The following is a 117,478-nucleotide window of genomic DNA, read 5'->3' on the forward strand; positions in this document are numbered from 1 at the left end:
AATATTGAATATATTTTCAACCTTCTGTTCAAAATAGGATGAAAATAAACGAGCCAAAGAAACTTGTGTTTTTTTTATTATTAATTACAACTTTGGTTTCTATTTTTCTTTTATATGGAGAGAAAGAAGGTGTCGACAAACTTGTGTTGGTGTGCATATATTTCAATCTGCATTATGAGGCGACAAGGAGGAAATAATGCCACAAAATATGGTAAAATGGCGCCACATAAAGTTAATATTAGGTTCGTGCTTTCTTCCTGAATAAATATTATTGGTCAGCAGGCTATTCCCCTTTTTTTTTTTTAATTTTATTCTAAGTACGATCTCCATCTAATAGTCAATATATACCAAAAACATGGAGTGAAATTAGTGTTCCAAAAATTACATGTACTAATGTTCATTTATTTCAAATTGAGAGACCAGACTTTCAAGTATAACAAGACGACTGTCTTTTGATAGGACCCAATTTCAGGGCAGATATCTGTGTAAATGCAAGTGCTTTTTTTTTTATACAAGGGTGAAAGTAAAGAGATATTTTGTTCTGTTAACTAAATATTGAAAAGAGATGATCATATTCATTTACATTAGTTAATCTTTATTATATTACAAAAATCATGTTAATTTTTGGGTCAAAAAATTTAGAATTTGAGTTGGATGCTGTGATAGTGAATAAGGTTCAATGGGCGAATTTTTTTTTAATTTGTTAAGTGGCACCCTTAAGGCATATTTGGGTCAAAAGGATTACACTTCAGCTGGAAATTTCAATAGAAAAGCAAAAGTGTAGTTGTTCAATCATGTATGGAAATCACAAACATGTGATTCGAAATTCTTCAAACTTTATTATTAGTCAACATTCATGATTACCATTGCCAATTTATATGTTGCTTACAGTTGGATTTGTTGAAAAATAAAATTTCATTTTACGTAACGATAAATGGACATTCAATCCAACCCGATTATTTTATATGACGAAACAAACTAACATAAGGAACTTCATTTATTTTGACAGCTCTATCAGATGTTAGATTATATGACCTCTAGAAAGAACAAAAATATAAAAAGCATATGTGTGAAGTGGACCTCCTCCGATGAGTTCCATTTAAAGAGTTTTCATAGATTATGCAAATTTAGTAGGAAGAGCATAGTATGCCGAATGCGGGGGTCACATGTCCTAGTGATATTATTGACATCAACTAAACAATAAAATGTAATGCCCCACGAAAATGAAATGAGAGATTAAATTTTCAAATAATAAGGTGAAAAATGTCCCCTCACAGGGGGACTTGTTTCCTAACATGAAACTATCCCACATTAATTTACAAAAATTGATGGTCCCTATTTTTTAATTCAGTCCCAGCCCAACAGATGCAATCAGCTTGGCCCATCACACGATAAGTCTATATCTCAGATAAACCAACACAAACAACAAATTTCTACTTGTCCTTTTACATCATTCAAAGTTTACTACAACTTGTGTCTCACGAGGTAATAATAATAATTTTGTAAAAATATAATAATAATAATAATTTGTGTTTTTTTTTTTGAAAAAATTAATAATAACTTTATTTGTATTGTTTTGGAAAAAAATATTTAGTCGACCCATCAATGATGGTCCATCTTTTTTTTTTTTTTTTTTTTTTTTTTTTTTTTTTTTTTTTTTTTTTTTTTTTTTTTTTTTTTTTTTTTTTTTTCAAATAGGTGTGTGGCCTATCGTAATTAGTGAGCATTCATTTGCAGAACCACCGCAGAGGACAGTTTAAATTCCGTTTTTCCCTCTCATAATATTTAATAAAATAATACTTTGGATTTATTTATAAATTTATTATATTTCACCAATGAAGCCTTGCACAAATAATACTATTCATCAGTCATCTACAGATCATGGCCTAAAATGGGAAATGGTAGCTTCAGTTTCAAGATTAGAACTTAGTGCTATGTATGTTGCTTGCTTTTTAAGATGAGTTTAATCTGGTCCGAGTTCGATCGGATTCGTCTAAACAATGACCCCACCCCCTCCCCTTGTTCTATTTTACATCCATAAGAAATTTTGTGTACTGATTACTATTAATTTTTTCGATCGAGTATTTTCTTACACCAAACTTTTTTAGTTTTTCCTTTTTCATGAAAGTAAGACTGAGTTACGATGAAAATGTGCTTTACAGGCCAAATACAGTCAAAATTTTCCATTTTTCATAAATAAAATGGGAGATTTGTTTTTATATAAACTAATAAAATTGAATAATATATGCATGCAGTCACATACTTCCTCCTAATTAAGCATTTGGACATATCATCTACGATGAAAAATGTTCAGAGGATTGAGTCCAAATTCTCTCGTAGGCCCATATTACAGCCCAGTAGGTTGTTAAATTGGCAATGGATCAAATGAAAATAATACAATGCAACTCCAATATAGAATTTCGACGAGACAGGCCTAACAGGAGAATTAAACTTGTCGTTTATTACATATATATTTGGATACAAGAAAACGAATTGAAAATAAAATCAATCAAGTTAGGTAGATTTTTTTTCGGGCAGTTACGAAACTAACCTTGGTCAATTTTTTTTTTTTATAAAAAAGTATACTTATTTTTCCAAATTTCCCGATTATTTCAAGGATGTGATCCATCTACCCAAAGGCAGGTCAATCCATCAAATTGTTCAATATGTACAACAAGAAGAAGGTGGACCTCAAGTTCACGATGAAGGTTATCTAAAGAATTGTTAGGTTGGTTGGCACTAAGAGAACTGAGTGTGTAACAGCAAGGACAAGTCTGTAAGAATAGTTGGCAAATTTGTCAGAGAAAAAAAAAAGTAAAAGATGTCAGTAAGCTTGTTATTCAAGTGAAGAACCTTATTTTATGATGATGATGTTAAATAATATATTAGATAAAAGAGAACAATTTTACATTTTAGGGAGGAGAGGAAAAAGGGTTGGATTCTAAAATAATTTAATCTGCTAGAGTAGTTGGCACACTGGTTAGCTTTTCTTTTAAATCATCACACATCTGTTTACTTGGGTCCTAAAGACAAGCACTTATTTTAACTATCTATAAATTTGTATACTTTGATACATATGCATATGCTGCCCTGTTTCTGCAATAATTTGTCAGGCCGGTGAAAATTTCTGTTTATTGTTTTTTGGTGGAATTTAAGCAAATACTAATGCCCGAATGCCTAGCTGTATACCTCTGAAACTCTGTTCATATTCTGTTTGTTTATATTTCGAGCGGAATTTGATCCCTTTTTATCGATTTTAGCCACCCACAATGAGAATATCACAAAAGGGTCCCTGCAATTTTGTCTTTCTTCGATTCTTAGCCTACTTATAGGGTTGTTGAGTTCCTAGTCAAAGTTTCTGGTCAAGCAGCAGCTTCAGCATAGTCCCATTTTTTTTAATAATAACCAGCTCAATTCATATTTGGTGAATAGATTTAGTATTGGTTAGATTAAATTTTGAGTTAAGCGTTCAGTATATTTGTAATGCGATATATTTTATTTTATGTAATCAAAATCAGGGAATCTGTTATCATAGTCTGATGAGCTGTTGCTCAGCCAATAGGCCCAATACCTTTAATTTTTCCATTTTCTATTTTAAGCTATGAAAGGTCCATACTTTCTGGTCTTGGGAGAACTATTTTTCCACATTAGAGTAGGATTAATGCTAGGTTTCAACAAAAAAATGACTTGGATAGCTGTGTAGATATCGTGCCTATTTCTAAGATATATATATATATATATATAAACCTTTTCTCTGTGACTTCAGAGTTCAGGTTGCTGAAATCAGGGGTCTCTTTTGTTTGCTTTAACTTACCTCTCAGTACTTTAAAGCTGACGTTTTTATTTGTTCCTTGCTAAGTCCCGCAAGATTTTTCCAGCTGTCATTGGTCAAAATCAACCCACTTTAACTTTAGTTCATTTCCTTCCCAAAAAAGAAGATTTAGGGTTCCAAGTTCTTGGGTTTGTTTCTTGATCATGAGTTCTGAGGAAAATATGGATAGGGGTATGTTAATGGCTTCAAGTGAAGTAGACCCTTTTTATGGATCTCACTGGGATTCAATTATATCATTAAATCAAGGTGGGAATCTTGGAAATTCTTCATATTTTGCTCAAAATGAGTTTAACGATCCACATTACTCAGCTGTGCTAGAAAATCAGATTATGGCAAGAGCATCCCATCTGGTTCATTTCCCATCTGATTCTAATCTGGTTGATTTAGTGCCAAAGGCTCCCAGCTTTCGAAGTGAATGCTTTTCAGAAATGGACAATTCATTTGGCAACATTCGCTCAAGTTTTGCTCAAAACAATGGAATTATCACTCAGAGGGCTTCAAGAAATGGTGCAATTTCTCTGGATCACTGCCAAGATTCGGAACATAGGGTATTAAGAGATTCCTTCGATGGGAAGAAGAAAAGAAAAGTATCGTTTGGAGCTTCATTTAAGGTAATTAATCCAAATGTTTTTTCTTTAAATGTCTAATGTACCATGTAAGGAGTTTACTTGACATCATCTTGGCTATTTTCATTTGATTTGTGTCATTTTTACTGCAGAAAGCTGAAGAACAATATTGTAAGGATCCCTCTGAGGATAATGAATCACCTGAAGAACATGACGAAATGAATCAAAAAGTCGATCAAAATTGCTCCACAAATTTACGGGGCAAGCAAGGTGTCGATCAAGCAAAGAATAATGCTGTTGGTGCTGAACCTTCTAAAGAAAATTACCTTCATATGAGAGCTAAAAGGGGTCAGGCCACGAGTAGTCACAGTCTTGCAGAAAGGGTAATTTTTCAATTAACAAGTAGAATTATAAGAAAAGTTTATATTAAAATTTTGAAATGAAATCTGCAAGATAATATGGTTTACAGGTTAGAAGGGAGAGGATTAGTGAGAGGATGAAATTGCTGCAAGAACTGGTTCCGGGATGCAACAAGGTAGCCGGCTTGTTTGGTTTAACTTTTGGTTAAATCTATTTTGCTCAATTTTATATTGAAATTTGTTAGTTTGATATTCAAGATTACTGGGAAAGCAGTGATGCTTGATGAGATTATCAACTATGTCCAATCACTCCAGCATCAGGTTGAGGTATGTCTGATAGCTGTACGAATCATTAATTAGAATTGATTTCTTTTTTTTTTTTCTTGGGAAAATATAGAAGCTTTTTGTTCCTTCTCCCCAAAATAGATAGTTTGATCTGTTTTGTCATGTTATATTTTAGTATATCATGAAGACGAGTAAACATTGTGGTTGCAGTTTTTGTCGATGAAGCTAGCAACTGTAAATCCAGAACTGAATCTGGATGTAGACCAGATCTTATCAAAAAATGTGAGATATAACATACAATATCAACTCAGATTTGGTAGTATTTTTGTAATTTAGTAAACATATGGTTTTGTAACCATTTGTGTTCATTCACTCGTATTAGATGCTTAACTCGCAAGGTGGCATTGCAAAAACACATGGAATCAACCCCGGGTTGAGTCCATCTCATGCTTTTCGAGGATTTTCACACGGAAACTTCAACGGACTCCCGGGCACCATTCAGCATTTCTACCCCTTACCACACGTAACACAAAGATCCCTCCTCAGCTTATTTTGTATCGAAATGTCTTCAAAGGACTGATAAGATGTTTGCATCTCATGCAGACTCTATTTGACAATGAACTCCGAAGTATCCTTCAAACCGGATCCAGTTCCAATCCACCAGGGCAAAAAGGTACTCCCCTTGAACATATCTGTTTTAGTAATCTTTTTTTAACTTCATCGTCTCCTTAACATGCTATCCTCCTTTTCAGAGGATCTGTAGAATTTGTCAAAAGCTGGGAATTGATCGTTTCGCCTCAAACAAAATGTAGCCTGTATTGGAGATTGATTTTTTTTTTCCCTTCTCTCTAAGAAAATGCTGAGATATGGTTAAACTTATCTTGCTATTGTGGTGTGTCATAGGTTATGAGTCCTAACTCTCTGTTCTTCGAATTTTAGCAGAAGAAAATGACTGTTTAGATTCACCAAACCTTATTGTAAATGCGGATTGGATTTGGGAATAGTGAAAGATGATTGATTTTGTTGCTGTATTCAGTTTTTTTTTTTACCATGATCCTATATCTGTTGTTTTGTTTCAAATTGTATTATCTCCATGTTCTCTTTTATTTTACACAGCTCAATACCAGAGAATATAACATGTCCGTTTATTGAAATTTGCGTATGAAATACGAAATTGGGGCGGAATTGGAAAATTTTTTGGTGTTGAACAAAATCTAGTATAGTGTGTGTGTGTGTATATATATATATATATATATATATATATATATATATATAGATAATAAGTATCACTGTTTTCTGAATATATAATATAGTATAGATATAATAAATAAATGAATCTCTGTTTTTGCGAATATATATCATTAGAAATATATAGAAAGCATTATAAATTTTAATATCATTATCAAGTTATCCACTCGGGGTTGGATTACCTACCTGTCTGTCCTGGGATACAAAAACACGACCACCTACTGTGAATTTGGTCAAACCCTTTCCCTTACGGATTGGTATTGAACATATACATTTTTATACGGGCCTCCAACCTGTTGGGCCGTCACTAAATTTAATTCTACAACTTTTCTTTCTTTCTTTTTATTTTAAAATACAATTTAACGTGTAGCCTCAGGTCCAATGCAAAGTTATTTTTGGGTTAACTTAAGCATAACCCCACGTTAAAAGGATTATTAAAAAAAAAAGAATATTTTTTTATTAAAGCTGAACCCATTAGCATAATGGTGAAATATTTTTTTTAAAAATTGTATAAATGTCCTTCACATGTTTTTAAAAGACAAATAATATTACAAAATTAATTTAAACATTCCTCCATGCTCCTTTTATTCAATTTTACATCACACAAATTTTCAATTTTTTACCCAAATAAAAATATAAGCATCACCTCAAATCTCCGTATTTATTCGTTAATTTTTTCATTTGTTACTATTATAGTTTTAAGTTGTACATTGGGTTGTATGACACAAAATCATTTCTTTTTATTTACTTCAAATATTTCATTTCAAAATCTGTTATTATTTTTTTAATATTATTATCAATTTCTTTATTGAAATTTATTACTATGAGGTCGGGCACCAACATTTGGTGAATTATGCAAATGATCATGGGGAGGCGTTCCAAAAAAAAAAAAATAATAATTTATTAAAATTTCAAAAGTCTTTGCTTTTGTAATTATTGTCAATTATGCCATTTACAATCAATAATCTAATGCCAAAGCATAGAAAATACAATTGTGTTTTCATTCATAATGTTGGCCCCATTTGGTTAGGTTGCCTATGGGTGACATGTGTGCGCATGTTGTTTGTTCCGGACAAATTAAAATTAAAATTATCTCCCATGTCCAAAAAAAAAAAAAATTTAAAAAATTAAATCGTGTGACCATAGCACAAATGGAGCAACCCCACCACTAAACTTAGTAGTAATTTTATATTTTTAAGCAAAAAAAAATTTTATATGGAATATTTATTTATTTATGTTTACAAATTGAATTTCTAATTGAAAATAAGTGAGTAAATATACAAAATACGTACATGTCGAAAAGAGAGAGGCGAGACTCGCGTGCATTGTTGAATTAAGAATTTAATGATCATACCCACAAAGAAGATGAGGACAGCTAGGCTCAATGAATGTTCGTTCACTCACTCTTGTCTTGAATCATAAATTTTGAAAAATATATAATTATTTTATGAATATTTTGTTATCAAAATCATCAACAAAATAGGAGCTACACTAATAAAATGAGTAGTAAAACATTGAAATCAGTAAAGAACATTATTAGGTGGATACACGTTCATTGATTTTAAACCAATTCATCGTTCAAAAAGAATATACCAAAAAAGAATCCCATAAAATAAATGAAATTACAAGGAAAAAAAAAAAGAAGAGCAAGGGAAAAGTAATATTTTATTTAGTAAGACCATTTTCCCTTTGTAGCCATCTTGAACTTGCCACGCATCATCTTGGATCTGCTCGCGCTTTTTTATTTACAAAAAAAAAAAAAATTTAAAATTGAAAGACTCCATTTACACCTGCTCGCCTACCAAGTCTAGCCCGACAAGCAAGAACGACACGCCTTGGAATAGCAAGAAGTAAAAATGGATCCCTTGAGCAGACATTAAGCTTCTTACTGAAGCTGTCAACAAAAGAAAAGCCAAGGCCAACTCCTTGGTATATATCCTGTTGTGCTTCTTTTTCCTAATATCCCTCTCTTCTTGCTGCTTCATTTCCACCCTCATTTCATCTAGACTCGCCTCTGAGTTACCCCTTTGAGGGGTCGGCTGTCTGTCGACCAATGATACCAGATCCCCCTCGGATGAACGGCCTGATTTTTTAGTGACGACCCATTCGTATGCGGATCCAAGTTGGAAGAGGCCGGAGATCATGGCATTGAACTTGGTTACGGACATCGTGTTCTCGAATAACAAGTAGGGGACGATGAAGGGGAAAGATTTGGGTGCCGGAAGTATATTAAGAAATGACATTGCTGCGGGAATGTAACAAACGACCCATGATGGAAGGGTCGCCTCGGGGATGAACATGGTCATTGGAAGAATGATGCAGAATAGGGTGAACGAGTAAAATGGGAGTACGAGTTTTCTTAGCAAGAAGAAGAGAAAGATAATGTTGGCCTTCTTCCAAATGCTAATCTGCACATACCAAATTTGGAAACACAACGAATTAGCATCAATAGTACACGTCATATGTTTTGGTCTTTAAGAAAAACCAGGTCTTTAAGAAAAATCATAAAGAAGAAAGCCCCTCTTAAGATTCTGCACAAACCTTTGAACGGATTATGGTCGGAAAACAGAGACGGAACAATTGCATCGGCCCTGAATGCCATCTGTGCTGCTGCTTCCGATATGCTTCATAAGATTCGGGCAACTCACACTGGCACTGAAAATTTCGATAAATCAACATTAATTATTAACCTGGTTCGCTAACAGCTTAAATACATTAAAATCAAGAATTTCATGACGGGATAGTTTCCTCAGAAAGAAAAATAAACTACAAGGATCAGAAAGCCAAAAAATCATCATTCTCGCATTGAGATATACCTCAACATCATTGAGGAAAATGAATTTCCAACCATGAAGGTGGGCTCGTACTGCAATGTCCATATCTTCAACAGTGGTTCTCTCCAACCAACCGCCCGATTCTTCCAACGCCTTTATCCTCCACACCCCAGCAGTACCATTAAACCCGAAAAAGTTGAGAAAAACTCCATTAACCTGCTGCTCCACTTCGAAATGAAATGCTAAATTAATGAGCTGCAACCTTGTTAATAGATTCTCATCCTTGTTCACAAAGGACCACCTGGCCTGTACCAATCCTAGTTCTTCATTATCCTACAATCCAAATAGTAACCACATGTTTATTTAGGCTCAGCTACAATTAACTCGACACTTTTATCTGTCAAATTTTTATGCATATATTATCCCAAACTGTAATCAGTACCGATCAGAATAAATGCCACATTCATGAAATTTGGATGATAAAACAGGTTCTGCCAAGTTGAACAAGGGAATTCTAGATCACACATTCAGTTAATACAACAATTCCCAAGCAATTATGCAAACTTGTAAGTAGTAAAAATACCTTAAAATGAGGTATTGTTCTTTTCAGAAAATCCGGGTAAGGCTGAAAATCAGCATCAAATATGGCGACGAATTCGTAATCTTTAACATAGCTACAACCCATGGCAGATTTAAGATTGCCAGCCTTATATCCATCCCTAATGACTCTATGCCTGTATATGATGTTGGCACCGTTCTGCTGCCATTTATGTACTTCTTCTTTGATCAACGACTGGGTCGTCGGATCATCCGAATCGTCCAAGATTTGAATAAGCATTCTCCATTTTGGCCAGTCCAAATTACACACGGCAGCAATAGATTGCTGATAAACCTATCACAATGCAAAACCCAACAATATCGAGTAACTAAACCAATCAAGAAATGAGGAATTCGACCAATAATTGATCCTTTTTTTGCTTTAAAATCAATGTGTCACCTCTTTTTCATTGCACATTGGTATCTGAACCAAGATCATGGGGAAATAGCCACCCCCACCACCAGACTCTAGATCAACAAGTTCTTTTTTGGCGACTGGTTTGAGATTCTTGAATTTGATCCAGAAGCAACCCAAACACAGAATTAGCCTATCCACGCTTTGGATAAGGAAGAGAATTACACATATATTGATCAAGAGCTGAAGCGGTGGAGCAAGATACTCGACTCTGATCAGAAGCCACGTCGAATAAAGCGAATCAAACACACCCTTTACGGTTGAAGGATTTGCTAGCGTGTAAAGATACTGCAATTGGAGATCTGGAGCTCCAAAATGCCACCCTTTGAAATAAGCAGATATTTCAAACCCGAGCAGGATTAAAGAAAAACAAAGGAAGACTTTAATGCAGGTAAAAAATCTTGACTTGACGGCAGGGTTTTCTGCCACCGACGTGTCGGTGGAGTCGGTCCTTCCATCGGCGAGGCGGCGGCGGACGATGGAGGCGAGGGAGAAAAATGCAGCGGCGATGGAAGTGAGACAGCCGGCGGCTTTGTGGGCTTTGAGGAGAAGAACCCAAGTGAGCTGCTTGGCGTTCCTGTTACGGCCGCCCTTTGGAACGGCGCCGGTCGGGTACATGAAGTCTTCTTCCGAGGGGGATTCTAGCTCCACCATTGACCAATTATTTGGGTTCTCCATCTTCACAACTACAGGGGTCCCCCTGTGAGTTTCCTTTGCCCACCAATACAAGGATGGGGTCATTATATAAAAACAAGTTCTTGAAAACCCAGAAGAGGAAATAAGCCAAAATGGCGAAAAAGAAATGACTCGGTGAGTCTTCTTTAAGCTAAATAGTGAAAATCCAGGCGGGGAATCGCTCAAGAAACACCTAAAGATACAATCTTGAATGACTTTCAAGGTATTTGAAGGGGCATTAACGAGGAAAATGCTGAAGAAACACCAAAAGTCAGAAACATAGGAGCCTTTCTTCAGGGGTTTCTGATTAATGCAAACACTGAATCACCAAGAGAAGTCCAGAAAAACAAGGGGAAGAGGTGCGGCTGTAGAGACAGTGAATGCTACAAAAACTTCATTCCGGATGACATTAAGATATAGAATAATGGAGGAGGTGAAGAGAAGCAACAATGGACGCGTGTTAAGGAGATAGAAATATTGAAATCACAGATATAATACAGCACAAGTATCGGAAATTCAATACTATATAGTATTGCTGTATACAATATTATATTCATACATATTCGGAGATATGAAGAAGAAGGAATGGGGAAGGCTAATGCTGGTATGAAAGCCAGGTACCAAAGCCCCTTATTTTCATTATTGCGATTCATTTACAGCTTGCAAGTGATAATAATAATTCGGCATTTTTTGAAAAATATGTAAGCATAAAACTGTGGCTAAATATTTTTGACCATATTGCTAAACAGATTAGCAAGTTGCCAGGTTGGTTCGTTTGTTGCTTTTCTACTCGTGAAAAGTTAAAGAGCGGTGGAATGGAACGAAGAAAAAGGGTAACAGCTCAACACGTATTTGATTTTGAATCTACTTTGGAAAATCAAAATCAGACAGAAATATAAAATCATAACCACCTTCATTTCAACGTCAGAATTAATCACAACTTTCAAAATAATAAAAAAAGGAAATTCCATATTTCATTTTCCCTTTTTAATTTTTGGAAAATATGGTGATTGAAAATAATAAAAAGGCCAATGGTATGGAAGGATTTTTAGCCAAAGAATTCAATAACGTATGGAAAAAATAACCGAAAAATGGACAAATACTAAAAAGACCAATCGACGTGGTGTGGAAATTGGAATGCAAAAAGGGTTGGAAACAAAACAAAGATGAGATCATTATTATTATTATTTACAAATTAAAATTTTAATTTAATATGTTGTTGCCTTTTGGATTGAATACAAATAAACTTCTATTACAATGTTATTAAGACGGCATGTATAATAATAAAATTAAAATTAGTAAATAGAAATCATCAATTAAGTTTAATTTAAGAGGTAAACGATCATTAATATGAGGTGATTGAAATTTCAAATTTCCTTCCTTTTCTACTGTAAAAATAAATGCGGCTTATAATCAATCAAAACCGTGTTTTAAGATTTGTGAAAATCATGCATGCGACTTGGCACTGTAATCGACTAAAAAGAAACTTGAAAAATAATTGAAAAACAAATCAATCATTCGATTTGTTCCGAATGATTTAGCGCCATGTAATGACATCATACTGTTGCATAAAATATAATCCAAGAGCACTTTTTTTTTTTTTAAAAATAAAATCCACATAACTAAATTAATTAAATATTTTGAACATTAAAATAAATTATACACATGCAAGTATATATTTTATATTACGCACAAATATTGTCCACTGGTATATATATCTTTCATGTGAATATAAACGAGAGAAAATTATAATCAATGGATTTATTGTGTGTTTTGTGTTTAAAAATAGATCTCCTTTATATGTATTAAAAATTTAAAATAAATAAGAGATGCTTATGTTTCTAAACAAAACACACAATACGCCCTTTGTAAAAATTGACCCGTACGTTGAACGGCAATTTGGATTTAGCTGATTCACAAATTCATGTGGTTTATGATTGATTGTTGACAGATACAGCTTCCTTTGCAACAAGTTATCTTAAAGAAAAAGCTTGTTTGCTTTTTAGCCATAGAAGGCATAATTTGCATCAAATGTTATTTTTTTTTTCCAGTAAATTTATGTGTGCCGATTGATTCGGTTAATGAAGTCCGTGCAATCAATAATATGATTAGGTAATCAGGAAGGCAGTAATAATAAAAAGTATATGTTTGATTACCACTTATTTATTTATTTATTCCGATATACACTTAGTTTAAGCAAAAAGAAAGATTCTAGACTTCAGGAAAACGAATTTCAATATGTATATAAACAGAAATAACCATCCATTTAATAATATGTTTCACCATATTCAAGAGCGATAAAGTTCAATACTATGTTTATAGATTTAAAATTTATAAATGAACTTCATAACTTAACCCGTCCATCCAAAAGCAATCTAAATATTCACATTAATTACCTGATAGATTTTTTTTTTTTAGTTGCCAAAAAGTTTGTTTTTAATTGTTCAAGATTATAATTTGTGAAAAGTTGACAACGAAGTAACATGGAAACAGACAAACACGAGTTTTGCGTAATTTAAGGTGATGTCTTGAACTCTGGCAGCGACGGATTGGCCCTCCTTCACTAATTTGGTAAATTCACAAATTGTGAGAACGTGCGAGAGAAGCCAAACGAAGAAGCTCAATTGATTGTCAATGTTGTGCTTTATGTCTCTAATGATGACATAGTAGTCAGTAAGCGTATGTAATTTATAATTATAATAATAATAATAATAATACACACACACACCCCGAACAAGGCTCGATTTCGTTAGTTATATACTGTAATAAAAATGTCAAATCTTAACTAAAAAAAAATATTATTCTTTTGTGAGAGGATACAACCAGTGTATAATAATTTTATGCACAAGAAGTATCGTTTGGCTTTTGCTTATTATGAGGAAGGACTTGGTTTTCAAATTCACGCTGCTTAAATTTTAGTAGTCCTGAGAGGTCTTTTAGTGGGACTGTCAACTTTGTGTGGTGGTGGTATATGTATTAATTAAATCTTTCGTCATAAAGTGGAAAAAAACATTAGGCCTAGTGGATGTTTTAAAATATGGTCACATGTACTTTTTGTTGTCCATTGATTCGATAAACCGTCGGCTCCCAATTCACTCGTGACTAATTTAATTTTGTCCAAACAAAACATTCGAATCTAATATTGAGAATGCTTCGGACTTTCGTTTTTGTTTGTTTTATATACGTTAATCAGTTTGTCAATACCTGGAGTTTGGCTAGTGTGTTTGAAGAAAACGAGGAAATCCGTCCCAAGACCAGAGACTTGCAAAGACTGAAATTTAACCATACTCGAATACAATCTCAAACACGTAAGAATTTAAGAAGCCGAATCCGACCAACTCTCGATGACAACAGGGATAATGAATCAATCATACGCAGAACCCAATGCTGCATTTGCGATATATCAATCAAGACAATTTGCACCAAATCACCTCTCAAAGGCTACGCTAAGCTGTTCTGTCATATGTACAAAGGATTGACAATCAAATATTTACCTAAAACCGCAGTTTTGAAGACAGACAAATGCCAAAATTTAGTGAAATTTCCAAAATTGAGTCTACAACATCATTAAAATCTGGATGCACCACCCTTTCAATGTTTGAAGTAAATACACTTACGATTACTGATAGTTATAGGTTGAAAATGCAAGTATATTAGAAAACTCCCCATGACCAATACATACAACATAAAACAAAACATGTATGCCTGGTCCCGTTCCACAAAGATACACCTACAGCCTACAGGCAACACTGTTTGTATTTGGTTAAAATACAAGTTAGTCACTATTTTCTCTTTCTTTTGGATTTCTTGTCCAGCTTAACCTCATCTGTTTTTGATGACGAGGTAGTTGATTTGGAACCCATAGCAGCAGCCCATAAAGCCCTTTCAACATCTGATGGAGTGAATGGTTCCTTTAGTGTCGACAATTCCTGGGATCATTTAAGCAAAGCGGTGCATTAATACTTAACAATTTAGTTCTTGATACACTGAAAGAATTACACATGGAGCATATGCAGCTATATGCATTAGAACATGTAAAATTCACGGTTGACCCACATGTGCATTCTAGGGTGAGCGTTTGTTCCAATGTAACATAGACAACCTAATACTGAGAAGCAAGCTCACATCAGCACAACATAGAGACAGCGAAATACTATTTCAAGTGCATAGCCACATCACATTAAATAATGGAACTGATTTCCTGGATATGCTTGTGAGGATAATAAATCATGAGCTACTCACTACTAAAGCGGAGAAAATGTCAAGACTACAGGATTCCGACTCGTCAACAATTTTCAAAACATGATGTATCATTGCCATACAACATCAGAATATGAATTTTAAAGCAGAATGTAACAGATTACAAGAGGTATAGCTAAAATAACATATGTACCATTGGACCTCTTATTTCCAACAATTAGATAAATTATCTGAATTCCAAAACCCACTCAGAGGTTTGTAAGGCAACTTTCTCACTCTAAGGCTCGTGCTGAATTTCAAGTCTTATTACCAGGTTCAGTTTTTAAGCAACTTTTTCTTATAGGCTCGTGGGAAATATGAGGAAATTTAGCAATAAAAGGTTGGAGAACTCCAAGGGTGAAAATGATTATTGATGAAATGTAATTGAATGTGTTACGAAAATAGCCATTACTAAGCTGGAGACGTTACTCCACTATGATACTATAGAGTGAAGTGTTCGTATCAACACTATGGATCCAAGCAAATGAAGAAAGAAGTAGAGGAACCAAAAATATAAGTGCAATGAATTCATAACCCCAAAGATGTAGAAGAACCACTGGGCATGAAATATTATCGAGTCAGAGGTCATTGAAACTTCCTACTCCAGTGTTTTAAGCGAGAGAGTAATCAGGCATCAAGCTGATAAGTTGCATAAGCACAAACGGGATTACTAACCTCCGCTTTGGCTTGAATCTTCTCGACGAACTGCAAATACCGCTTCAACGAATAATCCTTTGCATCTCCGACAGCTGCCTCCATTGCCTAGCTTCCCCCACATCAATTAAAAAAAGCACATAAGTAAAATTCAAAAAAAATATTTCAATAATTGAACTTCGAATTTTACACACCTCATCGGACATGAAAGGCGCAACATCCGGCGAGTAGGCAGCGAGAACAGCGGAGGCAGTGGCGGGACCGACTCCCTTCAACACAGTTAACTCAGAGACAGCCTTGGCAACGTCAGGCAATGAATCGAACGCCTTCCCGGACGCGGCTCGAACGACGTCGTCGCTTAGAGAGGAGACAAAGGCTAACAAGCGTGGCCTCCACTTTCCACGGGCGAGTTTCCATTGCATGAGCTTGGAGAGCTCGTCGGCAGTGATATAGGGATTAGGGTTCCTGTGGTGGAGAAGATTTGGGAGGTCATTGCGGTAGAAATGATCGAGGGAAATGAGATTGGGCTTTGGGTGAGATTTGATCAGGGTTTCGTATGAAGAGAGGACTTCACTCCATCGGCCAGCGTTCGACGATTTGAACAACTCCATTGCTGCAAAGTATGTTCTTACCAGAATTGTCTGTTTATTCAATTTTTTTTTCATAAAATGAAGATTATTTTTTTAAAACTAAAGATTAAATAAACTCAAAATTATCAATACATGTTTGACAACTTGCATTTCTCGAAGTACAGAATTCTTCATGAAATTTTGGAAATATTTTATGTATGGAACATTTTCTTGATTATATGAAGAAATTGGATTTGTATGTGGTGGTTGTGGGAGAATTTTGGGGGAAATGATTCAAACCAATAATAATTCACACACAAATAACCTTAAAAAAACAATCTTTTTTATCAATGCATGTAAAAACAGGTTCTTTGAAATGAATTTCGATTCTTATTCTGTGTATTTTCAAACCTTGGTTTTCTATTTTACTTGTTTCTGGGTGTCTCTTTTACTATTATTAATTAATTATTATTTGCAAACTTAGGTTGACAAGTTCAGCAAATCTTAATTCGCTTCTGTTTATCTATTAAATAATAATAATAATAATAATGTCGTAAGAGATGTCAACGAAAAAAAACAAGGAAACAAATCACTGATATCTCGAAGAGCTGATCGATGCGACGTTTTGCATTCACCTGTTCATTTTTTCTTTGAATCAAGGTGGTTTTTTTTTTCCCTTCATTTGCTTGGAAATATTTTATTCTTTAACTTACTCCAACAGAAAGATTAACAATACAAGTCTCTGAATACTAACCTTATAATGTGGTTGTAGGAAGGGCGTCAGGTGCGCGTGATTGAAAGAGATTTAATCGAGCCGGACCGAATAGTCGGAGAACTGCTGCAACCAGTTGGGGATACCTTAAATTGATTGAGTTGGGATTGGAAGGTAAATTCTGCATTTCTTGTGCTACAAAATTTATATGAATACATATACTGTGAGTAGTTTTCATAGTTCTGTAACTGTTGAAAATATGTTGTGGTCTTTATAGACTGTGGAGAACATTGATGCTCAGAGAGTTTTTGGTTATGCTCTGCTCAAGGATGGAAAAACTACATGGCTTTCTTATCCTTCGAAAAATTTCACTCTGATGTATCAAGAAGGAGCTTCCACAACAGATGCGTGAAAAAGCTGCATCTCTTCCTAAGTATGGTGTCTCCTCCCTGTTTTTTCTGATGATTTTTCGGTCATTCTCTGTTTTGTAAGGCCTATGCCATGTGTTATTTTGATAATTCCTTTGCCCCACCAATGGACGGGAGTGATGGGGAATGAGACAGGAAAAAATGCTTTATTCAAATAAGTTTTAGCTGTTTGTATCGAATTTATGATTATATATCATTAATAATTTCATGGTACAACTGGATTATTTTTCTTTTTGTTGTTGGTCAATTCTTATTATTCGCAACTTGGATTTTTTAGATGGATTATCGAAGGTTAGATAATTTAGAGTTAGATTAATTTAGTTCAGTCTTGTAGGATTCTTGTCCTAGGTGAGCCATATTATAGAATCTTTGTCATACATGAGGGAGTGAGGGATGTATCAAGGCTTACTCGGGAGTGCTTGTAAAGCATGTTATCACAGATAACGATTGAATGTCACAAATTATTCGTTTTCAAATATATGTATCAGCTGATAGAGAATTTTCATCATATTTTTCACATTTTGCCTTTCGGCTCTAAGTTTATATGCTATTCTTGTTACTATACTTGGATCACATTGAATCCAACCATTTTTTGTTCATGATTGTGTTATGTTCACGAGCAAGAGATCTAGTTATGGGGTGATTTGTAGAGAAATTTCCTCTTGCAATGGTGTTAATGTGTTTATGGGATTTTCGCCCACTTCTCGCTATTTAGATGATTATTGGTTCATGCTCGTTGAATAAAGAACCTCACGATCTCTGAACTATTTGAGAGAAGCAAAATTCAGATTGTTTTATTTCATTCTCAATACTCCCAATGAATAAACAATCGTCTTGATGACCAAGAAACCTAAAGGATAAAAATTCCTAACTAAATCAAAAGATAAAACTCCCTAATAATTGAGATAAACTCTTATTTTAAACAAAACAAACGAGAGGGAAAATCTGGAAATCCTATCATTTCCAACGACTATCTAATCTGCAGCTTTGAACTTCCCATGTGTATGCCTTCAATAAACAAAATCCTTTGGCGCTGGTGAACTTGGGCTGGTGCTTGTTGCATCCTGTGGACTGGGGCTCATCTCTGGAGACTGTGGGGTTGTGATGGTCGTGACAGATTGGAGGCTCATGATAGGATTTTATACTTAATTTATTTGTTGAAATTCCATGTTTGATTGATGGCTGATGGTTTGCCTGATAGATACTGGAGCGAATAAAATTTTCAGTCGAGTGGAAGGTAATGATAATGGTTTGCTAGCCATACAAATCCTCTGGTTTTCCAGTACAGGTGTCCTGCACTCTCCCTTTTGCAGCTTACAATTAAAAAGTTAATTGTCTACCAATTCAAACACACCGCTCGATATGAAGTCCAATAAACAGTCAATATATTTACCTTCCACTGAAACCATGCACTCTTTTAAATTGGTTTCAACATTTGGTAAGATGTTTAATATTTGACAATTAATTGATTTTCTCCCAACTCGTTTCAGGACCATCATTATCGATCGCCATACTTACTGTCGAATAAAAGATATTGTTTATCATACACTGATATTGCTATGAGATACAAAAGTATATCTACCGATCATGTGTTATTTTTGTCTCAGTTCATTCATAAATCACCTGAGTGTTACGGGTGGGTGTGCTGGCATAGACTTGAAGGTTATTTGACTGTGTTCTTTATGCAGGTGATTTTTCATGTACTGTGGAAGTTCAATGTGCGATTCCAACTCTAAAAATGGCGCATGCACATGGTTTTGCATGTTGGTCCGGACACTTGTTCTGTGGTTTCCAGATTGTTAAAAGAGAAGGTGTGGAACCATACGATATAGAAGATACTGATCGTAAATGTAAGAGTTTGGTGCAAAGAGGCATTGTTCAAGTAGCTGATATCAAATTCTCTCTGTCCTACAGAGCAAAATCATTTTCTCATGTAATTGTCTAAGATGTATTAGATTACTTTTCTCCAAAAAATCTCAACAGGATTCTTCTTGAATTAGCAAGGGTATCAGCAGATGGTGTTATCATTTTCACAGGTACGGGAAATGATGCCACTTGTGTACAAGATCTTGTGGATTTCTAAATTAGCGCATGGCTGGGTTATGCTTCTTGCCCTTAATAACCATGTGTTATACTCGTTTCTGTGAGAGAAAGTCCTTCAGTATTCTCCTCTGTGTTGGAATTATACGCAATCTGCCTCCGACATAGAACTGATGAATTAATTCAAGCACTGCTCCTTGTGGCTTTCTTTTGCTCATAAGTGAATGAACTGGTGAGAATAAGAACTGAGGGTTTTGTATGGTTAAAACTGGGATTAGATGTGGCCACAAATTTAATCAGGCACAACATGAATTTTACGTGTATTGTTTACCACAAAGTATCCCTTGTCAAAAAGACAGAATCTAAAGGGAAAAAGAAATTCCTAGTTTATGATGCTTCTGTCATTTGCAGATCTTATTAGGCCCACAAAACTCAACCACTGAATGTAGAGAGGCAGGTCCACTAAAAGATGAATAAAAAAAACAACAACGGCCCTATGCATCTTCAAAGACTTCTATTCCGAAATTTGGATCCTGTCATTATGAATACTAGGCAGAAACAACAAGGAAGACGTTACTAAGAATAGAAGAGAATAAGTTGTGGAGATGGCTGATGGCATCACATGTTGCTAAGAATTCTCACCAAGGTGCGCAATTCAATTGCACAAGAAGGATCCTCCAGATACCTGTCTTGTGCCAAAGCAACATCTATTGGTCATGGTGCTAAGTTGCTAGTTTATGTCTAGGAGTTCTTTTGCTCCTTCATATTCCTCAACTTGATTAATATTTAAGCTATCCAAACATTGAAAAGCGACATTTCCAGCTGAAATCTGTACTGTCAGGCTACAAGTGTTCCCAAAATGCCTTTATCCTAGGTCTTGTTCTCAAATTATCTACATAGATTTTCTGCTTTGATGCTAGATGCTGTCTTTCTGTGGCTAAATAGCTGTTTTACATTATCTTTTCAAATTAAACGTTGTTTAATTACTTATCGTCTTATATAAATTTCTAGGGTATCCCCATCATGAAAAGGCCAAAGTTGATGATAAGGCCAAACATGGACGGTCGGTAAGTCATTTATCATGTTTACCTTCTTTTTTACTGCTGTTCCTTGACTAATTGGATGTTAATAAACCGTCGTTGGATGTTAATATTATTATGCAAAACAAAGATTATGATGAGGAAACAACACTTGCCTTTCATTTTAATTGGTATGTTTTTGGAGTACCTGCCATATTTCATTGCTATCGAATATCATTGGTGTGCTTTGAGCCACCAAACTTAATTTCCTACTTTCAAATATAACGAGTGCAATGGTGAATAAGGTCGAATCCACATGAAATAAAAGATTTATTTCTTTTGATAATAAAAATAAGTAAAATGGGAGATTTTGTTATCTGAATTTAATAAAATACTAAACTAAATTTATCCAAAGAAAAGAAACTAATAAATTTAAATGATAATTAATCAACTAGAATAAAATGAAAATTTTAATATGAGAAAAATATGATTAAGGGGGTTCTACTATTTAATTATATCACTGTACATCGGCTAACAAATAATTTATGCAAGTTGTTCCAAACAATTAACCTTATAATTATGGGAATAACCGCTAAAATTCTTGTGTTTTTCTAATTAATTGACCGAACCCAGCATCTAATCAAAAACTTGTCAATAACCAACTGAGCACTGTAGCCTTACATATTAATTAACGATATCTTTTAAATTCGTGAAAACAGTTAATCCTGAGATCTAACAACCGAGATAGTTGCAATTGATAAATTCGGTTCTGTTGATTTGTTTATATTAAATATATTATAATAGCACAACACATCTAATCTATGCTATTCATGTATCAATAATTCATGACCATTACGGATCACTGAATTCATGGTTAGCAGTAGAAAATCCTATATCGAATTAAATTGTCAGATTAATCGATATACAATATTCATATAATTAAATCCCAAATTAACAAATATTTGGACTAACAAGAATATTAAATCTAAATACGAATACCTCACAGTGATATATTAAACAATAGGCGTACAGTCTCCATATCAATAAGAAACAAAGAAAAGATAAATACTGGAGTTCTTGCTTTCACGTGTAGCGGAGAGCTTCTTTTCCTTCTTTTTCCTCTACTGTGCGTGAGATTTGTGGGAGGATATTTTCTTGTGAAATCTCATTCTGTCGCCTCCTTATTCACGTGAATTGTAGGCAATCAAAAGAAAAATGGGTCCAAAAGCATAAAACCTAATAATCCAAAATAAAACCTAATCATTAAAAATTAAAATATACTAGGAAATATTCACTAAAAATATAGAGTTTTTTTATTGAAAAAAATTTATCTTGTATTTCTTCCTTGATATAAAAATTCTTTATCTCACTGGGCAGCCAAAAAATAGTCATAAGGCGTGATCACGCCTTGTCCAAAAACTACTTCTGAATTTTTCTGCTTCAAGTCTTCCACTTAGATAATATCGTCAACTTTAATTGTGATATAAAATCAACATTTTTAGCCCAGATTTATCGCAAGAGTAGAAAACTTCCTCATACAATAAAATCACATAAAAATGTGTCAATTAAGCACGTTGAAAGTGATAACAATGAGAGGTATGATAACAAAATTAATACAAACTATTACGAGCCTATCAATGATGTTGGCTTCTACATACCGTTCCAGTAACTTTCGCTGCGCTCTGCTTGGATTTTTGAGTTTCACATTAAAACACGAGTTGTGCCAATTTGGAATGATTTTTCTGATAGGCCAAGTTGCGGAACTCGATTTGGTGGATCAGATATTTTGTTAAAACGAGCTTAGAGGAAAATGAAGCTGTGATCGAGAAGTTCGAGCAAGCTGCTGTGAAGAGTTCTTATACTTCATGAAACTGCCAAATTTTCCAATACAAATTGTTACTTAAAAAATGCTCCCCCTATAATCCACCAAAACAAAATTCAAATGTTTCCCCGAAAAACCGAAATTTATAAGATACTAAAAAATCTCATAGAGAAAAGTAAAAAGAAAAGAAAAATGTGACTGTTATATGAATAGATAATGATTTGTATAGCTTCAAAAATGTTACAGTAGAATCCACAAATTAATCTGTAGACATGCATGCATCCTCAAAAATATTTGTCATGTTGTTGCATACGTTTATATTAAATTCCTAAATGGACATATGTTTTAATTCTTATATACCATGTCGAGTTAAGATGGAAAAGAACAAAAACCAATCATCAATTTAAGTTTTTAGTCGTATTATAATTGGATTCAAGGACAATGAAATATTATTTTCATAGACAAATTGAGAAAGTAGTTGAAGACCAGAAAACATTAAAAGTTTGTGATCATCCACGACTGTTCTTTAATTCGATAATGGATCGGCACGAGTACGACTAGCTAGCAATTGAAAATAATTATTGTTCCCTCGTTCGCAGATATATATCGATTCAATAATTGGTTCCATTTTCATTTTTCTCATTTATCAAATTCAAATAATAAATATATCAACAATATTTGTAACTGATGACAACATTTTTTGTCTTGGAACTTGCATATTTTATTTTAAATTATGGTATAAGTCAATTAACGATTTTACTCAACTTTCTTGCATGTTTTTTTTTTTTTTAAATTTCAGTCTTTATACTTTGACGTGCTGGCGTGAGCAATATCCGATGTCACATTAATATTTTTCGATGTCGTGTTAGCATTGTAGTGGAAAAAAGACTAAATTTTTTTTAAAAAAATATATAAATTAGCGTATTAAAATTGTAAATTGATGGGTATCAGGATTTAAAAAAAAAAAACATATAAGTTAGGAGGCAAAAAATGTTTTTCTTGCATATTTGTAGACAAGACTTGTTCCACTTCCATGCATTCATAAATAGTGGAGGGTTAGAGCTGTCTTGACTTGGAGCAACAATGGAGTTATGCCTAACATGCAAACCATGTTACATAACATTTAAGTCCTAAAAAAATATTGACAAATTATTTCTTCATCAATAATTTTAACAATTTTTATTTATTTTCTAAAATATATTTTCGTGATAACAAGAAAAATGTTTTAGCAATGTAATTTTAATTATTTTAAGAAATAAGAATAAGAGTCTTTTGGATCAGGCCGGCGCTTTTGATCTGCCATTCGGTGAGATTAATCCAGGCAATTGCTTCTTGTACCAAAGTCCCACACACACCACGTGATGTCCACATTTTAATAAATATACAATTAATAAACCATTGACTATTAATTAATATTGTTGATCAATATTATAATAATATTGCATGCTCTACAACATCTATTAATTAATTATTTTATTTCAGATTTTCTTCGAACTAACACGACATAATACTAATTAATGACAACACAATCTCCTAATTAATTTGTTTTTTAGCAGGAGAACCTCGTTTTTGGTGCATTATTTATTTATGGGTAAACTCCCTGATCAATACAATAATCTACAAACCATGTTGATTAAATAAAATGCATTGGACAAATCCCGTACAACAAGCTCAATTGAGAAGGAAGAGGATTCGCTCCTAATTCTTTTCTTGAATTGCGGGGTGAATATATTTCAACAATACAGATCCTATTGTATTTCCTCCGGAAGTGACAACACAAATAATTTATGCAGCAGAGTCTTGATTTTCAACTGCATGCCGTACAAAATAATATTACTGCACACCCAATAATGCGTGTAAAAATTTCAAAGTTTGCCAAAACTGTGGACACCGAGCAGCCACCTAGCTGCAGCTCTGCACCCAAAACAAGCTCAAGGATCGCAAGTTTTTCAACACAGAAACTGTGTTTAACAGTAATGCTAAAAGTCTAAAAATCAGCGTAAATTGATCGGTGCAGAATATATTATATATATTCATGAGAAGTTTGAAAATTTCATTTACCAAATATAAATGAGTATTTATTTAAGCGTGAACGTGCATGTGCTAATGCACCAGTTTCGGGAAAGAATGGTGCTGGCAACTCAGGGTAAGTAAATATTTATTTATATTGATCAGTTACGATATGTTGATGCATGCACATAGAGATTGACAGGGAGAGAATAATATTTTTCTATCATGTCATCAGTCGATTCACGATTTTAGTTCACAAACTTGCGTTTTTTTCTTTTGCGTTTTTAGTAGTTTATCATCGAAGCGATGACTTTAGCATTCAAGTGAAAAATGACGAAAATTGAAGAAACAAATGGAAGTTAGTGTTATAAGAATAGAACAAGACAAAAGATAAAAAAAAATATGCAACTTATTAGATATAACAATCAATTTTGTGTTCCCTTGTGCCAAAAAGCTGATAGATATTGCATGTACTTGTGTTCCCCATCATGCTTCCATATACACGCAATTACAAAACATAATGCATACTTTTACTGACTTGACTCGCTCTGTGCGTACCGTTTAATTTGAATTTTGAGTGATCGGATGCTGCTGAGCTAGGTTTGCCATACATACTGTTTTCAAACCAAGAGTCCTAGCTAGGTAGCTATATATATGCAGGTTTTGGTAGAACTTGATCGATATATGCATGGTAAAACATAAATGACAGGAATATATAAGAATAATTTGAATCAAACTAGTAAAATTACTGACTTATTAAACCAATGAGAAATTAACGTGCTTGTGATTATAAACTAATTTTATTTTATTTCGCCTTCTCCGAACTATCGTTAAGCTTTTCACTTTGAGTTTAGGCACGTTGAAAGTTTTATTAGTCGAGGCCGGCCAATAAAAAAATAATTATATTTTGGAGACATATATATACATCATGTAAAATATAGGCTTCAACTATACATCTCAAAGTGTAACATGGCACGCTTGTTGGAACGATGACACGGTGGAAATAATTCTGTACAAACCCAAGGGACTGGGAGTTATTATATTTCGAGAATATCCCTTTACAAATGAATGAAACCAGTTTTCTTTTCTTTTTTTTTTTTAAAGTGTTTCACCTACGTACCTATATATGATGCATACAGATGAAAAAATATTACTATATATGAAGTGGTTACAATTAGTAAAAAAGAATTATTACAAAATTTAATTTTTTAAAAATATTTTGTTAGAATTTATAAATTTTATCCCGGGTTATTCTTTGTTGTTCTTTCCCATTAAAATTATCTCACTTGATCATATTGTATATTTTGTTAGGTCGCACCACTAACAGAGAGTCATACAGTTAATTTGGAGCTAACGTTGAAATCAGTAATATTGAAGTAAAAAAAATCTGGTCTACGACTTGCAAGACTGAGTCAATGTTACAAGTGTATTAATATTTTCCTTATGATTTAAAACAATATGTTTAATTGAACATCTTGCAGACTTCATATATTTTTATTTTAAATTCAAATTCTCAATTGAACTTGTTGTACATTAAAAAACAATGAAAATGTTACTTCAAGTGTAGCATAAATTGACCCGACTTTTAATCGCAAATTAGTTTTTTGAATTTTCTAATAATGGTAAGTGCTGCATTATTGGTGTAGTTCAATGCGTAGACATATTTCGGTAAAAGACACTATTAATGTAGGAGACGAGTTTTGAGTTCCACTTGAAATGATCATGTCTCTATTTATTTAATTATTTAAGGCCCCGATTTGGAAATTTAAAGGCTAGCTTTTTGAAAAAGAACAATATTTAAGAATGAAGAGGTATGATTCTGGCTAGTATATATGCACACAGTGAAAGAATGAGAGACGTGAAATAATGAATAAAGTAGTAGATGTATATTCATCGATGTTGCGAAAATCATGGACTCCTCCACATTTAAGAATAAATATATGTGAATTGTTGGATACACACTTAGAATTGGAACTCAACTCGATTGATATAAATGTGTGTGTGTATATATATGTATATTGATTGCGTAGTTATACATGAATTGGTCCAACATCTATTAACAACTGAAGAAAAAAAAACGGATGTCTTGTGGTCAATTGATAAAATAAAATACTAACTAGCAAACAAAAGCGAGCACCGTCCCAGTACCGTGCAATACACATTGTCGGTCACGTGTCTTAATGTGATCCTCTATAAATACACATGCATTTCAAACCCTAGTATATGTGTCTGGATATCATACAATTTTAAGTTCTTCTAACGAGATATATATCCATGAAAATGTTGTCTAAGAAAGCTACATGCAAGTCACATGGCCAAGACTCGTCTTACTTCTTAGGATGGCAAGAGTACGAGAAGAATCCATTTGATCCGATTCGAAACCAGTCTGGAATTATCCAGATGGGCTTGGCCGAAAATCAGGTATCTACATTACAATACATTTAAAGAAATAAAAGCGTGATGTACGTACTTGGTTAAATTGTTCGATGGCGGCCAGGTTTTGGTGAACATTAAAAATAAATGTTGGAAGACGATATATACAAAATGTTATGAGAAAGTTTCGAATAGATTTATTAGCTAAGAGTGTTTAATTAATTTGCATATAAAGGCATGTTGAGAATTTGTTAAAGGCTATTATCATTAATTAAATACATGTATACTACATCAAAAGTTAAAAGTTTTTGTGCAGCTTTCTTTTGATCTTCTGGAATCTTGGATTGCAAGAAACCAGGAAATCAGTGGATTCAAGAAAACGGGAGGATCCATATTCAGGGAGTTGGCTCTTTTCCAAGATTATCATGGGTTGCCAGCATTTAAGAAAGTAAATCTGGTTTAAATGCTAGTGCTACTGTGTGTGTGTACACACACACATACCAAAAAATGATCATTTTCTACTCTTACCTTGCAGGAGCTAGTAGAGTACATGTCTGAGATCAGACAAAACAAAGTAACATTTGATCCCAACAAGGTCGTACTCACAGCCGGGGCAACCTCCGCGAACGAAACTCTCATGTTTTGCTTGGCCGAACCTGGTGAAGCTTTTTTAATCCCCACACCATATTATCCTGGGTATGTAAACACAACGTTTATTTTCGTTTTTATTGATACAGTGTCAAGTTCTCAATTACAATATAATATAGTAAAGCTTTGAAATATTTATTTTCTTCCAGGTTTGATAGAGATCTGAAATGGAGAACCGGGGTTGAAATTATACCTGTACACTGCCACAGTTCAAACGACTTCAGAATCACTGCTTCTTCTCTGGAAGAAGCCTATAAACAAGCCCAAAATCTTCATCTAAAAGTTAAAGGGATTTTTATCACAAATCCTTCAAATCCCTTGGGTACCACATTTACTCTAAATGAACTAAATCTGATAATCAACTTCGCCATTAAAGAAAACATCCACATAGTAAACGACGAAATCTATACAGGCACCGTTTTCGATTCACCGAGATTCGTAGGCATCATAGAAGCTCTAAAGATAAGGAAATTCGACCCAAAGAGGACATCAATTTGGAGTCGGGTTCATGTCGTTTCCAGTCTTTCCAAGGATCTTGGACTTCCAGGGTTCAGAATCGGCATGATCTATTCAAATAATGATACCTTAATAGCCGCAGCAACTAAAATGTCGAGTTTTGGGCTTATTTCTTCACAAAGCCAATTTTTACTGTCCAAGATTCTGGCTGATAAGAAATTTATACGGAATTATGTGAAAGAGAACCGCAGGAGATTGAAAAACAGACATAAAATGCTGGTTTCTGGGTTGAAAAAAGTCGGTATCCAGTGTTTAAAGAGCAACTCTGGATTATTTTGCTGGGTGGATATGCGATCTCTGTTGAAGTCGGATACATTTGAAGCAGAAATGAATCTGTGGAGGGAAATGATTGGTGAATATTTGCTGAATGTTTCTCCAGGATCTTCGTGTCATTGCGTGGAACCTGGCTGGTTCCGTGTTTGTTTTGCAAATATGGCGAAGGAAACACTTGAACTTGCGGTGGGACGGATCCAGGCATTGGTCAATTCCAGGCACCGCAACTAATGATTAACTAGCTATTAGTATAGTTTCTTCAGGTATACTTTTATATTAGGAGTGTAACTATTCATTCCTCGATATCTACTTTTGTGCATAATTAACTGGTCCAGTATGTTCAAACAATTTTATATATATATGTGTGTTGTAATCTATATATATGTACAGTTCGGGAGATATTGTACTTATAATTTTAATATGTGAATTATGTATATGGGTGAAATTAATTAATGTAGTCAATTTATATCTTTGATATATGAATTTTAAATTAAAAGCGAGAGTTTCGTTCAATATATAGAATTATTTTGACAAGCTAGGCAACCATGCACGTAAAAGGGGCAAAAAAATGATTTAGAGATTTATTTTATTTTATTTTTTTGATAGATTTAGAGATTTGTTTTTGGGTAGAGTAGAAACTAGTATTTTTATTTATGCATATTTGTTAGGAGAATTTTTATGGGGCAGTTGGTGACAGTTATTCGATTCTATTCCACGTATTGGCTTTACATATCCCGCCCCGTTTTCATGCAACCTTAGTTTTTTTTTCTCTCTTTTCTTCGCCACGATCTTAAATCCTAATTAATTCATTTTTGAGGGTTTTCAATTTTTCCCGTCCCTTTAATCAAACCGCTATCTAATTTCCTTACACTCGTTTCCATCGTTCAAGTGCAATGAAAAATTAGCTTTGCATTAATTGTTACGGTTTTCGTGATGGTGGAATCAGGTGCGAATTTCTTGTATTGATGTTTCATTTTCTGTCACATTTGTATGAATTTATTTTGAAATCATCATAACTGGGTGGTTTAAGTGATGTCTTGCGTTTGGAATCTCAGATTTTCTGGCGGCTTCTTTCATTTTTGAGGACTTAGGTTTCGTTTTGAACTGGACCACTTTATTTTTGGATCTTCTCTTTTTATTTTGTTTTCTTTCATATGTTGACGATATCTATTATTTTATTTGTGGCTCACAAAGGCTAGAGTTTGGAAGGGATATTACCATGCCACGAATTTTAAAACAATTTTTTCTTCTTCCATATATTGATTTCGTCTCCATGGACATCGATTATTTAAGATATTGTTCTGATGGATGACAACACACTTTCTAATGTTCTCTGTATGCGCGCATAAGATTGAAATTATTACACTGGTTTCATGACCATGTTGATTAGTTATTTTTGCGAATCACACAAAAACTAGAACTTCATTATTTTTCTTGCAATTAGAGGATGTATTTTCGGAGTTGTGAATGTGAGATGGTCCTATGTCTCACTTTTGAGTGATGACATGCCATAGGTTTCCCGGTGTAGCGAGACAGAAATGGACGTCTCCTCTCTTTTGACTTCTGCTGCTATCAATACAGCTGTATGTGTGGCGTTTTTCTCGTTGTACTCTGTTTTAAGAAAACAACCTAGCCTCCTGAGCGTCTATTTTGGGCAAAGGCTTTCCCAGGTGAGATTAAAACGCCATGATCCTTTTTGCTTCGAGCGACTCGTTCCTTCTGCTAGTTGGATAGTGAAGGCCTGGGAAGCCTCAGAGGACGAGTTATATGCCATTGGTGGTGTGGATGCTGTAGTCTTTCTCCGTGCGGTTGTCTTCAGGTGATGTCATGATATGTCTTAATATACGGATTAATGATATTCAGAATCATGTTTGGAAAAAACTAAATATTCGAAATCTTATACACAGCTTATTGGCTGTACTGGAGGAAAATTATATATGTTGTTCTGTATTTCTCCAAATATCGGAAGGGCACGTTTTTTTACCTTCACTAAGAGTCTTGAGACTGTAAAAAGTTCAGCTTTCTAGAGTTGCAGATGATTCGTTGCCCCTGGAATTTTAAAATCCATGCCTTCTTTTCTTTGTGCAGTGTCAGAATATTAACTGTTGCTGGTATCATATGCTTGTTTCTTGTTCTTCCCCTAAATTATAATTTCGGAATTGAGATGGAGCACAAACAATTCCCTGATGAGCCATTGAATGTGTTCACCATTGGGAATGTGAAGGAAGGGTCGAGATGGTACGTAATATGTGTATATCTATTATTGTGGTTACATCAGGAACCAAAATTAGTGGCTAAGTTCTATCGAGCTTTAAGCTTGGTAAGTATATTCAAATTTAATTTTTTTTGTCAGGCTTTGGGCTCATTGTCTTGCACTATACATCATAACATGCTGTGCTTGTATTCTTCTCTACTTTGTAAGGACTACAACTTGAAATCACCATCTGTTTTACACAAATATTTAATCTGATGTCATTTATTTCCATGATATTGTTGCTTCTTGTCCATAGGAATATAAAAACATCACAAAAATGAGATTGGCGTACATCACTTCTTCTGTTTCCCATCCAAGTCACTTTACAGTGCTTGTTCGTGCAATTCCATGGTCTCGGGAAGAAGCATACAGCGATACATTGACAAAATTCTTTACAAATTATTATTCCTCAAGCTATTTGTTGCACCAAATGATCTATCAGTCCGGAGCAGTCCAGAAATTGATGGTGTGCATCTAATAGATATTTTTCTTAGTCGATAGTTTGTTTGAAAACCATGTTCTTTTCTTTAATATAAGTCAGAAATTTTCATATATCATCGGTGATGTGTTATTCCGTACGCAGAGTGATGCTGAGAAAATGTATAAGATTCTGAAGACCACCGCGATGGAGCAAAGCTGTGGATCAAAATTTATAAGATGTGGCTTTTGTGGGGGAACTAATGCAGCATCTTTCAAAATCCTTTCTATTGAGCCCGAAAGTTCCAAGGGAAGAAGCAGCTTTGATGGGTCAGATACAAGGAAGAAGGTTAAAATTGCGCATAACTAATAAAACTTTATTCATCTACTCATAAAAAGTCAAGGGAAAGATATTGGAAATAGCTTGAAATATGTTTAGAACTGTACGCATGGATGGCACTCATATTCTGATGCCCCTATATAAAATTTGGACCGGATTGAATTTATGGAGAATTTATTGTTAAAATATCTCACCAGTTTTCTGTATGCAAATCTTTCCTGCAGGAATGTGGAGCGGCTCTGGTTTTTTTCAGGACTCGTTATGCTGCTTTGGTTGCTTCGGAGGTTCTTCAAGCACCAAATCCCATGTCCTGGGTGACTGACTCTGCTCCTGAACCTCGTGACGTGTACTGGTCAAACTTGTGCGTACCGTATCGGCTCCTGTGGATCCGTAAAATTGCTGTCCTCGTGGCCTCGATCCTTTTTGTGATTTTCTTCCTTATACCTGTGGTGTTTACACAAAGCCTTGTTCATTTTGAAAAGCTAAAAAAGATTTTTCCCTTCTTGAGGGATATCGGACAGAGGTAATAAATCTGTATGTTAGAAGTGATTCAATTGTTTCCATGCAGAGTATTTCCGAATGTTTTTGCTTGTGTTGAGGAACCACAAATGTCGCAGTCTCTTGTGATTGCTTACGTGCAATCCACGATGGTTTTAGTACAAAAGCAAGCGTTTGGTCCTTGAACCCAATTTTATTAATAGTTCTTAGGGATCAAACTTTCTCTGTGGAACTTTTGCAGGAAGTTTGTTGAACAAGTGATAACTGGATATCTACCAAGTGTTATATTCATGATCTTTCTGTACTTCGTACCACCACTAATGATGGTCTTCTCGACATTGGAGGGCTCAATTTCTCGTAGCAGCCGGAAACGAAGTACATGCATTAAAGTTACTTACTTTGTCATATGGAATGTATTCTTTGCCAATATTCTTACAGAGACTGCCATAGACCACTATCAAATTTCGATCATGAAATTGGGGGATCCTAAAAACATACCAAATTTGCTTGCTAAAGCAGTGCCTTCATCGGTGACCTTTTTTCCCTTGATTCTCAATTTGTCTGCTTTTTTGCTTGTAAAAATTTATCCATATGTTGATATATGCAGGCAACATTCTTTATGACTTACGTTCTCACCTCAGGCTGGGCAAGCTTGTCCGTTGAACTCATTCAGCCATTTCCTTTAGTATGCAACTTGTTTTACAGGTTCATTCTCCAAAACAAGGACGAGACAACATATGGAACATATACCTTTCCGTACCATACGGAAGTACCAAGAGTCCTCCTTTTCGGACTCCTAGGTTTCACTTGTTCCACATTGGCACCTCTTATTTTGCCTTTCTTGCTGGTATACTTTGTCCTTGCCTATTTCGTGTACCGCAATCAGGTTATACATGAGTCTTTATTTCCTTCTCATGTTCACTTGTTATATATATTAAAAAAATCGCTCAGCCTTCTCATTTTCTAATATGATCACTTGACATGGAAATGTTGTTTCAGATATTGAACGTGTATGTAACGAAATATCAGACAGGCGGACTGTATTGGCCTGTGGTGCACAACACAACAATATTCTCGTTGGTGCTGACACAAATAATAGCATTGGGAGTTTTTGGAATCAAAGAATCGTCGGTTGCTTTAAGCTTTACCATTCCACTAATTGTTTGCACGCTACTCTTCAATGAGTATTGTAGGCAAAGGTTTCACCCAGTCTTTAGAAAAATACCAGCCAAGGTGAGAGAGAGAGCTCCTGAAGTTAGTTACTCTTTTTCTTCAAAACAATATAATCCATTTTGATCATGTATCTTGTTTTATTTTGCTCGTAGATTATCATAGAAATGGACCGGCAAGATGAGCACTGTGGACGAATGGAGGAGATTCATCAGAAGCTGCAATCCGCTTATTGTCAGTTTACTTCAAGATCCAATGGTTTGCAAGAAACCGTAGAACAAAACAGCCATGCATGCGAATTGGATAATACTGAGATAGGTAACATTTGCATGCATGAAGATCTAGAGGACGTCACACCTGGTTAGCTCCCTTTTTTTTTCCTAATAATTTGATTGATTCGATAAACACGTCTGGATCGTTGTATCGCATGTCGTTGTATCACATAGACATGCATAGATACACCATATATAATACTTATACTCGTGTCATTGATTTTTCAGGGAAGAGAACCATCCGGTTGCCTGGGTCCTTAGTTGGACGAGCTCATCTAGAACTAGGAGAAATGCATAATAAGTAGGATATAAATAATTTTCGGTATACATACATACCAATAATCCATTCTATTAGGATAGCCAGATTATAGAGATCTGATAACAGCACTATTTCAGCGAGAACGATGCTTTTAGAGTGCCACGTATGTGGAACTCTTAGTCCTTTTGCAGAACTTCCCAATGGTTATGTGTACATAAATCATTCCCTTGTCAATTCAGGAAAAAGTGCTGACATTTGAGTTTCCACTGCATATCGGGCGTCATTTCCGAACACGGGAGCATACCGAACATCTGATTCAGTCCATTATTAATCTCTATTTACTTTTCAATAAATCAAAGTTGGTGCCTATGATATTTAAGCAAATAGATGAGTATTATCAGCAGCTAGTTTGGCCTTAGTGTGTGTGTGTATATATATATATACACAAACAAACACACACAGTATGACCCGTTAATCCTATACTATACACTATGATTACATCTCTTGGAGTAGAGCAAGATACCTATGTGATCTATGAAATATTATTCGTGGTGTAAATAAAATCTTTTAACTTTATGTGACGACGAAGTCCTTAAAGATTCAATGCGTGAGAAATATAGAATCCAGCTTTTGCTGGCCTAAACTTCCCATGCAATTGCTGGGAAGAATTGTTCACAAAGCATAAAGCATAATCAGAGTTCCCTAAATCAGAAGAATTAAATGTGTAAAATGGTTTGTTGTACACACTCAAAGTCAATAATTAGATACATCCAAAATGCACAAAGAAAACGGGAGTGCTGCTAGTGCTAAATGAAATGGAGATGGTAGATCATTTTATTTGAAGAGGAAACAGTATAAACGATAAATCTATATAACAAATCCGCAAATTACCATGCCGACCATATAGAGCATACAACATCGAATCACCCCTACAAAGATCATCAAATGCCTTTTTCTTGCGCAACAAGACTCGAGTACATTAACTACATATTTCATACATTTCCTTGGCACATATCCAAATGCTCCAAGAAACCTATATATGTAACCTTTAAAACCCAAAAGCTTATTGCTCAAGTAATAAGTGCGGGCACAAAAGGAGTTTTGTATCATTTATACACAACAGTAGCTCTTCAACATACAAACTCATAAATAAAAATAACCAAATTATAAAGCTTAAATTGTCAAAAGTACAATCGATTTTTTATATTTGAAAACACACTAACCAGGCTTGGTTTCTTCATTGATTCCCCGAAAGCAGTATCAAGAAGCATGATTCACGGCCCCAATCTGTAAGGACCTTCACCTATATAATGACCATCCATGTAGATGGCAGCATTTTGCGGATGCAAGCCATCCATCACCATAAACGGCATGTCTTCAGATGGTTTCCAGTGTCGCTTTCTTTGGTTAATGAACCAATTATTAATCTGTTTCTGGTCTAAACCCGTTGATTCAGCCAGCGCCACCTTCTCCGACTCCTGTTTTCAATAAATTTACACCTTCACGTCACGTGCATGAAAATAAATAAATAATACATGCTTACATACCGATGGATATGGCCATTTGTAATGTAATTCCCACCAGCTGAGTAGCTTCTGCCGAGCATCTTTTGGAAGTTTGCCTTTCTTCTTCTTCTTGGAAAGCTCTTGCTTTAGACTGCTTAAATATCCACTATACTTCCTCAAGAGGTGATTTTTCAGTTCCTTGTCTTCTGCTCGTGGATCAATCTCTGCAAGTTCGGTTTCTCCACCGCTGTTTTCTTGGTCTTCTTCAGACGAAACAACGCCATCACACTTCTCCTCTGTTGTTCACAAGTAGTTCAAAGCAAACATATTGTACGTAAAAAGATATACAACTATGCAAACACTAATCTATGCATAATAGTTGTTTGTGGTATTCAAATTTGAGAGGAAAAACAAGAAGAAAACAATGATATAGGCTTTGTAGAGGCAAGTGTTGAACACTTTCTCCTTTAGAAGAATTTGTCAGTCACAATGTGCTAGAGGTTGGTGGCAATCTTCTCCCAAGATACAACTACAACTCTTGAATAATGAGCACTCAAATATTCAAGTTCTATCATAAGGAAATGAAGGAACTCTCTCTTGTTGAAGAAGGAAGAAGAAAACATGCAAAAAAATGTTATGTGTGTTTGATTTTCAATAATCAAACATTTAATGTTTTTTCATGTGGAAAGACATGATCTTTCATTCATAGAAATGTCCCTTGACCATTGTAACTTATCACAAGCATCAAACAATGCCAAGGAAATGAAAAAATGCAAGAAAAATCGAAGGGACAAGAAAAACAGCTGAAGGGCCGCGCCTATGTGCGCGCACGCCTGCCACACCTGCGCGTAGGTGCGCGCATGTTACTGTTCATCACGATTTTTTTTCCGTTTTAGTCCTTTATATGTTCCGACTACTCGTTTGGAGTTCTTTCAACATTCGATGAACTCGTTTCGAGTTTAATTCAGAACCACCGAACTTAATATTCGTTCATTAAGCTCCGTTTTTCGTTTCGAATTTTTCCAATCAAACACATGGATTAATTTTCCAATCCAACATATGCGTGCGTGTATATAATATCAATATTGTTTAAAGGTCGTCCTATTATCAAATAATTTGTGAACCTAGTAATCATCTAGCGAGGATGAGTAGTTATGACAATGGAAAGTGATACTTTAAAGGTTACTCTTCATGTCTATCGAATGGATTCGATTAGTATGATGGTAACATATATATGTGATTACAGGGTAATTAATTACCGATAACTTTATTATATGAGTGTAATAATACGGTTCATTTACGTTGTGTAATATCTTTGTACTTATTGTGAATTGTTGCAGTTAGCAAATTACATTGAATCCTAATTATTGATCCAAGACAATGCTTTTCATATTTTTCTTTTCTTAGGAAAAAAAATTGCCTTTCTTTCAATTCTATCATAACAAGTAAAAACAAAAATTCTTAAATTGATAAAAAAAAAAAATTCGGGAAATAATATAATTTAGAATAAGAAGGAATTAAAACACAGACAAAAGAAAATGAAAAAAAGAAGAATAAAGAAAGACATCATATGCAGCACATACATGAAAGAAAGAAACATAAACAGAAGCCTGACAAATTTGTACAGGCTATGTCATGGGGTAACACACTGATATGAACAGCATCCTATGTTTCCTTTATTTTTCAATGCCTAAAGCCTAAGTGCAAACTGTAAACTAAGAAATTACAACATAAACGGTTGGTTTCATGTGTGTGTAATTCTGCAACAAGCATGCACGTACCACACAACACAAAGGCCATCAGATTCAAACATATACAGTATTAATAATATACCATGTTTAGTTTTACAATTATCAATTTTTTGATTCTTCGGTGGGACATATAAAAGATAAAGTACTAATTAAATAAATGAGTAAACCTTGTGCTTTCATATCATTTCTTAAGTCATATGTAAGATTGGATTAGTCTATATTTTTTCCTTCATATTTCATAATATATAGCACTAAAATCTAATCTTTGACAGGTGATTTAATATATATTATTATTTCTGTTTAGGGTTTTGTAGGCATTAGCACTCGTGAAAATGCATTGGAAAATGATGGAGTTTTACGGGAAAGAGCAAAGGACAGCGCATTCAATGCATGTTCAATTCTTTGCAGAGATGATGCAGTTAAAGGGAGTGGAGAGTCAAATGCACACACCCATCCCCTACTCTTTGCCAGTTTCAACTCTCAGTATTGCACTGCACCAGGAAATAGAGGCCGCACTCAACACTTAGTTCAACTTGGGAATCAAAATATCCTGCTATTTTATTCTTTTGGTGTTCTTTCCATGATAAGAAACAACCATGAAATATATATATATACACACACACACGTCTCTCCCTCATTCCCACTCTCTCTCTCTCTCCCTACACATAGACATACATATTTATGTATATAAAATAATAGAATATGTGTGTGTGTGTGTGTTGAAGAAAATACGGATAAAATTTACCAGAATTTAAAATCCGTATGGGGCAATTGGTTATCATGTTAAGTTGTGATTCAATCCGTCGCAGGAACTCCGTCGCTTCTTGTAAAGGCCTGGTTAGCTCCTCCCGATACTTCACCAACATGTCATAGTAAGCTTCCTATGTCGCAAATACCAGAATTTCGAGATCGATCGAGCCAATAAAGAATTAATAATGTCAGCTCCCATGAAACAGTATGTATGAATACAAAATAATGACCCATCAACCTAAAATTCAAAAATATTTTCCTACGCTATTATAAATCAAGAAACATGAATACCATGAACTGATCGAGTTCTGGATCCTTCGAAACATCTCGAGCAGCGGCCCCAGCCCGCTGGCTCGCCTCAAACTCTTGGCGGACCGCCGTCAGACGCGCCACGACCTCCGGCGGAGCTCCCACCTGTACATATGCGATATGATATACATGTATAGGGTGAAAGAGAAGGAATCAATTACTGCAAAATTGTGATTCGTGCAATGGACCTTTTGACAATCCATGTACGCTTCCAAAAGATTAGAATACTGAGGATGAGCAATAATCCTGGCTTTAATCGCATCAACTTCACTACAGGTATTCGCACTTTCTTGTCTCCCGTGATGATCTTGAAGAGTTTGGTGTCCTCTATTCATAGACGGATAGTTGAATCTGGGAGCATGAATTTGCGAAGTTCCAGCTTCAGTTTTGACAGTGTGATTCTGTTGAGCACCTTCATATTGATCGTAACAGTCGCTTGATTGAAGATGAAAGCTACTGATCTGCTGCAACTGGCCTTGATGATTACTCGAGCCACTGTTTGTTCTTCCATAAACAGAAGAGCTTGGTGCAAGAACTGGGCCCATATAAAGAAAATTCCTTCGAGAATTTGTGTTTTCACTCAGATGATTGTATTCCTCCATTTCTAAAAATCCCAATCAGGAAAATGTAAAGGAGAAGCAGAATCAAATCGGAAAATCAAGAAGAAGCTGGAGAAAAATGAAACCCTAGAGTGTACCAAAGCCAAGGCAGGCACTTTGTTGCTTCGGTGTGTTTTGTTTGGAAGAATGATGCAATGAATTCAGATGAAAATCACTTTTTCACCTCGAGGATTCCATATGTAATAATTGTTCCTTTTATTTTCGTGTTCCGTGTGTTTTCTTATAGACTACAGAGGAACTAAAGCTGTAGCACCATGGATATATATATATATTATATTGAAAAAAGAAAAGGATTAAAATAAGAGAATGTTAAATGGCAGAATTGGCAACGACAGCAAGCTTCGGCTGGGTGACAAGACGTCCATTGCGAGTGATTAAATAATTGCGTATTACAGGTAAATATATCGAAACTTTCTTTCTTTTTAAAATATATATATATTGCGCAGAAATAATATTTTTTTTAATGTTATATATCATGTGTGACTTGATAATATCGTATCATTTAAATTTATTTTACATTAAAACAATAATATTTGATTTTAAATATTTAAGAAAATTGCCTCCGTGAAGTGAAAGAATAAAAACTATAGCATCAATAGATGATGAGGAGTTCACAAGTTGAATATCTTTGTTTTCTGAAATTGAATTTAAAAAATAAAACAGTATTTGGAATATACAAATATAATAAATCTTCTCGGAGGCATTTATTTATTCAATATTCAAACAATTAGTTAATACCCCATTTATGCAATTGGGTAAAGATTTGCTGTTGTTATTGTTTTGTATTACTTTCACTGTACGTTGGTGGTATTAATCGAATATTGTATTACTATATATATATATATCATATTGGATGAAATGATTCATTAGTTACATGAATATTGTTATGAAATTCATACCATGTGTGTGAAAATATTACAATATTGATGTGACATTGAATTGTATAGTATGACATTAACGTCTTCGATGAAAAATGAATAAAAATGTGAAAAATCGAAATTTAATAATATAAAATATCAAAATCATAAAGTGACTAACACGTATGATCAAAATACGATTATAGTTAAAAATACACCAAATATATATGTCTTAACCGTACATAATACTAGCTTGGTCGATCGATTGTAAGATTACGTAGAATGAAATTGTGACCTTTTATACCATCTTAATTTTATTCATTATATCTTCTTATTTTCACCTACTTGTATAATAATTAAACTTAAAATTTAAATATTATTATAATTACATTTATTAATAATACAATATTTTTATATCAGATAAACATTAATAATTTTTTTATATTATTAAATTTATAAATATATATTAAATAATGAATAAGATATAATGCATATAAAATAAAAGGAATACAAGATTTTATATTATTACCTTTTCTTTTACTTGTTTTAAGTTGTAACAAAAAATTAGAACTCAATATATCCAAATCAAGTAAATCAATTTGATGCAATCTTTGTATCCATTTTAGTTTCAAACCCATATATGAACCAATTAAATCATAAAGAGCCCTTGAAATTATGTCTGTAATTATGATCAACTTCGGCCAGTTCCAGATCGATACATGCATGACTTAATTTCCATTAATGACTCGTTGAATTCTGGTTTATGAGCCGATGGCTCGTTCAATTCAATTGAGGGCCTGCCTGCCTAGATAGCTACTTAATTCACACACACACACGCGCAACTGTGTGCATTCTTATTTCTTACACAGAAGAGAATAGCCATCGTACAAAATTTCAACGGTAAACAGTCCAAAGCTGACTGATCAAAATGATGTCGGATTGGAATTTGAATGTTTGGATCGGCAGTGATTCCTTGATATTTAGACCATTTTCAATTTAGTCATTTTTTTTTTCCGTTTTCTGATTTAGTTTTTTTTTTTTTTTTTTTTTTTTTTTTTTTTTTTTTTTTTTTTTTTTTTTTTTTTTTTTTTTTTTTTTTTTTTTTTTTTTTTTTTTTTTTTTTTTTTTTTTTGGATGCATTTGACTCAATTATGTCTAAACTCTAATGTTACCCCTCCTTTTATTTTTTGTTAACATTCTATTTTTTTTTTTATATCTAAGTATGTGTAGCTGTTATACCTATCGAACATATCAAAAAACATAAAGTTACACAACGTTTTCAGCTTATATAACATTGATCCAAAGTTTTTTTTATGGCCCATCATTCTAGCTTCCGTAAAATAAAATAATCTTATACATTTTTATCAAATTGTCGCCGGGTTATACGTCCACTGGGTTTACAGAACGATTATCATAGCTCAACAACACAGTTTCAACTGATGGTTTCTGTCACGGATTTCTTCAATAACATCTACCACAACTTTGTTTCGTTTCCAACTCAAAGTGTATAGTAATTTATTTAATTTGAAAATATTACATGAGAAGAGCAAAAATCCTAATAATTTTATTCAGGAGTATAAAATATTATTACATTAATAATCTCATGTAGAGAAGAAGATTACTTATTTAGCTACTTATTGTATCTAAAAATACAAAACACAAAAATTGAAAATATTATAATATTTTAGAAAAAGAAAGCTGAAGAGGATGATCAATTCTCCAAACTTCCTTCTGCCTTTTATTTATAGAATCCAACATAGGATTTCAAATTCGGACTCCAGACTCTTAGATAACTTTATTGCTTGTCGGTTGGTGTCAAAATCGTCTTGTATGTAGTAGATGGTTGGGTGGTACAATCTTCAACTAGCTAATGATATGTTATTTCATTAATTAGTGAACTTGTCTTTTTGTGATGGTGATTCACATATCACCTTCCTCTTTTATTTATGTCACATAATCTTTTGCTTTTAAGGTCCCCAAGAAATTTTTTTTTGTGGTCCCTCACCAATTGGTCTTGATTTTGCAAGATACTTCCAGATAGTTTTTGTCTCAAACCTCTTCCTAATTTCTGACTCTTTTTTATTTGTGCATTCTGTGCAGATATTTTCTGACCGTATTCCAATGTGGTTCATCTCAAAATTCTATGAGATCCGGTGTGAGCTCTTTTGAAATTTTTCTTAGTTGGTGTTCGCCTCGTGCATGGAAATGAGTTTGATGCTTGGGATGAGACTATAATTCGTAATTGTCCACTTCTTTTTCCAGATTTTTAAGATTTTGATTTTTATCTAGACCATATTATTCTTGTTCTCCAAGAACCTGCACCACTTTTTCCATTTTTGGCGTAAGTATGAGATCTAAAACTTTTCTTTTTCTGCATGTGTGGTATACTTCCAATAAATGTTGGAAGATCATTTTCTCTACAAGATAAATGAGTATGTTTTTTTGTAGTTCTTTCGTATACTAAGCAGATATCATGTAATTCAAAACTACACATATCTTATATATATTTCTTTTTTTCTTTGTATCTTGACTATTGAAAATAATACACACCTATAAATTGTGCTTTAAATATGATGGATGTTCTTCCTGCTGATTCGCTAAGAGATTCTCCGGCTAGCACCGAATTTTTGGTTAATGTCAAAATCATGTCCTAGGCGATTTTAACTGATCCTATTAGACTCATTTCCGAAATTTTAATGAACCATTCTTTATTCAGATCAAGTGTTCCTGCTGCGATTCTCATAGTCAATGTTCAATCATCTAGAAAAAATACCAGTTTTTAAAGTCCAGTACATCATGGTTAAGAATAACCTCATGAGAATGTATTGGTTACAAAATAGTTTTCCCATAGGATGTTTGGTGTAAAGAAATTTGATTCCTCGTTGATCGTATTCACGCTACAAATGATTCTCCACCAACCTGGAAATCTCTTTGGGCTCATCTAATGTTTGTATCATAGGATTCCGCAATTTCTCTTGGTGGTTCTTCATGAAGTATCGTATTAACTATGGATCGTTCACCTTCAGCTATGTTCATTTTGAGATCCATGGTTTTGAGATTTGCAAAGAGGCCAAGTATTGAATATCATCTAGATCAATCTTTTCTATAATTGTCTTCATATGATTTTCTTTTTGGAGACAATTTTGATATGATTGATCATTTTCTCGTTATCGGTTAAAGCTTTTTCCACTACTTTGACATTCTCTCTTTGATGCAATATGTCTTGGGTACCAAAAAATGGTGGTAACATTCCCCGCGAAATACAATTATTAGAATTGAGTTGTTGTTCTAGGTCTTATATTTTTGTTTAAATATCTTATAAAATTCTAAGAATTTCCTCTTGTTTTTAAAAGATTTATTCAATTTTCCTCGATGCATAATATAACTAATTGTTATAATTTTGTATCGTCTTTTGGATTTCTATAAGACCTCCCGAAAATTTAGAGGAATCCCATATTATTTTTAGGAATCTATTACTCGGAATAAAACCTGAAATAATAAATAACGAACATATATTCATATCCATAATTTTTTAAAAATATCTCCGTCTCAGCAAGATATGTTACTTAATAATAATAATAATAATAATAATAATAATATTATATGTATGAAATAAAAAACTAGTCTCTGATCACATTTTAATGGCTCAGTATAATGATTTTCTTTTAATGACGAAATCGAAAAATGAAAATAAATTTGGGCGGGCCCCGCAGTGAAATAATTTGTTCCAGGTCCCTATTCTTTATTTCGAATGAAAAATAGAATAAAAATTGATATGAAATAGACATTACTGAGTAAGTCAGCGAATCAAGTTAATAAACATTCGATAATTCAATCAGTTGTCTATTTTTATACATCAAATAAAAGTATATATATATATATATATATATATATAAGAAAGTTTGGAATAGACAGCACTAGTAGTCATCATATACGCCCGGGAGTTTCGCGCTACAAGAATTGAATGGCACGGGTTCATTTCGACCAGAGTATCATACTCTATTTATTAGTGTATTTTTTTTTAAAAGTTTTGTTTAAAATTGTTGGACAGTATTGTCTCATATTATGTTAGCATTATAATAAGAGACGAGTAAGAAAGCAAATTGAAACTAAATTTTGAGTAGTTATTTAATGGTACAAAAATCATAACGATAAACAAGACAAGTTAGTTGAAAAAAAAATAAAATATTAGAATGAGCATTAGAGATCATAACTAAGCTGAGTTTGATTTTATATTTTAAAAAAAGAAAAAGAAAAAAGAAAAAGAAGGAAACAGGAGGTGACATGGGCTATCATATCCCAACCCTTTTGATCAGTGGTTTAGTTCAGTCACAGATTGGACGTTTGCGAAACCTATTGCAAGTAAAGTGGGGTGTGAGTCTTGCAGCTACCCACGTTCACTTGTCACTTCTTGTCTTTCTTATATTTCCCAACCCTTCTCTCTCTCTCTCTCTCTTTCTCTCTCTCTTTTTTTTACTTCTTAATTAAATTACACTTTTCTGATTTATAATAATATATAATAGGATTGTTGTAGCATTTTGAAAAACGAATATTAAATAACAAAATCGAATAATAAGGTCATGCCTGATTTAGCCTCTTCTTCGTTTGTACTGGGATCGGATTGAGAAGCATGCATGCATAATGGCTGACTGTCTCTAATTAATCAGTTAATTCCTCCTCCTCCTCTTCTTCTTCTCCTCATGTATGATCAGTCGAATTAAATTTGGAAATGAAACGAGCGAGTTAATTTAGTTTGATCCTGCTGGTTTTATTAATGAGTTTTTCCTGTTGTTTGAATAATATTTTATAAGAATAATATGTGGCTGTTATTTTTCTACGATTAATCTTTTTTTAGACTAAAACAAAAATTGTGTTAGCAAGATAAATCTTATCAGATAAATCTTGTATGACAAGGTTGTTTGAGAAAATATTGATAAGATGAATCGAGCCAATGAACATTGATTAAACACTCATATATATTCTATACTTTCGAATACTATGATCAAGAGACCTTTATAAAAGTATTTAATAGTGTTATGAGTACGTACACCTGGTAATATTAATTGTTGGGTGTTGCATATAATAATAATAATAATAATAATATATATAGTAGAAGCCAGTACGTATTTTTAATGAAATTGAAATAAATATTTGTGAGTGGAGAATTTGTAAATTGAAATACAGTTTGATGTTGAGGTTGTATTTGAGAAAGTAATAGCATGAGTGGAGTGGTGGTGGGGGTACAAAACAAAAGTACTAGTTACTAGCATATTGGACCCTTACTCAGCCAGGCGCGCGAAAACCGCGCGGGGGTTGTTTCCCACAAATCATTATTTTCATAATAATAACTAGTATTACTGTAGCTCGATCTCCTTCTCTTTTTGTCAGTCTCTTGGATCACACTGCTATCCGTCCAACAAAAAAAAAATTAAAACTTTCTTACTCTCCATCGATATTTCCATTTGTCTTCTAAGACGTACCGATTAGTTTATGAATCCTGGTCGTCCCTCTTTTTTCATGAAGGAGAAGTAGATATTCTTGTTCAGGAAGAATTAAGTAGCTCCGATCCTGCCCGGCAAAAATGGGATGTAGGCACGTGAGAAAGAAAATAGCTAGAGTGTTTGTTCAACTAGCTGGTCCCCCCCCCAATATAAAAATACAAGGCAAGGGGTCTAATCATCATGTATTTTATATTTATAACAATGGTGGTGGTGGAGAGAGTCTATCACCCGATGTGACCGCCCGGCCATGCAGCTTTAGTGGCGGCGGGACCCCTCTTCGGTGATTCCTTCTTGCTTCCAAATCCTAATTTGCTTCGAATTGCAATGTTCATATCCAGGACTATTTTCTTTTTTTTTTTTTAATTGATGTTGCTGTTACCACACTTACTACAAATCAGGTTTTATGAATGGTTGCTTCTGTTGTATGAAACACATCAACTTTGGGCTTATCAGCCACACACGTCTACATCTCACTTTGGGTGATTGAGAATTAAATTAAATGTTCATCTACAATGTTTCTCTTTAGTATAGCATATCCAATTAATTCAACACCAACTTGGACATGACATCTGTAATTGGGGGAATTCATTCATCATACACAAAACATAACAAAATAAATCATTTGTTTATGTTTTTGAAGATTTCATTTGTTTATGTTTGTGAAGTTATTTAGGTATAGGTATTTGATTTATTTTGTTATGTTTTGTGTATGATGAATGAATTCCCCCAATATATATAATGAAATCTTCAAAAAATACAATTAATTTTTATCACGTGGCATGATTTCATTGGGCCATTTAAATGGTTTAGATACTAGGTATGTGAATGGCATATGTTAGAAAATCTCAGCCCAATACCTTCGGAGCCCAACAGATCTCGGGCCCAATCATTTGTTAAACTAAAACTCACAAAGTCCAAATAGGAAGAGAGCAGCATATGTTTGTTATTTCGGGTAAGGAAGGTCCATTCACAGGGGGACCTGTCGACCTACTTTGATCGAGTGTCCCGAAAATTGTAGGACAAATATCGAAAATGGTGAATGTATGGGACATGTCTGGACGACGGGCCTAACATATTTTGACACGTTTATGGATGCAGATGCTAGCATTACTTCTAGACGGTCTTCGTTATCAGGCAGCTCCTAGGTCAACATTTTGACTTGCTTCAATAATTCGCCAACCAACCCTGAAACCAGATAGTAATTCAGACTAGGTTCATGTAATATTTCTAGATTAATGTTACTTCTTTCATTGTTAAACATTTAATAAAACCAGTTTACTCCAATTAACGGTCCAGTGGAAGTGAAGGATATTGGTGCAGAAACTATGGCAGAACAAGAAGCTGATGAAAAAAAAAGCGATCAGGAAAACAAACCGAAGAAGCAGAAGATCACAAGGACTTTCTATTTTGTCCCGAAATTTGGTTGTATGAGATTAGACGACGATATTGCGGCGGCGGAGGCGCCGGATATCCACGGAAGTTTCAACGTCGAAGCCTCTCGCGAGGGGAAGGATTACGTGCCCACGCACCTGATCGTCATGGTCAATGGAATTATTGGAAGGTTTGGATGTATTGAATGTGGATGAAGCTATAATTTTGAACTTCCGTTTCTCTTTTTTTTAGTGATAAAATTTTGACGATACAATGTCAAAATGGGTAAAAGGGCAATCTTGTGTTCTTTTTTTTTTTTTTTTTTTTTGGGTATGAAGTAATTCTGGTGATTCGCGATCTAAATTATTCATTGGGTTGACAGCTGCTTCTTGATAGTCGATATGCTATTTAACTAATATAGATTGCAAGAGAATTTTGTTGAATTTGATTTGAGATAAAGGGATATTTTTTTTTTTTGTGATTGGATTGATGAGTGTTGATAGTGAAATAATTGTCGTCCATTCGATGTCGCTCTTCGTGTAATTAGTTTTATATTTATTTGGACATGTGTGTGCAGTGCTCAAGATTGGAGATATGCTGCGAAGCGATTTGTGAAGGTGTTTCCCGAAGATGTTTTAGTACATTGTGAGCTCTATACCCTTTTCAATTTATTTTCATCTCTTGTTTTATATTTCAGACTCTTTCGATTTGTTCCTGTAAATTAATGTTTCTTTATGTATAAAATATATATATGTAACTTGTTTATTTATACTTTTTTTTTTTATGAGTCGGTGAGTTTCTCTAACTTTTCTGTATCTAAAATTTTATATAAGATCAGATTGAATGTTAAGATTCAAACTTCAAAAAATAGCATGTTCTATGTAAATTTTGTTTCCCAAGTGCCCGATCATCTCATGTCTGATGCTTCGCTGGGTAAATGACACGCTAAATTGAAATTAGGACACGGATTCAGTTCAAATATACAAGACATTTTGAAATGAAACAGATCATTTGGAAATGCAATAATCTTAGAAACGATAATGATTTTCTTTATATAAACTATTCTTGACCAACATTTTTTTCCAGGTAGCGAATGTAATTCTTCCATGTTGACATTCGATGGTGTTGATGTTATGGGGAAGAGATTAGCTGATGAGGTTTGCTAAACATTTCCCTGAATTATCGACTTTACTCTTAACCAAGATTTTGTGATCGCACTTTTTACTGGTCGTTCAAATATATGGCTGGAGCTGCTTCTTGGCCTCTAGGAGCTAGAATTTAAGGGTGTGTTGGCTGATTCATTTTTCAGGTGATTTCTGTCGTCAAGCGCCATCCAAATCTTCAAAAGATCTCGTTTGTGGCTCACTCTCTGGGTGGCTTGGTAGCAAGATATGCTGCTGCTTGTCTTTATCAACAAGAATTTACAAGAAAAAATAGTAACGAAAATGGTGATCACATGTCGAATGAGTCAAAAGAATCGTCTGAAGAAAAGCCACCAACGGCAAAAATTGCCGGACTCGAACCAGTGAACTTCATCACATCTGCAACGCCACATCTTGGGACCAGGGGGCACAAACAGGTCTGTCACTAGGTTTTTTTTCCATCCCCTTTACTAAAGCAATATGCCAAAATGTTGATAAATTTGGCTATCTGGCAGGTTCCTGTTTTCTGTGGGTTTAAAGCCATGGAGAAAGTTGCATCACGTGCTTCAGGGTTACTTGGTAGAACTGGTAAACATTTATTCTTGGAAGATCGCGAAAATGGAAAACCTCCTCTTCTTGTTCAGATGAGCAGTGACTCTGATGATCTTAAGTTTATGTGAGTTGTTTATTTTGGTTCAATCTAGCTTTCAGCCAATTCAAATCGAATTATTGATGTTTCCCGTTCTCAACACTAATGTAGATCCGCTTTGAAATCATTTAAGAGGCGTGTTGCTTATGCAAATACACATTATGACCGTATCCTGACTTTAATTTATATGATCGTCTCTTCCCCTGCATTTTCTTATATGACTTGTATCTGTATGAAGCTTTGTATTGACAAATGGAATTTAAAAGTTACGGGTACTATGGCATAGCGTTCAGGTTTTATTCGAAAAGCAAGGGATAGTGATAAGCACTCTTGATATATTTTGTTTTCTTTTACCTTAACACTTTATATATAGATCTTGTTGGGTGGAGTTCATCATCATTGCGCCGCCGAAACCAGCTTCCAAAGGTAAAGACATTTGCACATGCTCGGCGATACTTAAGCATGCCTGATATCTTACAGTTCTTGTTTTGTGTTAATCTTCTTAGCGTCGGAATCTCCTGAAAGATGCTAGATACCCACATATTGTCCATGAAGATCCGTCAAAAGTGGTGAATCCTCAGGAAATTTGTCCTCCGGATGCTAAAGTTGCTAGAAGCAGGACAAGGGAAATGGAAGGTTCGTATTATACTCGGGCAATCTAAAATAACTCTATGCGATGACTTGCATTGATACAACAAAATTTGGGTCCATAAGTTGATGTTTCTTGCCTGGGTTTCAAATCCGTTTTGGTTTCTATCGGAAGCAAGAAAACTGAGGAATAAAATGTAGTGAAATTGGGTTTTTTTTTTTTTTTTTTTTTTTTTTTACTATAACTGAGAGATTTGTACGATTCATTTTAACATTTAATTATTGGATCCGTATTTCGCAAACCTGACATTCGACTGTTGCTCGTGTTGTAGAGGCTGTGATCAGAGGGCTGACGACAATGACATGGGAACGAGTTGATGTCAACTTCAGTGGGAGTATCCAAAGACTTCTTGCACACAATACCATTCAGGCACGTATCTTTTGAGCTCTAATAGTATAGACCTGATCAGATAGTGTTTGTTACATGGTTTTTGTTTTGTGCTTAACGTTGCAATGAGAAAACACCAATTTCGTTTTGTCTCTGTTATGTTTAGGTGAAAACTTATTGCATCAATTCTCATGGCGCGGATGTAATACAACATATGGTGGACAATTTTCAATTATAGAGAAATATAAAGATTTGTTAATACGAAGAAAGAGCACTGATTCATTCATGCATGCACGCTTGTTGCCAAATCTGAAGAAAATTTTGGTGTGTATATATGTATACACTATAATTAAAATATTAATTTGTAGTGTTGTTTATAATCAAAGATTTGGATGAATTCCCTGGGAATTTAAAGATTTAGTTTTAACATGGTTAGTTCCAACAGGGTTGGAGGTGTTATTTGACGAAGACATATTCAAATTTAGCGCTACAGAGGTGTTCAAGTTAGTGGATTAAGTGAACGTTAACTAACTAATGGTCACAAATTTAATTCTTCGTACAAACTACTTTTTTAGCTTGCTGGCGTAGTTTAAAATATAATATGACATTAGTTGGAGGTTTACACATTGTAGACCGAAAGACACTTGCAGTTTTCTACATAAAAAAAAAAAAAAAATCAAAATCTAACCCATAATTTAAAATGTTTAATGATTTTTATGTGAGGTGAGCCCGAAGCCTAATGAAAGCATGTAACCAGATGAGAATTTTGTCCTACAAAATGTCGTCCATCTACAATGTTGCGCGCGACTTTGTTTTCAAATTTGGGTCGCATATCGATAAATCACCTATCCGATGAACCCCAATCTTATTTGCCATATCAAATTTCGACATGAAGTTGAAGCACAGCTCATAATTAAATTCAAATAAAATTGAAAATCCATTAAAAGTAGCCAGGAATACACGAAAATAAAGTGAGACTGAATGAAGAGATCCATGCATATATTGAAAACGAAAGCCCCACAAGTCTCGCCAATGTTATGTATTCTGTATTCATCACTCACACGTCATTTTCTTTGAAAATAAATAAATATTGAGCCCGCGTTGGTTAACCCGATCTTGTCCAATTACATTAAATTCACTCTGTTGAACATAAAAACCGGTGCTGTTTTCGTGCAGCTAAACCTCTTGTTTTTTGTGCTAGGAGAGAAAGGGTCTTTCCCTTTTCGGATCCATTCTCAAGTTCTTTTCTATATCCATCTTTTGCTGATAACCCTTTTGTCTTCGAGATTCAATCATTGCAGCCAAGGAAATTTATGTTTTTTACTTGGTTATTTGAGTCCCAAGTTTATGTTCCTCCCTCCAAAAAATTAGGACAGAAGAAAATCCATGGCCTGCATGAAATTGATGGCTTTCGTGTTCTTGGCAATATCACCAGGTTTAAATTTTGACCAAAAGTTGTTGGTTCAAGGTGAGTGAGTGTATNGCGCTTGCATGTTTCAGGTAGACAATCTGGCAAATTCTCTGATTTCACCGAGGTGACGTAATATTTTGAATGGCCTCTTCTTTCATATCTTTCAGCAAGTTAGGAATGCTTATTATGATACTGTTGTTTCTGGTATAGGTGCAGAGTAGAAATAACGGTGAAGAAAATGCAAGTAAAGTGAGATTATTGATAGGATCAAGGCCTCCGAGATGTGAAAGAATGTGCCAAAGTTGCGGGCATTGCGAGGCAGTTCAAGTCCCAATTTCACCTCCCATGAGATATCTTCATCACTTTAAAGGAAGCCATTTTTATACCATTCCCACTACCAAATATGCATATTCAAGACGAGAAGACATTTCAAATTACAAGCCAATGTGTTGGAAGTGCAAGTGTGGAGATTTCATTGTCAATCCTTGAGTCCGTGTGAATTTATTATTTTCTCTTTGTGCATATGCATTTCAAGAGAGCTATACCTCAACCATTTATGTAACAATTGTATCGGCATTCTTCTTCTTGGTGCTAAAAGTATATTGGTTTCCCTTACCAACTTGGGCACTCTACAGTGTGGTATCCGGAGTTTTGATGGTGTGATTTGTATGTATTTTTGGTCGAGTTTGTGTTTCTTAAATCAATCACAATGTTATTTTAATACATTATCCGAATATTATTTGATTAAATGTTAATATATATCTTAGAAAACTAATCCGTGAAAAAGTTATTTGATATAGTTTTTATGATCCACGCAATAAAAGTTATCCTTTGAAGAAAGTAAAATGGTATATACATTCTGATTTTCTAATTATTAAATTTTTTTTACGAAATATAGAATTGAAGTTATATTGCAAGCCATTGATGGCATTCTCCCGGACCAAATTCCGAATAACAGAAAAGAAAGATTAAGTTTAATTAGAGATTAAAGTGAATTTGTGTTTTTGAAGTCAGGTTTTAATGAATTTTTCCACACATTAAACGGATATGACTTGAGTTCTTGTCATTATTTTTTTTTAGTTTTATGAAAAGGTTAATGAAATTTTTGTAAGTAAATAAAATATTAACGAAAAATAGAAATATAAGTGAAACCGATTGAAATAATTTGGGATTTTGTGATGCCATAATTTGTAAATAATTTTATTTAATTATAATTGTACATCCAATGGTTCACACCCTAATTGGTGAAATTAAGCCAACCTAACGTAGAAAAAAGCAACAAAACGGGAGGTGAAGGGTGTCATATATATAATATAAATGTTAGCATATTGTCGCACGTATTACGTGTTTTTGTATAATTTATAAAAAATTTCTTTAAAAATTGTTTAGTTTCGTTTGTAATTTATTTGATTTATATTAAAATAAAATTAATTTTAAAAATGGATGAAGAACCATACTGATAATTTGACCCATTAATAAGAGCAAATATAGTATTAATTAAATACATAAATTTGGGGGAAGAGATGGTAAAATGAAAAAATAAAATAAAATTTCATATCGACATATCAAATTTTTTGTCTCAATAAATATATATAGCCAGATTAATCAATTCTGTTTGTAAGTAACTTGATTTATGTTAAAATAAAAATCGAAGAGATGTACTAATATAGTAAATACATAAATCGGGGGCAAAAACAAAAAAGAATATTGAAAAATGTCATCCCGATATCTTTTGTCTCTATTCTTAATAATATATAAGTAATTGATAATATAAAAACCAAGTGTCAGTAATGGTACATACAGCACAGTGCTATGAAGTCCTGTTCTGGTTTTCGTATTTTACAAGATTTCATAATTCAATTGGACCACAAAGATAAAATAAAAAGGCCTGACTGCAGTGCCCGCCCTCAGTTGAAAAAAACAATAATTAATTTTAATGTATTTACTCATTATTATATTATTATTTATTATGAGACACCACACAACAACATTTTACTTCCACAAGAAAAGACGCTTTCAAAAAATTAGAAATAAAATAATCTTCAAACTATATTATTATTATAGAGTCAATAATAGCAAGGGACCAAAATAATCTAGGTTCCAGCTCAACTACAAGCCACGCTTATTTTTGTAGCGATCTTGGTGGCCTATTCAAATATGTTGAATACCTTTTTCATTTGCGTGTACCAATCCCATATCAAGAACCAGGGTCATGAATTAAACCACCAAGAACAAGCTCAAAATAGATAAATTGGCAATAAGCAGAAAAGACACGAAAACCTTGCAATCCAAAGTTCGTCGCACAGTCCAAAATGATAGGGAAATGGAGTGAGCCAAAGACGGGGTATCGGTCACAGGAAACTTCATGAGGGGATGCAAGTTTTTTTTTTTTTTTTAAAAAAAATTGCATCCACGGGTGAGAGTGTAGAGGAAGCAAATGTGCTCGGTCCCTCCTGGTTACACGTTATTATTGATGCTGATGATATGCTCTTAGATAGATTGACATAACAAAACAACTACACATTACATCATAAGTTAGTTGTGTCTGATAGGTTTGTAAAAGAAGAATGCCGCTAAGAAAGAGTGTTTTAATTTAAAGCAATAATAAGGGATAAATATAGAGGATGTAACAAATATCAGATAAAATTAGATAGTAGCAGATACATATTTCGGAGTAGCAGTGTTCGTTCACCTCATGCTATCAGTAAACCCCACATTAGAGAAACAAAACAAACGACTCAATAAAGTCCATTAACCAACAGCAATTCAGCAAATAAAAAAAAAACCCGTAAAATATCATAAGTTTGGGAGATCCGTCGTAAGCAAATGGAGATGAGAAGCACGACTAAACCAGGAACCAAGGAAATAAAATTGCATTAAACTGTTTGCAACCGGTCAATGAATGCTTACCAAGACGTTAATAGTCAACAACAAATGAAGCATAACAACATTTAACGGCAATGCTTGATGCCACGTCTACGAATGTTTAATCTTGAGGGACTGATGTGAATTCCACTGCAATAACATCCATATGATGGATGTGCCTACAAACACAATTAATATATTAATTTCTTACTCTTTCTAACTAAAATTATATCAGTGTATATGTTATACAAGTATCCACAACATAATAACTGTACAAACTATGACAGAAATGATGTCAACATAACATTATACCAGACTAGTATAAAAGTCCAGGATAATTGATTAGCACATTTCAGTTAAGGTACAAATTGGGCTAGGTGTCGAAAAACATGTACAGACTAAGCCCAGGTACCTCATATCATAATGGACACGCAATTACTGACGGAGAGAAAAAACCTGATGCTATTGTGGATGTTTCAATCTATCACAATCCAAGAAAGAAAAGGATCTTCCCACTCGATGAAATTCATAATGCATCAATGAAAGATGGGAAAACAATACGATGTAGAGTCCAAATAAGAAGTGAAGATACAATGCGATCCATAGATAAAAGTTATTCCTTTGCGGAAGCATTACCTGCAAAAATACCAACAGTTGTCAAATTGGCAATAGCCATGGTGTGATAAACCAGATATTCTGTCAAAAAATGACAAAATGCATAGACGAACGATAGAAATGTGGCCAAATATAGAGGCTTGTTTTCAAGGTTGAATGCACAAAGGAAGCAAAGGGTGCAAGTCAGCAGCGTCCAAACTCCAAATGTCCGTCCATGAACCTCGCTCACTGCAATGTAATAGATATGATTTTATGAAGACTAATATTGGGAAGTTTATGCACATGTGGTTTGAAATTATGAACGAAAAATCTTGTATAAATGCCAACAGATTGCAAATGTCAATGCATCAAAGAAACTATGTAATCAATGGCATATCATCTGCCGAAGTTGCAGAATCAAGTTCGACTCCTTCATTCCATTACACATGAGAACATAAAACCACCAGCAAGAATGCCCACCTCCCAAGGTATCTCTCCTCTACGTCTACTCCCCGCATTTCAGTCATATTTCACAGGTCAATATCTTTCTATATATTCTAAAAACGAGATAGCATCCTGCGTCCTAAAGAAAACCAAATAGCACGCCCAATAAAATCTGATAACGAGTAGAGGGAAAAATGAAATATAAAGCAGACCAATATAAATAAGAAAGCCACGGTTAACTACAGGAGGACATGAGGTACGCATCCTAATAAGGGAGTATAAGTTGGCTATGCTTCTACAACAACAATTCGAATTTCGCAAATCAAATCTTAACAGGCGAGCCATTACTGTCCACATTTGGATCTCAAGACCCTTCATTCAAATGAATTTTCAGGAGGTTGCATAAAAATTGATATCAAGTGTCAGTTCATAAAACATCAAAATTTGAAGTCATTTTAATGTGCAATGACGAATCGAGCTCAAAATCAAATCGAATGAGTGCTTAGGGGATCCCAATGAAATTAAAAAGCAAAAAGATAACGAACTGGTAGTCTTGGAGAAAACGGCAAGGCGAAGAGCCCAAATGTCGAAGAATCCGAACCAAACAGAAGCCAATCGAAGGGTACCCACAAGCATCAGCCACCATCCTAGCAATTTCATCCTTCGCCAGATTGATGGGGAAACCGATGACGATGACAAATAGTTCATTAATTTTTTATTTTTGTAAAAAAAAAACTAATTTTACTATTATATTTAGATATATGTACTAATTGCATTTTTCACTTAAAATATGTTAAATTAATAAACTATATATCTATAAAAGTAGAGGTGACCAAGATCTCGGTTAAACCGAAATAACCGATCGAATCGATTCAATTCGGAAATTCGGTTCGGTTATTTCGGAAATTTGGTTTTGAAAGTTTAAAAAATCGGTTAATTCGGTTCGGTTTCGGTTTTCGTAAAAAAAAATCGGTTAACCGAATAATAAATTGATTTTTTTAAAAAAATAGATTTATTATATAATTTATAATATTTTTAATGTTTTTATATTTAATTTTATTTTTTTGATTTGTGATCGGTTATTAAAAATAATTCGGTTAATTTGTGATCGGTTATTAAAACTAATTCGGTCGGTTCGGTTATCAAAATAAAATTCGGTTCGGTTATTGACAATTCGGTTCGGTCACGACCGAATGCACACCCCTAATCAAAAGTAACTTGGGATTTGTCTAATAGTTTGGAATACTCAATATAATAATAATAATAATAATAATAATAATTGTGTATAAAAAGTCGAAGTTATTCTTTGAATTAAAATTAACATTTCAACCTTTGAAACTTTAAGCTTTAAATATATTAGAGGATGGTTATGGCTGGTTTACATAATTTAATTTTATAATATATAAAAAAAGTAAATTTAAAAATTTATTGGAGAGAGAGAGAAAGAGAGAAAAAGTTAAGGATATATAGTAAATAAACATGACAAATACGATATAAGACTAAGTTTAGTCTCATTGTTAATAATGTTATAGGGAATAAGAAGTAAGGCTCCATCTCGTTGGAAATCACAGAGAAGCAAATACAGCTAAGCTCCCATCCACTATTATATATTAAAGTAATCCAAACCACTAAATTAAAATGAAACCTGGCGTGCACGCACGTCTCTCACCAAACCAAACCAAACCCCACTTCTTTCGCAGACGAGTGACCATCCTCCATTCACAGTTGCTTGCCTAACCTCTATCATTCACCAGTTACATTACACAATTACCCATAAGGATATAAGATTCGCATCAACAACAAGAATTTATCGACTGACAAGTATAAGAATGTGCAACACAAGATTAATATTCCTTACTTTAATGAAAAAAATACAGAGCATCAGTTCGGGTAGTACAAAAAGAAAGAGAGAATTGAAAACACACTCTGGACAAGAAGAACAGCAGTAATAATTTACAAGCCACGCATTCTGTTAAAAAAACAGCGGGCCTCGTTTTCTAACCCCTCTGTTCTTTGCTCGATATGTACATCGATCAATCCTACGTTTCCTCGATCCTAAAAAATTCACACAAAAACCAGTAAAAGAACATGGTATAACTAAATGCAAAGTTGATTTCCAGCAAGGTGGTTAAATCGATAATAAATCAGAAGGGTAAATCCTGCAACGGACGTAGTTCTTTACGAAGCTTATGTGAGAAAAGCCTGCATGCGTCCAGGCTCAAGTCCAGGACAGCCGACAAAGCAACAAATGCCGCCGCATCCTCCGCACAACTTACGCGTTGCACGCTCACTTCCACCAAGGGCGTCGTTTTCCTGCCGCGGCGTCCCTCACCTCCCACACTGCCCGACATCACAAACCCTCTGTACATGCAGTATGGCCACAGCCCATACCCGAAATCCCCGCTGCTCCGGGGGCTGCACACTGGAGACGCTGTGGTGCTGCTCGGTGTTGCTCGCCCATTCACCAGTGCTGGAGTGGAGTTGCTGTTTCCAGTCAAATCAATCATGAACTTCCCACCTTTGCTGCAGCTGAGAGTTGACTCCGCTAAAACAATACCCGCTGCGGCGGCTGAATCCGGAATGAGCTCAAATCTGTAGCCAAGACCATCTGCAGTGCCGCACTCACGCCAAGCCTCGAGGCGGCCCCAGGGCTTCCAGGTGCCGTCCCCGGGACGGAGAATGAGCCAACAACCGGGATTGGACCGGCTCACACGGTCTGATCCTGGCGAAGCCACGAAAGGTGTCACCATTGAGGCCATAGCCACGGGGGAACCAGATAGATCGTGAATTGTTATGGACCACCCTTTTCTTTCTTTTAGCGGCCTCTCTCTTTCACTACCAAAGGAACTCAACCACCCTCTTGCACCATTACTGTGCTCCGGCGGTAAAGACCTTAAGAAACAGGAATGGACTATGATAAATTCTTTACAGGCACTAATAGCGTTTACTCAAAGAAAAGAATGGGCTTTTTTCTCAAATGTTAAATAAATCAACAAAGAGATTAACCAATACTTCGCTGAAAAAGAGCAAATAATTGAATATATATGGCTGTAAAGTTATGGATTCATGCTTTATTTCTAACTGGAATGGTGACTCAGAAGATTTTGACAACCAAATGCAGACATTTCTTTTCCTATCCAGACTTCGGAACCCTCTTTTTTATTCTTTTAACAAACTGATTCAAGTGTAAAGTGTATGATCCAAACATTATTGCAAAAATTAAACTTAGGGAATTTATTTTCCAATTTTAGATTTACCTGGAGCGCTGATTGCGGTCTGCTGCACGAAAACTGAACTTGCAAGTGAAAACCGGCTGCCGGATATTCCCTCTAATTTGGAAAATCTGGGGGCTGCATTCGGGCTCTCCATCGAACTGGAACACGAACCTCGGGTCGGGCTCTGCCTTAACATTCAAGTGAAACTGCGCCACACGCTTGATTTCTTTTCCCACATTAATCCATCCATTATGAAAAATGACGGCCCTGGATTCCGCCGTAGTCAGATCCAATGGAACAGAGATTTTCCCCAGCAAACGCCCCGAACTCAAGCCGCATGCCGGCCCGAAGCGGCCGGAGTATACGGATATTTTAAGGCAAGGTTTATTGGAGGTGGAGAAGAGGGAAGACTTCCCAGTGAGTTTGTCGAGGTCGGATTTGCTGAGGTGAAAGCTAGCAGCGTGGGTTAGCGAGTTGGCATCAGTAAATGGAGTGTTCTCCGGCGGAATGTAAGGTACAACGGCGGTTTGCGGAGGGAAGCCTTTGAGTTGAATCAGACAGAAACAGGGAGAAGACGACGGATGCACGGCTGAGCGAGCAGGCTTCGCGGCGGCGGGGATTTTCAAGGCGAGATTCCCTACGGTAACCCGCACAAAGGGACAGGGATCCATGAGGCTGAGGCTGAGGCTGAGGACTGACGGAGCTCCCCCGCTGTTTGCTGAAAATGAGAAAACGATAATGGATTACAGCTGTCGTATGAATTGCCAGTTAGGATAGAAGTTGGCACCCACCCTTTATCTATTTTTTTTAGAAAATAATGGCTCGACAAAAGGGGATCAGGACTAGGGTTTAAAACACACAAATTTTGTGTGATCAAACATATATATAAATAATAAAAGTTTTTTTAGCCTGTTTTACGAATATTTATTATGAAACGACTCAATCTTACTTATATCTATAACGATGATCTAAATAAAATATTTTTCTCACAAAATTGAGTCGTGAAATCATCTCTAAAAAATATATATATCAACAATTTTAAATTATGTCAGTAGTTTTCTTTGTGTCTATTACTGATATATTATTATTATTATCTACATTTTATATGAAGAATATTACTTAAATAAATTAAATCAGAATAGAGAATTTATTTGTAATTTTGTTTAATAATATTTTAATTAATTTATTAAAAACAAACAAATTCATGTATAAGCATAAGTTCATAATAATGTATCTCGAGGTAATAGACCATTTTGATGCATTGTGCAGCTAATTTGGCTTTTACACTTATAGAAAACGTGGCGTCTCTGCATTGCTTAAATCTCAACGAATGCGCTGCCCTATGTAATTAATGCATATGAATGTCTTCTGATAAGACCGTCTATCTTTAAAAAAAATTGATCGAATAAATGTTATATCATGTAAAATAACAATATATTTTAATTTTTTATATAAATGATAAAAAATTATTTATAAAATTTTAAATTTTAAACAACATATACATAATCAAATATAATTATATCTATATTATTAACAAAAAAATAAATCAAAAATAAATTCTAATACTACTAAAATAAATTTTTTTTTTTACACAATTCAACGCCCAAATAATTACTGATTCATATTGTTCCTTTCAAACTTCACGAATTCAATATTGTTACTCGTGATTTAATAATGTATGCAACCAAAACCTGAACCTTGTAAAATTTTAAAGATATATAAACACTTAACTATTTGATATCTGCAGTTGTGTTCTTTGTAATCTCTTTGTTGTGTTCTTTGTAATCTCTTTTTGCATCCCACAATCAAAAGAATCAAACACGTAATAATTGCTTTGATATCAATTGTATGATCAAGAGTTTGCGATCTACATCCCTGTCCCCTCCCCCATATCCACTTTTTCAGATTCGTGGAATCCCCATATACAAAACCACATGTTTCAAATTGTCATCCTCATCTATGTCCCCATCACTATTTCAAAAATATTAATGGAGTAGGACGGGACGGATTCGAAAATTCATCGAACCAAAACGTATTATTATCAGTGATAATATTATTATTAATATTTTTCGAGATGAAAATAATATTCACATACTCACCCCGATGTTAAACTATCTCGAAAAATCAGAGACCCCTGTCCTCATTTCGAGTTTTCCCTACGATACCCCGAACTCGTGAGAAAAATTGTTATCCTTATATTGAATGTATCAATTTATGAAATGATTAAAATTAAAAATAATATACTATTTAAAATGATAAAAATTTATTGTTACGTAATATGCTTTATAAATTTGAAATTAAAATATAACAATGAGATAATGATCTTTGAAATAATTATCTATACGATCTGACCTCTAAAGTACTCAAATATTGAAGATATAGAATAGGGAAGAAAAATTTCTTTGATAGGTTTTGAAAGGTCAGTTATGAATTAGAAGCAGATTATGTTACAACAATAAAAGGATTTTGTGCAAGATATTGTGGTGATCAGAATATATGTTACACGACAAACTTGAAAAACTTGAGCTTTTCAAGTTTTCGGGAGAGAAAAATGAACATTTGAAAGTACATTGACTGATAAGTTATTTTCTCCGTCGCTTTCTTCACTTCTTTACTGACGCACTTATTTTTTTTTTATCGACCTCCGTAGCACAACACATTCTAGCTTTCTTTGTACGATGAAATCCAAAGCCAACTATCTACAAAATGGTCGAGTTCAACTCATCCTTACATTGCTCTAAGTGAAATATCATTCACATTTATGGTTAATAAGTAGAAATCCACGATTTCTTTATAGACGTCATATATGTGGACCATCCAAAAAATCCTTAGAATCAGAGTCTCAAATTAGCATCTCATTAACCTTATAACACCAACAAGGTTTAATCCATATTGAGACATCTACCGATTGAACATCACCATACATCCCCATTCTCGAACCGTACTTCAAATCCAACACACCTATACCAGACAAGGAAAGAATCACCTGAGTACTGACCCAGTAGAGGACGACAGGAGGAAAACGCCTCCCCCACATAAAAAATTAACTGAAATGTGGATTTACCCACTAAAAAACTAGGAACAAGCAATGTGATATGGGAGAAATTTTGTAAATACTCCTCGACTAAGAAGAATATTCAAGGAGAACTAGAATGGCAGCACACCACCTAAAATTTGGGCCTAAAACGATTAGCACCTAGCGAACTATTAGAATCGAGTCATATTGATTCCACCAACTACTACTGAGTCTAACATGTTAAAGCATGAGAGCAGCAAAGTAAGAAACTGAAAAATGGGATTGGACCTTCTCCAGAATGTTGCCTTCGATATGGTCACAAGTATCGCCATGGATGGGCGAAAACTGCAAAGGAATGGTGCAAACACTCACTTCAATGCATTGGCAAGCACATATAGTGATGCAATGCAGAAGTCATGTTTCTCTTCTTTCCAATGACGTAAATGTTTGTTCTGGTGCATCATCTTGCACACACGGGTTCATCTACACCCCTCAGGCCAGATCCTGGTTTTTATTTGCCTTGTACCAAGCTCAGAAGAAAATCTGTAAATATATGCTCATACTCTGGCATTTTCCCATATCCTGCAAATTGCGTGGAAGCATGTAAGAACTAACACCCTAGGCAGGCCCTTCACATTTTTAGGACCTTGTTGCTTGTACAGAAAATTCCGTTTCCGATTAAGACTATATCATTGTTCGGCCATAATGCTTCAACTTTCCCTCATTATTTTGATTCTTTCCAACACAATCACAAGGTCATATACCATACCTGGAAAATAGTTGATGTCTATCACATAATAGCAGTCTTCAGTTCCATGTTCTCGAATTATATCCAAGTTAAATAGTCGAAGACCCTATCACATGCGCATAATATAATAATAATCAACAAATGTCCCAGAAAAAACCATGGGGATACAAAAATAAAAAAAATTGTTGTTCGCATCAATATGGACAGAAATAACAAAGGGCATTGGGAGTACCAGTCGCCGACGTAGTTCCCTGGCCAGTCTCTCAAGTAACGGACCTGGAGGAAGCTCTGATAAAGATGGTAAAGAAAAAGGTGATTATCCTTTCAAATGTCAATGCAACCAAAAAATAATCACCCAACTCAACTCAACAAATGATCAATCATTTGAAAGGGATATTAAATCTTGTTTCACGGGCCGTAAAGGTAGCGCACTCCACTGCACTCACACTAAAATTGTGATTCTACATAGTAGTTTGCACTCAAAAGTCTATGTCATAAAAAAAACTGCTCACCAGCAATACCAGGATCCAAGTCTGCTTCATCGGCAGATGCAGCAGCACAAGATACTCTTGGAAAGCGATAAACACCCACATTCTTTGATAATTCACGCTTACTGACATCAGGCAAGGAGAAACGCCTGACCACCTTTACTGCTTCCCCAACAATATAAACTTTGAAGAGTACACCTCCTACAAATTGAATAAAAGAGGAGGTGCCACATGGATGAATTTTCTATGGTAAGCATAGGGAAGTTGCTGAACATCAGATTAACAATGGAATCCTACCATGATTAATGAATTCCTGCAAAACTAGAGGGGGTTCCAACTTCTGGAGGGAGCACTCATCGTAAGCAAGAGACAGCTCATGTGACTTGGCAACCAACGGCTTTGCCACTGAAATATCCATAGACCGATTACAATATATCAAAATGAGGATAAAATCATGACAAGATCTCCTAAGTCCTGCTCAATTGCATAAAAGTATATATGGCTGCATACCAGAGAACAGTTCCAAGTTTATCTATCGCTATTATGATATTAGAGTTCACGCAAATATCAAAGGAACGTACCAATAGGTAGTCTCAGCCCAGCCTTGTTCACTGCCTCCGGAATAGATGATGGATCTTTCTTGATAACCAACTGTTTAGGAACGCGAACTTTTCCTGAATACAAAATGGAAGTGAAACCTGATGGCACTTGCATCTTACTTTGCTAAGTTTGTTAGTTCTGAAAATGCCCATAAACTGGCGCATTAGCACGAATCAGATTTCTTATGCCCGCAGCATTGCTTCTCGACCGTGAAAAAAGAGAAGCAAAAGCCTCCAAAGAAACACCCAAGCTATTGAAGGCATATCTATAAAATTACCGCAAGGATCCGACAGATTTAAGTCAGCAACATCCTGAAGCATGGACTGTCGATTGTACACATGCTGAATGGCATCAGGAGGATCAAGAACTGTCACCTCAGGATGTGTTTGCCGGTAATCCTTCAACAGATACAAAATAACAATTTTAAAATAAACAGGTAAAAAATTAACATGTTCCATTTCTTCCCAAATTACAACCAGACAAGAATAAAGAAACATTAAATGAGAAAATCAATGAAATATGAATCAATGAAAAAGGGAAACAAAGCACAGAGAACATTGGAAGTGCATTTTCTAACTATAAATTTTGCATGTAAGTTCAGCACGGTATCATGGCTACAATATTTATCCTCACTTCTTCTGCAAGTAAGATATGTGATGAGCTGGTTCAATGTAGTGTGGACTAGACTGTACTTGATTAATCAAGACAAGCCTTTTCCCTAGTGCACAAACCCCAAAAATACCTAGATATTTTCATTTCAGCGATTCTGACTTTATCACTGCAACACACAAGATATTGTTATTTGGTTCAGACAAAATTCCAAGATTGTTGATCAAATTCTTTAACTGCTAGTCTGATCCCTCAATATATAAATATATTACCTTAAACACATAAAAATAAAAAGAAACTATCGGAGAGGAAAAAAACAAGTTGTAATCTCCAAACAATTATGGAAGGCTGGAATATGTCCAATTCATTTTTTCTTGAGTGCATGTGCTAGCAGTTAGTGTAATTGACTCCATGTTAAGACAAAACTTAATGCTCGGGATTTGGTGCTGGCTATGAAGAAGTTTGTATTCAGACCAATCCATTACTATCCTTTGTGTTGTGTACAACATGGTTTTTGGCTTCCTTCTCAGGAGTTTTCGTGAATAAAATCCTTTATATCGCATTCTTAGCAGATCCTTTAGACCAATTTAGGTTACAAGGTCTTTCTCCCACCACACATGCCACAGATGGACCGATCCTCATGACACTCCCACCTGAAAACTCAGCACCATAGACCCAAGTATGCAGAAAACTTATAACGGAAAACATGCAGAATTTAAAACACACAGTACATGAAATAACAAACATTGAAAAAGATGTAAAACTGTAGACAAATAAAAAAGGTGAGCTTTTTAGCCAAAATCACCGAGTCATGATTCATTGTGGCGGTGAGTTGCACACTGCAAATTAAGTTGGATGAGACAAGTTTTAGGGCAAGCGGGTCGCCCACCAGTCGGAGACAGCACTGTCCAAGCCATAACATCGTGCATCATGCAATTAATTTCCTAAGATGCTATATGTATCATCCAACCGTAACTTCCGAAGGCATTGCAATAATATAAGTAAAAGATGCAGATATTCAATAACGAGATCAACCTCGAGCACATGCTGCCACTCCTTTCCAGATAACTGCGAAAGAAGTATATTTGGGATGTATCAATACTGTGCTTGAGTTATAAGCAAACCAAATAGGATATAAAGCAGGATTTACATTTATAGACAAGGGTGGTAAAGCCGTGAAGGGGCACAAGCAAACTCACTTTATGCAACACGATGTCAAAAGGACCTTGATCCGAAAGGGGTTTACTTTGGTCAATTGCAACAAAAAGAATCCCCTTGTTCCTGCATTTGTATAATCCAAAAGCTATTAGCACATGATAATCTACAGGCGTTTTCTGTGTGATAGTGAAAAACCACGGCTCGTCATGACATAGTATCACGAAAAATCTGCCTATTACTTTTAGTCAAATAAAAGACACCAATAGTTATACAGCCTTTTCTTTTATCTCTTCATTGAAAAAAAAGAAGAAGTGATGATGCCAAGCATTCAAGCATTTAATTTGTTCCAAGGCTTACTAATGAACACAAGACACAAGAACAGTAAAAGATACCAAAGCTATTTTCTTTTCCAGTCCATAAAAAGCTTCTGGTCAAAGCACAAACTAGGAAGTTAAAATGAACAGCTGGAGAATATAGAAGGACAGCTTCAAATTCCAATTCGACAGCCAAAACTTCAAGGCTTCCAGCACTACTAATAGAGGATAAACTCAAAGTTTCGCGACAATGCAAAGGTGGCAACAAGTATCAAGCTAAACAAGGCGGAGAATGACGAGGACCATAGAATATCTAGAAAAAATGCTTTCAACTTGTGAACACAAGCTTTTTGTCAAAATCAAAAGCATCCTTCTGTCCGAAACACTTGTGTGGCTGTGACCACACCTCAAAAAGGAGATTCCGTTTAGAATATAAATAAACTGAAGCGATCACATAACCAGAAGAAAATTCAAATGTTACCAAGAAAAATACTTGCACAACATCTAAAGCTACAGAACCGATTCCCAGAGACAATTTAAATCACAAGAAGCGCCTTATCATCCAGCATACAGTAGGGATAAAATCATTAAAAACAAAAAAACAGAAAAGGAGATATAAAGTTAGCGAAAAAGAAAAATAGAGAAATAGGAGGCGTACACATACATACATGTATATGGCCTTCGAAACTGAAACAGATCTAAACATTTTGACAATGGAGGAAGCAATGAAAAAACAAAAAAAAACACGCATTATGTTGTGAAAGTTTATAATACCTGGCCAAGCCTTGAAGCTTGGGCTGTAAAAAGCTCTTAATCTTCTTAGACGTAAGAGCATATCCGACGACGACAAGTTTTAAAGCCGGGACGACCGGCGGCGTGCACTTCTTACGCGGAAGCGCCACCATTTTCTCATTATCCCCCACCTCTCCGTCGTTTCTGATCTGTTCTTCGAACGGTTTTTCACCAGTCATCCTCATTCCCAAACAACGACAACACGTTTTTTATGCTGTGAGATTAATGTTCTCCCCAACTGAATGCCAGGAAAGAAGGAACTTTTACACTTATTTATTAAATAAATAATAAAATATAATCAAATCTTTTCTCCTATGTTCGTTCAACTATGGTCATATATATATATATTTTTTTTAAAATGCAGGGGATGAGAAAAGACTCCAACATAATTCTCTCTAGACCTATTAATCCACGTTTGAAAAGACAAAGAATTGAAAAAATTTGTTTCAAAAGGAATAATAATAATAATTGTGGTTCGCAACAGGAGAGAGAATTTTCATCAGCTTTTTGGAACCCAAAAAAAAAAAAAAAAAAAAGTGTCGGCAATGCTAGAGGCTTGCAAATCATGGTTTGTCATACATATATATAGAGAAATCTCACATGAAAATTTGTATTAATCGCTTCATCATGGGTCAATGCAAGTGGAAGTGACCACTGAAAACAACCTGGGCGATTGAAACATTTGTCATTTCATAAATTTTATCGTACCATTTCACGATGACTTGTTACTGATTTATCAACACAAACAGTGAAGGCTGTGGACATCAACTCATTGGAATTAACAAATTTAGTTTCTCGTGGAAGCAGTTGATATTAAAAATAGCTACCAAAATCTTAAGATGGATTTTAAACATATGCGTCAATAAAGCAGTTTAAATAGTCCATTGCTAAGAAGAATGATCACATACAAATTTTGTTTGGCAGTTATTGTACAAAATTACAACTATCAAATAATGATTGAAACAAAGATAACAACCAGTAATAAATAAAATATCATATCTGCGCTGCTGGTAGAGCAACCAGATTTACAACGGGTATCAAACACTTCGACAACAGAAACTGAATATTGGCTCCGAGATGACGGCGGCAAAGACTGAGACGACTCAAACCAGATTCCGAGTCAATATCGATCAAACCCAGTTGGGCAGGGCAAAAAACACAAGTCTCAGTTTCCTTAAATTCATCCTATTCCTCTTTCATTCGAGACTCGCGTACGTTTCCTAAGACAACAGTTAAAACCCATGTTAATGAAGCACGATTAATTACTACAAAAGCACATACCTGAGTATTGCCCCTGTTGGCCGAACAAAACTAGAGGAGAAAGACAACTGCTCGGAAATTCAGTGCATGAGTTGTGGAAATCGATAAGCTTATACCAGAGATATTAATTCATATTCACAACAGCAAAAGCCCGCTCGCTCACCTATTACCGTGACTTCTTCCACTAACACAAACATGGTGAGAACATGGAGACACAAAGTGACAAATATGATAAATTTCCAATTAAATTCAATACTAAAATTGAAGGGATCAAATCAGATCATCGATCTTCATAAATTCAACTCCTCCCTCCCACTTTATATGGAATTTAAGCCTCAATTTTTCATTCATACAAATGCAATTTTCCAACACAAGTAACAACATTAAGAAAAATAATAAACAAAAGAACCACTTTTTATAGCAAATTATAAGTAAAAAATGATATTATGAAAAAGGTTTATGCACCGGCCAAATTGGTTAAGCGCACAAGTTGTGCATTATAATAGGGGCTTTGTATCTGTGCTTTTTCACACAGCGTGTTTTCTTTTATAGAATTGGATGTCAACATCTACTGCTCACAAAACAAAGCATCTAATACAACTATACAAGCCTAAAAGTAACTAAATAAAATATTTTGAATATCAAATTTAGATTTTTTTTTACACAAGCAGTTATTTGGTGCGCAACATCTAGCATGTTAATAAAACATCACATTCGAACAGCTTGAAGGAAACATAATTGTCACAAGATAAATCATATCCACAGAAATGCTGGTTTCTTGATTATTTCGCATCAATCAAATCCACAAAAACACATATCATGGACAATACATCGACCATATGGTGGAACATTTTTCATTTCAATTAGTCTTCAAAAACACAAAAGTTACAAAAAATGCAAGTGAGGTGGTGCAACTACAACATGTAATGCACTTGAAAAATAATCTGTAAATGGATTAAATTACCTGCCCGCATGAGATAACTTTGCTTGTCATCTTTTTAGCGCAAGAACACAAACCAGTATGATCCCATCAAATACATTGTCTTTGACTCTGCGATTCAAAGAGGAAATGCAAAAGATACTGTGAATATACCAATTACCCAAAGACCCTAGACTAAAATCCGTATCATGACTGTTGCAGCAAGGGACCCCCCAGTAATCACATGATTTAATGGCCATAACTAGAGGGTGACAAGTTCCATAAATTTGATTAAAGGTGTAGCGTCGTCGAAAACGATTTGGAGTATTATAAATACAACACCCATGCTTTAATCATCCCATGCATGTATGCACTGAAGTTCTGGTGGTAAGACCAAAAAGGACTGCAAACTGTCAACAACAGCAAAAAAAATAAATGTAGTAAGACTGCAACGAGAAGATTACCAACCTCCAAAAAACAAAAAACAGGTCAGAGCATTAAATAAGCGGAGTATTAACACACTGGCTAACGAGGATCAAAATTAACAAATTTAGTTCAAATTATTATAACATAAGTTGGTTTACTATGCAGTATGCTGTATACACCTCCCCTTACCCCAAAAAAGAAATGAAAACTTAACTATAAATCACCAAATAATTTTCTTAAGTATGGGGTTTATGGAGAATAAAAGAATAATTTAAAAAATACAGAATTTCTGAGTTTTAAGGATATATATGCATTACCATATACAAATTATGCAGCTTAACCTAAATAAAAAATATTAGGATAACTAACTTGATTGAATAACCGAAAATGAGTAAAAATTGAGCAACATTTGCAACGGTTCTATAAACCGTAAGAAAATGGAGAACTGGAGGAAAACCAGAATAGCATAATAAATCTACAGATGACGCGGTCGGCGAGAAAGTCTCTATAAACTAATTTGACTTCCTAACAAAAAAGATAAGAGTGAAAACAAAAACCACCTAGTGAAGACTGCAGAAGACATCACATATTTAAAATCATCAAATAATGCCACAATGAAAGGGATAAATCATGACCATATCTTTACAATACAAAATCCTCAACTTTACAAAAAAAAGTATTTGTCATAAATGTACAAATAATCTGCGAAGAAATATTCAAAAGGCTAAGATCTCAGGGAACAAGATTTTTATTGAGAAAGTAGAAAGTACCTGTCATAAAGTACAAAAAACACCATTCATAACTCTTGCCACAGGTAGGAGCAGCTGGAAGTCTAACAATTAACATCTCAACTTCATGAAGAGGTTGTGCAGCATAGAACACAAAGACTTGCTAGAATATTGGTGGGTACACACTTCCTTTATACATTATATCCATTTAATAAGTAACTAGCAAAACAATACTCATATAACTTCTATTTTCATCACCATTAACTAAAACACGCAACATTTCAGGGTAATTACATATTAATTGCTAGGTATCGATTATTGAATATCATCAAACCTAATTTAGTCCTTTCCAACAATATCCAGAAAACAAACCATAAAATTCATCAAATGTGAGCCAAACAATACATTTGAGCTAATATACCCAACAAATCATTAGCTTTAACCCAACCAGCGATCACGGCAAATCAGAGAACATGCAGACTAGCCAACCAATCTCACACACATTCACATAGAGCAGTCTAACTCTCAATAAGTTTGAGTGAATTACTAGCAAATGCTAGGAGCAGAAGGGTCTCACTAGCCAACAATACAATTAGACAGCCCCACCACACCAATGAGACAGCCCCACTGTTCCAACACACACACACACACACACACAAAGAACATAAAAACATGAGAGCGGGAGAGAGAGATCAAAGCATACACAAGGAACACACATCATTCTTATCAAGCGAAAGTAAATCAATAAAGTTCGAAAATTGATTCCAAAGTCTGCCCTAAGCCTACAGATTGATTCACATTTGAGAGGCTTTCTTTATAAACAGTTGGTAACATTACAATGAGTTCTACGGACTATATGATCCACGAGAAAGAATATTTCTTAAATTCTTCCAACTGCAAACACAACTAGGACAAAACCTTATTATTAGCCACAAATTTCTTGGATAGTAGACCGTAACAGATCATCTCCAACAACTGATCTTAACTGTTGCATGAAAACATTTTTCCCCAACTTTCCTTCCTGCAGTGCAAATAGTAATATCGATTAAAATTCAATCACCGACCAAATTTTGGGAAAAATTACCACTTATATAACAATTATAAGAAATAAGGCTCGCCTTAAACAATCCACACAAAGTTCGCAATTCTTGAAACTTGGGCATAGGCAGATAACTTTTCATCCTATAAAGCAATTTGGCAATTACGTGAGACGGCGGAACCCAATTCACACGAGAGACACCATTTACTGAACCTGTAAAATAATTATACCTCAGTTTCAAACCAAATTATAAGCAAGAGAATACATACAATCAAGGAGGCTTACCTGGCACATTTGCAGGCCTGTAGCTGACAACACACTCCGGAACAATATGGGTATTCATATTCGCATACCACACTGTATACCACTTAGGACTAGTCAAGTCATCCACACCAGTATCATACTCTACACTTGAAGGATGAGACTGTCGAGACCCTGCATCAATCTTCTCGCATTTTCCTAGTATCACTTTACACAAAATGACATGTTTCTCGCCATTCTCATCCATCTCCAACAACAATGCACTGGATGAAAAACCAAAAAAGATTAAAAAGCAAGTAAACCTAAAATGCATTAACTTTTTTTCTTGTTTTTCACAAACGATCAACAATGAAACTATAAGCCATAAAATTGGTAACCAATACAATGAAAAATTAAACCAGCTGTCTGAAGAAAACTCAAGTTGAATCTCAAACACATAATACCTATTCTGGGGTGAACGCACAGGGGACAAGTGAATCCCCAAGCCATGACCTTCAGATCTTGATGCCATTGCAGGAATCCCAAACCCATGCATCAAAATGTTCTCAACACCTTTGGCAGATGCCCCATACCATGCAAAGACCATGTTACTCACCCCTCTAGATTGTTTGGTGATCTCCATCTGCTTCATGAAAACCTGGCGACGAACCACATCCAGCGGTCCTGTCTTCACACATTGATTGATGACAGTAACTTCTGCACCCGGTTCCACAGTCTTCAATCCCGTCAAAAATAAATTTTTCACCAATGTATAACCTTCTTCCTCAGCTCTCAAAACTCTCGTCTTGGGCCATCTTGGAGACTGCAATTCTTTCTCACAAACAATTTTCCGCCTTTTCACTTTACCGTTGGATGAACTCTCCTCCGGTTGATTCATTTCTGCATGTTCCTCTCTGTTTCTCTTAGTTAATTTTTCCATTTCATTCAAGTTCAAACTCTTTAAACTTCCCGAACTAGCTAATTTGCTAAGTTTTATCTCGATCTCAATCTTCGGATTGTTCTCATCGCCACCGACAAAATCCGGATCGTTATTATCGTAAGTATTGATACAAATCTTGGGGAAAAAGCACTTACCATCAACATCAATCCAAGAAATAGACCGCTGATTTCCAGACTCCAATTCTATCTCAAGCATGCGGTAAAAGTCGAGAAAACGATCAATCCCTTCGATACGAGCCTCGATCATGGGCATGCCCTCGGAAAACCCTAGCTTCAATACTTCGACCACTGCCTCCGGGTAGTCAGTCCAAGATCCGTGATCGTAAAACATGACCCGTTTTGGTTGGGAGCTCCTCTTGAAGTTGGAGTAATTCTGGATCAGCGGGTCGCGAGACGGCGACGCCTTGGAGCATCGAGAAACATCGACTCTGAGACATTTGCCACCTTTCTTCGTCATCATCGTTGAATTGGGAGCCGGATCCATGGCTACACAAAGATACAAGTCGAGAAGCTCTGGGCACAAGAACTTCTGAGGTAGGGTCCATTTTGCCTATCGTCGTTTTATAGTGGGGGGACTGGTTTAGGGGACGAAATGACGGAATTGGCCCGAGACAAAAGTCAGCGGAGCCGCAACGTGCGAGGGTAGAAAGGGGGTTCTGATTTCGATTGCTTCAGCCCAAAGAAACGAATTGACATTTCCACATCTCCTTAGGGTTAATCTATTACGTCACATGTATGTAATATTATTAGTCGTTGTCCTAAAATTCTTTTTTAGGTCTTGACTTTGCAAAATGTACCATTCATCACGTGATAAATAGTTATAATCGCATATTTATTTGGTTTTTCGTGCTACAATAAAGCCCAAGATANAAAAAATATATTAATATCAATACTTTCTACATTTGTGTGTGTGCGCTGTATATCATATATTAATACTCGATCTGAAAAAATTATTCTTAAATATCATATATTAGTATCAAATTTTTAATGGTATGTATTGATTTACATCCGAAAAAAACATGTCATTAATACCATATTTGTTATACATGTTTGAATACTCAAAAATCATATATTAGTGTTATATATGAAATATTTAATACTGAAATATCATATATCAAAACCAAATTTTTAATGTTTTGTTTTGAATTTTCATTCGAAAAAAGACGTGTGATTAATATCAAATTTACTGTACAAATTCGAATACTCAAAAATCATATTAAATTTAAAATATTTATATTCGAATATCATATAGCTTTTTTTAAATATATATATTTATTAATTTTTTTTCCGTCGAAATGGTGAGAGAAAAATAAAATGGAAAAGAAACGTGGAATATGAGAATTTAAAATTTTGGAATAGAAATGATATTTTGAAAATCTTTTTATTAATTAATATACTAAAAGTTGGTATGTATATATATATATAGTGAGAGAAGATTAACTGAAACTTACTTTATTATATTTTCTAGTTTAACTTGTGATTATTTTTTTGGGTAGTGTATGCGTAATGTTACAGATAATTGTGATAACAAATAAAATTCCTTCCGTTTGTATCAAAACCTAATAGAACCTCAAATTCAAAACTATGCTAATGTGCTGATTTTGCCCATGGTTTTGTGTGCCTGATTTGTTTCGCAGTTTACATGCAGCTCTTGGTTTAAACACTTCACGGGCTGGAATTCTGATCCACTTGTTTAACAGTATCCACAACACTACATACGCCGAGCATATCCCACTTACAGGGTTAAAAACTTTTTTTTAAAGGAAAAAAAAAAAAATCGTGTCACTCAAATTGCAATATGTCACAGGATTTTGAGACATCTAAACAGCTAACCTTCAAGGACTGCCAAGGCTCGAGTCACTGACGCAGCTCATAAAAGTTTCAATATAGCATGACATGAAGTCCAGAATGCCGCAGAGGCCGCCTTTAAAAGAGCTGGATTTTGATAAATCCCGTTCCATATGTAGCAACTAAAAAACGTTAAGACAGCTCCAAAACTAAATAGAAATGACAAAAAATTCTAAGAACTTTTGGATGCAAAAACAGTGATCTTCTATACGTTGTCATACATCACAAACAACCAGCGAAACACTCTAGGAAACCATCCCATTGAAGACAAAAAGACACAGGCTTGTTACTTGCTTTTGATAGTTACTCAAGAAGAAATAAAACAGAAGCTTGTTGAAACCAATTTGACTTGGACATTACTCAAATGAAAAGGTGATACAAACAACCTTTTTCCAAGATGGATATCACAAGTGAAACTCAGAGTCTTCAATTATCTTTGCATGCTATAACCACAGTGGATATTCAAACAACATAAACAAGGTAAATTTCTTGTTGTCGGTCATAAGATTGTCACCAAATATCCTTTGCTTACACGATTATATAATGACGTTGAGTTGTGAGACAACAAATTCTTCCAGAAGACAAATGATGTGTGATCGCCTCAATATAGGAGCGTCTAATTAATCGAGCCGTGTAAATATCAACATATTAAAGCGTCGGTTCAACTAATCCTTTTCACCCTCCATCCAATCGTTTAATATTGTTAGATTTTAAATTCCATAGGACAAGAGTTCATTATGAGCCACCCACCAAAATCTTTATCTACCTGCATTATTGTGTTTTTTACGCATGTTTTGGCCCCCAAAATTTCCCTGGTGCACTCATTTCCTTGTATGTGAGCATTCGGACAGAACCGAGTGCGGAACATAGGCAACCTAAATGAATAGGCAGAACCTCGATCATTGTACTAAGGAAGTCAACCCTCCAAAGAGTCGTTGCAGTCGAGCTCTACACATGCAATCAGGAGCAGGATATGTATATATGGACTGCTTTTTCTTTCTCAACCGGATCTGCCCTTGTCTGTTCTTGTGGCCATCTGCCACCGCTTGTTGGAATTCTGACCATTCCATACTCTGATTGAGGAAGAGTTTCCCAAGTAACACCATATTAGGCCGTACAGTCTTTAAATTCTTGTATGCTCGATGGCCTAACTGGGAATTCACAAAAACCAAATTTCAATTTTCAGAAATACAAGTTGCAGACTGCATGTATACATTCCACAGACAACAGCAGGTCCAACAGTTTGATTTCATGATTTGTACTACTTGTTAACTAATTTTGTAAGAAACAATCCAATATCCAATAATAATATCTTATAAATGATTGAGTTTGCAAAATTTACCAGTGCATTGTGCATATTTCCCGGAGAAGCAGAAATGAATATGTCACTCTGCATGCTCACGTGATAATCAACAGCAGCTGATAAAGAAGCTCTTCCGTCAATTAGAGCACGCTCATCAGCTGACAGAAGGCTTTTCTTATCCTCCATTAGCGGGAAAAAATTTCGAAGAACTGAGATCCTAGCCTCTCCCCCATATACCTAAGCCCGGTACAAAGAATATTCAGACCATCATCAGTAAAGACTTGCTGACAAGTGAAGGCACAGATTCAAATTTCCAGAACTTGCATCTAAAACTACTTGACATGACAATCTTCAATCAAATAACCGTGGTTTTCAAGATACATAAAAGATTAAAGTCAACCTTGTGTGAGGCAAGATATAGGCGGGTATGGTTGTCGAATCCTAAAGCAGCCAACAAGAGTCCAATTTCTTCAGGAGTCAATGGACAACGTCCTCGATTTCTTAATTCGTCGTCTTTTAACTGAGAATTGAGAACCCTTCCCTGCCAAATCACTTGACGGTATTTTGCGAGAGCGTGTTTTTCAGCTTCTCCCCCACCAAAATCACAAGCTGAATGTGCAGCCATATCCTGGATAAGACAGAATCCAAAGTTTCAGCCTAGCAACTCTAATTGGTGAACCAGGCAATCAACAGAACTCCGCTTATGAATATAATTTATTGGCCTAAAACTCACCCAGATTGTCAAGGAAAAACACATACTTCTAAACCTAGTTTTTTTGCACAAAATAATCAGTCAGGAATACACGAAGTGTTTAAATTTGAAAGGTGCTAGCCAAACCCAAGGCTCCTCAATCTTATGGAAAACTATAAGCGGTAAAAGCAGATTGAAGGTCATACTTTATCAAAGCGGAGATGCAATACAATATACTTTCCAACTTCCATGCCATTCATACCCTCCAGCCTGCTCATGTGCTCTCCCTTTCTCTTTGCACTCGGAGGGTTTCGCAGACGATTAATGAGAGCCTCTGCCAATGCCGTGATATGGGGAACAAAAACTAATGCTTCAAAATTAACTTTACAACGGAGGCGCTGGATGTCTGGATGCAAATCGTCAAAGGCCAATCGATGAGAAAAAGGGGCAATAGCAGCTATCCCAAAACTGAAATAGCAGCAGAGGAATCAACCAGATAAACAACAAAAATACTGTGCAAGTAATGTTGAACCAAGTTAGTTTAGTAACACAATAACATGTTTATAGTCACTTCAAAAGTTATGTTATTTATCAATGTTACATGCAAAAGGCACGTCACAAAGCTATGTTTAGTTTTTTTTTTTTTTTATGCAATCGTACACCAGTATATGACACCACATTCATTTTCATTGTCACAGCTTCCTAGTTGCAAAAACCATCGAAGAAGCCTATTTGCCAGGTCATTTTGGATATAACCTAATTTTATGTCTCCATGGTTTGCTTATAGACAAAATTAAGCATGCATAGAGTTCATCAACTATCATCACTTGGCATTCACTTCGGATAAACTGTAATTTTAAATGATTCCTGCACAGAAAATGATATGTAGGCATCTGCATTTCATATACAAATCTATTTTGGCTGGCCCTGGTTCATTTTTCTAAATAACTCAAATTTAGAAACGTAAAAAGGCCTATCACATAATTTCTGAACAAGTATTGGAGTAACCAACATACAGAAGGGACTATATATACGGGTCAAAAACAGTTGGAAAACTCGAGTACCCCATATGGGCGTGCGCTCTATGAAGCAATGGATAAAAAACCAGTAGAATATTGTGGGTATGCAATCATAGTTCCTGATCTTTGGGGTATGCGACTTTTGTAGCGGAATCAATGGAGTGGACTATTGTGAGTAGACTTGGGGTATGAGACTTGAGTAATTAAATCGATTGGGAATGTTTGCATGGTCATACCTCTCTATTACCGGGAGAACATTCTCTATATACCATGACAGAGATGCATGAACTGGTGCATTTTTTATTCTAGTAGCTCGAATGCCAGTTGCATAATATTCCCGGTTACTCCAAGCGTATTCAGCTGGTAGTTCTTTAATTATATAAACTTCATCCTTCAGTGCATTGATGAAGTGATCAACATCAAATATATCTGTGAAAGAACTGAGAGACAACTTCATTTTAGAGGTGACTTATTTTGTTTGGAAACAAAAGATAAGCTCAGCAAAGGATACCTAGAGTCTCTCCACACAGGATTCACTTCAAGGTGTGGGATCAACAGCGTAACATTTAATATTTTAGCAACCGCAACAGCATCACAGATCTTTGAAGACAAAAATAATAATAAGAAGATGAAATTAAACTACTGCTTAGATAGTAACGTCTTTAGATTTAACATAACGTCGATAAATATAAGCAACAGTATTTATTCCTCGTGCTTTACTAAAAAAGACAAGAATTAAGTAAGAAGTTGCATACCCCCATTCTCTGTTGATTCAGTCCTCCATCAAGAAACACCTGAATATAGCCACTGGATTTCTTCGGCAGATCTAAAGTATGGCGGCAGAATCCCAAAACACGAAAGTCAGATATCTAAACCATCAGCGTGAAATTTTAAACTCGTGTTGAAATTTTCAAAGTGGAAAACTGGAATTACAGAATTAGAAGCGCTTCGATAACAAGTTAAGAATTTTTTTTTAAAAAAAATAACTCAAACGGAAACCTTTGATCCAAATATGGATCGGATCACGTTCCACGTAATAGTTTAACGAAGCACGTACTGTGAGACTTGGAGAAGTCCTGACATGGCTTCAATCCTTGATCAGGCAAAGCAGACCACACCCTCGATCTATAATCGTCAGACTGTTCCGAAACAGAACCACAAACCATGGCATGAGATCAACAATTTCCACTCAAAAGTAATCACAAAACACATGAAGAGGAAAGCAAAGCGCACAATCACACGTTGCAAAGCACCATTGAGTAAATTCAAGTGCATGGGCTTCGGAGCATTCCATTCCTGGAAAAAAAATACAGATGAAAATTTCAGTTGAAAAAGAATGCAAATGAAACTAGTGAGAAATCGAAGAGTTGCATACGGAGAGGAGTGAAGGAAAGGCGCGGGACAAGGGCGAGAAGAGGGAAGGGAAAAGGTTGGGAAGGAGAAGGACAAATAGGGGGGAAAATGCCAAAATCCTGTTCTTCATCTTCGTGTCGTCGGCAAAAAGCCCAATCTTGGAGGAAAAATACTTCCCGGTTCCAAGTATATAGGTTTTCTTCTTCTTCTTTTTTCGTTTCTTTAAGGTTTCCATTTTTGAAGTATTTTTTCCTTTTTATTATTATTAATTAACATACAATATCTTTAATAAATTAAATAGTCAGCTAACAAATTTCTTTTATGCAACTTTGTGCGAAAATCGAAATTAACAGATCCCTTGTTCTGATTTCTACCGACATTGTAACTTATCAAGCCTGCCTTTGTAGCAATAAATTATGCGATTCCCTTGGATATGTTTCGTTATGGTTAAAAAATACATTAAATTTGTTCTGGTTTAACCAAGTTTTGGTTCATATAATTCGTAAAAAAGCACTAAGATCTTAAATGAATACAATCTTAAAAAGAAAATGTGAACAATGCAAAAACACAACCACGGAAATATCAACATGATCAGATCAATTTTCTTGAACCCATGGTGCATAACAAAAAAATACAACCAAGAATCCTTGTCAATGTTTGATATCTGCCCTAAACCGTTAAATAATTATCCCATCGCGATAAAACAAAATGTATGCTATATCAAGTTTATACATATAGTAAATCAAGAAATTACACGTATTATCCATTTTCACATCAAGTGCACCCACTACTATCACAAAACATTCGAGTCATGCTTGAAAGGCCAAGATACATTGTAAACCACGAGTCCCATCACAAGAACAGCACTTCCCAAGACGAAGAAAGGGCTCAAGTTCACGCCTTCTGGTAGGTACGGCAATGGGCAGGAAAGTATATAGATTGAGATTGGCACTACAAGACCAAAGCGAACTTGTTACAAGGGAAGCGAGCGATGTAATTTAATTAATTTATAAGCATCGAGTGATGAGAGTACCTGATGACATCACAGCGAGGGACGAAGCAATAGCGGACGAAAATTTTAAAAGATTGAGCACAGAAATGTTAAAAGCTATATTGGTTACTACGTATAAGAGAGGTAGCAGTGGAGCTCCATCACAGCCTGGCATAATTTCGAAGAGGATCAAGTAATGAAAAAGATGATCTTTAAGCTTTAGTTATATAATGAACAGAATAATATACTTATTTCAAGCAAAAGAATTTCATGAATGCATCTGATAAAATATAAACAATCAGAGGTTCAGATGAGAGCTAACGAAGTGTCCATCATTGCGACTTTGGTTATACCTCCGATACCTAGATAATAATGTTAGATGGAAAAATATATTTTAGAAAGGGAAAATGAATTCCAGCTCACAGAAAGAATTAATGGATTACTTATGCATGCATGTACTAAAATAAAGCAATAAGAACTTTGGAAACTAACACATATTACTTATACGTGCATGTGTATTCATTCTTGATATTCGACTTTTTTTAATTTTCCAAAAATAATTATTATTAAATAATACTATAATACAATATATGATATCTAAGTAAAACATCAACATATTTAACTCGTAATCATCATCAACACAAACATCAATTTTAATCGAAAAAAGATAAAATCTTATAAGTGAAACATAGTAAAAATTATATTCTTAAAACCAATTCCCAGAATACACTCTTATCCTATAAGTTCGTCTAATAAAACATATCCTGAAAATTCATGCCACAAGTATTTTTCCCAAGAATATAAAAACTAAACAAAATATATACTACTTCAACCTTCTTTATGATTATGTTTTATTTTAATGTAAAAATCCTGTAAATAAATATCTTTAAAAAATAAAATCATCCCCCCACCCACATGCTCTGCCTCTGCTAACATTAGTTTGTTTGATTGGCCAACAGAAAGACCGCCCATAACTTTCAGAAAATCACAAAAATGACGAGCACAGTGATTTTCTGAGCCGGTGTATCACGTAAAGGCCAATGGGGTACCCTCTCTAGACAAACTCCTTTCCTGAAGGATATTAGAACTGGAAGAGCAACATGAGAATTCCACATGTTGAGGTCTAATGAAAGATATTACCTGTTGTATTGGCTCCAATATTGAGGAAGCAAGCCGCACCACTTTTCAAGTATGAGGGTAGTTCAGATAATGGTATACCCTTCAAGTTTGACAAAAAAGGCAGAAAGAGAAGCACAAAAAGCCCCTGCAAGCAAAAGGAAACAGAGAATATTGCTATTCAAAAGATTAAATATGGAAGCACCAAGAGATCTAAAGACATATTGTCACGAGTTCATATTTTTGTTATATTTATGAATTGAGGGTGCACCCAGCTTACAAGGCTCCTTCCACTAAAGAAACAGATCAGGGTTATAGTCCATTTTTAAAATTGTTCACCAGATAATGACGGGCAGCCACCTCCATCACTATGCTGATAACAATAAAATGTGAAAAGAGAATTTAAAAACCAATATTCCAATTTGGAAACATAGTAGTTTCCGACACAACGAAATTGAAAAAGAAATATCCTCTCCCAGTGAGACACTTGTAATTCCTAGTTCATGTCACACTACGTGAAGAAAGATGTCGGTCCAAGTTCATGTTACTTGCCTTCGCTGGTAAACGGTGATATAACTGAAGGATTAAGTACCCTATCTCCACAGTTCATCATGCATGCAAATTCAAGAAACTCTCATGCTTTCTTGCTGCATTTCTGGTTAATTGGCCAAATCCCCCTATCAGGTACTTTCCTTTTTTTTTTTTTTATTGAATATGGGAGGGGACCCATGTCAAATGCCTTGTCCAGGCACAAACAATGTTCAATTAAAAACGAAAGAATAAGAATGATTCTCAAATCGGCATATAAGGCATTTCCAAGATTTTACATGTGCACATTGGGCATATATGCATAAAGTAGACACACCCATCAAAATTTTGATAATGATTATGAAATGATATCCTTGTGAAATGAATACAATGATACCTGAAATCCAGATCCAAAGGAGTTGACGACAAAGATGTCCAGCAGTTTTCCCTTTATTAACACAACCAAAAAGATTTAGAAAATTTAAAATTATTATAATCAAGAGAATTTACGAGATAGACAAAAAGGAAGGGAAAAGGTTCCATTACCTTGAGGTGGGTTGCTGCATTGAGGAAAACAGATTCCTACACATGTCTGCTGATATCAGAAAATGATTTATTTCAAGGAGCAAGGTCAAGCTGTCAAAAGATAATAAATTCATTACCTTGAGAATCGAAGCAACTGCTTGGAAAGCGCTTGAAGCTATCATCAATGTGGGCCACATTACTCCGACTCCAGACAGGATTTGATCTTGTTCTGATCCACTGCAATTGCGAGATTTAAATATTACAAGGACATCAGGAGAGTGCAAAGTGTGAAGAACAAAATATGCACAAGCATCCAATAACCAAGAAACATTTATCACTCTACTCTCTTTCCTGTTCCAGTTATTTCCCTCCAAATGCCAAAGTTGATTCTTTTTATCTATGAAACAAGCCCACTTCGCAAAATAAACAAGATGAGTTCAGTACAATGTCTTTATCTAGAAAATTGGAAGTCTTTTCTTGAAAAAAAACTCATGTTATTGGTATATATTTAGTTTAGTTGAATGAATAACTTTAGAAGCAAGGACCAAAGGTATGCATACACCAATAGGGACCATCAGTATGACCCAATTAGTTCATTCACATTTTAGGTGTCTATTAATTATCCAAAGACAAGAAATAAAACCTCGTAACAGCCAATATAACCCCAGCAGCAACAAGAAAGCATCCAGAAACTCGATTCAACGAGTAACTCCTCCCCAATAGTAGCATGGAGAAACCCAGCTGCCATACTAAAAAGGTCTGCAATAAAAGTTGCAAAAAAAATGAAACAACGAATTTCCACTTGAACCAGGTTATGTTTGTCTATAGTTGATACTATGTGCGCTGAGACAAGAAAACAGGTCAGTTGTCATCTAAAACTAACTTTCAAAGAGGAAAAAATTTAGACAAATTTATAATTACTGATCTGGTGATCAAGGTAAATAACAAGGATCAAATCAAGACTCGGCTTCTTTGCAGGTTTTCTAATCAAATTTCAGAAAACAGTGAATCTTATTTAAAGCAAGTCTGGAAACCTCTTAGAGATAGGAACTCGTGCTAAAAACTGTCAACTTTGAAGGATATTTAAAGGACTCTATTAGGTAAAAGAACAGGTGTTCGTGAATCAAATAATTCAGTCATGTGCAACTGAGGAACATTTTAAAGCACGTGATTCCGAACCTTGAATTGATGCTATGGAAGCCTGTATAAATCATTCAAGAAGAACTCTTATTTGACCCAAGTTCCAGGTAGCAAAAAAAAAAGTATTACATTCTCTGATTGATAGAGAAATTTAAGATGCAAGCCATGGCGGTAAATAATCCCCCACATAAGATTACATGGTCCATACCTACCCCCAGGAGACACAAACTTAGACTTTTTGCCCAATATAAATAATACTTCAGTATAGAGCTTAGACTGCAGCCCATGAAAATGATTTCCCCATTAAACTCCAGTGAGGTGCAAGTTTAGCTATGCTTTTAGCAATCATTGGTAACTTTCTACGGTGTCCAGACAACGTAGTTTAGTGTCTCCACACTTAATGCAGTAAAAGGTTCTTCTTAGGACTTGAAGAGAAACAGGTATTTGCGCAAGTTCCCCTCGTCACGTAGTCTCCCAATAATTTCATTAACTTTAATATCACCAACAATCTTTGTTGTCAAGATTACATGTCTCTCAAAGTTTACCAAATGTCACCTCAAAATTTACTGAACATGTATACACTGTATAAATTGATTAAAAACTAATTGCATCGAACTGAGAAATCAGACAACTAAAAATTAATATCCAGCACAAATCAAATTGATATTACCTGACTCAAAATGGGTATAGCTGGTCCAGGAAGATTAGCTGTTAAAGATACACGACATTCAGTACGGAGGCTGATGTCAAAGAAAACTGCTAAAAATTGTAGTGTTTTGTACCTGCAGAATACATTCCAGAAACAACTCCAAGAGCTTCTAGGAAACCAATTATCATAAAACGTGATTTGGGAAAAGCGAGCATCTCATCAGTAACGATGCCAGCTTCATACCTCATGTATAGCACAGTAAAATATATAACCACATACCTGTGGATAATACATGACCATCATCTTCTAACTTCCATAAAATAAAATATATAACCACATACCTGTGGATAATACATAACCATCATCTTCTAACTTCCATAAAATTTTCAATTACTAACTGCTAATTTCGTGATGCATTGGAGGAAAATAAATAATAGTTCGCATAAGAAAAATCAGATGATGATAATGTTCCAGTCATGAAGCAGAAATCCTAGCATGATATTCTTTTCCTTATTTGTTGTATTATATAGCTGAGCATCTCATCAGTACCGATACTAGATTGGTACCTCATGTAAAGAACAGTGACATACATAGACACGCACCTGTGTATTATAAACAACCACCATCTTTTGATTTCCATTAAATTTTCAATGACTAACTGCTATGTTCAAAAGAGGTAAGAGGTCAATCATTGTTCGCATGAATAATCAGATGTAGTAATGTCCCAATCATGATGCAGAAAATCCTAGCATGATATTTTTCTTCCGTATTTGATGCATATCTCGTGAATTTTCTGTAAAACGGTAAAGTTATAACACATCCTTACAAACCAGACAAAGTGAACTGTATCCAAAAGCCAGAAAGGAAGCAAAACTGCATACCATCAGCTTACAAAAGATCTAACATTTATATGCCTAGGAAGATCGATTCTAAAGGTCATTTCAAGTTCTTCCCAATTCATTGCCTCACTACTATGCAGCATACTTGGGGTAGGTTTTGACTTAACCTTCAGCAAGCTAGCGAATATATTGAAATTACTAGCAATCAAGAGATATAAAGTAAATGGCTGCTATTATCTTGTCTGAAGGTTTCATGCTAATTTGATCTTAATTTACTAGCTTAAGTACGAAGTTGGAACACTTTTTTTAACATTCTATATTAAAGTTGACCAGAACGCAGCTCACTCAGCAAGATATAAATTAAATACCATGCAGCGCAAGTCTGAGTCATGCTGGACTCAATCGTAGATAAATAAATCGAGATCAGGTCAGTGAGCAATAAAAACCACAAGGGAGTGCAAATTAAACTTGAAAATGTGTTGTTTTCACCAGGCGCCAATGATCATACTTCACCAGCAGGAGTAAATTTTAACCTCCTTTTTTTTTATAATTAGAAACTAAATATTCAATTCAACATTGTCAATGTATAATGTAATTAGAAATTGTTAAGAAAATGCATACCCGAAAGTAGTGAGCTGAGCTAGAAAGAAGGGGAACTCCTTCATGGGAACAAGGGCGAGCTTGTATAGGACGCGATTGGCAATAGCTAGTGCAACAGTAACCGTGGAGCAACCCACAAGGACTAGCTTCCTGTTTCCATTAGCACCTGAGGAGGGCGGGAGGCGGGGAGATGCAGAACTCGCGGAAATTGGGTGCAAACGCACAAGTGCATGACTAGTCTTTCTATGGTAAATCTTGAGGTGCTCCGGAGAGGAGACGGAGAGCTTGAAAGTAAGTGCACCGGCAGTTGAATAGGCGGCGACGGCGGTGGTCACAGAATGAGTGCGAAGACGAGCGGGATGGTGAAATTGTGATGATATAGTAGCTGAAGCGCGAAGACGATCCATTGATCGGAAAATTAAATGTAACAGTGATAAAAACAAAAAACATACAACAAAATTTTTAATTAAAGTTTTCTAAATAATCTAATTCAATAATTTTTTTATCCCAAACAAGGACTTGTAATTTGTTGGCACCTAACTCTTTCAAAATCATCACACCTACCCACTATTTTGGCACGCTATGCACATTTCCGACAAGATTTGTACCCAAAAGGGTTCTTTTATTTTTGAAGAACAGTAGTTTCATAAATCGTGAATTATATTGTTTTACTGACAATAATGCAATAGAAATAAGTTGAATGTAGATTCAAAAGAAAAAAAAAAGATATAAGTTGAATGTTTCGTAACATTTGTCTTATTTTTTTTTATAAAATAAAAAAATTAATGTATTCCTTTCAACAATCAAATAAAATCTATATTAAAAAAAGATTAAAATGGAAAAAATACAAATAAATGATATTTTCCAGCTTTGGCCAGATGATAAAGCCAACGCTCATCCATTACTTCGACCCTATCACTTGGATTCAACTAAATCTGACCAAAATGCCAACATAATATAAATTTATGTAATAGAGTATGAAATGAATTTTCTTATATCATATTTACGTAAGTAAACACCAATCGAACCATACACGTGTACGAAGTCGTAGAATGGCAGTATCATATCAGTCTCTCATACAAAAACATAGTCAAAAGCACAAATGGAATCAGCAATCTCAGAGATCAAACTCCGGTAGTTGAGGATATCAGTGAACTTGATTGTGATCTGGTTTCCTTTGGAATAAAAGCGAACCTAACAAAACTGCAATTCCCGTAATAGCAATAGTAAACAGGAGGCGTTTCGTTGAAAAATCCTGCTGCCTTCTTGGAGCACCACGACCTCTTTCAGGTGGCCTAGTGTTCCTTCAAAGACATGTGATGACAAGATAAATAGATAGTAAATTACAAAGAAATGCAAGGAATATGATCGCCGGTTACGTTGTGCGTCGAGTCAGGTGAAAGAGTAATTACTAGAAACACTAAGTCGTCCCACATACAACTCATTCTGGAAAATTTAAAGTATTTCCATGTTTAGGAAGATCAAATATATCACCAGACACAAGATACAAGTGCACGAAGAAAATGAGAATTTCCTCCAAAAATTGTCCCACACTCCCACCCTCCTTTATTTTCAATATCCACCATTTTCAGACACCTCCTTTTAATTGTAATGGAAAAGTTCCCTTTTAATCATGTTCATACGAAGATTCCATCCACCCATTCCTTTGTAACCAAACCAAAGAAAATGAGTCCGTATTTTCCCAAGTGAAACTCAAGATTCTAACAAAACCTTAAGTAGAAGGTGATGGCATAAATTAATCGGTGATTTTACTTACCCGGAAGACTCTGCAGTGTTATCAACAATGCCACTGCATCTGCTTTCATGGCCATATCTTTCACGAAGTCTGATATATTTGTGGCATACATCACATAGTTCTGTCCGGTTGCCACATACTTCCTGGATCAACCATGAAAAACACATTATATCAAGCGAGATGGGCCATTTCCAGAATCATTAAAAGTGACTACCCCATTTAAAAAAAAAAAAAACTACCTGATGCTCCAATAAATCAATTGCAGGCAGTGGAAACTCGCAGTATTCACATGTTGCAATCCTTTTTGGGCAATTTTCTCCTCTGTGAACATCTAAAATATCACGATCCATTGTTTCACTGCACAGAGAACAAGCCACCTGCCAATTTATCAAGGTCAGCATAAACAGCCGTCAACTGACAAGAACAACAAATTCCCGATTATCTTACCATTTATCAATCCACAAAAGGAGAAATAATTTGAGTACCAAAAATCAGGGAAATGACTAAATAGATGTTGCAAACGATGGTAGTGCTAGAAAGTGCAGAAGATTGCGATCTCAATCCAGCCAAAAGAAAAAAGAAAAATAAAAAACATTTTAAAAGATAGGCCAATTGCTAACATTTTTAGTAAAAGTTTCAAGTCTGCCAAAGTAAGAGAATCTTTCAAGGTCTGTTCATGCTTACGTGATCAACACAATTACGCCTATTTATCCTAATGAAATCAATGCAAAAGAAAGGAAATGTGAGCCCCGAAAACAACTGACAGATGATAAATGGGTCTAGCAGCACTTAAGTTCCACCTTAATAGGAACTCATCAACACGAAAAATCTATCAATCAACCACAGAAAAATCCTGAGAAAGACCAACACAAAACATTCTTTAGCAGTCATTCTTGCTTCCTGCACAAAATCAAGTCATATCATTTCAGTAGGTAGAATATATTTGCATACCGGATCACGAATGCTGAGAAAATGTTCCTCAAAGAAGAAGAATGAAATTATTGTCTAGGTCAAATGGTTCAGGACTTCATAGGGTGTAACTGAACATATCTACACTAGGTGGTCCTATAGTCATACAAGATGCATGCTTCAAATGAACCCATTAATTCCGTGGCTGATGGACGGGAACAGGCCGATCACTCCTATAACTCCTCAACTCCCCCACCAACCATTTAGCCCAAGGAGTTGTGTCAAGGAGTCCATGAGACTTAGTTATTTTGTATCGGGAAATACCTTATACTCTAAAGGTTAGTTTTAGCTGAGCGAAAATTAAGTTTTTGTAGAATTTCGAACTGAAAGTAACATCAAATTTAAAGTAACACGCGAATGAGATAATTTGCCAGAGTAAACATACAAATGAGATTAACGCCCTAAACTGTTATATCAATGATAGAATCAAGCTTCATGCACAAAAAAGGTAACCTTTAGATAAAGTTGATGCCAAAAGGACATGTGAGCTCTAAAAGGAATTGACAAATAATAAATAGATCTACCAAAACTTATCCAGTTAGGGACTCATCCACACCAAAATATACCATCAAATCACAGAACAACAGTAGCAATCAAGACATTCTTTAGCAGCCACAGATGGTTATTCTGCATAGTTGAGTCAACAGCTTTTTCACTAAGTCAAATAGAATTGCATACCGGTGCGTGAGTGCTGAGAAAATGTTCCTCTGATAATTTTTTTGGAATCATATCACCACATGCTTTACATTTTTCTAGATTTCTGGAGCAGTGTGCAAAATGTAAATCGATATTGGAGGAAGGGATAGCTCTGTCGCTGTAAATAACAAAAAAAAACAAATCAGAAAATACGTCCAAAGTTGAGACAGACCAAAAATTATCAAAGAATATCAGCTCAAACAATTAAAATAATGCACCAATGAGGTGAAGACATCTGTTCAACATCAAATTAGACATTTATTGACACTTCATTGTTTAAAAACATGTAACACCTGTTTTTGAAAATGAAATTGAATAGTCAAAGTACACATTGAACAATGAATTCTCATAACTCATAAGGATTATAAGTACTGACAATTAAACTTGTCTTGCTGAATTCAAAAATAATTTGGACCGATAAAATCCTTTGGCACTCCCATAGTTTAGTTAGCACAAGGATGACATGCCTAAATAGTAAATCATATGTAACATACCATTCTATCTAAAAAGTAGCAGTTTGAATTTGATCATTACCTACATGTAAAAATAAATAAACAACAAAATGAAGACAAACTTCAAGACTGGTTTTCGAAATGACTTGTGTGTGCCATTAACGTACCTCCTAATAACCACACCTTCAAATATAGAATATCATAACCAAAAATTAAAGAATGTTTTCTCACTAGATTGGTGTTGTAGAATTGTGCAATATAAGAATTGCCATACGATATCATTTTGTCAACTCAAACACACCATAAGCACAAACAACCACAGCAATCAGATTACATAAATAAAGGTAAGGGCAAAACTGGCCCAACTCCACTCATTTAATTTCTTACCTTTTCAATGGACATAGACCAAAAATGAGTATCGGCATAGATTCACATTAAAATGGTAAACGTGATAGCTAAGACGGAATAAATTACTGAAGTAACACAACACGCATAGTTAACGATAAGCATCACGCAATCTGGCAAAAAACAGCAGATAATCAGAATTTATATAATCAGATCTTACATAGGAATGGAGCCAAATTCTTATAAAATAGCTTGGCTTAGATGAACATAAATCTAATATACGGGCGAGGTGATGGAAGAAGAAAATGATTGATCACACAATTATATGCATAAACTGCACACGTTACCAACAATTACGAAAACAAAAGCGTTTACATGAAAAGAATCAGAAAGAAGAAGGAACTTACCAGTGGCTGCAGACGGTGGTGGCGTGATCATCAGAAGTTACAGCCATTATTTCCTCCAGACGACCCATCCGTGCCCTTGAAAGAAAAATCCACAAAATTTAGACGAGAAACAGTTGGGTACAGATGGAACTAATTCCCACTTTATTATGTCTAAAACTTTAAGATTCCAACCCTTGGAATTTAGGGGTTTTGGAATAAATGGATTGGAGGCTTCTAATTAGGTTTAGGTGTGTGAGGGTGAGGGTGGTATTTTATTATTATTTATATAATCGATAAATTATTACTTCTCTTTAAAGTAAAGATGTAGCTTAAAGTTCTAAAAAAATTACATCATCTTGTAACAAGGGAGGTGTATTGATTTTAAATTTTTAATGATTTTGTTGAGTTTAAAACTTTAGATGTATTCAATTTAGATTTTTTGATATTTTATATAAAAATTTAGTAGTATTCCATGTAAACTTTTGTGGAGTTTTAAAAAAGTTACGTGGTTTTCAAACTTAACTTTTAAAAATCCTAAAAAAGTATAGATGTTTTCAAAATATTGTTAGAATTTTAATAACTCAATGAAATTCTATTAAATACAATAATTGAATCATAATATGCAACTATAAAAATGTCAAAAATGTCTTTAATTCAACATAAATATCTGGACGAATCTTTAAATAAGAAATAGCTCAAACTCACGTGATCACTTTCATTTCTATTGAAAATGATATTAATACAAACACTCGTTAAATTCATTCTTTTCTCCTCTATATATATATATTTTTTTTTTGAACTTTTTTTTTTAAAAAAAGATTATTATTATTAATAGTTTAAAATAAAATTATTAATATCTTTTATTTTATTTTTCTTATTTTGGTTATAAATTCTTAAGAAATTTAAAATTATATTTATTAAAACAATTAATACAAAATTATTACCATTCAGAACAAAAAAATTATAATATTTTATTGAACAATAAATTGAAAATATAATAATAATAATTTTTAATAAGTAAAATTTAGTTTTTTATTAATTATTATATAATATGTAATTATTTTTTTAAATTTTAGTTAATCTGCATCTTACTTTTGATTATAACTCAGAATTAATATATACGTATTCATTTGAATATACATATATATAATGTGTGATTGATTGATATATTAATATATTTTTATAATTTTATGCATAAAATTTATGAGCAAACACATATAGATAATTATAATAAATTAAATATTTTAAAATTTTATAAAATTACATTAATTTCTAGGTAGAAATAATTTTCTTATTTATTTTTTGTTTGACATATTATCAAAAACAAAATTGATATATTTTTTTATACAAAATATAGGATCAGACGCTTGTCGTTGTACCAAAAATTATAGCTAGTGGTAATAGTACAACTCAAATCTTTTTTTTTATTGTGGACAATTATTACACCTCAACAAATCTCACAACCAATAATTACCCTCTTTGCAATCAATGAGAATCAAGTCCATGACTTTGATATCAATTGTAGGATCGAGCACTTGCCGCTTGCTATAGTTGGTGGTAATTTAAATTACTATAATTAAGGTAATTATTATATTAATTTATGATCAATAACAGATTACCAGAGGATATGCATGATATATTATTAATCACGTAAATTACCCAAAAAGAAATATCATAAATTAATATAAATGACTAAATATGAATTAAGATAATTAATCACGTATATCCTCTGGTAATCTGTTGTTTATTGCATGATATATTATTAAATTCTGCATCGTCGACCGTGTGAGTGTGGGGGCCGGCATAGGATATACCTTGTGTTTTTCTCTACCACAGGCTCACGTAGAATTTTGTCACATGAATGTCTCCATGGACACAAAAATTTATGGGGAAAATCAATATACAGTGTCATGCTGGGGATGTCTCGTGCATTTCTTTTCAAGAAAAAACAGCAAAAGAAATTTGCAAAATGTAAAGTATTCAAATCCGAGAAAAAGGGTTCCTAAATCCAGTGTTTTTAGATATAGCCCATATTGAGTTATTCCCGAAATTTTTAAGAGTATTGGCGAGATGGTGATGATTTCGACGACTCTTCACTCCGTAGCTTTTCATACAGGTATGCGGCACCTCGTTCATCATCGTCCACTTCCAATCAATATATATCATGATTACAACAAATCAGACGACACTCTATAATTATTGTTTATGGTCTTGTTTTGGAGCATATTCACGATTCTTCTTGCTTATGTCGCAAATGACATTGCTGCTCAATAGTAACTCACAAATCTAAGTACACAAATAGGATGGGCCTGGGTTCGTTCCTAGGTGAGGAGGACAATACGATGAACCAAAGTTTAACCACTATTATATGATTGACTACAAATCATGAATAGCCGACTTCGAAATTATCGATACTTATAATCTTTCAATCATAATATTTCAATTTTGCACGTCCTCTTCTCTTCTTCCAATTTATTTTTTTTCTCTTCTCTTCTTCCAATTTTTTTTTTTTAATGTCACTTGAGGAGATGACACTTTTTTTGCTAACCACGCCCATCAATGGGGTTGGACGCAAAAAGCAAAAAATGAACTCTTTTGTTGTGCAAAATAATGGACCAGAAACATCAACAAATATTCGAAATAATTACATAAATAATATTTGTGTCACGTCCCGGGACCGGAGTAGGTCGACACTAACATTATAATTGAAAACAACAACCTCGTACTTCAATATAAACCAAGAACAAGTTTATTACTCATAATCAATCATAAAATTGTTTTTACAATGTAAATACTTAAAACCGTAAAAATATGCGGAAGCGTTTACAACAAAAAACAATAAAATTTAAACTATCATAAACTAAATCAGCTTATTAATTGTTTAGTCTATCACCAGCCCCAAAACTAGTCATATTCATCTTCCTCTATCTGCTCTTCGGAATTATCTGGGGAGGGAGAGTAGAGGTACGTGATATGGTCGTCACTCAGCAAATGAGAATCGTTCGAGCATATACATAACAAATATACACGATTTAAAAAAATACATATCGTGAATATCACAATTCATGTCATCGACATAAACATAGGTATATCTTAGCCTAGGCACTGATATTCATCTACTTTCCGTGGTTTGCTGATATCAGTCCCTAATTTTTACTCATCTTAGGGGACGAGATCATATAACGGTTACAATCTCACAGTGTAAGGGCCATAAACATATCTCGTATTGGAATTCTCACCCATATCCAGTTGAATCCTCACAATGCCAGAATATAGAATATAATATAATCATATCAAGAAGGGGTAGAAGAATATTTGCGCTCGATTGTAACTTTTGAAAACAACAAAGTAATGCATAACTGAAAATTATACTTTTAAAAAAAGTTCACTTACCTTAGATCTTGAACGAAAACGCGAAGAACTCTGCTTCTTGGTTAGGATTTTCGGAGCCTCCTTATAATTAAACTGCGGCAGAGCTTCCGTACTCGGCAGAACTTAGAGAGCAAGAATTCGAAAATTCAGCAGCACTTGGAGAAAAACTTTTCGATAAAATATAATGATTGAATTGTGTAAATTTCAAATGACATAGGTATGGTATTTATAGGTAGTGATGTGAAAATCTTACCATAAATCGTTGATAATCCTTCTAAATTTCGAGATGCTTCTTCCAAAATTTCGAGATGATTCTTCCATAATTTCGAGAAGCTCATTCCATAAATTTCGAGATGATTCTTCCATAATTTCGAAATGCTTCTTTGTCGAGTAAAAATTGTCTTGCATGTAATATTTTTTTCCAATTTGATTGATATTTAGTTTTAATTTTTTAAATTAATACATGTCTTGTACTGGATTTCGAATTTCATGTATTTATTGGCTTGAATTTTAAAATATCACATGTTATTTAATATTTTTGGATTTATTATTTTTACAATAATATCATAACTCAAAAATAAATTCTTAAACATATATATATATATATTTAAATAAATAATTAGATGCACAAAAATACAAAAATCGTGGTTTTCACATCCCACGCTCCTTATTGGAAGTTCCGTCCTCGAAACTTGAGTTGGCTTGACCTTCGAAAAGGTAGGGATATTCTTTGCGCATTTTCTCTTCAAACTCCCAAGTAGCTTCTCGTTCCGTGTGATTGGAACAGTGCGCCTTAACGTATGGAACGTCGGAACGATACATCATCTCAGTACTTTGCTCTTGTTATCCACAATCCGAATATGGACCTCTTCATATTTCAGCTCTTTTCTCAGGTTATCTTCGATCATGAGTGGTTCCACTTCCAGGCTTGGGTCCGGGATGTATTTCCTTAGTTGGGATACATGGAATACATTGTTGATTCTAGATATATCTGGTGATAATGCTAGCCGTAAGTCAAAGTGCCTATTCTTTATAGAATTTCAAATAGTCCTACGTATCGATGATACAATTTTCTAGCTTTATTGAATCTAACGATTCCTTTCATTGGTGAGATCTTTATATAAGCTTTTTCACCCACCATAAATTCCACTGGTCTCATTTTAAGATTGTCCCAGATCTTTTGTCTATCCTATGCAGTCTTGAGTCTGTCTTAGGTGATGAACACTTTGTCCACTATCGTTTGGATCAGTTCTAGCTCAGTTATAGCTTTCTCTCCTACTTCGTCCCAATATAATAGTGATCGACATCTTTGTCCGTATAGAGCTTCATATGGAGTCATACCAATGCTGTTGTGATAACTGTTATTGTAGGAAAATTCTATCAGTGATAGATGTTCACTCAACTTACTACCGAAGTCCAGGGCACAAGCTCTCAGTGTAACTTCTAAGGTTTGAATCGTTCTTTCTGTTTGATCATCAGTTTGGGGGTGCTAAGATGTACTTAGAGTAACTTTTGTTCTCATGACTTCTTGAAAGCTTTTCCAAAAGCGTGAGACAAATGTCGGATCTCTGTTACACAAGATGCTAGCCGGAACTCCGTGTAATTGTACGATATTTTCATTTACAAGGTGGTCAGCTTGTCCAGGTTATAGTTCATGCAGACAGACATAAAATGTGTGAGTATGTATACGATTACACATATCTCATCGTGATTCTGTCTTGAATTTGGTAATCTCACCACAAAGTCCATGGAAATGTGATCTCGTTTCCATTCTGGAACTTCCAACGGTTGCAGTAATCATCTGGGTCGTTGATGCTCGGCCTTGACCTGCTGATAGACTTGGCATTTAGAGAGAAATTCTGATACATCCATATTCATTCCGTTCTAACAATAAATCTTCTTTAGGTCTCTGTAAATTTTTGTACTACTAGTGTGGATCGATAATTTTGACTTGTGTGCTTCGGTCATCACCTCCTAGAGAAGGTTATTGGTATTGGCTACGCACAGACGTTCTTTCATCCATAGGACTCTGTTGTCGTCATTATGAAGATCCCGAGACTTCCTTTCTTTGATTTGTTCTATAAGCTTTGTCAAAACTTGGTCTCGATCCTGATTTAGCTTGACAGTCTCTAGTATACATGGCTGAGCAGAGAGTGAAGCTAGGGTCAGTTTATTCGTGCTCTTCCGACATAACGCATTAGCCACTTTTTTTGCTTTACCTAGATGGTACTTTATGGTTAAGTTGTAGTCTTTCAGAAGTTCAATCCATTGCCTTTGCCTCATATTTAATTCTTCTTGGGTGAACAAATACTTGAGCCATTGGTGGTCTGTAAAGATTTCGCACTTGGCACCGTACAAGTAGTGATTCCAAAACTTTAAAACAAAGACCATTGCCGCTAGTTCGAGATCATGAGTCGGGTAGTTCTACTCATGCGACTTCAGTTGTCTTGATGCATAGGCAATGATCCTACCTTCTTGCATGAGTACGCATCCTAGACTTTCCTTTGATTCGTCACTATAGATTGTAAAACTCTTATCCTCTGTAGGTAATATCAACATTGGCGTAGATGCGATCTTTTCTTTCAACGTTTGAAAACTTTTCTCACATTATTCGCTCCATAGGAATTTGGAATTATTCCATGTGAGTTTTGTCAGTGGCACGACTATCAAAGATAAGCTTTCTACGAACTTTCAATAATAGTCTGCTAATCCAAGAAAGCTCCTAATGTCGGTTGCATTCTTAGGTTTCGGCCAATCTAGAATTACATGTGACATGACCGGGTATTTTATTCATTAGCTAGTACTAATCAACCTTATATTGAATATTTTGTATTTGTTACATTTCATATTTCATTGAAGAAATACATACTTTTGAAATATAATATTTCATTGAAAAAATACATATTTTAAAAATATACTATTAAGTAACACGTGTGTTGCACGTGATGAACAAACATTGTACGATATAATTTATAAGGAGTAAGTAGATATAAAACAATTACATTGAGTGAAATCGAGAGATCCATTCAACGCTATATCATCTCATAAATAGATTATCATGATCTCCAACTTGTGTCAGATATTTATGTGTGAAGTATAATTTTTCAAAATGAGATGTATATATAATTATTTTTATAAACTTACGAAGTATTGAACAAAACTACTTCCCTCCGGTAAACAACGATGCCATCTTGTTTTTGGAAATTGTTTAATGGTCCAACCTCCATGATGATGCCAATGATATATGTGCATAATAATATTATTTGATTGAAAAAATGTATGTAAATATCACAATAAATAAAATGAAAACTTACTTTGGTCACTAGTGTCAATTGGATCACTTGTTAAATGATCAAATTATGTGAAGCGGAAATTAAGTCGGCCTTAATTTGGCGTTTCTTGCAACTCGGTGAAAATTTTTTTTTTTTTGAATTATCAACTCAATACTTGGGTTTACATTATGATAACTTGAATTTATTTGCTTCATGATTGGATTTCATATAAGATAACTTTTGTTATAATTTAAAAGCCGCTTAAATTGTAGATTGTAGAATAACATTGACAAAAATCAAGTCATGCATCATAGTTCGCTACAATATCATATTCATATTGTTCGTAGATAATTGGTGGTCCGCAAAAAATGTTATTATTTGTTCTTAAAGAAATATAGCATTTGAAAAGTAGTCATTTCTGCATAAATGAAAGTTAACTTTCGAATAATCTTTGAGTTATACCTTGTTGAATTTGATATCCTTGTCGAATAATAAATACTACATCGTTTTGATCATGTTGAAACATATCAATCAGCGTCACATCAAGGTTTGAATTGTTAGTATGCCTTTAACATGGACGTGCAAAACTTTTCTTTGACTAGTGATATGGGTTCATGGTCTCGCATGTATGATTGAATATGATTTATAATGGTTAATAACCATTGTGACAAATGACATTAACTATTGTATTTGAAGACATTTTCGTTTATTTCATTAATATTAGCTATCTTTCTCTTCAGCTACCCCAAATATTATGATTATGTGATTTATAATTAAATATGTAATAGTTGTTCATTAATTATAGATTACAAAAAATGATGATAATTGAATAATTTTTGATTTGTTTATGAATATTTGGATATAGTCAAATATTTATAATAATCTATTTAGTATTAGGAAAATTTATACGTGGTAAATTAAAATACTTGGTGTAATCATGAAAATGAAAACCAATTTTATATGTTAAATTTAGTTGTTGTTATTTTTTTAAAATAATAATGCCATTAAATTGATTTTTTAAAGAGTCAGGTTAAATTATTTTAGAAAATAATCATATATAAAATTGTTTGAAATGTATTTTTCTTATATTTATTTGCAAAACTTATATGATGCGGTGATTAAAATATTGAAAATAATAATTAAATGCAATAAAGTAAAATTTTTTATAATATATAATATAATATATTAGTTAGAAAACAATACACAAATCAATATTAAAGTTAAAAAACCAATATACAATAATATATGGCTATAATACACAAATCAAATCACACTTTTAAATAAATTCTTCAGTGTAAAATAGTGAGGTGAGAACAATCTAATTAAAAAAGTTTGAATTTAAAGCATAAAATTTTTTTTTGGATAAAAAATATAAAGGAGTAAAATTTCATATAATTACCGGAATGGTGAAAGTATTGTAACAGCTTTTAGTTAAAAGGAGGAAAGGGTCAACTTTTACACGCCTTTTCATGGAGAGGGATCTGCCTGCTTTTTCCTTCCAACCGACTCGTGAATGGGACATAAATAAAAATATATAATTACCTAAAAATTTAAATCATTTATTTACCTATTATTAAATATAATTTACGATAACTGAAAATCACAAAATGACAGAGGACAAGTGTAGGGTACTACTATTCCCTTCCCTAACCAATGGGCAACAAAACATATATAGCTAGCTAGCCTAGTGGTTTCTACTTCAATCTGTGGGCGGGCTGCCCCAATTATTGTCTTTGTACATGAATATATGATATAGAATAGAGGAGGTCCATAGAATCCTTACGCCCCCCTCCCCAACACCACAAAAAAAAAAAAAAAAATCTCCATTTTAAGCGTACGGATTCTGTCATTCCTTTCAATAACACATAAATTATTTTTAGACAAGGAAATACAAATTCATACAACTAAAGGATATATATATATATATATATAAAATTAATTAATTAACATATGCCAAATTGAACTAATTTATAAGCATTAATTATTAAATAATTAATCGAGCGTTACGTATTGAAAATATTCCCCTGAATCGTCCGATGTCTTGTTTTTATTAGATGAAAGGTCCGCGCGTGGAAGTATGAAATTTAGTTGACCCTACCACTCCACTGCTCATCTAATTAATGATTAAACATTTAAATTAAACCAATGGAATGAACATATTACTCCTGAACTATTAAATGAAAAATTATATGAAGTGATGTGTATTTTTCATAAAAATAAACTCTACTCGATTATAAATTATTGATATTGTTTTTGAGAAAGATTTTTAAAAATGGACATGCTTTTACCGAGAAAGAAAAATATTTTTTTTGCACATTTCTCTGTATTGTTTAATAAAAAAAATGCTAATAATTGGACAGATCGAATATAATGTATATTTTAATACTACGAAAGTTAGTGCATACAAAGACTGACAGGTCTATGATGCTAACTCCCATCGTTTTCGGTTGAGACAGCATATGTGGGTCAAACTTTTTACACCCATCTTATTTAATATTTATTATTTATGCTATATATTAAAATCAATATATTTTATAAGTATAACCAATTCCACTCTATCTCTATCTCTATCTCTATCTTATATATGCATCCACATTATTATTAATTTATGTAGGGAAATAAAAATAAAAATAAATAAAATGGAGTTACCAGCCACAACACAATTAATTAGCTTCAAACCCTACCTTGTTTATAAATATATATATATATACATACATTGTATATGTGCGGTGCGGTGCGGTGTGGTTTGTGTGAAAAGAGATCTCATTGGATATATATTAATGGAGTATTACAGTAGTGAAACATGTTTCATGGAAGAGCTCTTGCTTGTTAAAGAAATGGAATATGAAGATTTCAGTTATCTTGACAACAACATTATCTCTTCTTCTTCTTCAAATGCCCATTGCAGCCTTGAAGATTACTCCAATTTCCCCATTGACATCCAAACCTTCAACTTCCCAGTATCCCAAGATTCACCCAACACAAATATTCTCAACACCAACTTGTACTACGATTTTCAAGAAGCTCTAGGCTACTCCATTAATAATTATGCTGATGAAGATTATCAATCGTCCGTGGTGGTTCCGATGACCGGGGCTCCATGTAAAGATGAGCCCGTTCCCGAGATGCCCATTTTTAACGTTGGATTTTGCCCCGAGAATGAAAGCAAAAACAAAATGAAGAAGTTGAATGCAGGGCAGCCTTCCAAGAATCTTATGGCGGAGAGACGGCGGAGGAAGAGGTTAAATGACCGGCTTTCCATGCTCCGATCGGTTGTTCCCAAGATTAGCAAGGTGACGTAGGTAATTTCTTATCATTATAAATGGAAAAATTATTGATTTAATTTAGCAGATGGACAGAACGTCTATACTCGGAGATACCATAGATTACATGAAGGAGCTTTTAGAGAGGATAAACAAATTGCGGGAAGAAATGGATGATGGGGGTTCAAAGCAATTGGGTCTGATGACAATCTTCAACGATGGCAAGCCTAACAACGAAACGTTTGCAAGAAATTCACCCAAGGTACGCATGCTGGCTAGCTGCCTTGTTTCATGAATGCACATTAATGTTAATTTCCTTGTACTACGTTTCAGATGGAAGTGGAAAGGAAAAATGGGGAGACGAGAATAAAGATTTGCTGCGGAATGAAGCCTGGGTTACTGTTATCGACCGTGAATACAGTGGAGGAATTAGGGCTGGAGATTGAACAATGCGTCATCAGCTGCTTCAGTGACTTCACAATGCAAGCTTCTTGCTCACAGGCCAGTAATATATTGGAATATATTTAATTTTTATTTATTTTTTGTTTAGTTTGCGAGAACATACATACATACATACATACATACTGAATTTTATATTGTATACACGTACGGCAGGAATTGAAGGAGAGGGATGCGGAAGACATCAAGCAAGCGCTGTTTAGAAAAGCAGCAGCCTCTACTTTTTTATACAACTAGTATATATATCGGATGCGTTTCATAAACAAATTTGATTTATGTTCGGTTCACTTTTTTGCCGGGCCCGTTTATATTCTTTCTTGGTTACAAATCGAAGCTCAAAGGTTTTTGGCACATAAACAAGAATATGATATGCTAGTAGCTAAATGATATTTAATTAATTGATATAGTTAACTTGAAGATCCGATGGATCTGTAACTTAAATTTCCATATGCACTTTCCACTGATATCCTATTTTTAATTCATTTTCCCAAAATATAACCATCAAAATTCACAATCACCAATTTCAGTCAAACATGACCAGAACTACATACTGTAACCCGATAAGCAAACATTTTCAAATATCTCATCAACCATTAACAAATTAAATCTCTCTACGCTCATGATATCTAAAATAAGAAGATATTATTAAGAAAATAAATAAAATCAAATAAATATCCATTTTTCAATATAATTTTTAGATTCAACACACACCCTTGACAGTAAGAAGTCTATGGAGTGACTCGAGGTGTCACGTAAACAGCCAAGTAAATGTACAATTTCAAATTATATTCACGAAGAACAATGAAAAAAATTTGTGTTTTGTTTAGAGTTTCATTCATCACTCACTGCCAAAGAAACAGAAAGTAAAATGAATCAACAGTAGGAACGGGCAACTTTGTCGCCTCATTTCTCCTAAATACTGCAGTCGACAGGTGAGAGACTAATCACACAGACCTATATCACAATATTAATCCACAACTTCTAATTTCCAGTATAGGTTTAAACTTTAAAGGCGTTTCAGTAACTCATCTCTTAACAAGCTTCATGCTATCACAAAATTTAAGTTCGGTCTCTGCAAAAGAATTCTCAGGCTAAATATAACATTACAAAGAAATATAGCAATGGTGCTAGCCGATGCCATCACCGCTGCAGTTCCTTAACTTCGTTGCTTACAGCTGTATCTTGATCAAATTACAGGTCATCATGGCACCAGAAAATGCACCGTTCTGCCAATTTGTATAAACAACACGTTAAAAAGTTCATTTCCTATTGTTTTCCTTCTTTTATCATACAGTATCTATTTTAAAATCTCGTCCAAAAATTACAAATACGAAAGAAGTGCCAAAAATGGAGGAATAGTTCGTAGGATTTGCAGCACTATAAATTTCATAGGCTCTCAAATTTGTGCTCAGTTTTAGAACAAATATCATACCTCACAGATTGAACATGGAATATGTGATCTCATGAAATCAAAATCTATTCCTTGGGGGGGAAAACTACATCAAGGTTTTTCTGAAGCATCCAGCCTTTGGGATATATAAGTTCACGAGCTTCTAGATGGAGGTGCCAGTTCATTATCATGTAACAACCAGGAGGAATTCCTTCCATATGACTCTCGTCCTCCACAATCTGTTCAATGAAAGTTGTCTCCTGAAAAGAAATTCAAATCAAATAGGCTATACCATTAAATATGAACTCAACGAGATAAGATTATTTAAAATTGATGGGGCCAAAATACAAAGACATGACACATACTTGGAACCCCTCCTTCACTGTATCTAACTGCCGGATTGGATCTGAAGTTGCTCGTTGCCATCTCTTGGGATCCCAGAGTATTGTGCTATTGAACGCAAAGCCTGACATATCAACATGGAATCTACGGAGTCTTTTACTCTTCTCATTCGTATGCCATCCAATCACTTGGCTTCCATTACATACAGGACCTTCTAGAATTGCTTTATTTTTGCTTTGAGCCAACATGCCAACAGGCCAAACGCCAAAACGACTGAATATCAATGATAAAAAAGATATAAATAAGAACTCGGAATCATGGACCAAAACTATATATCAGAAACCTTAAAAATTAATCTCAATTAGGATCATTAAAAACAGATACTTTTTCCCAACAGGCTGAAGGGATATTAATGTAGGTGATCTCGTCTTTTCTTACATCTCATGCTAATATTCTCGCTACAGAAGTTAGCAGAAGAATTCTACTGTCATGAATGGCAGACTCTGGATTACTTGAAAATTTAGTGTTTAGAGGAAACAACAGCATGAATAATAAGTGCTCAAAACGAGTATTGACACATGATTCAGTATATCTCAGCTGTGAATCACCAGAGCTGCGGCATTATATTTAACATATGGGTAGATAAGCATGCGAGAACCACCTATAATCAGCAGAAATACATCGGTTTCACTTTTGAGCAACTGCAAACATGACATTGACATGAGGAACTATCTTGAACTAGTTAAAGGCCTAGCAGTGTAGTACAACAAGCTAAAATGACAAAAGAAGCTGCCAAACAACTGAAAATGAAATCATCACCTAAACTAAATTATAAAATCTCCAGCGAAGAACCATTTAAATAAAACCATTAAGTTTTATATAGACAGGTTGGATTCATGAGTTTGTAGAATATCTACGGCATTCTCAAATCTAGTCCAGGTTCTTACAAGAAAAAAGGTTCCACCATTAAGAAGAATATCATCCACAGTTATAGAATATGATATCAAGTTAATGTGCGCCCAATCTTCTCACAGAAGTTTGAAGATGCAGTATATATGCGCTCTAACAGGTTATATCACTTAGAACACATAACTGTTGCACAAGTTAGTTAGTCAAAAGAATTATGTGGAGCATTGGACCTCGCTGCTCAATATCTCGACTCTTTATGGAGATCAATTATCAATTAACAAAAAATTGAACATAACCCCCACACCTGAATTAGAAGGGGAAATTTCCCAGTAGCAAGGTGTCAAAAGGGGTTGAAAAAGAAGGCATATGGCAAGCTTGTTCACATGTTCAGGATGGCAAATGTTAAGAAACATCTGTTGGAAAAAGAACAGTTTCCTACGTTCTAAATTTTTTTTAGATAGTTTATCATAAAAAAATCAAATTCAACTGCAGACACTATAACTATATCATCGAGAACATATAACTTAGTGAAGAAGTTCATTTTATAATTGCATACTTTTGCAACTACATACACGCCAAAAGGGAAAAGAATATTGTGGACATCGGGACATAATCAGCATTCACTTGAACACATTTTAAGTATCAACAAGCAAAAGCTGCCAAAAATATTATCCAACAAGTTAATAGACACAAATCTCCACCTGGATGTTTAATCATCATCATGAGGTCTATAATCTATTAAAAGTACTCAAACTTACATATTTCAAGAGCATCTTTGTTTTGGTAATAACCCAATAGATGATGGCTCTCAAACAATGATCAAGAATGAAAAGTAGTCCATCCATCTCACTTTTTCATACAAATATCATATGCTGAGTAAAAAGTTAGCAGATCAGATAACCAAATGTAGATGAAAAGGTTGAACAACAATGGAGGCATTTACAGCAGAGAAGAAAAATAAGACAAAGATTATAACAACTGACTAAAGCCGAATAAGCTTTAAAATATTTACAGATTCCACTCTCTACTAGCTTCAAGATTCCATGATCAGGAGAAGGTCATCTATACCTTCCAGTTTGTTTACTCACCAACCACATTATTACTTCAGCAAAATGAATGTAAAAACTCTTCTATGGGAAATCACATAACCTCATTATTCACGAAGAGTATAAATGAAATGGTGGCAGCATGCATGAACAACAAGTTTGACAGAAAATTCAGATGATTTATGAATAAAAACTAAAAAGTCAACCTGATTTCCCTGATGCTCTCAAATAAATCGAGTGAGTAAATGTTATCATCATCTGCAAAATACACAATTCCATCTAGCCTGTGCCTCTCTATATGCTCGAGTGCAGTATTCCGCTGGTGCACTCCCCTGTCCTTCGTATCAGTAGAATTTTGTGTACACACCAAATGTCTGTACATGATTCCCATATTTCTCAAAATATCTGCAGTCTCCATTGATGCAGCATTCATCTCCACCACAATCCACAGCACCGGTTGTCTCACCAGCCTCAAAACCTGTCCTAACCTATTCAAAAAGTAGGCCTGCAAAGCCCTATTATAGGTTGGAGTGACCACAATCAATTGTTTTTGCGGCACAAAATAGCCTAATGTCCTATCAGTAACATCTTGGCCACTCCTCTCAACAACACCTAATTCAACAGCATCCAGCACCATATGATTTTCCTTCCGTCCATCAACAACGCCAATATCTCCCTCGTTTTTCTCGGCATTCACAACTTGCGGCTTCATTTCGAAGGAGAAATCACTATTACTCAAACCCTGTTGCTTTAATTCATTAAAATCGCTATTAAATGGCGCCATACCGAGTATAAACCCTAGGAGAAAGAACAATACGCACCGGTAAAGCCATTTTCGCAAAGAAAAGTGATTACTTTTTTTGTAGTTGTGCTTTTGGAGGAAAACTCCGGATAGAAATCCGTGGAGTGGAGACAAGGTCGTCCTGGTATTGGAGAGCAGCTTCTGCGATGAAGATTGTATTGAAAAGGGGTTGTTCGATCCGTTCTGATACGATCGGTCGCCGTACGGGGACAGAGTTCTACGAATCGACGCCATTTCCTCGACGGAAATCGCATCGAAAAAAGCAATCAATATCGATCCGAATGAGGGGAACTTTGAAAGATTGGATGATGCATCGGGAGCAAATCCAGGCGAAAATTCCACTCTATGCGAGAAATATGTAGAAAATCCAGCGCTGGAAAAGGAATTTGCACTGATCGAGGGAAATGTTTTGCGGGTGGGGAAGAAGAAATCGAAATTTGCCCAGTCTGGCTCCAGGTATGCAGCTGCGAGGTGAGCTGGACAGCCCAACAAGAGTTTGGGCCCTGATGGCCCATATCATTTAGCCCAATCTAAAGAAAATAAATTGCATTGACTTGTGTTTGTGGTTGATAATATATTTTTCTATGAATTGTATTGTTTAGTCAAATCTTATATTATAATAAGATCATAAAAAGTGACATTGAAATTTGATCAAAGTGGTCACCGGTTGACTTCATATATAGAGAGAAGCAAGCGATATGGCATATAAATTACCTCTTCAAAAACAATTTTCTCACACACACACACATATATATAAAGTAATTAAGATTTGAATATGCATTGAGAGGATATAAATATGTAATATTTCTACGTGTCAACCTCCATAAAAATGTGAATAACACTCATAGACTAACTCGGGCCAAGTCACTAAAAACATGAGGCCAAGTTAAGATCATATGTGCGTTAGGAAATAACAATCAAGTGTGGAGTTTTGTCACAATATTGTTACTTATACGTTTCTCTTTTTTTCCATTTCATTCTGATCAGTGGTGGAAAACAGCGCATGCGTTTTCATCTCAACTTCTAATTATCAAGTGATCAGAGACTCGTGTGGAAAATGAACTCGCCTTTTACAAAATTAAGATAAGACATTCTTATCTACATGTGTACATATATCTCTGTACGTACGTGCATTATTTAATTTGTGAATGTTTTTTGTATTGCTATTGAAAATTTTTGAGCAGCTTTTGATCAGTATAAATTGGCTGAATGCCGCAAGATTCGCATCTTTGGACTCAGTCTTTCTGTCTTCGAATATCAGACAATGCAGTTCATGCTATGCTAGCTAGCTAGCTTATATATATATATATATATATATTCTTTTTAACTTGCACAGAAAAATTGAAATTATTATTGCTTAGGGACGGGGACCGGGTCAGCTGCTAGCTAGGTAAAAGCCTTAGACACACGCACAAATTATATGCCCATTCCTATTTGCTATATCCCTAGATAGCCACTGACTTTGTTTGTATGTATGCATGTATGAATGACTGTCTCACCACCACCACCGTCCGATCCTCATCCCGACCTGACTATCACTCTCTGCCCGCCCTTGGTTCCTCATCTTTCGTGCATCATATATATGATTTGTATTCTTGTGCTGCCATCCATTTTCAGTTCAATGGAAGGATTCGATCATCGACTTTAATTAATATATGCATTATTGATCGATTAGATTGACATGGGTGGCTGAAAATTAAATTCTTGATTATGGAAATTACGTTAATTAATAAGAATATATAATATATATACAAGCTAGCTTGTTGATTTTATTTTTTTTAAAAAAAATAAAAATACATTCACATGACATATATATAATTAATGTAAACCAAAAAACTCGTGGATGGAATCACATTTGAGCATATACAGAAATGAGAACAAGCACTAGCTACTTTTTATTTATTTATTTATAAGAGGATTAATATTATAGACTTTCTTGTCAAAGTTTTGTACAATTTTTTTTTTTTTGGGGTTACAATGAATATTATATACTTATCCGACCACTTCGACGCGAAAATGGGCGGCTACTTGTGCACATTACTATATTAATATTATTTTTAAGCAAGAGAAGTGAGGCACGTGGCATCCACAATAACTTTATTTAGCTGGTAAATGGTGAATTCTCAAGACATTAATTGGACCAAAGAATCGACATATTACACTTTATAGTTAATTAACAATAAATAGATTAAAACAAAAAACATTTCATTTGACAAGTGAAATACCGATCGATCGACTATATTTATATGTATAATAATTATGCTGAGAAATATATATTAATTACTGGAAAATAGTATTAATATAAAATCAGTTCCAAACACACACACACACACACACACATATATATATACTGCCAATCAACAAAAGGCCTGGCCTATTTATCTGCAGCATAATAATGTCATGTATAATTACAAAGTGTTAAATCACATTATTTGTCAGTACTAGTAAACTAATTAAGTCGTAACTTGAGCTTTTTGCTTATGCGATGGCATGTGAGTTTTTTTTAAGGCACTCAATTTTATCTTCATAATTATATAATAATATAATGCACGATGCCGGCCTCATTTACACCACTTTTCGAACTAGATTTAAAAAATTATGAACCCTTCATTGATTTAAAAACTGTAATTTTCATTTTTAGCAATTTTAATAATTTTTCTATGGTGGACTGATGTACACGTCTAACATCATTGGTATCATATAAGCGTCATGTTGTAAAAAAAACTAAAAAAAAATACGAGCACATGCAACGATAATAAGTCATCAATATTCAAAACTTTATACACATGCATGCAATATGTCTAATTAATGATCAGATATTATTAATACTTATTTTTCTCAATGAATGTTTGGCCTAAAATAGAATACAGATTAAGGTACTCGGCATGGGCCATGCATGTAAATAACTCTTTTGAAGTTAAGTGAAGATGAATCAGTACGTTTCTGCTCCAACAGCAATCTTTGTCATGTTAAGCAGATAGAGCAAATTAATGATAGCTGAATTTTGTTTCATAAATTTCGTACCAGGCCCCCACTCCACCTCCATCATTTAATTTGGACGTCTTCCTACACGATACAAATATATATTTGAAAATACTTGATTAACAGTGTGGATGCAGTGCGTCCATATATTATGACACGAAAAGTAATTAGCAATGAACACGATACATTTTATTTAAATAATGTTTAAAGTTTTACCAAATTTTGAACATATTTACACCAACTTTATAATATCACATTTTGGTTTTTCAAGTTACATTGAATTAAAATTTCATAAATGCTCAGAGTTATCTGTAAAATGTTCTGAATGAGAAATACATATGGGCACGATGAAGAAGAAAGAAAGAGCATGAATTTGTCTAAAAGATGATTGAACAGACCTTTCTATTTTTCATATTTTTTTAGTTAAGAAAAAGATGAAAGTAAAGTGTGTAAATGAAGTGGCCACATATATATCTTTCGAAGTCAGCTTGCGCTGGAAAGCAGGTGAAATCTCTGCTTGCTTGCAGCTATTGAGGGGAATATGGCTCATTGAATGAATAAAAAAATTAAATATTTATTTTCCATTTAAATTATTTCTCTATTTTGGTACCAACGTTAGCTATCTGGCCAAAGCTCTTAACTTCAAAGTTTAAACTTACATGACCTAACTTTACATTTTGGCTGCTTGATTTTTTTTTTTTTTTTTGAAGAAAAAGAAACAAGTATTTGGTCATGTATTCTTAACTCTCCAAAAATCAATGTTTCATTTGATGTAATATACAGCGAATTTTTTTTATTTTTTTAAATCAAATATTTCATTATTATATAAAAAAAAATTTAATTTAAAGCTCACCTCACGATGATATTAATTATTTATTAGAATTAAAATATTTTTACATAAATAATTGATTCGTATTAAACTTCAGAAAGGAATTCGACACATAATATAATAAAGCTAGCCAGTTGATACATTTTAGTAACAAATGTCATTTTATATTTGCCATCAACTTTCAACGATTCCATCAATCGTCTTTTCCCTTAATAAATTTCTTTTTGAAGAGAACAAAGAAGATCTAAAGAGATATCATATTTAATATGATTCAAACAATTGAGAATATATAGTTGGATCATTCAATAAAAAAAAAAACTAAAATTATCAAAAAGTTGAAAAATATAAATTTGACGACAAAAATAATCAAAATCACAAGAAGTTAAATATAGGTGACCATACATGTTTCTCTTAATTTATAATATTATAGACAAAGTGATCGATTAGTAATAAATTGGACAACCAAAATTTCCAATTTTGGCAGTCAATATTTTGACGTGAAATTGTTCCCATTAAAGAACATATAAAAAGTAGGAGAATCCGACACCTTAACCTTTATATATAATATCTAATCTCTTCCCACTTATAATAAAGTTTCAGAAACTACTAATATTCCAGCATGTGTGTGTGTTGTATAGACATCATGCCTAAAATTATACGCTTAACAAAATTTCAGTACTTATAATATTGTTGTATGGTATTGTTCCAACAGCTAGCCCATTTTATATTAAGTTAAAACAAATAACCAACTGCACAAAATTAAATCACAATATACATATAAATCAAAACCTCCACAACAATATGAAGATACAAAAGTGAGAATTACAATCGAATTAAGAGAGTACAACAATGCATCGATGTAGTTAAATGAAACTGATCAAGAATTCTCACATCAATATACATATGAATTACATACTTACCCTAGTGCTACTGCTAGCAAAGGATCTGTTTCGACTGAGACTGACTTCAACAACTCTTCATTAGCACTTTTCTTGTTAGTGTTGACGGAGTCTGCAGAAACAGGTAATAAAGAATGATTCGATGAAGAAGAAGAAGAAGAAGACTGATGAATCTCTGTGAGTTCTTTAGCTCTTTCAACTTGAAGAATCCAATCTGTTCTACACAAAACTAACATCATCAACACCGCGCAAGATGCCTGTGCCGCAAGAAGTCCAATCCATAACCCTGGAAACCCCAGTTTCATCACAAATCCCATCAAGAAAGCCACCGGCATTCCTATCATGTAAAATGACCCTAAATTTATATTTGCCCCGATACTAGGTCTCGCACTTCCTCGCAACACACCACAGCCGGTGGTTTGTGGGCAATTCCCAACCTCGCACAACCCCGCCAGCGGCAATGCCATGGCTGTCAGCTCCAAGATTTCTGTATCCCTTGTGAAAAGTTTACCCCACCTGTGCCTAATCATTGTGGTGAAAACCATGGCTCCTATGCCTAACACCACGGCGATAAACAGAGAAACGATCATTGATATTCTAGCCTTCGCGGGCCGTCTTGCTCCCAGTTCATTGCCTACTCGAGTAGAGACACCGAGGCTTAGTGCTGAGGGGAACACATAGACCAACGAGGTTGTTTGGATGAGAATTCCCATCGAAGCAATTGTGACTTTGGGGTTCTGTAGCAGCCCACAAAGCATTATCATTATCTCATACCACCACCATTCTAGGCAAATGGAGACGCAAGTTGGCACCGCTAGAGCCAGCAATTTCGACCAGCCCCGGAGGCAATCCATGCTTGGCGCCACCCACGTGTCTTTGTACACGCCAGAAAAATATATAAACAAGCAGAGCATTATAACAAGATTAAGATTTGTCAAAGACATGGCTAAGGCAACTCCTGAAACACCCATATTGAAATACTTCACCAGCAGAAAATTCAACGGCACATGTAGCAACACCGATAGAGATGAGCAGTAAGTTAATGGCAATGTGATGCTTTGAGTCCTTAAATAGATTCTCAAAGGATGAAGAAATGAGAGGAAGAAGAGATCAGGTATCGCGAAAATGATAAAAGTTTGAGCCACAGATGAAACTTCTTCATCTTGATTACACCATAGGAGGATATTTTTCATGTTCAACCACATGAAGGAGATGGGAATGCAAGTGGAGAGTAGAAGCAAGATAGTCCTTTGCATAGTCAAGCCAAGAAGTTTCATTCGTTTGGCTCCATAGGCTTGGCCACAGATGGGCTCCATCCCCATCGCCAATCCAGAAATAACAGAGTAACCACTTATATTTGCAACACCAATGGAAAGAGATCCCCCTGCAAGTTCTAGCTCCCCTATATATCCAAGAAAAAGCATTGAAATCATGGCTCTTGAATATAATATCAGTCCTGTGATAGCTGTTGGCGCTGATATTTTTCCTATTGCTTTCATTTCTTCAAGGGCCTGATGAAAATAAAGAAACAAAGCATTTATATATGTTGATAGATATATGATAGAAGTGACGTTGGAATTTGGTTAAGTACAGATTGTGATAGTGTTGGTGGCTTTGTGTGGGTTACCTCAGAAGATGTTGGCCATCTTTGAAGTTGTTGTCGATCATCTGTGGGAAGATCCATTTCTTTGTTAGGGTTTAAGAAATGGGTTACATTTGTAGTGGATGTGGAGAAAGGGGAAGATGGCTTTGAGTTGCACATGAATGCTTTCTTCCTTTGCACAATTCAGGCAAATTTTTAATAATAATAAGAAGAAAGGAAAAATCCTTAATATGCTGGGGCGGTGTGGTGATTTGTTTTCCGGCTTGATGGGAGTAAAACATTTATGTTGAGTGTCTATATATACGTGTACACGGAAGATAGGACCCCACCTAAGCTCCTCCACGTGTCGAGAATGCAGAATTTGGAAACAAAAGCGGCTCCCCAGTAACTTTTCTCTTTCAAATAATATAATAATAATAATAAGAGACGACATACAACACGATAGATAACGCTAAAAAAAAAAATCATTCAGTATTTTTTCTTTAAATTATTTGTCGGCTGTGGAGGGTGTGAATAAAGCCTTGTTATATAAATCTTATCTAACAGTAGTGCTATTGCTGCTATACATATATTTTTTGGGAAAATTACAAGTTTTGTGGATCAATAATTGGTGGTTTTTTGCATTGTTTTTCACCGCCAGCAGGAAGCGAGTTTGAGGCCAAGAAACATGGTTTAGGTGAGAATCAAGTATCTTGGGTGGGCATAATGAATAGGACAGTGGATTTGCTACAAATATAATTGGCCATTTCAATTTATAAAAATAATCTTATTTTCACCGACTTCTTCAGGCTTCGACTCGCCCAAAAAAAGATTATCTTTAATGCTAAGTGGAAGGAATTAGTGTGGTTTGACAAGCTAGCTATCTAGCTTGCCATCCAAATTCAATTGAATTGACATGGCATGATGCGTATTATTAATTATTATTGTATGTGTACAGAAAACACTGTACATGAGGAGGTTGAATGTTGTTATGATCAAGAAATTAATTAACTTTTCGTTTAATTCTTGCATGCGGCATAGCTATATGCACGAAGCCAATTAGTGTGGCCATGGCATGTGATGAAGCAAGCAACACAGCCAAACATTGCTGCACTAGTTGCCCAATATGTGAGGCACGAGTTCCTTCTGAAATCACTCAGAGGACCCATTTTTTGGCTCTGTATTCTAAATTTCACTTATTCAATATCAGATATTACTATATATATATTGAAAAAGTGGTCCGAGCTTCTATTTTCTTGAAAGAAGTGGAAATGAAAACATTTTGTTGGTCATCATTATTATGACAAAAGAATTGTGGTCCGGGATTTATGTCTTGAGGGATATGTGGAAAATAAAATATAAAAAAAAAGAAGGTTTTTAATCCCCCCCTTCAACGATTTATATTAGTACTTTTAATTAATCAAGAACCCATCAACCAATCACGCGTGCATGGAAAATCAGAAGTCATTTTACTTTTGATCAATTAATCACAAATAATCGCCGTACACGCTTTAATCAATGCATCAAGTTGTATTGATGTTTCGCATCCAGTTCGATGGAAATGAAAGTAACATTCACAACCAAAAGTTGTATCTGTATATCAGAACATGTGCACCAAGACAACATCCTATATATATGTAATATATATCCGGCCCTCTCTTTCACTATTCAAGTAATCCACAACTGATGAACCAAACAAACAGGTGGGGTTTCAATGTACCCCCAAAAGTTTTGATGTTCATTGAGCAAAACTAAATGAAATAATTAGCCAGAGGAGATACATAGATATATTTTCGTTGGGTCCGTTATACAATAATAACAAATGCATATGGACCACTGTGATTAATGGTGGAGTGAATGGGTGCATGAAGAGCCGGCAGATGGAAGAAAGGAAACACCCTGGAACTCAACTAGCTACGTGCTATAACTACAACCATTTAATTTGTATCCCTTTCTTATGGCAACAGATGGATGAGACTGCATCTGCATGCTTTTTTCCTTTTCCTCCCCACTCTGTGTCTCTGTCTCTGTACCTGTAAAATTGATGCAACACACCGATGGTACAGTACACAACTCCTTTTTACAATCACAATAAACAAACACCGTTCTGTTTATATTTTACCCAAGCAACAGTTTTTGCCTGCCTTGTAATTCTAATAATGGTAACTATTATTTTGAAAATTGGCCGCTAGCTGTCAGAACAACACATGTTTCCAGCTCAATACGTTGCCCCATTTGGTTTCCCAAAGTCACACAAAATCAATTCCTATTCATCTATTCATTAGTAAACATGATATATATAATTACATCATATATATATATATATATATATATATATAATAACGAGAATGACATTGATATCACCAATGACGACTTGTTGTAAGTTATCCTCTGATTCTGGTGTAAAAAAAATGACAAAATTCTATCGAGAGAGTTTGTCCAATCCACCTAAAATTTATATAATCGCACTGATTTTCTTAGCAGAATTTATGAACCACGCACAATATATATGCAATGTTTCAGTAACATCTTTCTTTCGCAAAGGCAAAAGGGATATATTATGTATTGTAAGAATTTGATATTTTATATATATATATATATATATATATGGTTTCAGCATGCGAAAATCAATATTAATCACAATAAGAATCTGTGAACAGAACTTTTCTCTGGTAGTTGAGTTGTGATAATGCAAAACATAATAAGAATCTATTCCAAAGCTGAGATGCAAATAAAAGAAAAGAGAATGTTGAGATAAAGTGGTATTACATAAAAATCTAGATCAAATGCTTTCTGGAGACAAATAAATAGACAAGGTTTCATGCAATGGAACATCTAATGCAATATTCACCACACTCACAAATTGCATGAGATTCCAAAGAACAAATAATCAGTCGTGGGCATCTAAATAGATGACAGCTGGAATAAATCCCCTTAAGTTGCTAGCTTATCTTAATGTTAGAATCTCATCAGCTCGCCCGGCCGCCCATTCTACATTGTGTTATGTGATAGAAACAGCCATATAAATTAACATGTATTCTTGAAGATTGCTTCTTATTCTTCTTGTCAATCATTGGTTTTCTCAAGTGCCAAATCAAATCAGTAAAACCCACCCATATTAGTTACAAGTTTTGAAACAAGTAGTGAACTGAACTCCTTAATTTTAGTTGTCAAATGGATTGGGCTATCCATTTATGGGCCTAAATGGATCGGGCTATCTTCACTTATGGGCCTAAAAAAAATGTCCATACTTTTATTTAGAAAATAAACAGGCAGTCAACGCACTCAAATCCTCCACTATTATTTTTTCCTTTCAATTTAATATCACCACCACGTACAGCCTCACCACTAGATAAAAAAATAACTGGCGATTGGGCGACATATGAACGTAACTAATTTCAAATATACATCAAATTAATTGAAAGGGGTTGGGATATATCTTGCATTGATTATTTATTTTAAAAACAGAAAAGATCGAAATTATAATTAATTAACGTGGTTTTGTAGGTTAGAAGTGATGTGAAACTACTTGGATTTATTTATCATCAATAACTCAAATGTGAAATAATAATAATAAAAAAAAGTATATATATCCTATGTCTTCTTCATTTCATTTTTTTAACCATTTCTGGCCGATGATAAAAATATAAACTTGAAATAAAAATATAATAAATACAGCCCAATCAAAATCTTGTTCATTGTAAAATAATATCAATAATTGATGGACCAAAGTTATCGTGGATACATTTTCTCTCTTTTGGCTAAGGCAATCATAACATTAATTATATAATAATATATATATATAATTGAGAGTAATGGAGGATGAATGTTATGATTGCCTGAGCCAAAAGATTATATATAATAATATATAAATATAAAATACAGCCCAATCAAAATCACTGTTCCTATGTCACGCTCTAATCAGATTTTAGATGAATTTTTGTTTATTATTTGTCTTTTGTTTTTTTTGGCCAAGAGTAAAATAATAATAATATATACCATGTCGAATTGGAATTTATTTTGTGAGAGGTGAAAATAATAAATTTTAGATAGATTAAAAATTTGGTGAAATCTTATGCAATCATTAAAGAAATTGATGCCATGACCGTGAAAGATCGAGAAATATATGGAAAGATAACCACGAATCTCATCGTTTTGGTCCAATGTATTTGTATTTCCATAATATAATTTTGAATTTCATCCATTCATTCCATTAATGAGAAATCGGTATCACCAAATCTATTAAATGGACCTAAGTTTGTGGCTGTGATAGATATTTCATGTGATCAAAAGAATGGATGATTGGAAGCGTGGAAGTCAAAGTAGGCGGCGACTTTTTTTCTACCGCCACCTTTTTTTTCTTCCATGACAACATTACAAATGATATTTGAACAGTTGCTTCCTATTTCGAAAAGAAATACAAGTAGCGATTTCAATCAGGTTCAAACTGCATCCTTCCCACAGTGCTGCATGGCGGCCGCTACCGTGTTCGTCTATTTTCACTTCCTCTGCCTCCTATCATCGGTCCTCTCGGATGAACTGCAAAACCTTTTATCTATTAAATCTGCTTTCCATGATTCCCCCACCAAAATATTCGATTCCTGGAATCTCCATACCCCAGTTTGCAACTTTTCAAGAATCACTTGTGACTCCCATGGTTTTGTCAAAGAAATTGATCTTTCGAACCAGAATCTAATTGGGTCGATCCCTTTGAATCCCATCTGCAGTTTGACGTCGCTGGAGAAACTTTCCCTCGGATTCAACAGTATCTACGGCCCCGTGACCCAGGATTTGAGTAACTGCTCTTCTCTCAAGTACTTGGACTTGGGAAACAACTTCTTCTCTGGATCATTTCCAGATATCTCATCCCTCACTGGGATGGTATATTTTTATGCTAACAACAGTGGGTTTTCAGGAATCTTCCCGTGGAATTCTCTTCAAAACATGTCAAATCTTGTTGCGTTGAGTCTTGGCGACAATCCCTTTGATCTACATCCATTCCCTCGAGTGATTCTGAATCGCACGAAGCTCAATTGGCTTTACTTGTCAAACTGCAGCCTTGAAGGCCAAATCCCAGAAGACATTGGGAATCTTGTTCAGCTTATTAATCTGGAATTAGCACAGAATAGCATATCTGGAAAGATCCCCGACGGGATCACCAAACTTAATAAACTGTGGCAGCTTGAGCTTTATCTGAACGAAATGACCGGGGAATTTCCTACAGGAATGGTTAATCTCACGAATCTTGAGAATTTTGATGCTTCTGCCAATAATCTCTCCGGAAATCTTTCCGAAATCAAATTCATGCATAAGCTGAGAAGCCTACACCTCTACCGAAATCAGTTATCCGGTGAAATTCCTGCTGAAATCGGGGATTTCAAGAATCTTGTGAACTTGTCACTTTACAGGAACAACCTTTCGGGGGAAATTCCTCAAAACCTGGGCTCGTCGGCCGAAATATTCTTCATCGATGTGTCTGAGAATTTTTTCTCGGGCTCGATCCCACCGAACATGTGCAAAATGGGCACGACGAAGAAACTTTTGCTGCTGCAGAACAACTTAACGGGGCAAATCCCCGGAACGTATGTGAATTGCACGACGCTGATTCGTTTTCGTGTCAGCAATAATCAGCTATCGGGCCATGTCCCTGCTGGGATATGGGGGCTGCCTAAGGCAGAAATTATTGATTTAGCGGAAAACAAACTTGAAGGGCCTATTACTTCTGATATAGGAAAAGCCAGAACCTTGGCGCAACTTTTTCTTGCCAACAATAGGCTTTCTGGCGAACTGCCTTCTGAGATCTCATTTGCTTCATCTTTGGTATCTATCGACTTGAGTTGCAATCAGTTTTCAGGCGAAATACCAGTCTCCCTGGGAGAGTTGAAGCAGCTCACCACCATTCAGTTTCAGGAAAACAAGTTTTCTGGTTCAGTACCAGATTCATTATACAACTCTCTTTCAATCAATGACATTAACATGGCTTTTAATTCACTAAGTGGCCAAATTCCAGCCTCTCTTGGCAACTTGTCCACTCTTAATTTCTTGAACTTGTCAAGAAATCAACTCTCCGGTCCAATCCCAGGGACACTATCTTCTCTGATGCTAAATCTTCTGGATCTTTCCTATAACCGGTTAACGGGTCCTATACCCGAATCCCTTTTGATTGAAGCCAATAATGGCAGCTTTTCAGGCAATGGTGGTCTCTGCACTGAGAAAATCAGGGGATTCCGGAGATGTTCTCCGGAATCCAGCACGTCCAGGTACCTTGGAACAGTCTTGCTATGCCTCCTGATTGTTTCCATTGCCTGGCTTGTTTCGATGGTAGCATTCTGTTTATTAAAAAGGAATAGTGGACATGAAGGGGGACGATCTTTGAAGGATGACTCGTGGGACCTACAGTCTTTCCATATGTTAACATTCACAGAGGATGATATTCTTGATTCTATCAAGCCCGAAAATTTAATAGGCCGAGGTGGTTCAGGCAACGTGTATAAAGTTCTTGTTGGAGATGAAAAAGAATTTGCAGTGAAACACATTTTACACTCCGATCTTCCTCACAATGCCCTGAAAAAGATCGGTAATTCGACGCCGATGTTAGAAAGGCGAGGCACCAGGTCTCGGGAATTTGAATCCGAGGTTGAAACATTAAGTTCTGTTAGGCACATTAATGTTGTGAAGTTGTATTGCAGCATAACTAGTGAGGACTCGAGCTTGTTGGTCTACGAGTATATGCCTAATGGAAGTCTTTGGGATAGAATGCATACTACTAAAAAGTTATCCCTTGATTGGGACACAAGGTTCGAAATTGCACTTGGTGCTGCAAAAGGGTTAGAGTATTTGCATCACGGTTGTGACAGGCCGATAATCCATCGTGATGTCAAGTCGAGCAACATCCTTTTGGATGAATTATTGAAGCCCCGGATTGCTGATTTTGGACTCGCAAAGATTGTTCTGGCAAGTTCAACTCACGAATCTACTCAAACCTTTGCGGGGACGCATGGTTATATAGCTCCAGGTAACCAGGTCATGTCACAAGTCAGCCGTTTTATCTAAGAGTTTAAATTGTAACAGATATTGTTACAAGACATCTTAATTATATTGTCATGCATGCCTGCAGAATATGGATATACAAACAAAGTTAACGAGAAGAGTGATCTGTATAGCTTCGGAGTAGTACTAATGGAGCTTGTAACGGGTAAGAAGCCAATCGAGCCGGAGTTTGGGAAGGCCAAGGACATAGTTGAGTGGGTGTCAAGCAAATTGAAGACTAATGAGAGTGTTTTAAGTATTGTGGATTCAACAATTCCAGAAAATTATAAAGAAGAAGCTTTAAAAGTTTTAAAAGTTGCTATTCTCTGCACAGCAAGGGTTCCAGGAATGAGGCCTACAATGAGAAGCGTGGTTCAAATGCTAGAAGATACTCGGGCTGGTGAATTGGTTGGATCTACGGTCAAGAAAGAGGGTAAAAGAAAAGGTTGAGGGAGAAGGAGAAGTTGAAACATAAAGTATCGATATCGAACGTAGTTTGTAAAAAAAAAAATGTTTAGATGGTTCACTAATTCATCCCTACACATTTTTCCTTCCGTGATAAAAATGTATAGAAATCATGCAGCGAGCTTGAAGATGTGTTAAGATGGAATCAGTGCAGGCATGTTTCTATTTATATATCTGTAATGTAATGAGATGGAGACTGCTAGAAGAACTTTCAAGCATATAATCAATCGTTTACGATTTTAGTTCCTGAATTCATCATATTGTAAAAGTGGGCAATCGGAGGTGGTTCACAACGCTAAAAGTGAGACGGTATGCTTGGTGACATGCGTGCGTGACGTGATGGTGTGTTACATTGAATGTGGAATCAAAGGTTCCGTGGATTTTATACCATGCTATGTCGGTTGTTACATTACTAACATCTCTTGCATGGGCAAGCGCATTCCACCTCCTGCTCCTCCACTCTCTCAAATTTGATTATGCATGATGATAATATTTCAAGAAATACAGTAAGCCTGGCTGTTGAGAATTCACAGAAAGTTCATTTTTCCATGTTGGTATTGGTATGTGATACCCCGGGATGACCCGGGTCATGGATAGTGCCCGGGTCAGGGAGGATGATTATTCATGAGACGTAGTAAAGCCGGGACATTGGAATAGTTCGGCAAGGAAGCCCGGTCCCTGGAGGGCCCGGGACGATGTAGGGATGAGCTCGACAGAGACACTCCAACGAGTTCAGAAAAATGTCCAGCCATTGGAGCATCCGGGACATAGCCTCCCCGGGACATTAGATGCTCGGGCTCTCATGAAATTTCTCGAGATACCTTCTACTCGGGCCACTTCGATATGAGCACTGCACTCAAGTACGCCAGTAGGGTAGGGTGTAGGCGACTGTCCTATCTCTGATACTAGGTGGTTGACAAAATCAGACAGACTGGATGTGACTAGTATGTGATTTGACATGTCAGAATAATAGGGTATAACCAGCCGCCCTACTATAATTAATGATCAGCACAAAGAACGCGATCATCATTACATCTTCTACTATAAATATCAGGTTCCTTCTGTGCATGTATTTTCTATTCAGACATTGAATGCTCATATTTATTGTTC

The 117,478-nt window shown here is 34.8% G+C and overlaps 19 protein-coding genes and 1 pseudogene across 28 annotated transcripts; 8 read left to right on the forward strand and 12 right to left on the reverse strand.

Annotated features, from left to right (window-relative positions):
• The first annotated feature begins 3,430 nt into the window (after positions 1–3,430).
• Positions 3,431–6,073, forward strand: LOC140982256 (transcription factor bHLH74). Of its 3 annotated transcripts, none has more exons than XM_073448708.1 (9): positions 3,431–4,078; positions 4,259–4,443; positions 4,551–4,781; positions 4,868–4,933; positions 5,016–5,084; positions 5,253–5,324; positions 5,425–5,565; positions 5,646–5,715; positions 5,795–6,073. In XM_073448708.1, exons 1-9 carry the CDS (start codon positions 3,976–3,978, stop codon positions 5,803–5,805), a joined length of 948 nt encoding a protein of 315 aa, XP_073304809.1. In that variant the 5' UTR covers positions 3,431–3,975; the 3' UTR covers positions 5,806–6,073. The 3 variants fall into 3 exon arrangements, with proteins under 3 accessions (XP_073304809.1, XP_073304808.1, XP_073304810.1); XM_073448709.1 differs by having other exon boundaries at positions 3,438–4,003; XM_073448707.1 differs by having other exon boundaries at positions 3,435–4,443.
• Positions 6,074–7,938: 1,865 nt separating this feature from the next.
• On the reverse strand, positions 7,939–11,430 carry LOC140982825 (probable xyloglucan glycosyltransferase 12). The gene is made up of 5 exons (XM_073449562.1): positions 10,062–11,430; positions 9,648–9,956; positions 9,107–9,397; positions 8,832–8,945; positions 7,939–8,698 (listed from the first exon to the last, which is right to left on the reverse strand). Exons 1-5 carry the CDS (start codon positions 10,815–10,817, stop codon positions 8,075–8,077), a joined length of 2,094 nt encoding a protein of 697 aa, XP_073305663.1. The 5' UTR covers positions 10,818–11,430; the 3' UTR covers positions 7,939–8,074.
• Positions 11,431–14,350: 2,920 nt separating this feature from the next.
• On the reverse strand, positions 14,351–16,430 carry LOC140983077 (uncharacterized). The gene is made up of 3 exons (XM_073449978.1): positions 15,839–16,430; positions 15,666–15,752; positions 14,351–14,680 (listed from the first exon to the last, which is right to left on the reverse strand). Exons 1-3 carry the CDS (start codon positions 16,307–16,309, stop codon positions 14,534–14,536), a joined length of 705 nt encoding a protein of 234 aa, XP_073306079.1. The 5' UTR covers positions 16,310–16,430; the 3' UTR covers positions 14,351–14,533.
• A 384-nt stretch (positions 16,431–16,814) lies between these two features.
• Positions 16,815–22,383, forward strand: LOC140982181 (probable pectin methylesterase CGR2; annotated as a pseudogene).
• A 4,135-nt stretch (positions 22,384–26,518) lies between these two features.
• LOC140982617 (1-aminocyclopropane-1-carboxylate synthase 3-like) lies at positions 26,519–37,259 on the forward strand. The gene is made up of 5 exons (XM_073449205.1): positions 26,519–26,665; positions 26,934–27,065; positions 27,153–27,313; positions 27,415–28,268; positions 36,353–37,259. The coding sequence occupies exons 1-5, from the start codon at positions 26,519–26,521 to the stop codon at positions 36,424–36,426; spliced, it is 1,368 nt and encodes a 455-aa protein (XP_073305306.1). The 3' UTR covers positions 36,427–37,259.
• Positions 28,798–33,661, forward strand: LOC140982616 (CSC1-like protein RXW8). Of its 3 annotated transcripts, none has more exons than XM_073449204.1 (12): positions 28,798–29,000; positions 29,569–29,873; positions 30,143–30,292; positions 30,408–30,471; positions 30,565–30,774; positions 30,892–31,074; positions 31,290–31,588; positions 31,805–32,093; positions 32,171–32,449; positions 32,563–32,817; positions 32,889–33,093; positions 33,234–33,661. In XM_073449204.1, the coding sequence occupies exons 2-12, from the start codon at positions 29,593–29,595 to the stop codon at positions 33,308–33,310; spliced, it is 2,292 nt and encodes a 763-aa protein (XP_073305305.1). In that variant the 5' UTR covers positions 28,798–29,000; positions 29,569–29,592; the 3' UTR covers positions 33,311–33,661. The 3 variants fall into 3 exon arrangements, with proteins under 3 accessions (XP_073305305.1, XP_073305303.1, XP_073305304.1); XM_073449202.1 differs by lacking the exon at positions 28,798–29,000 and adding an exon at positions 29,249–29,389; XM_073449203.1 differs by lacking the exon at positions 28,798–29,000 and adding an exon at positions 29,259–29,389 and having other exon boundaries at positions 32,563–32,796; positions 33,234–33,658.
• LOC140982618 (homeobox protein knotted-1-like 2) lies at positions 34,351–38,442 on the reverse strand. 2 transcript variants are annotated; one of them, XM_073449206.1, is made up of 6 exons: positions 38,277–38,442; positions 37,768–38,183; positions 37,562–37,684; positions 37,266–37,401; positions 34,812–35,065; positions 34,351–34,742 (listed from the first exon to the last, which is right to left on the reverse strand). In XM_073449206.1, exons 2-6 carry the CDS (start codon positions 38,179–38,181, stop codon positions 34,539–34,541), a joined length of 1,131 nt encoding a protein of 376 aa, XP_073305307.1. In that variant the 5' UTR covers positions 38,182–38,183; positions 38,277–38,442; the 3' UTR covers positions 34,351–34,538. The 2 variants fall into 2 exon arrangements, with proteins under 2 accessions (XP_073305307.1, XP_073305308.1); XM_073449207.1 differs by having other exon boundaries at positions 37,768–38,442.
• A 7,337-nt stretch (positions 38,443–45,779) lies between these two features.
• Positions 45,780–49,159, forward strand: LOC140983648 (uncharacterized). The gene is made up of 10 exons (XM_073450783.1): positions 45,780–46,118; positions 46,506–46,573; positions 47,015–47,085; positions 47,238–47,507; positions 47,586–47,746; positions 47,831–47,886; positions 48,093–48,145; positions 48,226–48,355; positions 48,640–48,737; positions 48,862–49,159. Exons 1-10 carry the CDS (start codon positions 45,883–45,885, stop codon positions 48,931–48,933), a joined length of 1,215 nt encoding a protein of 404 aa, XP_073306884.1. The 5' UTR covers positions 45,780–45,882; the 3' UTR covers positions 48,934–49,159.
• Positions 49,160–49,264: 105 nt separating this feature from the next.
• On the forward strand, positions 49,265–50,712 carry LOC140983649 (EPIDERMAL PATTERNING FACTOR-like protein 2). The gene is made up of 3 exons (XM_073450784.1): positions 49,265–50,163; positions 50,196–50,230; positions 50,317–50,712. The coding sequence occupies exons 1-3, from the start codon at positions 50,082–50,084 to the stop codon at positions 50,593–50,595; spliced, it is 396 nt and encodes a 131-aa protein (XP_073306885.1). The 5' UTR covers positions 49,265–50,081; the 3' UTR covers positions 50,596–50,712.
• Positions 50,713–52,510: 1,798 nt separating this feature from the next.
• On the reverse strand, positions 52,511–54,728 carry LOC140982425 (ergosterol biosynthetic protein 28). Its single transcript, XM_073448923.1, has 3 exons — positions 54,555–54,728; positions 53,608–53,814; positions 52,511–53,150 (listed from the first exon to the last, which is right to left on the reverse strand). Exons 1-3 carry the CDS (start codon positions 54,715–54,717, stop codon positions 53,083–53,085), a joined length of 438 nt encoding a protein of 145 aa, XP_073305024.1. The 5' UTR covers positions 54,718–54,728; the 3' UTR covers positions 52,511–53,082.
• A 1,107-nt stretch (positions 54,729–55,835) lies between these two features.
• On the reverse strand, positions 55,836–57,942 carry LOC140982579 (uncharacterized). The gene is made up of 2 exons (XM_073449142.1): positions 57,267–57,942; positions 55,836–56,901 (listed from the first exon to the last, which is right to left on the reverse strand). The coding sequence occupies exons 1-2, from the start codon at positions 57,893–57,895 to the stop codon at positions 56,154–56,156; spliced, it is 1,377 nt and encodes a 458-aa protein (XP_073305243.1). The 5' UTR covers positions 57,896–57,942; the 3' UTR covers positions 55,836–56,153.
• A 1,950-nt stretch (positions 57,943–59,892) lies between these two features.
• On the reverse strand, positions 59,893–65,195 carry LOC140982580 (inositol-tetrakisphosphate 1-kinase 3-like). Of its 2 annotated transcripts, XR_012176307.1 has the most exons (11): positions 64,932–65,195; positions 63,885–63,966; positions 63,721–63,753; positions 62,354–62,474; positions 62,058–62,150; positions 61,774–61,881; positions 61,501–61,677; positions 61,221–61,276; positions 61,010–61,094; positions 60,529–60,822; positions 59,893–60,185 (listed from the first exon to the last, which is right to left on the reverse strand). XR_012176307.1 is itself a non-coding variant. In XM_073449143.1 (10 exons), exons 1-10 carry the CDS (start codon positions 65,132–65,134, stop codon positions 60,752–60,754), a joined length of 1,029 nt encoding a protein of 342 aa, XP_073305244.1. In that variant the 5' UTR covers positions 65,135–65,195; the 3' UTR covers positions 60,284–60,751. The 2 variants fall into 2 exon arrangements, 1 of the variants encoding a protein (XP_073305244.1); XM_073449143.1 differs by lacking the exon at positions 59,893–60,185 and having other exon boundaries at positions 60,284–60,822.
• Positions 65,196–65,808: 613 nt separating this feature from the next.
• Positions 65,809–71,141, reverse strand: LOC140982578 (probable inactive poly [ADP-ribose] polymerase SRO3). 2 transcript variants are annotated; one of them, XR_012176305.1, is made up of 5 exons: positions 70,026–71,141; positions 69,607–69,845; positions 69,401–69,534; positions 67,174–69,303; positions 65,809–66,169 (listed from the first exon to the last, which is right to left on the reverse strand). XR_012176305.1 is itself a non-coding variant. In XM_073449141.1 (4 exons), the coding sequence occupies exons 1-4, from the start codon at positions 71,003–71,005 to the stop codon at positions 69,208–69,210; spliced, it is 1,449 nt and encodes a 482-aa protein (XP_073305242.1). In that variant the 5' UTR covers positions 71,006–71,141; the 3' UTR covers positions 65,809–69,207. The 2 variants fall into 2 exon arrangements, 1 of the variants encoding a protein (XP_073305242.1); XM_073449141.1 differs by having other exon boundaries at positions 65,809–69,303.
• A 1,888-nt stretch (positions 71,142–73,029) lies between these two features.
• LOC140983563 (O-fucosyltransferase 31-like) lies at positions 73,030–76,953 on the reverse strand. 2 transcript variants are annotated; one of them, XM_073450654.1, is made up of 10 exons: positions 76,758–76,953; positions 76,616–76,678; positions 76,440–76,521; positions 76,138–76,208; positions 75,894–75,982; positions 75,619–75,822; positions 74,570–74,831; positions 74,073–74,300; positions 73,712–73,909; positions 73,030–73,520 (listed from the first exon to the last, which is right to left on the reverse strand). In XM_073450654.1, the coding sequence occupies exons 1-10, from the start codon at positions 76,863–76,865 to the stop codon at positions 73,269–73,271; spliced, it is 1,557 nt and encodes a 518-aa protein (XP_073306755.1). In that variant the 5' UTR covers positions 76,866–76,953; the 3' UTR covers positions 73,030–73,268. The 2 variants fall into 2 exon arrangements, with proteins under 2 accessions (XP_073306755.1, XP_073306756.1); XM_073450655.1 differs by having other exon boundaries at positions 76,636–76,678; positions 76,758–76,930.
• Positions 76,954–77,317: 364 nt separating this feature from the next.
• Positions 77,318–83,682, reverse strand: LOC140983295 (protein CLT2, chloroplastic). The gene is made up of 10 exons (XM_073450279.1): positions 83,145–83,682; positions 81,818–81,963; positions 81,706–81,743; positions 80,539–80,654; positions 80,033–80,132; positions 79,917–79,952; positions 79,768–79,818; positions 78,867–78,990; positions 77,769–77,894; positions 77,318–77,686 (listed from the first exon to the last, which is right to left on the reverse strand). Exons 1-10 carry the CDS (start codon positions 83,528–83,530, stop codon positions 77,529–77,531), a joined length of 1,281 nt encoding a protein of 426 aa, XP_073306380.1. The 5' UTR covers positions 83,531–83,682; the 3' UTR covers positions 77,318–77,528.
• A 419-nt stretch (positions 83,683–84,101) lies between these two features.
• LOC140981978 (uncharacterized) lies at positions 84,102–87,984 on the reverse strand. 2 transcript variants are annotated; one of them, XM_073448391.1, is made up of 5 exons: positions 87,749–87,984; positions 86,527–86,662; positions 85,119–85,256; positions 84,901–85,022; positions 84,102–84,418 (listed from the first exon to the last, which is right to left on the reverse strand). In XM_073448391.1, the coding sequence occupies exons 1-5, from the start codon at positions 87,814–87,816 to the stop codon at positions 84,271–84,273; spliced, it is 612 nt and encodes a 203-aa protein (XP_073304492.1). In that variant the 5' UTR covers positions 87,817–87,984; the 3' UTR covers positions 84,102–84,270. The 2 variants fall into 2 exon arrangements, with proteins under 2 accessions (XP_073304492.1, XP_073304491.1); XM_073448390.1 differs by having other exon boundaries at positions 84,102–84,427; positions 87,749–87,982.
• A 9,124-nt stretch (positions 87,985–97,108) lies between these two features.
• On the forward strand, positions 97,109–98,401 carry LOC140983107 (transcription factor bHLH93-like). Its single transcript, XM_073450022.1, has 4 exons — positions 97,109–97,664; positions 97,723–97,896; positions 97,968–98,135; positions 98,250–98,401. Exons 1-4 carry the CDS (start codon positions 97,152–97,154, stop codon positions 98,328–98,330), a joined length of 936 nt encoding a protein of 311 aa, XP_073306123.1. The 5' UTR covers positions 97,109–97,151; the 3' UTR covers positions 98,331–98,401.
• Positions 98,402–99,050: 649 nt separating this feature from the next.
• On the reverse strand, positions 99,051–102,970 carry LOC140983065 (probable beta-1,4-xylosyltransferase IRX9H). The gene is made up of 4 exons (XM_073449962.1): positions 101,987–102,970; positions 99,849–100,098; positions 99,526–99,743; positions 99,051–99,319 (listed from the first exon to the last, which is right to left on the reverse strand). Exons 1-3 carry the CDS (start codon positions 102,814–102,816, stop codon positions 99,570–99,572), a joined length of 1,254 nt encoding a protein of 417 aa, XP_073306063.1. The 5' UTR covers positions 102,817–102,970; the 3' UTR covers positions 99,051–99,319; positions 99,526–99,569.
• A 4,217-nt stretch (positions 102,971–107,187) lies between these two features.
• On the reverse strand, positions 107,188–109,152 carry LOC140983056 (protein DETOXIFICATION 48). The gene is made up of 2 exons (XM_073449947.1): positions 108,920–109,152; positions 107,188–108,803 (listed from the first exon to the last, which is right to left on the reverse strand). The coding sequence occupies exons 1-2, from the start codon at positions 109,052–109,054 to the stop codon at positions 107,310–107,312; spliced, it is 1,629 nt and encodes a 542-aa protein (XP_073306048.1). The 5' UTR covers positions 109,055–109,152; the 3' UTR covers positions 107,188–107,309.
• A 4,087-nt stretch (positions 109,153–113,239) lies between these two features.
• LOC140982710 (receptor-like protein kinase 7) lies at positions 113,240–116,623 on the forward strand. Its single transcript, XM_073449367.1, has 2 exons — positions 113,240–115,889; positions 115,992–116,623. Exons 1-2 carry the CDS (start codon positions 113,240–113,242, stop codon positions 116,351–116,353), a joined length of 3,012 nt encoding a protein of 1,003 aa, XP_073305468.1. The 3' UTR covers positions 116,354–116,623.
• The last annotated feature ends 855 nt before the right edge of the window (positions 116,624–117,478 follow it).

The sequence above is a fragment of the Primulina huaijiensis genome, chromosome 8 (assembly GCF_012295235.1).
Source record: "Primulina huaijiensis isolate GDHJ02 chromosome 8, ASM1229523v2, whole genome shotgun sequence".
Classification (NCBI taxonomy): domain Eukaryota; kingdom Viridiplantae; phylum Streptophyta; class Magnoliopsida; order Lamiales; family Gesneriaceae; genus Primulina; species Primulina huaijiensis.

Excerpts from the sequence above, each read along its gene's own strand:
- LOC140981978 (XM_073448390.1), bottom strand. The coding sequence starts at position 87,816 with ATGGGTCGTCTGGAGGAAATAATGGCTGTAACTTCTGATGATCACGCC. Across the intron at positions 85,257-86,526 it reads TTCTCAGCACTCACGCACCG|GTGGCTTGTTCTCTGTGCAG; the intron begins GTATGCAATTCT and ends ATAAATTGGCAG. Across the intron at positions 85,023-85,118 it reads TTGATTTATTGGAGCATCAG|GAAGTATGTGGCAACCGGAC; the intron begins GTAGTTTTTTTT and ends TGGTTGATCCAG.
- LOC140982616 (XM_073449202.1), top strand. The coding sequence starts at position 29,363 with ATGACAACACACTTTCTAATGTTCTCT. Across the intron at positions 31,589-31,804 it reads TTGAGGGATATCGGACAGAG|GAAGTTTGTTGAACAAGTGA; the intron begins GTAATAAATCTG and ends GAACTTTTGCAG. Across the intron at positions 32,094-32,170 it reads CTAAAGCAGTGCCTTCATCG|GCAACATTCTTTATGACTTA; the intron begins GTGACCTTTTTT and ends TGATATATGCAG.
- LOC140982618 (XM_073449206.1), bottom strand. The coding sequence starts at position 38,181 with ATGGAGGAATACAATCATCTGAGTGAAAACACAAATTCTCGAAGGAAT. Across the intron at positions 37,402-37,561 it reads CAGAACTCGATCAGTTCATG|GAAGCTTACTATGACATGTT; the intron begins GTATTCATGTTT and ends TTTGCGACATAG. Across the intron at positions 34,743-34,811 it reads ACAAATGGCCATATCCATCG|GAGTCGGAGAAGGTGGCGCT; the intron begins GTATGTAAGCAT and ends TATTGAAAACAG.
- LOC140983648 (XM_073450783.1), top strand. The coding sequence starts at position 45,883 with ATGGCAGAACAAGAAGCTGATGAAAAAAAAAGCGATCAGGAAAACAAA. Across the intron at positions 48,356-48,639 it reads CAGGACAAGGGAAATGGAAG|AGGCTGTGATCAGAGGGCTG; the intron begins GTTCGTATTATA and ends CTCGTGTTGTAG. Across the intron at positions 48,738-48,861 it reads TTGCACACAATACCATTCAG|GTGAAAACTTATTGCATCAA; the intron begins GCACGTATCTTT and ends TGTTATGTTTAG.
- LOC140983077 (XM_073449978.1), bottom strand. The coding sequence starts at position 16,309 with ATGAAAAAAAAATTGAATAAACAGACAATTCTGGTAAGAACATACTTT. Across the intron at positions 15,753-15,838 it reads CGCCTTTCATGTCCGATGAG|GCAATGGAGGCAGCTGTCGG; the intron begins GTGTGTAAAATT and ends GGGGGAAGCTAG. Across the intron at positions 14,681-15,665 it reads AGATTCAAGCCAAAGCGGAG|GAATTGTCGACACTAAAGGA; the intron begins GTTAGTAATCCC and ends AAATGATCCCAG.
- LOC140982617 (XM_073449205.1), top strand. The coding sequence starts at position 26,519 with ATGAAAATGTTGTCTAAGAAAGCTACATGCAAGTCACATGGCCAAGAC. Across the intron at positions 27,066-27,152 it reads GGTTGCCAGCATTTAAGAAA|GAGCTAGTAGAGTACATGTC; the intron begins GTAAATCTGGTT and ends CTTACCTTGCAG. Across the intron at positions 28,269-36,352 it reads GATCCAGGCATTGGTCAATT|ATGAAAGAAAGAAACATAAA; the intron begins CCAGGCACCGCA and ends TGCAGCACATAC.
- LOC140983649 (XM_073450784.1), top strand. The coding sequence starts at position 50,082 with ATGGCCTGCATGAAATTGATGGCTTTCGTGTTCTTGGCAATATCACCA. Across the intron at positions 50,164-50,195 it reads CCAAAAGTTGTTGGTTCAAG|GTAGACAATCTGGCAAATTC; the intron begins GTGAGTGAGTGT and ends TGCATGTTTCAG. Across the intron at positions 50,231-50,316 it reads AATTCTCTGATTTCACCGAG|GTGCAGAGTAGAAATAACGG; the intron begins GTGACGTAATAT and ends TTTCTGGTATAG.
- LOC140982579 (XM_073449142.1), bottom strand. The coding sequence starts at position 57,895 with ATGGATCCCTGTCCCTTTGTGCGGGTTACCGTAGGGAATCTCGCCTTG. Across the intron at positions 56,902-57,266 it reads GACCGCAATCAGCGCTCCAG|GTCTTTACCGCCGGAGCACA; the intron begins GTAAATCTAAAA and ends CTGTTTCTTAAG.
- LOC140982425 (XM_073448923.1), bottom strand. The coding sequence starts at position 54,717 with ATGAACTATTTGTCATCGTCATCGGTTTCCCCATCAATCTGGCGAAGG. Across the intron at positions 53,815-54,554 it reads CGTTTTCTCCAAGACTACCA|TGAGCGAGGTTCATGGACGG; the intron begins GTTCGTTATCTT and ends ATTACATTGCAG. Across the intron at positions 53,151-53,607 it reads AACTGTTGGTATTTTTGCAG|GCACATCCATCATATGGATG; the intron begins GTAATGCTTCCG and ends TTGTGTTTGTAG.
- LOC140982578 (XM_073449141.1), bottom strand. The coding sequence starts at position 71,005 with ATGGATCCGGCTCCCAATTCAACGATGATGACGAAGAAAGGTGGCAAA. Across the intron at positions 69,846-70,025 it reads GTGCGTTCACCCCAGAATAG|TGCATTGTTGTTGGAGATGG; the intron begins GTATTATGTGTT and ends TTTTTCATCCAG. Across the intron at positions 69,304-69,400 it reads CTTTGTGTGGATTGTTTAAG|GAAGGAAAGTTGGGGAAAAA; the intron begins GCGAGCCTTATT and ends TTTGCACTGCAG.
- LOC140983295 (XM_073450279.1), bottom strand. The coding sequence starts at position 83,530 with ATGGATCGTCTTCGCGCTTCAGCTACTATATCATCACAATTTCACCAT. Across the intron at positions 81,964-83,144 it reads GCTCAGCTCACTACTTTCGG|GTATGTGGTTATATATTTTA; the intron begins GTATGCATTTTC and ends TATTATCCACAG. Across the intron at positions 80,133-80,538 it reads GTTATATTGGCTGTTACGAG|TGGATCAGAACAAGATCAAA; the intron begins GTTTTATTTCTT and ends TCGCAATTGCAG.
- LOC140982825 (XM_073449562.1), bottom strand. The coding sequence starts at position 10,817 with ATGACCCCATCCTTGTATTGGTGGGCAAAGGAAACTCACAGGGGGACC. Across the intron at positions 9,957-10,061 it reads CAATGTGCAATGAAAAAGAG|GTTTATCAGCAATCTATTGC; the intron begins GTGACACATTGA and ends GCATTGTGATAG. Across the intron at positions 8,946-9,106 it reads TTTTCCTCAATGATGTTGAG|TGCCAGTGTGAGTTGCCCGA; the intron begins GTATATCTCAAT and ends CGAAATTTTCAG.
- LOC140983563 (XM_073450654.1), bottom strand. The coding sequence starts at position 76,865 with ATGAAGAACAGGATTTTGGCATTTTCCCCCCTATTTGTCCTTCTCCTT. Across the intron at positions 76,679-76,757 it reads CCTTTCCTTCACTCCTCTCC|GAATGGAATGCTCCGAAGCC; the intron begins GTATGCAACTCT and ends TTTTTTTTCCAG. Across the intron at positions 76,522-76,615 it reads GTGCTTTGCAACGTGTGATT|TCTGACGATTATAGATCGAG; the intron begins GTGCGCTTTGCT and ends GTTTCGGAACAG.
- LOC140982580 (XM_073449143.1), bottom strand. The coding sequence starts at position 65,134 with ATGAGGATGACTGGTGAAAAACCGTTCGAAGAACAGATCAGAAACGAC. Across the intron at positions 62,475-63,720 it reads AGTGGCAGCATGTGCTCGAG|GATTACCGGCAAACACATCC; the intron begins GTTGATCTCGTT and ends TATCTGTTGAAG. Across the intron at positions 61,678-61,773 it reads GCAGGAATTCATTAATCATG|GAGGTGTACTCTTCAAAGTT; the intron begins GTAGGATTCCAT and ends TTCAATTTGTAG.
- LOC140983056 (XM_073449947.1), bottom strand. The coding sequence starts at position 109,054 with ATGTGCAACTCAAAGCCATCTTCCCCTTTCTCCACATCCACTACAAAT. Across the intron at positions 108,804-108,919 it reads GATGGCCAACATCTTCTGAG|GCCCTTGAAGAAATGAAAGC; the intron begins GTAACCCACACA and ends TATTTTCATCAG.
- LOC140983065 (XM_073449962.1), bottom strand. The coding sequence starts at position 102,816 with ATGGCGTCGATTCGTAGAACTCTGTCCCCGTACGGCGACCGATCGTAT. Across the intron at positions 100,099-101,986 it reads GAGAGCATCAGGGAAATCAG|TCGTTTTGGCGTTTGGCCTG; the intron begins GTTGACTTTTTA and ends ATTGATATTCAG. Across the intron at positions 99,744-99,848 it reads CAGTGAAGGAGGGGTTCCAA|GAGACAACTTTCATTGAACA; the intron begins GTATGTGTCATG and ends ATTTCTTTTCAG.
- LOC140983107 (XM_073450022.1), top strand. The coding sequence starts at position 97,152 with ATGGAGTATTACAGTAGTGAAACATGTTTCATGGAAGAGCTCTTGCTT. Across the intron at positions 97,665-97,722 it reads TTGTTCCCAAGATTAGCAAG|ATGGACAGAACGTCTATACT; the intron begins GTGACGTAGGTA and ends TTAATTTAGCAG. Across the intron at positions 97,897-97,967 it reads TTGCAAGAAATTCACCCAAG|ATGGAAGTGGAAAGGAAAAA; the intron begins GTACGCATGCTG and ends ACTACGTTTCAG.
- LOC140982256 (XM_073448707.1), top strand. The coding sequence starts at position 3,976 with ATGAGTTCTGAGGAAAATATGGATAGGGGTATGTTAATGGCTTCAAGT. Across the intron at positions 4,782-4,867 it reads GTCACAGTCTTGCAGAAAGG|GTTAGAAGGGAGAGGATTAG; the intron begins GTAATTTTTCAA and ends TATGGTTTACAG. Across the intron at positions 5,566-5,645 it reads ATTTCTACCCCTTACCACAC|ACTCTATTTGACAATGAACT; the intron begins GTAACACAAAGA and ends CATCTCATGCAG.
- LOC140982710 (XM_073449367.1), top strand. The coding sequence starts at position 113,240 with ATGACAACATTACAAATGATATTTGAACAGTTGCTTCCTATTTCGAAA. Across the intron at positions 115,890-115,991 it reads GCATGGTTATATAGCTCCAG|AATATGGATATACAAACAAA; the intron begins GTAACCAGGTCA and ends GCATGCCTGCAG.